Consider the following 144,179-nt stretch of genomic DNA (forward strand, 5'->3'; position numbering starts at 1 on the left):
CTATGCGCGGAGGTTGGATATATCTATGTTATATTCAGATCACTTCATATAACGTGTTTTTCAAGTTACCATATTGTAATTTCCTTGAATCAATTCCCTATTTGCAACGCAAATGACAGATTCAGTTAATATTATATAGAAAATGTGTATTATCGAGTATATAATCGCAATATAGAGACGATACTCCGAATACCAAACACATAAGCCAAGGTTTATGTTGTTCGGTATTATGAGCATTTGCAGTCAACCAGAGATAACTCTCCAATAGATGAACATGTATACTACTACTTACATTTTCTCCGATATAAAACGATTCCATTGGATTCTGACAGAAGTTACTGGGTGAACAAATATACGATCAACTACCCCTAATTCCGAAGAATGCTCCAAGTACCGAATATAACTGCTCCCAATTTTTTTAGTTTGTTTTTTAAACAACAACAACAACAACACAACCAATGGCATGCCATCAGTACTGATATTTAGTCATGGCATATTTTTAAGGTACACAATTGCAAGCGCAATATGATCATAAACACAACGCACAAATCACAAACACATGTTTTAAAGAACAATCATGCTACATCTTCACAGAGCAATTAATCTGCCTACAGTCCTTAAACACGTATATGCACTTCAATGTTTACTCGTATTGGACACATATTGAGATGTTTTCAAAAAGTAAATAGTACTTATTGGGCACTGATTTGGCAGTATTTGCATTCAAATGAGGGTTGACCTGAGCTTTCTATGAGCTCATCTGAAACACAGGCAAACTTTAAGCGCCTGAGGTTAATCCGAGTCAGAGGCCTCTATATATCGCAAGATCTGCGCTTCTTCTTGAACTTTGCTTTTTTTCTGTTCAATCCTCTTTTTATTTGCCTCTTCTCTGTCCTTTCTTTTCTTTTCAAGCCTGGCTTTTTTCTCTTAGCTCTTCGTCTTTCTTGAGTTTCTTCTGCAATCTTTCTGTCTGACGTTGCTGTTTTTGTTTTAGTTCTCTTCTTTCTTTGCCTCTTTTTCTTTCACTTATTCCATGTAACGATCACCACTTATTAATTTTGATTTTGGCATTATTGTTCTATGTGTCTTTGATTTCTTTTGATCAGTCCTTGGCAGTACCAAATATTTGTTGAAAGGTGAACTTGCATCACCACAAGCAGTTGGTGGGCCTTTGAGAAATTCGGAGGGGGTGGCTAAACCTGTTACAAAAGACGCTGCAACTTCAGGAATTTCAAATGCAGGGGCTGCCACAGGGGTCGCAACTGCAGGGACTACCACAGGGGTTGTAACTGCATGGCAGCCACATGGGTTGCGACTGCAGGGGCTGCCTCTGGGGTTGCAACTGTCAAGGCTGCTACAGAGGCTGCAACTGCATAGGCTACCACTGGGGTTGCGAATGCTGGGGCTGCCACAGAGTTTGCAACTGTAGAGGCGCCCGCAAGGGTTACAACTGCAGAGGCTACCACTGGGGTTGCGACTGCAGAGGCTACAACAGGTGCTGCAACTGCTGTAGCTGGTGTCATAACCGATGATGAGTCCGTAGCCGTTACAGCAGTACCTTATTTGAAAACGTGGTTTGGGGCATGAGTAATAGCACTGGTTTTCTAGCATGCCTTGCTTCCACCGCTGGTATAAAAACTACCTTTTACCTAGGCGAAAACACTTGAGCACCAACCCATCCATTTTCGGATATACCCATGTCAGCTTAATCAAATCCCTAAAAAGGATTGTACGAAAAGCGCTGCCCAGGGAAGATGATCATCGGCAGCATAAAATGTCCTACAGCCATAATTTTCATTTGAGTTTTATCAGAGTTGCCGTACTGGTACACCACAGGGACACCTTTTTCTCCAATCACCTTTTTGGTTTTTCGTTTGACAAAGGGATATACCGGTTTCGTCCGCGTTATATACATGTATCCTACTTGGATCATGCAGTAAGTCGGAATCTCCAACTTTTTTGATGATTTTCTCTTCTAAATCTCGAAACCACTTAAGTATTTTTCGTTGTTTATAATGGCTCTCTTTTTTCAAGTTGCACTGCGGTCCTCAGGTTAAGTAATAGGTGACGGGAGAAAAAGCCCTCCACCCATTTGCGCCCAGGGATGTTATTAGCAAATGATATTTTCCTGCCGTCTTTATCTAGAATTTGCTTTACAATATGAGCGAGTTCCCGTCGCGTCATCCCATACCCAATTCGTGACATTTGGACTGCCCACTGCTCAATGTTCTTTTCTTCTTCTTGAGAAAGTACTGTTTTGGATCCTATTTTGGCGCTAGCATATTTTTTTTTCACACGATCATGCAATGTTGTTTTAGGGATTTTATATACTTCTGATGCCTTGTCGAAAGACATGCATCCGTTTCTGACAGCATCAGCGGCAATGTCAACGTTGCAGGGGTCATAACATCTTCGCTTTGCTCCACTTGACGGCTCATGACTCAATGATAACAGCAAGTTGTGAGTTGTGAAAAACCAAGCAAATAAGCAAACAATGCAAATGGGAAATACGCATAAATATAATTATATCGTAGATGCCATGTTTAAGCTAAATTCTAGATCTGCGGTAATATTGGGCTTCGATAAATGACAAAGAACGGTCACTTTAAAGTCATATTTGGTATGTTATTCCGAACAGTATCGATTTCTTAAGCCCAGGGCCCCTAAACACGTGTAGGCGACTATCACAAATGATCAAAGCGTGTTTCTTTATAACTAACATTGAATGGTTGTTAAAAAAATGAAAAATACGTAATGTTTTATAACCTTAGAAAAATCGCGCGAAAACTTAGCCGATTGCTAGTTTCCAACCTCCGCGCAGAGATTTGACGGGGACCAGCATAGTGAGAGATAAGAACGACAACTCTGCGTGGAGATTGGCTAATTTTACGTACCCAAATGGACAGGATTAATCGATTAAATGTCTCCAAACTTCCAAACGTGCCACGAACACAAAATGTCGACGAAAAGAAAGAGCGTAGTTGTGACGTCATGATACTGATGTCATAATTTAATATAATGGAACGCCATAGCAGTCTTACTTTGTTACATTTCTTGAGAAGGTGTCTTATAATGTCAAACCGTCGTAATATTTTGTCAATATGTGGTGTTGACTTGTCAAAATACAGTCTTATTTTGTCAAACCGTCGTGTTATCTTGTCTAAATTTGATTTTGACTTGTCAAAATACAGTCCTATTATGTATCGTGCTTTGCAAACTATGATGTTATAGTTTTTAAAGCAAGTTATTGAAATGTACTTGATGACAATTTAAATTTATTTACAAAACCTGTAGGGAAGCATGTATTTATAAATGTTAGTGCATTTCATCATTTTATCAAGGAACACTATACCAATTAATTACATGCCAAATAAAAATGTATTCATATGTCAACAGAAATATAATAGTTATGCATGTACATATATGTTATAATATCTTATTGTTGTGAATTACTACATTAACATGTTAAATAATCATTTATAAGACTATTATTTAGTTAAATATGTAATAAATACATATTTACCCCCATGTAAACATGTTGAATATAGATGAAAGCAAACCATGCTCAAAAGTTAGTAATGCCCATGCGTAGAAAACAAATAAGCTTTATGGCTGTGGTATTTCATTTTTTGAAATTAGCTCGTAATGTGCAATTCAAAATAGTACCCTTACACCTTCCGATGAAAAAGTACATATGTTTTTATTGAATGTTGGGATGTGCGTGCGTGCGTGCGTGCGTGCGTGCGTGCGTGTGTGCGTGTGTGTGTGCGCGTGTGTGCGTGTGTGTGGCTATATATTCATATTAATATAGTATATTTTCATGTATAGTCTCAGAAACTAAGCATTGATTTCATGTGATCAGGTATTTTGCACCTATTTAAGTAATGTTTTCGTCATTCTTAAATTAACCGCATGCAGGGTCCTGTTGTATAATCATTATGTTTTAATAATTGATCGCGTTTGTCTGTATATAAAAGCTATAGTTAGCCCCTTTGTACAAGAGCTTGTCACAGCAGTGCCAAATCCGCGTCGAAATTTGTTTGCTTGTATGACAACATTTGTTTTAGAGAGTAGAATAATATTTGTAAAGGTGGGTTCCCACTTCCGATCCGATCAACTCGATCATCCCGATCACCAAAATTTCCCGACCAAACCCGACCAAGCTCGACTAAAAAGGGTATACACGACTTCTTCTCGACCTCTTGTCGATAACACACGACCCACACACGAGTCATTCACGACGTCCACTCGACCATCTTTCCAATTTCCACTCGATAATCTCGACCTATACGCGAGCCCTATACGACCTGAGCTCGACCAAGTGGACCTCAGCTCGATCGCCACCAGATCTTCACACGACCAGATCGTGATGGTCGTACTACAGTCGTACAAAGTCGTACAAAGCCGGGAACGGTCGTGTATTGAAACTTTGAGAATAAAAACTTCAAACAGTGTTGTTCACTAATCACTTTTAATCATCATGGATATTGAACAATTACAGTTGTGTGCCAGATGGTTAGAGCTCCAGAGAGACAGGGCCATGACTGTATTTGAGTTAGAGGAGGAGGAAGTCGCCCAGATGCGTCTCTTTCGCAGCCCATGTACTGTTTTTCTTCTTCTTGTACTTAAACCCCGCTGATGACTTGTCAAACAGGAACGAATTCAGTCTGCCCAAATAAAAAGAACACTTATGAATATCAATGACAATTACCATTAATGTTTTTTTTGTTTGTTAAAAAGGCCCTTTGAGCCTAAACTGTCGAGCCAATACAGCCGTATACTAACTGTATGAATGCATTTGTACATGACAAACCGTTTAACAGTATACATAAATGTATGACAATAACTTTCGAATTACTTAGCAAACATAATAAGTGTTATGTCAGGGTTATTTATATAATCGTAGAGAAAGCGAAGAAAAACAAATCATTTTGGTACCTCAGTGTCGGGAAGATAAGGGAGTGCTTCCGCTAGCTCAATTGGAGGTGTAGGTGGATCATTCATCTCTTCCTTTGGGGGTACAATTACTTTAGTCTCAGCGACTATACATTTTCCACTAGTTTTAGCGGTATCAGTCGCCTTTTTCTCTTTCTTGGCATCTTTAGATGTTTCATCGTCCGATTCTAAGAAGGTAATGAGAGACAAGCGCGACGTTTTGTTTTAGTGATATGAGCTCGTGTATGGTAGAATAGCAATCGGGAAGTGATCGTGTACGGTCGAGTAGCCGTCGGGTAGCAGTATAGTAAATCTGTACATCAAATCGAATAGAGGTCGAGTGGATCGTGTTGCGATCTAAAATGACTCGGGTAGAGGTCGAGCGGATCGGGTACAGATCGTGTAGTAGATGTCAATCCGATCGCCACACGATTGCTTCACGATCAACTCGATCTTCTACTCGACTAATACACGACCACTTCCCGAGCGCTTCTCGATCCATTTTCTACTCGACCGCTAGTCGATATTTTTTGACATGTCAAAAAATATCGGGTAGGAAGCCCGACCAATGCCGACCTACCCGATCGCCCTCGACCACTCATGCCGACCGAACCAGACCAGTACCCGACCGCTTGGTCGGGCTTGATCGAGTTGATCTTATCGGCAGTGGGAACCCAGCTTAAAATATGGCACCTGTGTCATCTATTTATATTTCAAGGATCAATTAGTTATTTAGTGTTGGAGTGATGCTGTAGAGAATAAAATATATGGAAATGAACGAAAGGGAGGTAATTAAAAAAGAAGACTATAAACAGTTACTGTTCTTGATAATTGTACTTTTCCTAAAACTCATCTATTCATTTTACAGTGAACACTTCAGTGTTCAAATTAAAATAATATTGTAAATTAGATTAAGGTAGGTGATATTAAACATTGAAAAGCTAAAATACTTACTATGAAATTAAATTAAATATAATTTAAAATTATAAATAAATAAAATACATATATAATAAAATAAAATAAAGGGAGATAATTCAAAATCTACGACCGAAAGAGTTACGGTTCATGTTCACTGCACTTCTCCTAGTTACCATCTGTTTATATTTCTAGTTTCAAGTAAATCCCTTAAGACGATTTGGATTTATGCTACGGACAAAAATTTACTTTGAAATTAAATAAAGGGAAATAATTAAAAAACTACGACCGAAATAGTTATTGTTCTTAGTCACTGCAGTTCTCCTACTTGCCATCTGTTTATATTTCTAGTTTCAAGTACATCCCTTCAGCAGATTTAGAGTTATGCTCCGGACAAAAAATTTACTTTACAATTAAATAAAGGGAGATAATTAAAAAACTACGACCGAAAGAGTAATTGTTCTTAGTCACTGCAGTTCTCCTACTTGCCATCTGTTTATATTTCTAGTTTCAAGTAAATCCCTTCAGTAGATTTAGAGTTATGCTCCGGACAAAAAATTACTTTGAAATTAAATAAAGGGAGATAATTAAAAAATTAAGGTTGATAGAGTAATGGTTCTTAGTCACTGCACTTCTCTTACTTGCCATCTGTTTATATTTTAAGTTTCAAGTAAATGCATTCAGTAGATTTAGAGTTATGCTCCGGACAAAAATTTACTTTGATATTAAATAAATGGAGATACTTCAAAAACTAAGGTAGATAGAGTTATGGTTCTTGATCACTGCACTTCTCCTACTTGCCATCTGTTTATATTTCAAGTTTCAAGTAAATCCATTCAGTAGATTTAGATTTATGCTCCGGACAAAATTTACTTTGACATTATATAAAGTGAGATACTTCAAAAACTAAGGTAGATAGAGTTATGGTTCTTGGTCACTGCACTTCTTATAGTTGCCATCTGTTTATATTCTAACTTTAAAGTAATTCCATTGAATAGATTTGGAGTTATGCTTTGGACAAAGTTTCAGACGAAAGGACGGACAGACGGACGGAGACAATTACTATATACCCTCCAAATTTTTTTCGGCGGGGATAATAATAGCAAGATCGTGTGCTTTTTATAATATGTTTACATGATCATGTTAACCATAAAAATACTATTAAAATATTAATGTGTGCTCTTTGTGTATATACATATATTATCGTGCTGATGCTTTCCTTTACGTCAATGGCAAAACCATATAATATTATACAATCCAAAAATATATACATTGATCCGAAAAATAACTTCTCCTCCCATAAGCGAAAAAAAACGTATTACATGCGAGTCTCCGCACTTCAGTGCGACGCCAATCATTTCATATCACTTCATATCTTAGCACGATACATGTAAAAAGTTCTCGCAAAAGTGTAGCACGTGACAAAATTGAGAGCTAACACTTCGGTACAATCATCTATCTTTCTTCATGCGGAAAATACAGTCCTCTGCATCCCCTCCGTTAGGTTCCCCAGATTTCCAGAATCTTGCCGTTTTACAACCATCAGTTTCAATATATGTTTTCATGTTCTGCTGTATTTCATGTACTTGTTCGTCGTAGGACATGGATTTAAATGTGTCTATTTGACTTCCATTTCCATGGATTATTTCAAAGCAATTTTTGAGAAGGTCGTAATTTTTCATAACGGTCTTAGTACGACCGATAAAAATCGCGTCGAATGAAAACTTCTTCTCAGCTTCTTAAGCCATATTCAACGAACCGGACTGTTGTTGACATATTCTTCTCGCTTCTAAAATATATAGATAAAAATATTGTGAGTGTTTGGGTTTAAATAAATATCAATAGCTATGCATGTTCCGTGTTTTCGCACCATCTCATCTAAGAACGGTGTGTGTGTGGTGCTATGGTGCATTTAGACTGTATAACTATTAAGTTTTCTAAATTTATGCTCGACAAATTGCAAGTCAATGAGCGACTGGTCTCAAAAATATTATATACAATCTTCACAAAATTGTTTAAAGAAATGAAACTGTGATATTTTTTCTGTCAATATAATGATGTATACCGGTAATTTACATTTCAAATATTGAAGGACCGCATTAGCATATGTTGGCGCTTCATTTGGGGTCATAGATGATTTTAAATAACCGTTTTTAAAAAAAAAAATCAAACACTTTAAGGAATACAAGTTATTGCAAATATACAATTTTGAATTTCAAAAATAAATGATATAAATAGATAAATTAGCTCTGGAAATGTATGAAGCCAGTATAATATTGCTTCAATACCTGGGGTATGTGGGGTATTTGATGATTAGTTTTTATGTGTGAAAAGACTAGTACCGTATTCAAAGCTTCTGTTTTATTGAATATTTTTTTTAACAAAATGCAACTGTATGCACTACTTTATAAATAAAGATTGACACTAAAAGAAAGAGTTGGAGTTATCTATCTAAAAACAATTTAAAATACTCGTTACAAATTTGGACCCATCTTAACTCGATCCTATCCGTAAATCAATTTGATTTTAAGTTTCAATACACAGAGAATTGCGGTCGCTGCAAATATGTTGAATAATGTTACTTTCATAGATGTTATGTCAAATATAAAATGCTCTAATCTGACGTTCAAATGTTAACAGATAATTAATCTCATCTTGCGTTTCGTTAAGATTATTATGGTTGAAATAATGTGTGATTTTGAAGAGTTAAAACTTGAACGGTTTATACCCCAAATTATGTGTTTTTGTATCTAGCAGAAGCAGAAGTATGTGTCAATATGGAAGAAAGAACTATACACAACAAAAGTTTCAGTGGATACTATTTTCATACATGTAGTTAACTTGCCTTTTGCCGAAGTAACGTTTCTTGTTGCACGAGGACGATACAAGAGTTTCGTAGTATTCTTTTCAAAATACACTTTTCCCTCCGCATAGCATGGTAAATGGCCGAACGGCAAGTATACCCAACTGCCGGCCGGACGAGTTACACGTCAATTGGAACGTTATTGTATGCCTCCTGTAATCGGGCTTGCATCTGAAATAAGCCATTCTGTCGTTTTGACTCCAATATTTGACCAGATCAGCTGTTCTGTATGACGCCTTATGTGGCTGGCACATCTTCTGACACTGGAAGTCTGTAAATGTCCAGCTTCCGTTTGTAAGACAATCTATTGCCGGACTTCCGTTGCCCATGAAGCCGATCATGCATTTATATCGGTTACGGGTACCGATAGCTCGAGTATTGGATAGAAGCAGGGCATTCTCTATAGCAGGCGGCGCTGGACACTCCGTAATCACACATTGTTTATCTGACTTCTGGTACTTTGGATTGACGCAGGTTTCATGTTTCCCACATTTGTTGTGCTCGCAAGACCCGCTCTGATATCTGTCGTCAATACCAACCGTAGAAAACACGCACAGTGGACCCGCGGTGTCCAGGGATTGAACATCTGTCAGCCCGTCCAGTAAGGAAAATATTTCGTCTGCTTATGGTACCTCACGGCTGTACAGCTCTGTCTACGACGACACGTGTCTAGACAATCCTCGTAGGTGGCCCGAATATCACTCTAATGGTGGTGATTTAGTTACTCTGCATGACCGGAGCACGGATTTCTGTGCGTTGTTGATAACATGAAGATTGATATTAAAGATGGCGATCAAATGCATAATGTATTTCACTGCACCCATTCCGTTGAATTTCTTCATCAAGATGTTACTATCAACAATAAGTAGTCGTGGCTTTTATATTATATACATGTACACATGACGGTTACATTCTAAACTTGTGACCTGCTTCAGTGATATTTTATTAAGCAAATCATAACTCATCGTAAATTCAACACCAAACCGGATGATATTGTATATTTTACATTGTTCCATTCGTACTTGCACGTAATGTTAACTTTGTTCTAACATTTACCTCACAAAATGCAAAAAAGAGACAAATTAATTAAACATGTTTATCACTCTTTTATAATAATAACTTTTCTGAAACGGAAATTGTGTGAAGAGATCGCTTTGAATTAAAACACAATATGTTTCGCATGTGTTCAATATATAAATCAGGTTAGTAGATTCCGCAATAGAGAGACCTCTGTCTGACAAACGCACAGGGGGCTTACACGTTGTTTGTTTCCAGTAACATTTCCATAGGTTAGGTATGTGAAACACACATTTTTATTTTTCATTCATTGTTTTTCAAAGAACAGCTTTTTTTACACTATAGTATGTTGCTATTAGCAAAGTTTTTCATGTATCCATGTATCATTCATGATATAAACAAATTAATTTATATTAAGATTATGGAACCTAATAAACATATTTGACAACTCAACCTGGAGTTACACAAGGGTCTGTCGGGCTATAGTTGACGCAAAGAAATTAGGCCTTAATTTAGGGGACACAATACAGACGCGTGTGTTTTGTAAGAACGTTGTGGAATTCGAGCTTGCATCGCCAATCCCTTTAATTTTAACTAAAGCGAAATTAATAATCATCTGTGGTTTAATAGACTGAATATAGCAATAACGAAATTCTAGAGGCATCATTAGGAGATAAATATTTTTTATGACCCGATATTTTATTGAAACAGTTAATACAATCAATAAAATTACAGAATTAACAACTTCAAGACCAGAATCACTTCCTCGGAACAGTGAATGCAACGCCTATCACTTAGACCACAATTTATCACACAAACGTGTTGGAAACAATTTATTTCAATGATATAATATTATGGGTCGTGTTCTGGGAAAACTGGGCTAAATGCATGTGCGTAAAGTGTCATCCCATATTAGCCTGTGCAGTCCGCACAGGCTAATCAGGGACGACACTTTCCGCATAAATTGGATTTTTTGCTAAGAAGAGACGAAAAATGTCATAAAAGCGGAAAGTGTCGTCCCTGATTAGCCTGTGCGGACTGCACGGGCTAATCTGGGACGACACTTTACGCACATGCATTTAGCCCAGTTTTCTCAGAACACGACTCTTATATAGGTTGATCTTATATGGTACACGCAGTCCTGTATTACCCATTAGGCAGAGTAAGCAACTGCCTATGGGCACCGCGACTTTTAGCGGCCCATGAGACCGTGACGAAATAAAACATTTTACTAACTTTCTTAACCTAATCTAATCATTTGACGGAGGCAATATATTGTATGTTCCGATTAAAGGATTGTCAATGTCTTAACAAGTGACAATCGGTGTTTGTTTTCTTAAATTCCGTATTTAATAATTATAATGTGGTATGGGTAACACTGTAATGTAACATTTTGTTGCTAGATAAGGTCATAATGGATAAGGCGTCCGCCTCGGGATCGGGAGGTCGAAGATTCGAACCCCACGGGGAGCGTTTGTCGAAGGATGGATGTTTTTTATGGGACTTGTTCCGATATGGCCGGTTCGCGAGCCGCGAGCTAGTTAAAATTAATGGTTACCATCCTCTATTAGCTTGGCACCTGGCATAGTGATAGGAGTTGGGAGGTACATGGTATACACGCAAAAGGTGTCTCATAAGCCAAATTGGCTGGCCCTTTCAATAGGGGTGACACTATAATAAACAAGACCTTTACCTTTATCTTTACCTTTATTTTATGCCTTACCAGCCTTGAAACTGGTCAGCTAATTTATACAGGAGAAAGACTGGGCACTGACGCTCTCGTGCGCACAAGGCCGACTGAGGGTCTGGGACATGGGCCACAACATTTTCACTACCTTAGGACATTCACGGTGCTTATCCGACACTGAATACACGTTCGCCCCGTCACAATTTAAAACAAAAAGAATGTTAATATCTGAACAACCGGGCTAGTATGGTGCACGTGTATATTCTTGTGAATGGCCGTCTTAATGGTCAAATGGCAACGGCCAATAGAAGGCATATGGTTTCTCGGATTTGAATTTTAGGCAATGAGCTCCTATTGGTCTCTTCCATGTACAAAAAGTATGTGGCTCAGTTGTCGACATATTTGGTGTTGAAGACACATGCTCTTTGTGCAATTTGTTCACATGCTCTTCATGCTACGTCTTTTGCAATAGCACTCATATTTACTTAATGGAACCTATGTAGTGATGTCTGACCGCGTCTGCATTCCCTTTATTTGAGAAACTACCCCAGTAAGACTAGACTTAAAATACCACAAACTCTTCAACCCAATTGCACACAAATAACATTTGTTTGGCCTCATTAGTCAACATAACCAGGAATCAATGGATAGCCGCGAATAATTCTTTGTGAACTTAAATGGCGATATCTCAAACTGTGTAGAGAATGTTGACATTTTAGACACCTAAAACATTATTTTGAATAAATCTTTAAAAAATAAATAACTTGATATATTAAAAAGATATTTAAGCTGTGCCATTTGTTGCTGTTAGCAACTTGTTTGAATATTGACATAAAGTGTTAATGTTGGGAAATAATGGTAATCGAATAATAACAAGAGGGCCTGAAAGGCCCAAGGTATCCCCCGCAATATAAGCTTTGTTTGAGGGTGGGCGCATATTGGACGGATGAACATAATGATAGATGGACGGACGGAGGACAATAACACAAAACTAAGACAAAGGAAGGTTCTTAAGCCTTCACAATTTATACCAAAGCGCTTCCAAGATATGGCTCCGGACACAAAAATGCCTATAGTAAAAAGCATTTTTTCAAGACAAAAAGGGCAATAAGTCTGTTTTTAACAGATGGTGTACAATGCCATTTGGCGTGCATCATCCTCTTATGCATATATATACTCATACCAAGTATAAATGAAATCCGCCAAAGCACGTCCAAGATATGGCTCCGGACACAAAAGTGCCTATAGTAAAAAGCATTTTTTCAAGATACAAAGGGCCATAAGTTTGTTTTTAACAGATGGTGTACAATGCCATTTGGCGTGCATTATCATCTTATGCATATATATACTCATACCAAGTTTCAATGAAATCCGCCAAAGAGCTTTCAAGATATGGCTCCGGACCCTAAAAAGCATTTTTTCAAGATACAAATGGCCATAAGTCTGTTTTTAACAGATGGTGTACAATGCCATTTGGCGTGCATCATCCTCTTATGCATATATATACTCATACCAAGTCTAAATGAAATCCACCAAAGAACTTCCAAGATATGGCTCCGGACACAAAAGTGCCGGACGGACGAACGGACGGACGGACGGACGGACGGACAACGCCAAAACAATAACCCTCCGCCTCTGGCGGGGGATAATTAGCGGCAAAGGCAAATAAACAATGAGCTTTTGTAAGGTAGGCAACTTAAACGAGTTCGTTGGTTTTTCAGTTGTGTGTGTTTGAGTGTTTGAATCTTTGTGCTTGTTCCAAATTTTGTTGTGAAATAGGTGGACGAGTCTTCATCTTATTTAACCCATTTATGCCTAGCGTCTAGAAAAAAGGCCTTGGCAAACAGCGTAGACACAGATGGAACGCCGCATGATGCGGCGTCTCATCAGGGTCTGCGCTGTTTGCTTAAAGGAATTTCTGTAAGAAATATTCTAAATATAAAAATAAATATACTAGACATCCCTAATTTTGGAAATAATTTGATCCAATTGAGAAGGATGGGAGAGTCCACTAGGCATAAATGGGTTAAACAAGTCAGCCTGGCCTTTCGGGAAAAGACAGTGACCTGGTACACAAGACTAGTGCTGTCAGTGACACACGTAATTCCAAACAAAAATGCCTTATAAATGCACGTACTTGATCTGACGGATAAAAGTGTTCAAAATGTATAACTAAACATTTTCCATACCATATATAGTTATGATGTACTTATTCACTAACATCACTTTTAATAAGTGAAAAACCAAACAACATAGCCTTATCGTCTGTTTATTATGATTTAAAGGGGCCTTTTCACAGATTAAGCCGTGTATTGAAGTTTGTCATTAAATGCTTTATATTGAGAAATTTTAACATTGGGTCTAAAAATCTCCAGTAAAAAAACAAGAGTACAACAAAAGAATTAAAAAAGTAACCCTCAACGGGACTCGAACCACTGACCCCTGGAGCCATGGAGCAAAAGTCTACCGCTCTATCCATTAGACCATCCGCTCTCCTACCATGACCATTGTATTTTTGACTTTATATATGTAATCCTCGTAGTATCAAAAAATACAACGACAACAACAGAATTCTCCAAATTATTCAATTTTTTCGCGTTGCAACGCTTTATAATTTTCAGGTTTTTAAATCGTCAAAAGATGCACATAATGGATATTATTACTGTTTCCTCACAAATAGCATAATTTAAAGGAAAATGTGCGAATCTGAAACATTTTTTTTCAATTTTGTCAATTTACCAAAGCGTGAAAAGGCCCCTTTAATGGCCAATAGCTGTTTTGCTACTGGTAAAACTGCATGTTGAAAAATTCATAATCATATCAGTCTTTATATGAACATATTGACTGCGCACATATTTGCTTGGTTTTTGGTTAGAACTTAGATTTAACGAATTACACTTCTGCCTCCCGGGTCAACGATTACATTGCTGAGTGCCTTTATTACACAGAATGAATATAGTCCCGTGCGGAAATGAAACTGATAGCATCATGTGAAACTTTGAAGTTAAATAAATAATTGTTTGAAGCAATACTCAAACTGTTAGGTTCCCAGATGTCCAGACTGGTTCAACATCAACCACTATACTCCTATGACCTGATAATAGACTACACAAAAGGGGACTTAAAGTTCCACGTCTTAGGTAAAAGGTCAATGATTTGTAGTTGTTTGTTCAAATATTAATATACAAGTGTTATTTGGCGAGCATAGGTATAAATGGTCCAGAGTTTTTCATAGTGTCTAGTTATGTTCACCATACATAATTACATTATAATGTGTCAGATTATAGAAAAATACATTTATCGTCAGAGTGAGGGGACCTTGCGATAACTTTCTGTAGTGGGAACACTGAATGACAGTAGATTTGAGCAAATGTTCATATTTTAAGGAATGACAACAACGGCTAAATGTATTTCTGAAAGAGTTTAAATGAGTTTATGTTTTATCAGAAATATATATTCATTCACAGAAACAAAAAATTATTCAACTTAAAAAACGTGCGAGTAAATTTGACATGGTGCGAAAATAACAACGTTTTGCAAAACTTGCGCGTTGGCCCGGAAGCTTTTGTCCGTGCCATTGACATCCGTACCATCTGAGCGAGTGTTCTCGAAAACAGGTCGTCTTGTTCATATTCTTGACCAAATGAACCATGTTGTTTTGTGCATGTTCTGCATATAATGTTTAATTAAATTAATTTTAGTTTAAAAATTAAAACAAAAGGAACAAAGAAACACAACATAATTGCGAGCGATACGACGTGAACGCAATATAAGCGGCCCAACCAAAAATAAAAATGACACGTAAAAATGAACACTGTGTAGTTCTAAAACTTTGTAACTTCTATGCTTTTATGCAGGAACTATAAATACAAAATAAAGCTTACATTTACAAAATTAATGTTATAATACATTTTATTTAGAAACGAGTATGTTATCAACGCAAGCGATCTCAACATGTAGGAACGGTATGCCATGTTTAAAGTATACATACACATGTATACTACAATGGTTTTGGGTTAACCGGTTAATAACCGGTTAATAACCGGTAACGTCAAAAGGTTTACCGGTTAAAGTTTTTTTGTAACCTCTTGCATCCCTAGTGTTTACTGATTTCCATGTTCAGATCAACGTTTTTCATAACACCGACTATCCGACATCACGTCGTAGAAAAGTTTTACAATCTGATATATAACTTAACAAACAAGAGCTGTGTTTGTGAAACACAATGCCCCCTACTGCGCCGCTTTGAAGTCATATATTTGACCTTTGATCTTGATGACAATGATCTTTCACCACTCAAAATGTGCAGCTCCATGAGATACACATGCATGCCAAAGTTCAGTTGCTTTTTTCAGTATTTCAAACTTTATGACCAAGGTTTAAGTTTTGGGACAGAATGAAAGACAGACAGAATGACAGACAGACAGGCCAAAAACAATATACCCCCGATCATTCGATCCGGGGTCATAAAAAGGACATTCTTTTATCGAACTTAAAACTCATAAGTAATTGTATAACAACTTGTTGCCAGCTTTATTTTTCTTATAAATCTCATAAAATAATCTATAAAAATATGTAACATGCATTTTTACATTTATAGTCTGTTAATAATACATGTATTGTTTAATTTTAACTTGATATAATTATTTTATACATAACTAGTCGAAATGATATTTGCAAAAAATACTGTACATGTAATACAACGGTAAGCTTCATACCCCTTTATTCACAGGCCCAATTCAAAGCGAACTTTAACAAACACTGTCTATTCTTTCCAAACTTAGCATAACAACAAGAAGTCGTCTTGATGGGCGATTTGCATGCCTTTTCACGGATGCTTGTATTATTTCTAAGTTTTCCACTCACTGTAGTTTTGCTTGAAACATTTAAGCATCGGGTCTCAAGTCGACCATTTAAACAATGGTTTAACACTTACTTTGATGGTTTAAATGGCCTTTTAGTACAGTTTCAGGAGTTTACAATGATCGGAAGTTCCCCACATATTTTAAACAACAAAGCACAAACCGTTTGGGGTGACATTTGGTAAAAGCATGATTTAGTGGGAATATGTCCCAATAGCAGCTATAACACAGCGAATACGTCTTAAAGGTTTCGGATAGGATCAAAGGTAATATATAAATAGGTTTGTTCTTGAAGTTTTAATTCACCAGAGGATAAGCTTGTAGGTTGTTTTATAACTATGCCATGCACAATGTGTACAAGCGTTTGAAGACTTTGGAAACTCCGAAACGATCCTCAAGAAACTCGAGAAACAATTAATGGTTCCACTTTATGCTTCTGGTTATCCGACTACGAAGCTACGGAGGCTGCAATGGCGAAACGTGTTCCAATGTGAATGAAATGTTATTCGAACTGTCAGGTCTTCATCATAACTCCCACTTTTGATAAGCTGTTTATGTACAATAACAAAACCCCATGTACAAAAATAATCCATCAGTTTTGAAACATGGAATTGATATTGCTTATTTTTTCTACATTGTGTTAACTGATCCTTCATTGACAAACTTTACAGAAACGGTCATGTCCATTGGTGGTTCAGTCTTTTCTTGATAATACGTCGGTTTTCTGGGAATACTGTTCGTACCGTCATAATTGTTTGAGCTTGTCTTGAATGTGTCGTCCATTAAGTCACCATAAAGAAGTTGCTTTCGTCTGCGTATTCGCTGAAACACTTCATGCGGCGTGTAAACAAGGGGAGTGGTTATTTCTAGTTTTGGATCATATGTACAGCCGCAGGCATATCTCTTTTGTTGATGAAACATTTCATTTGGATGAGAAAGAAAAATTTTCTCCACCTTTTCTGGTGCCACTAGTGAACGCGTGTGGACTTCGATTCGTGGAAAACGTGCTTGCTGTTTTCTAAGAACAGCCTTCTTTTGGTCAATTTCCGTGCAGTCAGTGCAAAATTTCGGTCCTAGTACATCACACTGAAGTCTTTGTGACAGTGGTGTGTCCGATCGTTCGGTTCGCAAACACATAGATCGCTGTCTTTGCAAGCTAAACTCACGTTTTCTCCCATCTGCTGACACTACCTTGTCTTTGATCTTATTTTGGAACGTTGAATATCCCGCGTTGTTTACTCTTTGCATACGGGCACTCCGCGTAAGCAACCATCTTACTTCCGGAGAAATGTTATTTTTAGCATCAACTGTCACGTGACTTTCTTCATGCTGCCTCATTTGCTGAAGAGCGCCTGACCGTTTTAAAATCGACTGAATGATAGGATTAAACGAACCCTCGCTTGGGAACTGAAATGGATGACGCCTGCTGAATTTCGTTTGACGATCGCACAAGTCTCGAAGGAGTTGCGTCTGATTTCGGAACAAGGCCTTTTCCGCATGCAGTTCAACACGACTTTCCGGAACATAGGAGCCTAGTTTCCGAGTATACGTTCGTTTACTCGATGGAATCATACTGCTGGTAGGAACTTTCAAATAATGCGAAACACCTTTTTCAGTAATATGATTGTTTTGATACGTCCATTGTATAAGCACTTATTTTTCCGCCTTCAATAATTGTTGTTTTTTCATTCAATTTTAGATTTCGAATAAGACGGGCTCGAAATGCTTAAATGACACGTACAAATCCAATACAGTGAAATCAATGTCTCGAATGTTAATGCGAAATGTATATACTTTCAGTACATACAACACTCGTGTGAAATAAATTCCTCTTAATAGTTGGAATCTTTGAATAGTAAACTGACAAGTCGCGACACTTTTTGAAATTAAAAGTATGTGAAAGAAAAAAACGCCGTCTATATTAATCCCACGTAAAAGCGACAGCGAAAAGCGTACCCTTTCAATTTATTTATTTGAATAAGTAATTATCTTGTTTTCAATACACTTGGTTATTAAACATCGACAGCCCGTATGAAATTAAACGCCAGGTCGCATATCGCTTAGCGCGATACAAGTGGTGGTTTATATTGAACGGTTTGTGGTCCACAAAATTAATTTTTATCGTTTGTGGTGATATTTAAGTAAATATTTCTTTTGGATCTAATTAAAGTTTTAAAATGTTATACCTTATTACCATATACATATTCAATAAGTTTGATTTATTGATTTAACACAAAAACACAGAAAGCTGCACAAACGCTAGATGGGCTGTGAAATAATCACGACAGTTTAATTGAAAGTTTAATTAAACTTGTGCATCGTATGCATTTATTAAATTAACAATTGAGTCTTTATAAAGACAAAGTCGTGTCATTTCCTAAAAAAGTAACCTTTTATCTGAACACATCCATTAGGTATAAAGCATAAATATTCCTGATTAAACTTTGGGATTTTGGATTCTTTGGATTTGTATACAAAATTCACAATTTTCACTAAAAAAAGAAAGTGTATTATCTCTTAAAAATACATGATATCGAATGGTAATGTTTAAATGTCAATGAAAGTTGTAGGGCATAATTTGTTGTGCATGATTTCAATATTTCATTCCTCAAAACAAAGCACAATAGTTTCTGTTAAATTACCACGATCGCTGTGTAAATATTGTATTGGACAAAAATACTTAATTGATAATGATTAAATACAAGTGGCATTCAGTGCCTTTTCAATGGCGCATTTCATAAATAATCGCTTTTCGATAGAAAAAGCTAACATACTGGAGTTGAAAGCAAATACAGTTCTTACGCCTATCTCAATAGGAGAGATATTAATAATCGTAGTAAAAACTCAATTCAATAAGTATTCTAGTTTATATTTTACATGTTCGTCGAAACATTGACAACAGATGTTAAAGAGACTTGTTCTTAGTTTTATCATCATCATCATCATCATCATCATCATCATCATCATCATCATCATCATCATCAGCATCATCATCGTCATTATCATCATCATGCATCATCATCATCAGCATCATCATCAGCATCATCATCATCATCATCATCAACAACAACATCATCATCATCATCATCATCATCATCATCATCATCATCATCATCATCATCATCATCATCATCATCAACAACAACAACAACAACAACAACAACATCATCATCATCACCACCACCATCATCATCATCCATGGGTAAGGGTTGTCCACTTTCACATTGTCCACCCAGCTTTTCTTCTGACAGCCATGACTTCCTCCTTCATTTAGCGTGCCCTGGAGAACAGGCTTGCACAGAGAGTTGTGCTTAGTGACGTGTCCAAACCAAGCCAGCTTTGGTCGTTTGACGGTCGCAAGTACGGGTTCTTGTTGGCCAACAAGGGTTGCAGTCATTTCCGGACGTACTCGTTGGTCTTTTCTTCGTGTAGGAGATATGGTGCAGTCTTCAGGGACATTTGTGTTTCAATGTTTGTATCCTGCGTTCTGTGTCCACGTGAAGCGTCCAGGTCTCGCAGTCTTACAATAGGTAGGAGACTACGAGAACTATTTGTAGAGCCTGTACTTGGTGGAAGTCTGATGGGACTGCTTGTCAACAACATCCTCAGTCTGGAAATCGCTGAGGTCGCCAAGGACATTATATTCGGACCTCAGCGGTACTGGTACCATCCTTGGACAGGGTTGCGCCCAAGTACTTGAAGCTAATCACTAATGCTAGCTTCTCGTCGTTCATGTTTTTTTTCGGCATTGGTATTGGTCGCGCTGTGCCCCATGATCTACGACTTCTCTGTGATGAACCCCAATCCCGTATGCTCCTGCTCTTTCATCCTCTCCGCTAAACCATATCTTATGCCCTTCGTTTGTTGATGTTTCTCCGAGGCCTAGCCACCAAAGCTAGTCCGATGATGTCCCAGCGGTAGCGCTTCGACTTGTCACACATAAAGCAAAGTAAATAATAAGCATTCTAAAAGGCATTATTTTCCAAATTAGATTAAATTTTACCAAGCTTAAAGAAGTACCGTTGACAATAAGAATATATTGTCAAATTTACCTTGCGTATGCACCTTGAACATCTGTGCTAGTATAACAAGACGGGTTTTGCCTCCTGTCCCATGTATCACCTCAAAGGCAGTAGCTTAACCTCTTTACATTTGTATTAATAATACCTGCCTCGAATCAGAACGGATATTTAAAAAATATAATCATCATTAAAATATGTTGTTTTAGGAACGATTCTGAGTTTTATGGAAAACAAACACATTTGATAAATGTCAACATTATGTTAATATAAAATCGATGTTGCAACTGATTCAAGTGCTCACGTCAAGAAAGCTTTGTTATCTTGAAATCAATTTATATAAGCTGCATCTTCACGAAAGTTAGCCCCCATAATCATTCAATATATCACCCAGTCCATACACACTTGAGAAGTAAAAGCATGTGTAAGTGGAACTGTGCTGTCAAATGTTAAAATTATAGCTGCAAACTATTCTAGAGAACTCCAGATCTTTTTACCATCTTTTTTTGACGGGAAGTGTCCTGTTCCCAGCTTCACCTCCGCAAATTTAATTGGCTCACATTTTTTTAAATTAAATAAATGAGGAACTTGTGGTGTACAGGCCGTGAATTTCAACGGAAATTAAGTTCTTAAGAAAAAGTGGATAGAGAGTAGATTTTAATATCCCTTGCGCTGTGTTATGCACGTGGATACAATTTCATTTTTTTGAATGTGTGATACAATGCCGCATCATTCGTATTATGAACAAGTCTCTTAAAGTGTATGAATGCTTCGGGCGCATGTGCTTAATTTGTAAGTGTCGAATTCAAGTGGTATTATCGGTACATGTTTGTGCATGGAGTAAAAAGCAAATAAAGATGAAGATTTATCACATGCTTTATCTCGATTTCCATGCAATACAAATTTCAAATCGGAAAACAACCGATTGCCAGCATTTTCAATATAATACATCAACCTTGTTCATATCTTGATTCTATTTAATTATTACTTCCTTGTACTGTAAATGCAACATTTAAGAAGACAATTTGATGATATTTACAAGGTCTACTTGTAAAGTACTAATGTTAGTGTAAATTTTTAATAAGTAAACGGCTATTACGAATATTTGTGTCGTACACGTAAAGATACTATTTTTGGTTCATTTTGATTGACTTACCGGTACATTTTTTTCTTAATAAACAAGCAATTGCTTGAAATTAAAACTACACGTAGATAGTGGATACATGTTTATGTTTCAACTACATGAAATTTGCAAAATTAAATCAAATGTGTTTATACAAATATTTTAACAATGAAATTATTGCTGAATAATATAATATCATATAATATCATATACTATAGAAAAAAGTTTCTTTAAACTTTAAATATTTTTTATGTCTGCAAGACATTAACAACACTTGACAACATCCGTGCTGAGTTGGGTTGAAATTTTTGCAAGGTAAGGTACAAAAGCTTGAAAGTTGCAAGGTGAGTTTTGAAAAGCATCAAAAGTATTATTCAACCTTAAAATACAACGCGCTCCAGTAAAGACAATCACTACACGAAAAAGGTCCAAAATGGGCATGTAATGACAGACCAGAAAGAAATTGTTAATAAGGTTTAACGTTTTACCAATACAAAGTAACTCGAAATGTTTCAGACTCGTTTAACAAGTAAATGGTCCAAATTTCAATGATACAGTTGCGCATTTACTTAGGAAAGGAAAGGAATATAACTTTATCAGATGTTTTATAATTTAACAAAATGTATAATCAATTTGTTCTTGTAGATAAGGATTAAGAACATAACATTTATATAAGTCTTGTTTGCACCTATTTAGTAAGATCTCTAACTGAAACGTTTCAAGGAGGAAAACTTACCGTTACTTTTCTTGAAAAATTGACACCCAATCAGACTTCAACAATTACAAAATGTGTTCAGGTGTTATTTAAATCAAAGCGCTGTAGGCACTGAAGGCCTGGGAATAGGTTTAGTGTGACGTAAAATGCATTTACGGTGGTATGTCCGAATTTCTCCCTTTGTCCGAATGTATACGAATTGACCCTTGCGGCTGAGTGCAGAAGCTCAGGGACAGTAAGTCAAGACAATAGTTGTATATATACTACAGTGTACATAGACGGTGGAGGACAACACGATACTGGTTGTGGGAACGATAACATTTTGTTCAACTCTACAGATCTGGTAGAGGTTCGTCTACATAGGCGGTGAAGATATACACCAACAACAACATGGCCGCGAAAAACTGTTATTGTCAAATAAATCCCTTTCAATAGCCTAAAATAGCTTTATATTACATAATTAACAGATCAAGAAAAAAAACCTCATACTTCCTTTGTAATGTGTATACAAAAGAAAATCCACTTAAGCCCAAGTCTCACTTTTGCCGGTAGAGCCCGGTCCATCCCGGTTTGCTAACGCCGGTCGACCGGCGAGGACCGTTATGATTCGTAGAATTTTTATAACGCAGTCACACTATTTCCCGGTGCCGCCCCGGTTGAAGCCGGTCAACAGCCCGGCAGAGTCCCGGTCAACCCGGGCTAGCTACGGTTTATCCCGGTGAAGCCCCGGCAGAGCTCCGGTTGTCGCCGGTAGTGCCCCGGTGAAAGCCGGCAGCGTCCCGGCATAGCCCCGGTTGTCGCCGGTAGTGCCCCGGTTGAGCCCCGGTGAAAGCCGGCAGAGCCCCGTTATACCGCAACACCGCCGGCACTCATCGTGTTTATACCGGCATCAGACCACGGCAGAGCTACGGCAACGTCCCGGTTTTACCCCGGTCGTCGCCGGTAATGCCCAGGCGGAGCCCCGGTGAATGCCGGAGGCGTTCCGGCAGAGGTCCTGTTTTCTTATATACCGTAGCTATACCGGGACTCTAACGGCATTCAACGGAGCGTTGTCGTAGCTCTGCCGGGGTCTGTATGGGTTGTTCCCGGAGCCGTCTCTGTTGATCCTGGTGCCGCGCCGGTCGTTGCCGGTCCTTCCCGGTGACTCCCGGTTCACCCCGGAGGTATTTAACATTTTAATAATTTTCCGGTGGAGCCCCGGTTTCCCCCGGTTCACCTCGGTCGTCCCCGATGGAGCCCCGGTTAATCCCGGTAGAGCCCCGGTTCATCCCGGATCACGCAAAGGGGCTCCGCCGGCATCATAGTGAGACTGGGCCTTTATCCTGATAAAGAACGGTGTACAGAGTGTGTCCGTTGTCTCACGTAGAACTTTTAGCGCTCGATTTGCGCGCTCGATCTGCACAATGAAATATCATAACCGGTAACTTCGTGTATTTCCGAGATCATGGATATTTGTTGTTGTTTTTTCATTTTCTTTTTTCTTGAATGTCTCGTTAACGCAAAATAAAATAACAATATCTTAAAATATGTTTATAAATACCAAACGTAATGTCTTCAAAAAATGTTCTTCTTACTGTCTCCGTAGACACTCGTATCTTTTCGACCAAGACCGTCAAGTGAGGAACTTATTCTCGCATGAATATGCAAACAATTATAACGAGAGCGCCGATGGCGTTAAAAGCATAGGTGCAAGATACAGGGAAGAATGGCGTCACGTGGTATAATGTAGTTCGATATCGCCATCCGCGAATTTCTCAAATCAATAATTTCAAACAATTACCGACTATTTAAATAGATAATCTTTCCATTTACATCAGTGTTTGAAACGCTTATGAAAAATAATTACCCAAGCCTTTCAAAATTTAAGCACGGACAGATCTGTATCGAACTATTGTTTTCACAAATGAAAATAGACGCTACCCTATTCGTCTGCGTCAAGAATTTGTCGTAAAACTTGTGGTAAGCGTTAGATGCAGACGTGCACAACAGATTGAGTTCTGAATACAGATTTCTGAATGCAGATTTTTATAGAAACTCCTCACAGCAGTTACTTCCCTTGCTTCGCCCGGTCAGTAACTTCTAGTATAAGGGAGGCCACTGCGTAGGAGATTGAGATTTATAGTGCAGATAGAATTGTTTTACGAACGAAATTTGTTTTAGGTTATAAGAAGATTTTTTGACATAAAACGGTCTTAGAAAAATTCACTAAAAACGGTGTCAGCAATATTCTTGGAAGAAAACGTTAGAAAAACGTTTCCAAATTTTTTTTGTAAGAATGACCATATACTAAATAAAATAGATATTTCGTCTGATTTTTGATCAGGTAAGGCTTCATAAAGGGTAACCAATCGATGTGGATTTTTGAAATGTGGTATATACCATAAGCATAGGTGCGTAAACGCACCTATGCTAAAAACTATGTCGTAGCCAATGCTTAGCAATTTTGCTTCAATAATATATTTTTACACGTTTTATGACACTGTCATGTTATATAGTGGTGTTCTGTATTTACAAGGCGGGTTATTGAGATCTGCGAAGAACTTCTTTGATTGCGCATGAATGACCGCCAAGTGGTAAATCGGACTTTTGGGAATTTATTCATTCGTGGGTTTTGGCAGCCAGCCAATTCTGACTGGCTCAAGAAATTTGTATCATTACTATGGCCTTAGGGCTACGCCCCAGGCCAAAAAGGTATGAAGACACGTATGGAGAAAAATTAAAATACTGATAAAATAGGCTTTTTAAAATATCGGTTTATATATAAATATACAAACCTCGTTTAATAACTATGAACTTAACATAACGAATTTCTGTCCCACTGCTTTTCATTGATTTAACAAAAGTGTTTGATTCATCCATCGTTGGTTGCAAATATTTTACAAACATGCTATATCCGTTGTCACATAATGGGATTACTTATCAAATTGTTTTGCCTAGAAAGCGTCGATCAATGTCGTCAAGGTGATCGTTATCATGCTTTAACTCCATTCTTTACATTATAACAATAATTTGCTAACAATAAGAAATAATAACGTGTACAAGATTTAAAGGGATCTTTTCACGCTTTGGTAAATTGACAAAATTGAAAAAAGTTGTTTCAGATTCGCAAATTTTCGTTTTAGTTATGATAATTGTGAGGAAACAGTAATACTGAACATGTACCATGGTCTAATATAGCCATTATATGCATCTGTTGACGATTTTAAAACCTAAAAATTATAAAGCGTTGCAACGCGAAACGATTGAATAATTTGGAGAGTTCTGTTTTTGACGTTAAATTTTGTGAAACTACGAAGATTGCTTATATAAGGTATAAAAAACGTCAAGTATATGTACTCGGCGGAATAGCTCAGTAGGCTAGAGCGTTTTTACTTCAGGACTCTGGCAGGACTCCAGGGGTCACTGGTTCGAAACCTGTTCCGGGCAATGTTCTTTTCCTTTTTTTAATTTTATTCTTGATTTTTTACTGGAGCTTTTACGATCCAATGTTTACATTTATCGAATTAAAGCATTTAATGAATAAGTTAAAAAATGCCAAAATCTGTGAAAAGGCCCCTTTAAACATCAGTAACATCGAACATAATCTCTCAAAATGTGCACGAAATAACAATGATTTTGGGTTGAAATGAGTTTTAACAAAACATTTCGAACGATGTATAGTTTTTTTAATCTTCATTCTAAACATTATGTTTGATAAAAGAGAGGTAAATTGGATTAGAAAGAAAACAATTTGTTTGACAAGTTTTAAAACTTCGTGGAAACGCCGATGGACTCAATACCGTTTTAAAGTGCTTGGTATCCAATATCACGTTGATCTTCATAAGATATTAGACTTCCAATATAAAGACAAGAATATCAGTGAAACTGATGAATGCTCCTCGATGATGCGTTTTGTCAATCTACCACCTATAAAAATATATTTTGAGCCTCGGTGACCTTGACCTTGACCCCAGTGACCCCAAACCTCATCAAAATGTAGAGGTTTATGTAAGGTACGTACATGCCATATATGTAAGAGATCGGTAGAATATTGAAGGCGCTATGAACCAAAGCGCTGAAGGCACTGAAGATGTTCGCTATTGCATAATTTAACACGCAATTCATTTTTCAAAATAAATCGCAAGTTTGAAATGAACACACGCCATTCAACTTTATAAAGTGTGTGTCATAGCGCACGGGTCGAGTTTTGTGTGCACTTTTTATCATCCTTATTATTTCATAGAAATAACTAAGACAAAATAAAAACAACATGCTTTTTGGAAGTTCTGAAAGCATAGAAAGTATGATGAAAATGGTAATGAGAACTTAATATAACATTTTTTTGCAGTCACCATCATATTAAAGGGACCTTTTCACAGATTTTGGCATATTTTGAAGTTTGTCATTAAATGCTATATATTGATAAATGTAAACATTGGATCTTAAAAGCTCCAGTAAAAAAAACAAGAATAAAATTTAAAAAAGGAAAACAAGTAGCCGGTACCAGGGCTCGAACCAGTGACCCCCGGAGTCCTGGAATTAGTCTGAAGTAAAAACGCATTAGCCCTCTCGACTATTCCGCCGGTTATTCACAGTTGAAGTATTTTATAGCATATATAAGCAATCTTCGTAGTTTCGTAAATTTAAACGACAACATCAGAACTCTCCAAATTATTCAATCGTTTCGCGTTGCAACGCTTTATAATTTTTAGGTTTTGAAATCGTCAAAAAAATACATATAATGGCAATATTGGACTATGGTAAATGTTCAGTTATACTGTTTCCTCACAAATATCATAACTAAAACGAAAATTTGCGAATCTGAAACATTTTTTTTCAATTTTGTCAATTTACCAAACCGTGAAAAGATCCCTTTAAAGGAATATTTTTTCTAATATCAAATGACTATCTCACGAAGAATATAAATTCATAATGAAAGTTCCGTGTACAAAACTTTTGATTTTTGACACCATATACAAATTCAAAATAAACAATAATCTTCGTATCTTGTATATGGAGGAATAAAAGTATATACACATTGCTGTTTATGCTTTACTTGTCACCCGAGCAGTTCACACGGTGTCAACAACGCTGACATAAACATAGGTATAGAGCACTAATGCGCTTTTAGGCATAGCTGTTTTACTCAGTTTTCATCTTAGTGACTTTTACATAACGCCAACAGACACGCATGAATATTTTCGAATATTTAATAAGCTGATTCGAGATACAACCTCTGAATTTTTGCTACATCACTGCGTATGTGCTCAATTCAAAGGATGTAGCACTGTTCAGTGTAAAGAATTCCGGACTACTCTCTGTATGCTCAAACGACACAAATTGTGGCCCTGTTACAATTACGCGTTACAATCCATCTCGCAGAATTTCACTTTCGCCTCCAAGATGAGAAAACAATCATAAGCAAAATAGTTTAGTGTCACGATAAGAGAAAATCGTTTAATTATTATACCACAATGTTTGCCGTACTCGGTCAGCATCTCTGGAAATCATTCTTTAATCTGTGGATAGGCTGCCATTATTAACAAGTTTGCTATTTTGAATTCAATTTTGTATCAAAAAGCAGTGTTCTTAAATGTGGCATTTTCAATTCGCAATGAGATTTGTAATGACCATCGTCATGCGAAAATGGGTCTTATTCCATATGCGCCCATCATATAAATAGCCCACTCAGCTATCTCTCCTTCTGGAAAGGAGAAACATAACATATTGAGTGATTTTAAAGCGAACAGCATCGCCTATGGCCTGACTGCGCAAAAGCACATGTTGGGTTTAACAAACGCTTGCCGAAACGCATAAGACCCATTTTCGCATGACGACGCTATTGACGTGTGATTTAAATGTGTCGAAAGAAAACTGCGTTTAAATCAAATATAAACATACGATATAATTCGATAGTGCAGAAAGATACTCATAACAAGGCATATGAGGACACATATGAAGTGCTCTCCCGTAGTATATTTTTTATCTACTCACACAAATGTGTGGTTTGACAATGCTTACAATGTACACACATTTCATGCGGTGAATATGCAGCTTACAAGTGAAAAACACAACACAATAGTTTAACTTTTGTTTAATTGTATTTATTTATTTAGAAAAGTAAATTGCTAACTTTATTTCAAAGTCAGCGTATATGCCGACTACATTTTTAAAAGATAGTTATTGTTATAAATATATTTAATATAATATATTTAGTTGTTTTCGGGTTTAGCGATTATAAAGCATTTGCGAGGTTGCCTATAGTATGCCTGTAGTAATTGATAAAATCATATCCAACTGTCTATGTATTGAGAACTGTGAATATAAACAAGCTTAACCTTCACTATTGCGTTACTAGCACCCGTAAATACAAAAGGTTGCCGCTATCTGTTGAGAACCAAAGAACGATTTCCAGAAATACCCGCTGTAGTAGCATGAACGAGGTTAGGAAACAGGTCATTCGTATTATTATTATAAATTGTTTGTTATATTCGGGTTTAGCGATTATGAAACATTTTTTTTTGTTTTTGTCTATCGTATCGCTGTAGTTATTGTTGAACTTATGTTCAACGTTTTATAAATTGTGAATATAAATAAGCGTCAACTTTTTCCCGAATCTATTAATAGCCTCAATTAACGACCTGTACTACGTCATTGCGTTGTATGTGAGAGCGTTGTTATCGCCCGTGGACTTTCCTTTGTTTATCGACAGGCGCATCTAATAATAGCCTCATATCATGAATGCCAAAACACCCGCGAAAAAGAACCACGTGACGAAATAGGACGCTAAACGCAAATACCATGCGACTACGACTTTTATTATAGTAAGAACGCTCCGCAATTCCTTTGAAGCCGGGGCCTTGTGATTGCTATTACGTAAAGAATTGACCTCTAACTGAAGTAAGCAAAGGAAACGCAGCACCTAATAACGGAGTGTGAATGTAGGTAAAAATGCCAGAGGTAAAAATGCCATAGGTAAAAATGCCAGAGGTAAAAATGCCAGATGTAAAGTGGTAAAAATGCCATAGGTAAAAATGCCATAGGTAAAAATGCCAGACGTTACATAGTAAAACAGATTTTTGAGCAATATTTTTTGAGGATAATGAGTATTGTACGGAAACAATTTTTTATTTGAACTTGTTCAAGTGTCTAAATTACTAATACATTTTGACTGTAATTTTTTTTTTGTGCTTTATGCATTCTGTTTATTGGTTGGGATTTTTTGTTTCTTTGATGAATCGGTCATTAAAGGAAACTTGTTAAATTCATTGTAAAAGCTATTGGATTTTTATTGATGTAATGAAATCTTTAGATTTTTAAAGATAATAAATTATTAAAGCAATGTGACAAACAAGCAGGGTTTTGATGGTGATTATGTGTACATTTATTATTAAATGAGGCATGTATTGATAAGTCTAGCTAATTACAGCATTTAAACTTAGAGCCGATAATGTAAAGATTTTTTAGAAAGTAAATTTTCCCCCCACAACTAAAATTTGTACATAACATCTAACTGTTGTTTTTTTCTTTATCAATTGCGGATTTTAAAAATTCACTTAACTTTGCTAAAACAGAAAGAGATTTCTTTTACATCATACATTCTCACAAGTCATATATTTGTACAAAATGCATAAACATATTTTTGGTATTATTTTGATGCATGTGTAATGTGTATTTATTATTATGGTTGTTTGATGTTTAGCTGTATATGCTTATGTCGCAAATAAACTCGCTATTCTGTTCTGTTAACTTTATAATATTGGAATTTATTGTGCTCGAATCAAAGTCAGGGGAAGTCTACACTGTGTATTAGCAACCTGCTGTGTTGATCACTATCTAATTAGCTCAATACACAGGCACCTGGCTACTGTACTGGGATAATTGGATTTACTGCCAAAATAACTGATTTCATTTAAATTGTTGTGTACCTTAAAAAAACTTCAATAAATAGAAAACGCTCTACCATTGTCTCATATTTATACCGTTTGATATATTTAATGACAATAATTACAAGCGTCCGCTTTATTTACCATTATTATTTTAAATACACGTTTAATGGCAAATAATACAGGTAAAATCATTATTTGATGTGGATATCAGTACAGTTAATAAATGTTAATAAATGTTTAAATATTCTAACCATAGCATACGCAATTGTATAATTCCGAACTAATATTATTTTCTTAAATATGATCTAGCTAGAATCAACATCAACATGGATCAACATCACCGTTGTACTTTTTATTTAGTTTTCAGTAATCTGTCCTTGAAATAGAGGTAGCCTAATTAAAGACAGCGGTATTAAGTGTCAAAGTGGAGATTAAGAAATAAGATCTATTGCATCGCACTGGCGTTAGAGCATGTAGTCTTCAATAAGACTCATTTAAGACATGGATAAAATACAAATATGACACATATGAATCTTTCATTTCTTCAAAAAATAAGCACGTAGTCACATATAAATAAGACACATTTAAGACACAGAAACAATATAAATAAGACACATTTGAATCTTTCATTACTTAAAAAAAGCATGTGAATCTGTAGTAATACATGCATTACTGACACATTATTCTCAAACAACATGTTTAATTAAAAAAATGTTTCCGTACAATACCCAATATCCGTTTACAATGAATTTAACAAGTTTTCTTTAATGACCGATTCATCAAAGAAACACAAATTCCCAACCATTAACAACATGTTCAATTTAAAAAAATGTTTCCGTACAATACTCAATACCCTTAAAAAATATTGCTCAAAAATCTGTTTTACTACATAACGTCTGGCATTTTTATCTATGGCATTTTTACCTATGGCATTTTTACCACTTTACCTCTGGCATTTTTACCTCTGGCATTTTTACCTATGGCATTTTTACCTCTGGTATTTTTACCGCACACCACGGAGTGTATATTGTAATCTAGAGTCCGTGACCTAATTGACCCATTCCTTCTATGTGCAAAGGCAGATTGAATTTTACTAATGTATGGTTTGCCTATTATAACACACATTATAATGCGGTAAATATGCGACTAACAAGTAAAAAACACTATTATTAAACTATTTTAATCATTCATAAACAATCTCCTCCGCGACACGTACAATACGATCATTGTTTTTTTATTCTTTTCTATAAAACACCATTCGAAACTATTGCATTTAACACGATATTAATATAATGTTTCCATTTGTGAATAAATATAATTGGAGAACTCAAACCTCTTGCATAAACAAGGGCTGTTTGTAAAACATGCATGCCCCCCATATGGGCTGTCCGTTGTAGTGGCAGCCATTGTATGAATACGATTTTTGTCACTGTGACCTTGACCTTTGACCTAGTGACCTGAAAATCAATAGGGGTCATCTGCGAGTCACGATCAATGTACCTATGAAGTGTCATGATCCTGGCCAAAAGCGTTCTTGAGTTATCATCCGAAAATCATTTTACTATTTCGGGTCACCGTGACCTTGACCTTGTGACCTCAAAATCAATAGGGGTCATCTGCAAGTCATGATCAATCTACCTATAAAGTTTCATGATCCTAGGTTAATGCGTTCTTGAGTTATCATCCGAAAACCATTTTACTATTTCGGGTCACCGTGACCTTGACCTAGTGACCTCAAAATCAATAGGGGTCATCTGCGAGTCATGATCAATCTACCCATGAAGTTTCATGATCCTAGGCATATGCGTTCTTGAGTTATTATCCGGAAACCATTTTACTATTTCGGGTCACCGTGACCTTGACCTTTGACCTAGTGACCTCAAAATCAATAGGGGTCATCTGCAAGTCATGATCAATCTACCCATGAAGTTTCATGATCCAAGGCATATGCGTTCTTGAGTTATCATTCAAAAACCATTTTACTATTTCTGGTCACAGTGACCTTGAACTTTGACCTAGTGACCTCAAAATCAATAGGGGTCATCTGCGAGTCATGATCAATGTACCTGTGAAGTTTCATGATCCTAGGCCCAAGCGTTCTTGAGTTATCGTCTGACAACCACCTGGTGGACGGACCGACCAACCGACAGACCGACATGAGCAAAGCAATATACCCCCTATTCTTCGAAGGGGGGCATAATTATACAACTCTTTCTTGCGCGGATATGCGTAGTAAAGCGGGAATCGGGCTCCTCGTACCTAGGCCGTACCAACCTGAATTTTACACTAAGCACTTTAGACGGTCGCTAAAGCGACCATCTAAAAACTGTAACAAAAGTGTGACGGAAGGAAGGAAGGAATGAAGGAAGGAAGGAAGGAAGGGAGGGAGGGAAGAAGGAAGGAAGGAAGAAAGAAACTTCAAACTGGCAACTATATGCTCCACTTAAAATATTTCGGGGAGCATAAAAACCTTACCAACCAAGGAAAACAAGGAACCGTCGGAGACGGGTGATGCTCCCCAAAGTTTTTTTTGTCACAATATTGCACTATATATTCAGATAAAAGGAAACGTCCAAAGGGGCATAACTTTGGACAAAATAATACGATGGATGGTTTAGCAACTTAAAAATTTCAAAGGGCCATAACTCTCTTAAAAAATCATCTAACCAGAACCCACAAATAACATGCACATCTCCTAAAGGTAGTTAAGCTTCCCATAAATCTTCATTGAATTCCAGTCAGTAGTTGGGGGGACAAGAATTGCACTATATAAGAGACCCACGTCTCTGACTATACGTACAGTTAATGGAAAATTTCAAAGGGCCATAACTCTGTAAAATCATCCGACCAGAAACGGCTGATAATATGCACATCTCCTCTTGGTAGTGAAGCTTCCCATAAAGTTTTATTGAATTCCGGTCATTGATTGATGAGAAATAGCCCGGACAAAAATTGTGCACTGAAGGACGGACACACACACGCGCGGACAGACAAAGCGGCTACTATATGCTTCCCCGAAAAAATTTTGGGGGAGCATAATAAATGTTTACGTTAAAAAACAGAAATGTTTCACAAACCGGGGTTATCATTATTAATTCAATTATTAATTTTCCTTCCAAACCCATCTAAGGATTTTATTTAAATGTATTTATTTATTTATTTATTTATGCAATAAAACTAGCAAGATAAAGCAACGTTTATGTCTCGAGTGGAAAATGGCTGCACATTTCAAGTTCGTATGTTAACTTTTACAAGAAAAAAAATAATTTAACAACTTCAATCACCAATCATGTTTCGAAAAAGGACACAAAAACGATTGCCTTTTACACAAAAGTTTTGTTCAATGCAACGGACACATTTTAAACTTTATTTGTATAAAATTTCAATAAGAATATGGACAAAAACATATGGCTACTGGTTTATGTAAGGTTTATTATATTTACTTGTTCGATTGCACCGGAAGCTTTTTAATATTAAATGAAAAAAGAAAAACACATAAAATCTTACAATTTAATTTCTTATAATTTAAGGTTTAAAAAGAGCAATATAAACAAAATTAAAAAATGGAAAAAAATAAATAAAAAGGAAAGACCTTTTGTACCACTAGCGTTCAAAACGAATGTATTTAATATTAAAAGTATTTGAACAAAAATTCCAATTAATCATAAAATGAACACTGCGACCAGGCATTTAAAAAGATTTTTCTTTAACCTTTTGAAATAAATAATAATTAGTTATTTCAATTATTCCAATGTACAGTTCATCGAAAGTTTGGGAGAAATTATGTACTATTTAAAATGGAAATGTCTGAATCTCTTGCTTTTTCATTTTTTTGTTGTAAAATAGTTAATGGACGAGAGAACCCCTTTTCTGGAAGTGTCCAACTTCAAAATGAATACTAAATAAAATGTTTCCATCATCAACCAGTCCAAATTTTAACATGCGAAATTTCATTATATGTTATGTAAAAAGAAAACGATGGAGTAAATGCTATGTTTCTTTATACACAATTCTGAATATACAACTTCAAAACATCTTCATGAGTGCCTTCTCATGACGGTGTAAGAAAGATACAAAATAAAAAAGTGCTCGACAAAATACCAACTCTTGCTCGGGATATAAGCTTTCCCTATAAGCTTATTAACATGTCTTTCTTGTGTCTGTGTTTAGTTTCATGTAACACTTGATAATCAAATATAAGTGTCGTCCTCATAACAAACATTTTATGAGATCAGGCTTTACATATTTCATCTTCGTTACAAGTAAACGTTGATCGTCATAATTTGTACGTTGGCAATTGCGCAAGGCATAATTGAATAAAATTAATGAGCACATTAAAATGTCGCTTAAAACTTTCAAACAATTAAAGTTTGTTTTAACTATACCTTTCAGTTAGACGTGTCATTTATGTGCTAAACTCTAATTGCTCCAAAATGCCGTGCTTTGCTCGAATAGTATTTTGCCCTTTTTTATTGTTTCTAGTTCTAGATGGATTTTACGCCGTTTTCTTCAGTATTTCAGTAATATCACGGCAGTCAGTTAACCGCCTCAAAAATGTAATGGGGTAGCTAGTTAGCCAGTACTTGTGCACATACTTTTTCCAGGAACTAACAATGGCACTACTTGATTCAGAAATAGGGGAAGAATGGCAATTTTTTGGGGTCTTTATTGTGCGTGTATTTTTAATATATACAAGAGCACCGCATAACGGGTGCCACGATCGGCTGCGAAAGTTTGTCAGAATTTTTTTTTAAAGGTCACAGTGACCTTGACCTTTGACCTAGTGACCAAAAAATGGGTGTGGCATGTAGAACTCATCAAGGTGCATCTACATATGCAGTTTCAAAGTTGTAGGTGAAAGCACTTTGAATTTTAGAGCCTATATTAAAGTTTTATATTAGAGGTCACAGTGACCTTGACCTTTGACCTAGTGACCCAAAAATGGGTGTGGCGTGTAGAACTCATTAAGGTACATCTACATATGAAGTTTCAAAGTTGTAAGTTGAAGCACTTTGACTTTAGAGCCTATGTTAAAGTTTTATATTAGAGGTCACAGTGACCTTGACCTAGTGACCAAAAAATTGGTGTGGCGTGTCGAACTCATCAAGGATCACCTACATATGAAGTTTCAAAATTATAGGTGGAAGCACTTTGATTTTAGAGCCAATGCTAAGGTTTTAGAACGACGCCTACGGTGGACGGCGAGCTGGCTATGACAATACCTCGGGTTTTCTCCGAAAACAGCCAAGCTAAAAATTATATTTATATTTACTGTTCACAACTCAAATCCTGCATTGGTGTTCGTATGAGGTAATGTGTTCTGAAAGTACAAGATCCGCTAGAAAACTGTTTATTTTTTAGCAACATTTTTGTATGGTTATATTGAGCAATTATGTCCAATCCGTTTTTTTCTTTTACTCTCACTTTATGTTTACGTTCAATGGTTGATTGTAAGCAAAACACATGTTTCTAGTGTTTTTTACATACATTATTAATATCTTAAACAATTTTATTACTGTAAAATACAGTTATGTATTAAATGATACAATACATCAACGTTAACAAAAATGAGCAAGATTAGTACACGTTGGATGCAAATAAGACCATTTAAACAAATGTATTTTTTACAAAGGTAAATAACTAAAATGATTCTGATCCGTTTCTAAATCTAGTGACTAGTCGATATGTTTAAGGTTGTTTGAATTTAACACGACCTAATGACTTACGGTCATACACAAACTGTGAAAGATATCGATAAAAAGTATGGTGCTCATGTGAGAACGAATTTTGTGTTAATGGCATATAGGCTACGCAGGAGATGTCCTAAATACCAATATCTCACGACACATTGGGATCCTTACAGAATGCAGGCTTTACACTTCAAAACACAGACTAAGTGTCACATCCGCTCTAATTCATGGCCTACTATGCCGGTAACAAAACTATAAATTCATTAAAACACATATGTTTATTGAAATCACTTAAAGTAGAAGTACACAATGCTAGAACCAATCATGAAACAATTCCATTGGCACATACATGCATTATATGAGCAGAATAATACTTAAGTCTTATATTTGCATAATAAGAAATATACAACATCTATTTATATTAATATAAATCTAATTAGGTTTCATTAGCAAGGATATTTTGAATACGAGTGATTTATTAATATACCTTCTAATAATATGCAAGAACATGTTTTGTAACAAACCCTTAAAAAATTGAAAAGAAAATTCCAAAATTTCTAATAACCTTGACCTCTGTTAATATTGATATTGATACAACTGTCAATGGCATTCAGTTTATTGACATGGTCATTTACCAAAAACCTTGAACTCTGGTCATATCAATGACCTTGACACCACACGGTATTATTAACCTCGGTTGTTTATATTACCTTGCTGAGATACGGAATGATTATCAGCTTGACCTATGACACTATGAATGACCTCCATTATTGAGACATTGACCTCTATTATGTTTAAATTAAACAAAAACTAAGAGAGACTTTGTTTGACTCTCCTTCCAGTGCATTTTATTGACCATTTGTTAACAACATATTAATCAATAATATTTATTTTCAAAGATAGCTTTGTACAAACTACTACAAACATGATTACTTTGAAGCCTAAAGTCAAGTATTCATGTCAATTGTGATTCAATGTTTACACAATAAAATACACTTGCAAACAGTTGATGCTTATATTAGTGTTTAAGTTAAAAAAGGAATAGGTAAGAAACCCTTTTTAACTTATAGCCATATTGCACATAATAGAAAAATATGTATGTACATTATGTATTTGCTATACAAATATAAAGTTATTTAAACAAAACATCTTTATTTTAAGTATATAATATATTAATAAACAGAGAAGAAATATATAAATACCCTCTCATTTATTGCAATTTTCAATAACAACCAAAGTATTAAAAAAGTTACATTCACAATCACACTGTAACTACTGACATGATATGCAAACATGTAATAATACCACATTTACTTTCATAACATTTACTACTGACAAAGAGGTAATCAAACACTCATACACTAATCTACTATCTGGAATCGCTGTATTTACATGATCTTTTTAGCCATTCTAAGTGAATAACTGATATGCCTGATTGGTAAGAGTGAAAGTTGCAATATCAATTACCAAACTTTTATCAGTAATAACAAAAAATTAACTGGGATTTGACATTGAATGCTCTTATGTACTCAATCTACCACCATTTAAAACATGTCAAAACATTTAAATAGTCAGCACTCACCAACATCAGTTTTTGTTCTCATGCACTTTACATGGCTAACATAAAAATAATGTTCTTGTGTTAATTGTATTGAATGTGGCATTTAATTTATCATCACCACATTGCATCCATGTAGTTCCTAGAAATATGAGGCTCAATTTCAGCAAATCTTCAAAACAAAGATGTTTTTCTATAATACAGCTGTAATCTTTAAGAATTCTATGTCACAGTTGTGTTTGAAACTGTAACTGTAAAAGATAATGAGCAAAATGGTAATACATATTTAATTGTTAACATAAAACTACACTAAAACTTTAACGAAAAATCACATCATTTCAATGTTGAGTAAACTTTTTTAATATCTTCAAATCATATTTGAACAGACAAATACACATAATTGTAATACAATTTAATACAATTATTTGATAATTGGAATGGTATGTTTCCAAATGGAATGCCACAATGGAAAAAAACCCAGTATCTCATAAAAATAGAATAAGCAATAGAATAATAAATAAATTTAACTGGATCCAAAGCATTATATTTAGTTAGGAAAGCTTGATAGAACATCACTTAGGGTCTACAAAGGGATACTAATCCTGAAATGGGTAGCATATAAACAAGAAGGCCCTAAGGGGCTCACCTGAAACCCCAAGCAGAGAAAGTGTTCTGAGATGACATGGGTAGTGTTCACTGAAGACATATCAATAAAAACCATCCAATCACCAGGCATTTTGTTCCAGTCGTCATAAGAACAAATGTTCTGAACAATTTTTATGATTGGGCACACATATTTGTTCAAGAGTGTCCATGATGTTTAACTATATTCATATGAATAAAGGCAAGATCTTCCGACAGCTGGATAGACTCACCCAGAACTGAGACGCCTGGAGGAATCTTGGCAACAGGACCACAGGTGAAGACAATGAGATGAGGCAATATGAATACAAGAGTTCCGCGGTCGGAGATGACCGCATTGAAGCCGGATTTTTGATTTAAATGACAGGAAAGTACCTTTCGTGTTTTTGTCAATGCAATACTTAAATTACTGAAATATTGTTCAAAGGTCAAAATGAAATGTAAGTACTTTTCAAGGCATGAGCAAACCTTGTGTTATGTTTTGAATGCATGCATATACATGAACAACAATAACATTTAAGGTCACAAATATGAACCTTTACGTCAAGTTTGAGATTCTAGGTCCAAGCATACCAAAGTTACAACAATTTTAACATTTTAACATTTAAGTTCACAGTGACCTTGACCTTCAAATGAATGACATTGAAATGAATGACCTTGAAATGACCAGTGGTCATCTAAGTGTGCTTGCAAACCTTTACGTCAAGTTTGAGATTCTAGGTCCAAGCATACCAAAGTTATAACAATTTTAACATTTTAACATTGAAGGTCACAGTTTGAAGACTCTAGGTACAAGCATACCAAAGTTATAACATGGAATAAGAACTTTAACATTTTTACCTACCAAAGTTATAAGAACTTTAACATTTTTACATTCAAGGTCACAGTGACCTTGACCTTAGAATGAATGACCTTGAAATGACCAGTGGTCATCTAAGTGTGCTTGCAAACCTTCATGTCAAGTTTGAAGACTCTATGTCCAAGCATACCAAAGTTATAACAATTTTAACATTTTAACATTTAAGGTCACAGTGACCTTGACCTTCAAATGAATGACATTGAAATGACCAGTGGTCATCTTCTAGTACTGGCCAATCTTTATTTCAAGTTTGAAGACTCTAGGTACAAGCATACCAAAGTTATAACATGAAATAAGAACTTTAACATTTTTACATTCAAGGTCACAGTGACCTTGACCTTCAAATGAATGACCTTGAAATGTCCAGTGGTTACTTACTAGTTCTGGCCAACCTTCATGTCAAGTTTCAAGACTCTAGGTCCAAGCATACCAAAGTTATAACAACTTTAACATTTTTATATTGAAGGTCACAGTGACCTTCACCTTCAAATGAATGACCTTGAAATGACCAGTGGTCATCTGTTAATCCTGGCCAACCTTCATGTCAAGTTTGAAGACTCTAGGTCCAAGCATACCAAAGTTATACCATGAAATAAGAACTTTAACATTTTTACATTCAAGGTCACAGTGACCTTGACCTTCAAATGAATGACCTTGAAATGACCAGTGGTTACTAACTAGTTATGGCCAACCTTCATGTCAAGTTTCAAGACTCTAGGTCCAAGCATACCAAAGTTATAACAACTTTAACATTTTTTATATTGAAGGTCACAGTGACCTTGACCTTCAAATGAATGACCTTGAAATGACCAGTGGTCATCTGTTAATCCTGGCCAACCTTCATGTCAAGTTTGAAGACTCTAGGTCCAAGCATACCAAAGTTATACCATGAAATAAGAACTTTAACATTTTCGAGCACGCCGCCACCCCGCCCGCCCGCCCGCCCGCCCGCCCGCCCGACAACATCAATCTATAAGCCGAGATTTTTTCGAAAAAAATCCGGCTAAAAACTGCTCTACCCCTTTCCAGTCATTTTCCCTTGAACTGAAGCCATTTTCAAATGCAGCATATACATTTAAAACAAATATCTGATCAAGTTTAATAATAACTGTGAAAAACAATGTGACTTTTCAACTGTTCAAAAGCTTTAAAAACAAGAGATGTGTTTGTCAGAAATACAATGCCCCCTATTGCGCTGCTTTGAAATAAAAATTTGATATATCCTTTGGCAGGTTTAGAAATTATCTCCCTTTTAAAGCTTATTACTTCCCCTGGATTGTATTTTTTTGACTTTTGACCTTGAAGGATGACCTTGACCTTTCACCACTCAAAATGTGCAGCTTCATGAGATACACATGCACGCCAAATATCAAGTTGCTATCTTCAATATTGCAAAAGATATGGCAAAACTTAAATCAAGGTTAAAGTTTTGGGACGGAATGACAGACAGGCCAAAAACAATATGCCCCCGATCATTTGATCCGGGGGCATACAAATTTACCTAGTAAATGACACAAAAATGTCCCAGTTTTGAACTTGGCAGAGATACCTTATCATTGGAAATAAAAGACAAAGCTTCATTTAGATTTGACAAAAAATGTGGCCTCTAGAGCATTAGTAAGGTACATTTTGTTGACACATGAGTGACAATGAACAATAACAAACGTTTTGGGGCTTATAGGTTTGTTGCCACATTTTCAATAGAAAAAGGCCCTCATTGATCTGCACTATTACATTTACAAAACATTGGAAATGAGAACATCACACAATGCAATTAAAATATGTTAAAGACCATGTGGCCTACTGACAAATTGGTTATTGCAACTATTGTAAAATAATAGTACAAATGAAATGGAATCATGACTACTACAATCTTATTGACTATAACGATCAAGGTTTTGCTTCTAATGTAACAAAACAATTATATATATATATTAATGTATACAAATGTATTAGTGAAATTTATTCACATTCCTGAACTACAAATACATGTTAAATATATTCACACTTTTATGAAAATTCCTCATTGAATTAAATAAAATAATACACAAACACTAACAAAATCAACTAAACTTATTTGCAAACAATACCAATGAAGTTTGTGTTACAAGGAAATATAACAAGAGCTGTCAGAGGACAGCGCGCTCGACTATTCGAGTGCTTGACAGTATAACGTAAGCCATCATGGAGAGGGGGGGGGGTATAATGTGGGGGGGGGGGGTATAATGTGGGTGTGTGATCAAATAGATGATCTTTCAAACATAAGAAAACAAAATTGTTAATTTTTTTTTGAGGGGGGGAGGGGTTGGGGGGAGAGGGGGGGGTATAATGTGGGTGGGTGATCATTTAATAGATGATCTTTCAAAAATAAGAAGAAAAAATAATTTTTTTTTGGGGGGGGGTTGTGGGGGGTTCTGGGGGGGGAGGCGTGGGGGATGGTTTGGGTGGAGTGCATTGTGGTGTGTAAGGTAAGTGTTGTTTTGTCAAACTTAAACATAGATTTATCAATAATATGCATATTCTAAGTATAAAAGGGGCAATAATTCTGTCAAAATGCTTGATACAGTTGTCTCCTCTTGTTTATAGGTTGGGGTCATGATTGTTAACAAGTATGCAAAATATGAAAGCAATATGTCAAGGGATACAGGATATATTTGGGGTAGTATGCAAACTTTAACACAGATTTATCAATTATATGCATATTCTAGGTATAAAAGGGGCCATAATTCTGTCAAAATGCTTGATACAGTTGTCTGCTCTTGTTTATAGGTTGGGGTTATGATTGTTAACAAGTATGCAAAATATGAAAGCAATATGTCAAGGTATACAGGATATATTTGGGGTAGTACGCAAACTTTAACACAGATTTATGAATAATATGCATATTCTAAGTATAAAAGGGGCCAAAATTCTGTCAAAATGCTTGATACTGTTGTCTGCTCTTGTCTTGTTTATAGGTTGGGGTCATGATGGTCAACAAGTATGCAAAATATGAAAGCAATATGTCAAAGGACATTGAAAATATTTGGGGTACTACACAAACTTTAACATTTGCACGCAAACGGACACGGGAACACCGACGCCGGGGTGAGTAGGATAGCTCCACTATATATATTTCATATATAATAGTCAAGCTAAAAATGTTAACTATATTTGAATGTTTGCTATATTTTGTTTGCTTAAAACTTCTGTTTTTTTGTCAGAAATATCATATGGATTGGATAACTTAGTCAAACTGACATTAAGTTTAAAATCACCATTAACAAGAGCTGTCTCCATAGGATGACATATGCCCCCGATAAACGCTTTGATAGAAGTTATGAGCATTTTTCGAAACCTAAACGCATTTTTCGAAACTTAAATGCTGTCCCTAAGTTCAAGTTCAAACTTTGTGTGTGTATAGAAAGGCCTTGTCCATATACATATGCATTCCAAATATGAATGTTTCATCTGAAGCGACATAGAAGTTATGAGCATTTTTCTAAAACTAAACGCAAAGTGTGATGGACAGACAGACGGACGGACAGACGGACAGTGCGAACACTATATGCCCTCCTTCAGGGGCATAAAAAATAACGTTTATGGTAAGCATGTTTACCAATACAGCATTTATCTATTAAATACATATCTAAAGAATAAGCAGAATTGTTTGTTTTATGCTTCATTGTTCTTACTACACCAATGAATGTACATCTATAATAAACAATATCTAAATTTAAGTAAACAAGAACAAAATCAATCAAAATTGAACATGTTCAATAAAAGAATGTATATTAAAGGAACTAGTTCACAGTTTTTGTATGTATACAAAATACAAATATATTATGCTTAGAATAATCTAAATAATCAAATAAGCAAGAAAGATGTTATATAAAATATTGCCGTCCCAGAATTCAAACCGCAGACATAAAACCTTTCCCATTAAGAAGAAAAGTGAAAACAGCTATTTGCAAACAGCATAAAACCAGTACAGTCTGCGAGTAACTAGCAATCTGTTAAGGTTCAATGCTGTTTGCTGCTCATCAGTATCCAATGGTGGCAAATGAAGCCTTTACAACTTGAATCTAGTAAAGAAGGTCTTGAATTAAATGTAACTTTCTAAGGGGCTACAAATGCCTCAAAATACATATCTAAGTGAAAATGGAAGCAAAATCTAACTTTCTTCCCCTGGATCAATCAGACTTTTGAAATTATCAGGATCTTTACACCCTTTACCCCTTATAAACGCACTTTGACTGGTTTGTAGTACCTTTAAAAATCTAATTAAATGTAAATGTAAAATCTTCTTTACTAGAATACATTTTAGAGGTTTCATTTCAGACTTAAAGATACTGATGAGCAGCAAACAGCATAAAATTGGAACAGACTGCGAGTTACTTGCAGGCTTTTCTGGTGCAAAAGCCATTTTCACTTTGCTTCTGATGGAGAAAGGCTTAAACGCTTAGTTAGCAATAGACATATGTTTGCATATGTTCAATGAAAAGCATTCAAAAATGCTTTATTTTTGTTACTGAACACACACTGACTGGAGTGTTTTTAAGAAAATGATATTTTGTTATAACATTTTTATAATCTGGTACATTATTTTGCTTGTTTGAATACATTATATACACAATATGAATCTATGACTATTTTTGTGTTGTTAATTTTGATTTCATTTATCTGTGAACAAGGCATCAAAATGTGCAGCTCCATGAGATACACATGCAGGCCAAATATGAAGTAGCTATCTTCAATAATGCAAAAGTAATGGCCAATGTTCAAGTTTTACGCAAACAAACAAAGCAACAAACCACAAACAGGGCAAAATCAATATGTCCCCCACTATAGTGGTGGGTACATACAAATTATTTATGATACTAACACAAGTGACATAGCAAGAGGGCCTTGATGGCACTTAAACGCTTACCTGAGTTCACAGATTTCAATTGTTGATGACATGACCTGATTGAGGGTATGAACTTGGTAACAGAACTATACGATACACCTAAATGAACAAGAAATGTGTCCATAAAGCACTGATTCCCTCACATTCCACTCTGCTTATGTCAAGCACAAGCTGTATGTAGCCAAGGTTGACATTTGACCTCTAAGTTTGACCTTTATGGTAATCAGATAGGTGATACACATGACACTCTCCTCATTAGTAGCCATATGTACCGGTACTAAGTTGTTGTAAAAAGTTAAATTCTTAAAGAGTGAATAATAGCAAAATTTGACCTCTTACTGTGACCCTGACCTCTGAGTATGGGTTCCCATAAAGATACATGTTTTACACATGAAATGCTATATCCTCATGGTTGTCATTAGTGATAATTTATCTTATAGGATAGTGAGGAATGATAAAGTTATAGTCTGAATAAGCTGTTTAGTAGCCAAATTTGATTTTTCAAATATGACCTTAGAGGGAGACTGTTGTTACATGTAATATATGGCAAAGTAATGGCTGAGCCAGGTTGTCTCACATGCAACATAAGCTTCATATATGACTAGAGATTTTAGAGGTGTTTTCTAGGATTTGACCTAGTTTTTGGATGCATGTGACCCAGATTCAATCTCAGCATAATAAATGGCAAGATATTTGAATTTGTCATTCTATATGAACAGTACTTAAAGTAAGATCTAACTTAACACTCTACTTTTGTATTTTCCCTTTCTCTTCTTTCAAATTGACAAAAATATAAGGATTTAATTTATTAATGCTGTAAAATTATTTATCTTGAAGCATTAAATTGGAGCATGGAGCATAAATATAATTGTTGAGTTCTTTCTTCAGCAAATACGGAACAGAAAACAATTATCTAATTTGAATGACCTAGCCCTAGTGCAGTGTACCCAATAATGTTCAACGCTGACTGAAAAAGCTTTCCATTGAGCCCTTTATTTTGCACAGGTCACTTTCTGCTCTGGTAAGTAAATAAATCATAATAAAGCAATATGCATATGTAAAAAAACAATGTCAAAACCACACTATGATCTTTGAATGAAATTATCGGTTGTTTTCAAATATCAGTTAATATAGAATTATAAAAGTCTGCATAGGCTAATATGGAACAACACTTTCCCCTTTTATGGAATTTTCTGTTCAAGGAAGTGACTGGGATGACACTTTACGCACATGTATTAGAGGGACCTATTCACGTTTTGTTTAATTGACAAAATATATAAAAAAATGTTTAAGATTAGCAAATGTTTGTTAGAGTTATGGAGCATTTACTATGCTCTTAAATATTCATTATATGCATCTTTTGAGGAATTTAAAATTATAAAGCGTTACAAACGGAAAACAATTGTGTAATTTGTAAAGTTCTGTTGTTATATTTTGTGACATTATGTGGATTGCTTATATTCGGAATAAAAAACACATACATGCTATTATTAGTGAGCAAGAATGGCAAAGTGGTTTGATTGATAAACTTTTACTCCAAGGGTCAGTGGTTCCAGCCCAGGATAACATTTTTGTTTCTTTAATTTTATTTTTGTTTTCTACATGAACTTGTTACTTCTGATGTTTACATTGATCAATGTAAAGCATTTAATGACAAACTTAAAAAAAATACCGAAACTGTGAAAAAGACCCTTTAAACCATGTATGCTCAAAAAGAGTTTCATATTATGTTTGTAATTAACTATTTCAACAGTATCACAAAACATATGAGGAAGATCCTTATGATCACAACACCAAACCGCGTATCATACTCAGGGGTGGTATAACATCGAGGATATTTGTTGGTTTCGGTGGATTATAGATTTTAATTCATGAGTGATCATATATTAAATTATATTTTCATGAGTGGCGCAGCCACGAGTGAAAATATATATTTTCTATGATCACGAGTGAATTAAAATCGATATTCCACCGAAACTAACAAATTTTCTTTTTATTTTATGCTTTTTGTCAAGTGTTTCATTTCATACTGCAATAATAAGGCATCGAAAATTACATCAAAATTACATCATTATGTCAATGTTATTTGAGGAATTCCAAAAAAAACATGCATGTCTTTATTTAGTAAAGAAATACAAAACATTGTAATTTTGAACTTAAGTGAAAATATTTAAGAAATGACTTAAGATGTTTCTGGAATACCACCCCAGACCGCGTATACTCATATCTCAGTGTCCTCAGTGATTGCGAGGGATTCCTCTTTAGTTTTGACATCATCCTCAGCAATATCCGAGTGCTTTTCCAGGGAGATGGTGTCACTACATGAGACTGCTTTTCGGCCCCGGGTGTTGTGCGGTAGAGGTTTAGTGAGCTGATTAAGTAAGACAAGGGTCTGATCTAATTTTCTATCCATTTTGCATGCCTGAAAACAAAGACTCCATGTTCATTGTACACAGAAATCTTGCAGTCGCTCTTTAGATAGAATTCCTAGTATAGTTATATATTTGTATAGTTTATTATTAGTTATTATGGATACCTCTTAGATTTTTTTTTTAATGAAAGGGAGCAACAAGTCTAATACTATGGAAGCAAGAGTTATTGCCCTGGTTTCTCTGCAGCTTATTAGTGAGTTCTAACCTCTAATAGATTTCAAATTCTTCCCCAAACAAGCTATCAATATAGAAACTAAGTACAGGTAATAATTCTTAAACAAGAGCTGTTAGTAAAACATGCATGCCCCCCCCCCCCATATAGGCTGTCAGTTGTAGTGTCAGCCATTGTGTGAATATGTTTTTTGTCACTGTGACCTTGACCTTTGACCTAGTGACCTTTAAAAATTAATAGGGGTCATCTGCCAGTCATGATCAATGTACCTATGAAGTTTCATGATCCTAGGCGTGAGCATTCTTGAGTTATCATCCAGAAACCATTTTACTATTTCGAGTCACTGTGACCTTGACCTTTGAACTAGTGACCTGAAAATCAATAGGGGTCATCTGCCAGTCATGATCAATGTACCTATGAAGTTTCATGATCCTAGGTGTAAGCATTCATGAGTTATCATCCGGAAACCATTTTACTGTTTCGAGTCACTGTGACCTTGACCTTTGACCTAGTGACCTGAAAATCAATAGGGGTCATCTGCCAGTCATGATCAATGTACCTATGAAGTTTCATGATCCTAGGCGTAAGCAGTCTTGGGTTATCATCCGGAAACCATTTTACTGTTTCGAGTCACTGAGGTCTTGACCTTTGACCTAGTGACCTGAAAATCAATAGGGGTCATCTGCCAGTCATGATCAATGTACCTATGAAGTTTCATGATCCTAGGCCTAAGCATTCTTGAGTTATCATCCGGAAACCATTTTACTATTTCGATTCACTGTGACCTTGACCTTTGACCTAGTGACCTGAAAATCAACAGGGGTCATCTGCCAGTCATGATCAATGTACCTATGAAGTTTCATGATCCTAGGCCTAAGCATTCTTGAGTTATCATCGGGAAACGATTTTACTATTTCGAGTCACTGTTACCTTGACCTTTGACCTAGTGACCTGAAAATCAATAGTGGTCATCTGACAGTCATGACCAATGTACCTATGAAGTTTCATGATTCTAGGCCTAAGCGTTCTTGAGTTATCATCTGGAAACCATCTGTTGGACGGACGGACCGACAGACCAACGGACTGACATGTGCAAAACAATATACCCCCTCTTCTTCGAAGGGGGGCATAAATATTGAAGCAATTGTTGTTACTCTGGTGCACTGCACTTAAGCTAAATGAGATTTATCTACCTGAAGTTTTACATGATACCACATTTAGTTTTCAAAATGTGCTCAATACAAAGTTTTTTTTACAAACAAGAGCACCGCATAAAGGGTGCCAACGCTCGGCTGCGGGTGCATTTTTGAATAAATGAAAGCTTGTCAGAATGTTTTTTTGAGGTCACTGCAGTGCCCTTGACCTTTGACCTAGTGACCCAAAAATGGGTGTGACGTGTAGAACTCATCAATGTGCATCTACATATGAAGTTTAAAACTTGTAGTTGGAAGCACTTTGATATAAGAGCAAAATGTTAAAGTTTTAGCATGCCGGCGGATGGGGGACGACAAGAAAAGCTGGCTATAACAATATCTCGGGTTTTCTCCAAATACAGCCGAGCTAAAAATAACAAAGAGAAATATATCTGATACATGACAAGAAGTGTAATTACTCTTGCACTTTTCCCTAATAAAGTCTCTAATAAAATCTATCTACCCATGAAGTTTCAAGTTGATGCTCCATACAGTTTCTGAGATAAGGTATGAACAAATAATCCAGCATTCAGATGGCCAGACAGATAACCTGATTCAAGTTTTGTTGTAAGTTTGGGGTATCAATATGGTATTTAATATGGAAATGAAAAAACAATACACAAGTTCCACACTCAGACCTCTAGCAAGAGTTAGGTTTATTAACCCTTTTTCGCATTTTTTTTATGCATTTGTAGTCCCTTAATAAGTTTTTAACATTTAAGTTTAAAGTTTTAAATGCTTCAATTCTAACCCTTTGCTACTGATGAGCATCAAACAGCGTAAAACCTGAACAGACTGTGAGTTCTTCGCTGGTTGCAAAAGCCATCCTCACTTTGCTTCTTTTGGGAAAAAGGGATAACTCATGAGGTTGAGACAGTTTCAAAATAGGATGCAGAAGAACTGCATTATGGGTAATGGTGAATATTCAATTTGGGTTGCAGGTTAGCAACCATGTGATCCTTTGAAAAAATAGTCTCTATAGGCAAATGATTGCAAGACAAAGCCAGGAATTAACCAGCAATAGAAAGGAAAAATGTATAAGCAGTAAAAAAGATAAAGTAATTATATAAAGTTCTATTTGAATCCATTAAATACTTTCTTAGAAGTGCAACACACAAGAAGTGGAACAGACTCACAATTAAGTGCAATTTTTTTCGATGATAAAAATCACACATGAACAACTTTTTGTCTTAAGGAACATTGCATGCAAGTGTGAATGTTGTACAATGACAGGTGAAGGTAACTTGTCCCTATAAATCTGCATGGACAGACAGACTGGCAGAGAGATCAACCATGTGTGTGTTTTGAGTGGTTGGAGCAAAGAATCATTTTACCCCAAACTCCAATCACATTGTTGTTCTATAAATGTTTACCTGATGCTCAATCACTTCTAAGCGGGCGCTGATAGTAACTCTGTCTTTTTCGCGTGCATTTCCTACATAACTTGGTTTTCCAAGTGTTTGGTCCAGCCTGTAAAAATAAATATTAAACATATTTTGTACATATTTACTAAATCATATTGTGGGGTTCATGGATCCTGATATACATGAATTGTGATTAACTTTAGAATAGTTCATTTAAACCTAAACCTAACCCCCCTAAAAAAACTTTAAAAAAAAATTGTCTACATAGAGCTCAACTGTCAATGCCCCAATCACAAGTTTTAATTTCAGACAAGCCAAAAAACGTGTTAGCTAATTTTGTACATATTGAGCTGAACTGTCAATGTCTGAATTAGAGTTAAATTTTCATACAAGCCTCACAACTATTCAGCTATGTTGATGGATATAGAGCTGAACAGTCAATGCCTCAATCATGAGTATAGTTTTCAGACAAGCCACACAAATTGTCAGCTCAATCCCAGATCAAGAGCTCAGAAATCAGGCCTAGGATACTAGTAACTGACCTGCGTTGGAGCTCCTTGATCCTCACCATCATATTGAGGTGACCCTGCGAGTACTGCTCGATCACATCACGAACATCGTAAGGTTTACGTGCTTGCTGCAGGTAGAAGACAGTGGGCTTATCAGCCATACAGGTATACACAGTTTTTGTTGTTGTTAAATTTAACCCTTATTGTTTATATACACATCAGACGTGTCTGAGGTCCCTTAAGAAAATCAAATTATAATACAGACCTTTCTTGCTTAATTCAAGTTTTAAAGCCTTCATTTTCAACCTTTATATACTGATCAGCAGAAAACAGCATAAAACCAGAACAAACTGCGAGTTACTAGCAGGCTGTTGTGGTCTGATGCTTGTTGCATATAGCCATTTTAATTTGGCTTTTTAGAAGGAAACAGTTAAGGTTAGGTTAATAACAAGCTAGTTGCATCTTTATTTGAGTCTTTCACTTCAGGTCTTATAAATTTTTTAATTTTATTTTTTGAGTTAACAAAAGGTTCATAAGGGATGAAAATAAATAAGTTCAATAAAAACTGGTCAATAATTGGTTTAAGTATGCCTGTAATTGTTAACCTAAATTGATTTTTGCAACATGCCAATAAATTATCAATATTATATGCTTAATATTATCATTTTCATATTATTATAAGTTTCTGTGTGAAAACTCTTTACCCTATTGACAGTATGTTGTAACACAGAATTCTACATAATGTCTAAATTTACCTGAAATTTTCTTCTTGCTACAAAAAATTTGATTTTTCGTATCACCCGAAGCATGCTTTTTTGAGATTCTGTTAATCTAAAAAAGCAAACAATGCAAACATAAAATCATCATCCTAAAATATAAAAGTAACAAATCTTATTGCTTTGATGCAAGATGATTTTTATGCATGGTGATTGTTTTTGTAAATTGTGATTGTCTTATGCATGGTGATTGTTTTTATGCATGGTGATTGTTTTTATGCATGGTGATTGATTTTTATGCATGGTGATTGTTTGTATGTATGGTGATTGTTTTTATGCATGGTGATTGTTTTATAAGTATTAGTCTTGTTTTTGATGCATGGTGATAGTGTTATGCATGATGATTGATTTTCAAGCATTATGATTGTTGTTTGTGCATGGTGATTGTTTTTATGCATGGTAATTATTTTTATGCATGGTGATTGTTTTGCAAGTAAAATGAGTGTTTTTTTAAGCATGATGATTGTTTTTAAAGTTTTATGATCGTTTTTATGCCTGGTGATTGTTTTATGCATAGTGATTTTTTTATGCATGGTGCTTTTTTCAAGTATTATGAGTGTTTTTATGCATAATGATTTTTTTACAAGTATTATGTTGTTATTTTTTATGCATGGTGATTGTTTTGTAAGTATTATAAGAGTTTTTTATGCATAGTGAGTGTTTTCATGCATGGTGATTGTTTTACAAGTATCACAGGTGTTTTTTTATGCATAATAATTGTTTTTAAAGTATAACAAGTGTTTTGTATACATGGTGATTGTTTTTCAAGTATTACTAGTGCTTTAAATGCATGATGATTGTTTTTCGAATATTATGAGTGCTTGTTTTTGCATGGTGATTGTTTTCAAGTATGATGCGTGTTTTAATGACGGGTGATTGTTTTTGACAATAGAGGATATGAGGAGATCATGGGAAAGCAAGGGTTAAGCGAGATGGACGACAACAGGGAGAGATTCGCCGACTTGTGCGCCACAAGTAACCTGGTCATCGGAGGAAGTGTTTTCCACCACAGAAGGATACACAAGGCAACTTGGGTGTCACCAGACCCGTCAACGGAGAACCAGATTGACCACTTGTGCATCGCAAGGAGTTTTTGTTGCTCTCTTCAGGATGTACGTGTCAAGCGAGGAGCAGACGTGGCTTCGGACTATCATCTCCTTGTCATCCCATTGAAACTAAAGCTGAAGAAGAGTTGGACAGGGGGGCCCAACCAACGCCAATGGTACAACACTGCCACTCTGAAAGACACCTGGAAGCAAGAAGAGTTCAAGGTCACTCTCTCCAACAAGTTCTAGGTCCTAGAGGAGCTGCTTGAAGAAGGGACGATAGAGAAGAAGTGGCTGAACGTGAAAGAAGCAGTGACTTCAACATGCCAAGAAGTACTGGGCCGCAAGTGTTACACCCACAAGGAGTGGATTTCAGCAGAGACGCTTCAGAAAGTTGAGGAAAGACGAGAAAAGAAGGCAAGTGCAAACAACAGCAGAACACGAGCCGCAAAAGTGAAAGCACAAGAAGAGTACACCGAAGCAAATAGGATCATCAAGCGAAGTATCAAAGAAGACAAGAGGAACTACCTAGAGACGCTTGCAACAGAGGCGGAAGAGGCAGCTTATCAGAACAGAACTAAAGATCTGTACTCCATCACCAAGAGATTAGCAGGGAAGTTTGCCAAGCCAGAGAGGCCAGTAAGGGACAAAAACGGAGGAGTAATACCAGATGATGAAGGGCAGAAGAAGAGGTGGATTGAGCACTTCCAGGAGCTTCTCAACAGGCCAGCCCCTGTGAACTCACCGGAGATTCTGCCAGCTACGAGCGATCTGCCAATCAAGTGCTGCACTCCCACAAAGGAAGAGATCAGCAGCGCCATCAAACAATTGAAGAATGGCAAATCTGCAGGACCTGACAGCATACCGGCAGAAGTGCTTAAGGCTGACATGGACACCAGTGTGGACCTACTACACCCGCTCTTCAGCAAGATATGGGAAGAAGAAGAAATCCCAACAGAGTGGAAAGAGGGTAACCTCATCAAGCTTCCCAAGAAAGGCGACCTCAGTTCCTGCTCCAACTACCGAGGAATCATGCTGTTGTCCATCCCAGGAAAGGTGTTAAATCGCATCCTACTGAACCGAATGAAAGACACAGTAGACCCGCATCTCCGTGACCAACAAGCAGGCTTTCAAAAGGAGAGATCATGCACGGATCAGATCGCAACCCTGCGCATCATTCTCGAACAATCCCTGGAGTGAATTCGCTGTTGTATGTCAACTTTATTGACTATGAAAAGGCGTTCAACAGCGTTGACCGGGAGTCCCTTTGGAGACTTCTGAGACACTACGGAGTGCCAGAAAAGATAACCAACATCATCAGGAAGTCTTATGAGGTAATGACTTGCAGAATTGTTCACGGCAAACAGCTCACGGATGCCTTTGAAGTGAGAATTGGTGTGAGGCAAGGCTGTTTACTCTCACCTTTCCTGTTCCTGCTGGCCATAGACTGGGTAATGAAGACATCAACGGAGCAGAAGCAGAATGGAATTCAGTGGAAAATCTGGGAACAGTTGGAAGACCTCGACTTTGCTGATGATTTGGCTTTTCTCTCCCACACCCAACAACAGTGCAGGAAAAGACAAACAAGGTATCAGAAAACTCAGCTAGACTGGGCCTCACCATCAACAAAGGGAAGAGCAAGGTGTTCAGGACCAACGCATCAAAAAACACACCCATCACAGCCCAAGGCGAGGCACTGGAGGAGGTGGACAGCTTCACCTATCTCGGCAGCATTCTAGACAACCAGGGAGGAACGGATGCAGATGTCAGAACCCGCATCAGTAAAGCACGAGCAGCCTTCCATCAGCTGAAGAACATCTGGGGATCCAGCATATTTGGCATCATCACCAAGATTAGGCTCTTCAATACCATCGTGAAGCCGCTACTCCTCTATGGAGCAGAGACCTGGAGAACCACTGTCACCACCATAAAGAAAATACAGGTCTTCATCAACACCTGCCTCAGGAAGATCCTCAAGATCCGCTGGCCAGACAAGATCTCCAACGAAGAAATATGGAGAAGAACAAACCAGCAGCCAGTTGAAGAAGACATCGTTCAGAGACGTTGGAGGTGGATAGGCTACACCCTTCACAAGCCTGCATCCAATACGACAAGGCAATCCTTCACATGGAACCCCCAAGGGAAAAGGAAGAGAGGGCGGCCTAGAAACACCTGGCGCTGTGACCTGGATACAGATGCTAAGCAGATGGGCCAAACATGGGGGCAGCTTGAGAGACTCGCCCAGAACCGAGACGCCTGGAGGAAGCTGGTTGGCGACCTATCTCCCAGATGGGACCACAGGCGAAGATGAGATGCAATGATTGTTTTTGATGCATGATGATTGTTTTTTATGCATGGTGATTTTTTTTAAGTATGATGATTGTTTTTGATGCATGATGATTGTTTTTTAAATATTATGAGTGCTTTTTTGCATGGTGATTGTTTTAGATGAATTATTATTGTTTTTGATGCATGAAAATCATTCGGCTTTATTTAAATTGTTGTTGCTCTTAATTTTTTAAACAGTTTTTAACTACACATTTAGAGCATCAACTATTAAATAACAAAATATATCTAAGATTTTTCATATAACACAAATGACATGTTCTTTGTGCAACTATTTCCAACATGAAATAATTGCAGAATCAAAGCAACAAACATTCAAAACCTAAAAATAATTGTCAAATTTCATGCGTTCTAATAACATTTTACTGACTTAAAATTAAAAGTTCTATAAAGCTATAGCTACTATGGTTTAAACAAAAAATGAAGGTTTAAATACTTCTACTTGCATTAAACTGTGCTCTTTTTTTTAACAATCGGGAACAAACCCTGTGTTGATAAACAACCAAATAAATGCAAAAAAAGACCAGATGCTGTGCTCTGCATTGTAAAAGCTATCAGTAAATAAACCACTCTTTATCATTTTTGAGGTGTTGCACCTGAACCTCATTGGACAAATTCCCTACTCTTGACTAACTTCCAATTCATCAGAAATCTCTGTTGTTTATTGGCTGATATACAATAAGAAATATAAAAATATCAGTATTTCTTAAATGAGTCTCGCTCAGGGAAAACAGGGCTTAATGCATGCGTGTAAAATGTAATTCCAGGTAAGCCTTTGCTTGCCTTAGCACAGGCTAAGAGGGGATAAAACTGGCCGTCTAAACTGAATTTTCATTTGGAGACTTCCTCTAAACAAATAATTCCATTAAAGCGGAAAGTGGCATCCCTGATTAGCCTGTGAAGACTGCACAGAGTAAATCTGGGCGACATTTTATGCACCAGGGCCAAAACACCAACTTTGGGAAAAGGGCAACAGCCTTTTTTGGGGGGAAAAGACAGCATTTTCTGGTTTGGGGGAATGAAAAATACTGAGGTAGATTGGAATTTTAGAGAAAAATGCATGATTTTAAAGACATTTCTGTACGGAAAAGGGCCTTTTTGGTTAAGGGGAAGAAAAGAGGCCCCTTGCGACGAAGGATTTTTCATGTGCACATGTATTAAGCTCTGTTTTCTAGAGTGGCATTCATCTACTGATTGTACATACTGATAAGGCTTTGACACCGGGTGATATTCCATATCATCACCATCATCATCCCCTGCATCTGTGCCTTGACCTAATGTTAGAGAAAACACATTTATATGAAGTAGATGAACACAATATTGGTTAATGGTTATCCACTGTATAAAAAGACCCCCTTCATTTCAGACCCAAAATGTGTGATTTGTTTTCTTATTTTGCATTCTTTTAAAGCAGATTTTGATGAGGATGAAATGATAGACTCTTATATCTTGTCTCCCTTATCCAGATACTAGGGGATAAAACAACACAATCAAAATTTACTTAATAAAAACATATGCGAAAAACAACAACAATTCCAACCTTCACTTCTCAAAGCTGGCTGACTTTCCCTATGGTTCAACTTATGTGCGGAAAGTCTGCGTGTGAGCAAGCTGGCGCGCTTCGCCATTCTAGACAGAGGGTTGTTCACGCCACCACTGGAGGTGAACAGGTGCGAGTGGTGATGACTCAGATGAGCTCTCCACGTGGCTTCAGACCGGAAGCTTGGCTCGGCCGCGTGGCAACGCCACATACTCTGAAATACATTGTCATGGAATCATTTTTGATGAACTTGGATTCTGAGAAAGTTTTATCACGATTTGATATAAAATTTGGTCTCTAGAGAGGTAACAAGCTAAAAGTGACATCACACACCACATGATCCCAGACATAAGGTGGTCAAAAGATTTTACCTTTGTGCTCAGGTGAGTTAAAAAATAGTCCCTAGTCAGACTTGGGAGAATATTATAAGGAATGAATTTTCAGAGATTTTAAATATTTCATCACTTATCAATAAATAAACTTGTTGTTAAACATTTGGTCCATGCTCTGTGAAAAGGGGGTTTGATGCATGTGCGTGAAGTGTCATCCCAGATTAGCCTGTGCAGTCTGCAAAACTCAAAAAAGACTACACATGCTAATCTGGGATGACTTTTTAAGCAACTGCATTAAACACCTTTTTCATAGAGCACGCCTCATTTGTCAGGTTTATAAAAACGGGTCCTGCTTGCCAGCCATACCTGTATAAGTGAGGCTGCCGTGGGTATCTGTCTGTTGAAGTGCTTCTGTCGTTGCTTTTGCTGCACTTTTAAGGCAAATCCTGAGCCCAGAATACCCTAAAACATGGATAGAGGCAACATTGAACAAGCGATGTGTTTGTGAAACACTATGTCCCCATATATTTGACCTTTGACCTTGAAGGATGACCTTGACCTTTCACCACTCAAAATGTGCAGCTCCATGACATACACGTGCATACCAAATATCAAGTTGCTATATTCAATATTGCAAAAGTGTACATAAAATGAGCAATTTTACCCATATATTTGACCTTTGACCTTGAAGGATGACCTTTATCTTTCACCACTCAAAATGTGCAGCTCCATGTAATACACATGCATGCCAAACATGAAGTTGCTATCTTCAATATTGCAAAAGTTATGGCAAATGTTAAAGTTTGCACAAACAAACCAACCAACAGACAGGGCAAAAACAATATGTCTCCCACTATAGTGGTGGGAGACATAACAATTTATTCATTTGTCTTCTATAATAAATTTTGTAAGTCAGTTTCTTAAGCTTGAGAAAATGGCAAAATGTGCATGGATGGGAACCTTGTGAAATACACTTTAGCCAAAAAATTAATTACGCCATAATTTATATCCAAAACAAAATTGACTTAAAGAACATGACTAGATGAGGATGATTTCGGCATAAACTTAAGTCAGCAAAGACTTTAACCTTTGCCTTTCTGAGAGACATTTTGAGGTGTTTGTAGTTCAATAGAATCCAATTAAAATGAAAGACTTTTCTTAAGTTTTATAGGCTTTATTTCCAACCCTAAGATAATGATGAGCAGCAAACAGCATAAGACCTAAACAGACTGCAAGTAACTTGCAGGCTGTTATGATTTGATGCTTGTTGCATATTGCCTTTTTTACTTTGTTTTTTTAATGGGAAAGAAACAGGGGCAGATAACTTACAGCTGGAAGAGCGAAGAATGATATTGCAAAGACAGAGAAACATGAGGCTACAATGCGACCCATCCACGTCTGGGGAACTGTGTCTCCATAACCGATCGTTGTAACTGTTATCTAAAAATTAGAAATAATATCTAGGTAACCAGAAATTGAACAATTGTTATATAGACTTTGGCCTGAATAAATTGGGGTTAGAAATCAAAATAAAAAGACAAATATTCTTACAAATGTATAATGTTTTCTATGTAATCACAGAGAAAGACAAAACACAGAATGATTTAAAAAAAATTGTCCATAGTACTTAACATTCCTGTCAAGAACAATAAAAGATTTACATATTGCCAATACCTAATCCATGAATCATCTGGCTCAGTGTTTGTTCTTGAATTTTGTTTTGTGACTGTTAAAAAAACCCAATGAAGTTGCTTATGTCACTCAAGATGACATACTTAGGCATAGTATACCACTTTTTCGACCTGTTCAGCCATTATTTTATAATTAATAACTGCAGACATTTTCTCAACAATCTAAGCTAATATCTTCAGCCCATTCAATAAAATTACAGTATTTATTAATGATAAGTAGCAATTTTTACTTTGCTTTTTTGCTTCCTTCATGTTTATGTGTGCAACTTTTTATAATCAGAAGCTGTGGTCACTGAGCTTAATACAAAAGCAAAAATATTTGTAACAGGCTCATTCAGAGCAAATACAGGAAAAATAAGAGATGTGTTTATGAAACACTATGTCCCCCCCCATAAATATGACATTTGACCTTGAGGGATGACCTTGACCACAACCTTTTACCACTCAAAATTTGCAGCTCTATGAGATACACATGCATGCCAAATATCAATTTGCTATCTTCAATATTGCAAATTTTTACCTTTGACCTTGACCTTAAAGGATACCTTAACCTTTCACCACTCTAAATGTGCAGCTCCATGAGATACACATGCATGCCAAATATCCAGTTGCTATCTTCAATATTGCAAAAGTTATGGCCAATGTTAAAGTTTGACGCAAACAAACCAACAAACAAACCAACAGACAGGGCAAAAACAATATGTCCCCCAGTCTAGACTGAGGGACATAAAAAAACATTTTTATTTAAGACATAAACATTAGGGCTGTAAAGATACATTCGAATATTTGAATTACTCGAATACGGCTGTGGACAAATCGTATTTGTTATTTGCCCCCTCCCGAACTGAATATTTGACGAATATGAACAACGTGGTTTCGAGTTTGAAAGTTTAATCATCTCATCTTAGCTTACAAATGAAGGTTCATAAAATAAACCCCTATATTTAAATGTTCTTCTCCTTATTCCGGCGTTTTTCATCATGTTTATCCCACCCACTATGTTACACAGTGAGATTATCAACAAAATGGAGGGCACAGGTTGAATATTTGAGTTGAAGTCAGAATTTATGGAGTAATGAAAACTATTTCTTGTTCAATACTTTTCCTATTGCCACACAGTTTTTATTCAATATATCAAATGAGCACATGTTAGATAGGTGACATTGAAATATCATCTACATCACCTATCTGGCATATGCTCACTAAACAAATGTGAATGGGTACTGTCACTAATGTGTCAACTGTCGACACTTAAGTGTTCTACTCAAGGATTTTATTGGTACTAGTCATGTTTCAAAACTGTGTTCAAAGTTTAAGCAGTTCTAGTCAGTGTTTTGTGATTTCAAAGTGTTATATTACATATTTTCAGTATGCAATGATACTCTGTTACTCAATTAATCAAATTGACAAATACTCATAGTTTCATACTATATAATGTCATGTCAAGTTGTCAGTATTACTTTTGTTATTTGAAATTCATATTCGCGAATAAATATTCGTATTCGCCACCCTGTATTTGTGATACGTATCGTATTCGTCACCTAGTGTATTCGTTACAGCCCTAATAAACACACAGCTGAATGCTGCCATTTTGTTAACAAGTTCTAAAGTGTTGATTTTGTCTTAGAAACTGATGAAGATCTGTACATGCCCTTTCTAATCCACTGCTTTTGGACCACATGAATTTCCAAATAAATCCAAACTGATGAACATTGATTGACATTCAAATTCACAAGAATATGATTTTTTTTTTAAAGTTGCTATTTCTTAATGATGGAACAAATGGCATTTCTAAACAAGTTAATTTGTATAGTCAAAACAGACTTTCGCCAAGGAGGGTGTATCGTAATTTATTTGCACACAAATAGCAATTGAAATCATTCAGAAAAATATGCATGATATAGCAAACATACATGTAAAACAGGTCTGTAAATGTCAGAGGAGGGGCTGGAGTCAATAATCGCTACAGTCTAAAATGGCCATAGGGCTTTAGCAAGTATCGATCACTGCAGAAACTCCAACATAAATTAAGATATTCCTATAAAATTAAGGCATTCATATATATAAGCCACGTCATGCAAAAATAGGTCTTACGATATGTATATATATGTAGGCAGCAAAGCCCTGTTCTCTTATGAGGCCATAAAACCTTGCATGATTTAACAGTGGACAATGTACCTCCAGACCAGACTGCCCTATTGCACAGGTTGATCTGAAGCTACCCTGGCAGTTTCTGGCATGAGACCCATTTTCGCATGAGGTGATTAAATATATATGAGCCATGCTTTATGAAAAGGGGGTTTAATGCATGTGGGTAAAGTGTCTTCCCAGATTAGCCTGTGCAGTCTGCACAGGCTAATCAGGGACAACACTTTCCGCTCTTATATTTTTCATTTTAAGAAAGTCTCTTCTTAGCAATAATCAAGTTAAGGCTGAAAGTGTTGTCCCTGATTTTCCTGTGCAGACTGCACAGGCTAATCTGTGACAACACTTTACGCACATGCATTAAACCCTCTTTTCACAGAGCCCAGCTCAAATAATATAATATCTGGACAAAGGTAACTCACCACACCCCACCAAAGGGCATCAGCATAGCTGTTAAAGTTTGAGCCTGAGTCAGCACCCTGATCTTTCTCTGCCAGGTAGACGAAATATGAGGAGAAAATGAGTCCTAGGAACCCTATGTACAATGTTGTAATCAGCTCCTGAAATATATAATGAAGGAACACTCTGTACAATGTTGCAATCAGCTCCTGAAATATATAATGAAGGAACACTATGTACAAGTTTGTAATTAGAAATAACCAATTAAGAAGACCATTGTACATGGAGGGTAGTTGTTGCTTTGCTTTCAGTGTGATCTCAATACTATTGCTGTAGAGAGAGACACTGTTTATATGAGAGCATGAATGGCCAAATAACAACCCTATATGAATATCCTATCCTGTACATTTTACTCTTACTAAAGGAGGTTTTGAGCAATAAATCAGTAGACACACCAAACTGAAGTTTATTGCGCACACAACCTTAGATGGAAGTCCTAAACATATGAGAAGACAAGGACTAGCCATTTTATTTGCATTTTATGTTTCTTGGTTTTAGCTCAGTCCCTAAACAGCTGCAGAACATTTTTTCACTAGCAAAACGTTACAGGAGATTTGTCAGTTAATCCTTTGCATGCTGGAAAATTTGTTGTCTGCTAAAATGTCATCTGCTGAATTTCTAACATTAACATTTTCTTTTATTTCTTTTTCAAAGAATACAATCAGAATAGCAAACAGTTTGGATCCTGATGAGACGCCACATTCTGTGGCGTCTCATCTGGATCCAAACTGTTTGCAAAGGCCTTTTAAATTTGGTTCCAGCGTTGAAAGGGATAAAGATAACAACTGCAGACAGCGAAAAATTAGGAAAACATATTCAATTTTTTTTATTATACTTTTGTATAGAAAAAAGAATTCCAAACAAGGAATGTCAGTGCTTCGCTTATGATACATGTTTAATGCCATTACAAGGTAATAGGCATTATTATATCAATAGATGTTGATGTTGATGTTGGAGATAATAATTATGAATGAACATTTAGTGCTTTTGAAGTAACATGACCATTCAAATTATTTACAACAGACAGTATTGAACAATTACCAATAATCAAGAGCTTGGACCTGGATCTCAAAATGTCTAACACATCTTTCCCTCACTTAACTTTCTTTACAATTGTGTGGAAGAAGGAATGGCAAACATATTTAGTTTCCTGCGGTTCTTCAAATGTTTTCATCAAATAGTTCTTTGAGGACATTGAGACAATAACATTGCTGAGAAAAGATTAATTAAGCCGCAGCTTCCTTTGGTAAATGAGAACTTGTGTTTTAAATGTCAATGTGGGGAAATATATACAGTAGGATCTTAGCCTTCAGGGGCATGTCTTTTGCATTTTACTTCTTCACAAATTAGCACAAGAATCCATGCATAACTAAAACGTGATTGTTACTTTTTCAGTGAAATATCGTGATAAGCCCTAGGCTTTCCATGTCATTCAACAACAAACTTATCAGGTTTACACAATTTAAGCCACAGCATGCGAAAATGGGTCTTATGACATATTTTAGCAGTTTATCTTCTAACTTGCATCTGAATGTGTATACTCTAATGAGGAGTAATAATTGCCACTAATGAGACCAAAAAACCTTGTCTGACTATAAAGGTAATGGGCAGGCTGTTCTGGGGCTGCGCTGGCCGCAAAAGGCATAATACCTATTTTTGCATGAGGCAGCTCATTCTAACATAAGGCTTTATTTTGATAAACAGTTATTTAAACACTCAAAATTGTGCCTTTATTATTAAATTCCCCAGGCACCAGAACTCCAAATGGGCTTTAAAACAAGAAAAACTACTATAATTGTTTTAATTAGTAAAACTTACCATTATATAAAAGACTATCTCCAATTTTAGGATTTTATTCAGGTATAAGCACATTTTCCATAATGTTTTAATGAATAATTTCTCCTATTATACTTCTGTTATCTCAATGTATCCCTATATTTACTTGTCTGTGTATGTAGACTCATTTTATTTGTGTATATACCTGTCTATTAATGTAGACTACATTTATTCTTGTATTTACCTGTTTGTGAATGTAGACTGAATATATCCCTATATATACCTGTCTATTAATGTAGACTACATTTATTCCTGTATATACCTGTCTGTGTATGTAGACTGAATATATCCCTATATATACCTGTCTATTAATGTAGACTACATTTATTCCTGTATTTACCTGTCTGTGAATGTAGACTACATTTATTCCTGTATTTACCTGTCTGTGAATGTAGACCACTGAGCCAAGCAGTCGCCAGGTGCCCCCTTGACGGTCCACGTGAAGCATACGCAGAATCTGTAGGAACCTCACACCTCTGGAACCAAGAACATGAGCAGTGTTTTATGAAAACTGGGCTTAAATACATGTGCGTAAACAAAGGGAAATATGATTTTTTCATATACAGCAAAACTACAACCTTTGGCTTTTGAGAAGGATAATAAGAGAAAATTGGGAAAAGAGAAAAATGAAGGTGTTAAATAATTGCTTGAAATACATCATCTCCTTGGCAACAATTTAGCCCTTGAACAAACCTGATGGCTGAGGTGGCAAACACTTGACCATTGGATCCTACAGCCAGCACAACTGCAGATGCTGTGACGACCAGAAAATCTGAAATTTACAGAACATTTCCAGTCATGAATTATATATAGAAAAACCACCAAATTATTGATGACAATGTTTCATGCTAATAGGGAACAAGAGATGTGTTCGTCAGAAACACAATGCCCCCTATTGCGCCGCTTTTAAATATATTTTTTGTGACCTTTGACCTTGAAGGCTGACCTTGAACTTCCACCACTCAAAATGTGCAGCTTCATGAGAACGCCGCTTTGACAATTATTTTTTTTCCTTTGACCTTGAAGGATGACCTTGACCTTGAAATTCCACCACTCAAAATGTGCAGCTTCATGAGATACACATGCGTGCCAAATATCAAGTTTCTATCTTCAATAATTCAAAAGTTATGGCCAATGTTAAAGCTTTTTTTCGGACTGACGGACAGACATACACATATACTGACATACTTACTGACGGACAGTTCAACTGCTATATGCCACCCTACCGAGGGCATAAAAAAAGGTCACAATGGGGTAGTGGATATTGTGTCCCCCTAGCGATTGGGAGGTCACTGGTTATATCCCAACTGTGGGAACCTTCTATAGATCTCCCCCAGTCACACCAAGTACTTGTCCCAGGAAACGGACTCGAGATCGTTTCAAATAAGCCTTAGGCTTTCAATGCAATCAAATTAAAATAAATAGGTTTAAACTAATAGGGAAACCTTTGATCCATGTAAATTGGACATAAGGCAATCAGAAATTTAATGACCTCATGAAAATGGTGTAATCAAGTTAATACCAAGGGACACATACATGTCAATTATACATTTTATGTTAATTACTTCCAGTAATGCTGCAAGTATTAAGTGACAAAAACATACTCAATTTTAGGAAAATTAATCCTCCACAATACTTTTGCATGCATTGAGGATTTTTAATTAACCAGAGTGTTCAATCTATATGTTATGAATAATTAAATAACGAAACTAAAATCTGATCAGTGTTTCAAGTGGATTTTGTCATTATTTGAATCTTTGCCAGAATCTATAATATTCATTGTTCTGAAAATTAATTAGAGCTTCTGAAAGGATTGCTTGAATGGTTCAAGTTATGAAGCCTCTATGAATTATGTCAGCTGGATATGCAATAAAACAGCCCCTATGCCGTCCTGGGAAAAACACTACCAGTCACTTCATGTTGTTAAATTACTTGTAATCTATGTAGTAGTGCCATTTGATATGCACACGATGATCTGTAATGTAACAAAACATAATGGCAAGAGTTGTACTAAAGAACTTAATTATTATTTGAAGCAAACAAGTCAGGTATTCATAGGACACAGCAAACAAGTCAGGTATTCATAGGACACAAATCCCTCCTTTTGCCTAAGAATTCCACTAGTGTCAAGAAGACGCTGTTTTAAAGCTGTTTAAAATTAAATTAGACCACTATTTATGACCTTGAACTTTGAGGTAGGGGGCGGAAGATAAATTCAACACAATTTCACTTCATGGCATTCATTTGAGTGAAGTTATTTTAAAACTACATGATAAATCAAAAAGATATATTCTGAAGAAGCTGGTTTATGGCTGCCACATTTGACCTTTGACATATGAATGGGCTTTTGACCTTTGAGATAGGGAAAACAGGGTTGCATGCAACACACCTACACTACCTCATGGGTGCAATTTGTGGTTATTTTAAAATTGTATGATGAATGAATACAGTATACAGTCCCAACAAGCTGTTAAAATTTCTTAAGGTAACCTTCGACCAAATGAGTCGTGTTTTGAGAAAACTGGGCTTAATGCATGTGCGTAAAGTGTCGTCCCATATTAGCCTGTGCAGTTTGCACAGGCTAATCAGAGACAACACTTTCCGCTTTTATGGTATTCTTAATTTCAAGGAAGTCTCTCCTTACCGAAAATCAAGTTTAGGTGGAAAGTGTCGTCCCTGATTAGCCTGTGCAGACTGCACAGGCTAATCTGGGACGACACTTTACGCACATGCATTAAGCCCAGTTTTCTCAGAACAAGGCTCATATGATGCTAATATTTGTATACATTATTCTTAGACCCATCAATATATGGAACAGTTATTGCTGAGACAGGAATTTTTAAGCTTTTGATATGGCCCAATTTATTTTTGAAATGTGAGCTTATTGGAGAAAGGTGCTACAATTACATGTAAACTTACAAGGTTTACATTTGTGAAAAGTAATTGTAAAAGCCATAAATATTTGTCCAAGTAATAGCTGAGACAGGAATTTGCAAGCTGATTTTTATAACATCAAATAGCAAGAGATGTGTTTGTCAGAAACACAATGCCCCCTACTGCGCCGCTTTGATTTTTTTATTTTATTTTTTTAGTCTATCCCTTTAAAAAATATTACTTCCCTTGTAAAAATGATCTGTACCTGACAATTGATAAATAGAAATTATCTCCCTAAAAGCTTGTTACTTCCCCTGGGTTTGTTTTTACCTTTGACCTTGAAGGATGACCTTAACCTTTCACCACTCAAAATGTGCAGCTCCATGAGATACACATGCATGCCAAATATCCAGTTGCTATCTTCAATATTGCAAAAGTTATGGCCAATGTTACAGTTTTCGGACGGACGGACAGACAGTTCAAATGCTATATGCCACCCTACCAGGGGCATAAAAATCTGTTACCAATATTATTATTAATCACCTCATACCAGGAAACCTGCATCATCTCATGACAACAAAGTACTTTATGAGACAATTATCAAACTGTCCCTAAAATTTACACTTATAAGATAAGGAACTTAATTACGGTATGTTCTAAGCAACTGTCATGATTATTGGGTAAAACCTCTCTCTCTTCCTTAAAATTGCACACACAAACTGCCCCATCACATTAAAGATTGTAAGTGTTTTAAATGGTCTGAAACCATTCTGAAACTCGACAAAGATATTAATATAACAGAATAATCTACTAGGCAAAGTTCCATCATAATTGGGCAAAAAATCTGAGTTCCGAAGTGTTCTCAAGCTTTATTGAGCTTACCCTGAAGATATAATTATATTGACAAAATGTAATGTAAATTGTTCTGACCAAGTTTCAAGAAGATGTGACCTCCGGAGAGTTCACAATGCAAAATGTTCACAACAAACCACATACAAAAGACAATCTAAAAAGATTGCTAAATGAGCCATGAGCTAAAATTATATGTATTTAAACTTATTCACAAAATACATTTTTTAAGTGCTCTAGTATTTTACTCTTTCTCATTGTCTTTAAAGTGCAGGTTTAATTGAATAATATTTTCTTTTTCCTTTCTAAAATGTCGGTCAGCCTGATAACTTTGGAAATTTGACCCCCTTAATGGTTTCACTAAAACAAAAGCTATGAAAAGGGTATGAAATTAAAGTTGTGCAGTGGGTTTAACACCTGGCTGATTTACACAGCAGTCTACACCATAAGATAAGACAGATTAATATATAACCAGTGATTTAAAAATTTGAAATCTGAAACCATTTGGTTTTGTATTGGAAATCTGCCTAGTAATAAAATATTCATGCCCAGGGATTGACTTCCATCTAGCAATCAATGCAAATTGCAAAAGCACTGTCTGACGTTGTCTGCAGCTGACACAGGGAACCACAAGGGAGAGAGATCAGAGCACATGGCAGCTAATTATCAGTTTACTGTCACAAAAGCTCTCTAACAGGCAAGGCAATGGCACCATGGGAGGCGTGTTATGGTGCCTATCAGTGCTGTTACAGGAGCAATAAGTTCATGAGCCTCTCTCTGGGGAGACCTAGCTCAGTAACCCTTTACCACTTAGATACCTATTTTGACGCATTTATAGTCCTTTAGAAAGTTACATTTCATTAAAGACCTTTCTTAGTCCATTCAAGTTTTAAAGGCTTCATTTCCAACCCTTAGATACTAATGAGCAGCAAACAGCATAAAACCTGAACACACTGCGAGTTACTCACAGGCTTTTCTGGTTTATGCTGTGTGCACATAGCCATTTTCACTTTGCTTCTAAGTGGTAAGGGTTAATGCATGTGCTTAAAATCTTAATGTTTGAATAATGCCTCATGACCATACAATGTACCCAAACAAATCTACAATTCCCTTGCCCCTAGGTGAAAGGGCAAGTTCACAATAAAAGGTCAAATTTCATTAGTTCATGATTCTGAACTGTAATTATTTTATTCCTATGAGGATGTTGATGTTATGACCGAATAATAATCTTAAATACCAGATTATGCAGACGGATGTAACAACAACACTATAACAGAATTTATTTGGGAGAATGACTTTGCAACCTGCAAGTTAAATGGTTTTTTTATATTGCCAAACATTTACAAAACAATTACAGAAATCATGTCGACAAAATATGTTGAAATTTATGTGTTATAAAAAATGTATGGTTGCAACAGTTAAGAACTGCCAGTTAAGAACTGTAATGCTCAGTTTTAATCATATGAAAGCAGTTTATTCTAATTAATGGTGAAAATTAATAATTAATAAATACACTTTCACTTGAGTCTAATTTAACTGAAAAATATGGTAACAACATTTTTTAAGTTGCAAAATGTCATGGATACACCTATTTATTGAACCAGCGGGAGAATTTTTTTGTTCTTCTCGTGTTCATTATTAACAAACTGCCTCTTTGTTCTGCGAAATCACAACATATTTCACAATATTTCTTTTAAGTACAACTTGCTAAATTATAACCCAACTTTGTTAGATTATATTTTGCAATAACTGATGAGTCTGGTTGGCACTGTGGTGTTATTTCAAAATAAGGACAGGAATGCGATGTTACCAATAATGGCAATGGGCTTTCTGGCGAATCTGAACCGTCCCCAGAGTCCTATATATTTGCTGCGACATCCGGCAGACCACAAACGCACCGCGTACTCCACACCGAAAAACACCACTAAAACAATTTCCTAAAAGAGATACAAAAAATGTTTTAGTCTCAATGAAACATGAGAATAATGAACCATTTAGTCAATAAATGGCTTTCAGTTTGAGTGGTTTGAACTAATGAAGGAATGTTGTAATTTGATGATGTTTTGAATATAAAGTCAGTCTGGTGGTTAATATTAATAAATTCAGGTACATTAACCCATTAATGCCAAGTGAACTCTCCCATCCTTCTAAATTGGATCAATTTATTTCCAAAATTAGGGATGTCTAGTATATCTATTTCTATATTTAGAATATTTCTGACAGAAATTCCTTTAAGCAAACAGCGGTGTCTCATCTGGGTCTACGCTGTTTGCTAAGGTCCTTTTTAGTAGACGATAGGCATAAATGGGTTAAGGATATAACAAGTGAACATCCGACAAATTAGTTACAAGTAAATGTGTACATCATATTGACTTCAAACACTCACTTAATTCAGTTTATTAATATGCATTTAGCTTACACACAAGCATTGCTTCTAAAAGTCATTACCTCCGCCGTGTAAACCTTTCATCAACTCGTCGGCTTAACCCTTAAAGCGCTGGAGCTGAATTTTAAAGGCCTTTGCAAACAGTTTGGATCCAGATGAGACGCCACAGAACGTGGCGTCTCATCTGGATCCAAACTGTTTGCTATTCTGATAGTATTCTTTGAAAAAAAATCGAAGAAAATGCTAATTTTAGAAATTCAACAGACGACATTTTAGCAGATGACAAATTTCCCAGCATGCAAAGGGTTAATTCATGTACACAAAACATTTTATTCTCTATATTTAGGCACTGTTGGTGGTTACACCAGAATGGCCTTGATCAATTGACAGGACGGGGTTGGGTGAATGATCAAGGGCAAGAATCTAAACTGAGCTCAAGCATTCACAATTTGTTGGAATCAGTCCTTCATAGGTAAACAACAGGCAGCAAACTATTTGTTTCTTGAAAACCTTTCATAGAAAATCATCAAGTACTGACAAGAAAGAATTGCTCAGAATTGATATAGATTAATTCTTAAGAGCTTGTGTAACTGAAATATAGTTGCTAATTGGCTCCCTCGTTCAATAACTTACAGTTGTCTGTTTTCATTTCAGCATTCCTCTTCTACATCAAATCAAAGTGCAAATGTTACATTCTTGATATAGGCTCAACTTTTATAGAACAATTTCCAACGATTGCTTCATTTGAAACATCATCAACAACATTATATCTTTGTGTATTGTCACATGAATGATTGACATTGAAACGAGGCACAAGATTTGTCTAGCTGCCTTTCAGCAGCAACTGGTTGATTATCAACATGAGACATGAGCCCTCTCGTAAAACGGGCTTTATCACCCTGGTTACCCTGAGCTGTATGAACTTTGTTCAATAAGTTCAAAAAGTGACAACATTATCCTCTTTCATGGAATGTTTTGTTTAAAAGTTAGTACTAACGGAAGATCAAGTCTAGGCAGAAAGTCTTACTGCATAGGCTAACTCCCTGATAAGCCAGTGCGTACTGCAAAGGCTAACCTGGGACACCACTTTACTCAGATGCATTAAGCCCAGTTTTCCAAATGTTTGGCTCAATTGATCTGTAGCTCATTAAGGTCTCTATTCAATTAATTCAATCCTCTCTGCGCCGTCTGGTGCTTGAGGTGACGGCAAGAGAGCGCCACTTTGGTCGGTCAGCTGCTGTTGCGGGTGCTGTCTGTAGAGTGAGGCCTCGGCTCTTGAGTTCTCGCTCCACGGTTCGGTGCCACGTCTCTTTCATTCGTCCACGATTTCTTTTCTCCTGTGGAGTCCATCTCAGTGCCACCCTTGGTAGCGAGTCGGTTGCAATTCTGCAGACGTGGCCTAGCCATCTCCATCTTCTCAAAGCGATGGTCTCCGCGATGCTGTTTGCGCAAGCTCTTTTATGCAGTTCCATGTTCGTGATCATGTTTGGCCAGAAGACATTCATGATCCGTTGTAGGCACTTGTTCTAAGGTCTCTATAGTGCCCTATTAAAGCCAGAATGATGAAGCCAATACAGTGTGTCACCTCACTACCTTCATGTACTTATTTGGCTTCCCCTGCCATCTGGGAGCACTTTCAAGAACTTGTTATAATATGTAACACTCAGAGTGTCTCTATAATGATAATTAGACTTTCCTGCAATGAAGGTAAAATCAATTTTGGTTTAAACAAAACTTCTATCACCAGCATAATTAGACTTTCCTGCAATGAAGGTAAAATCAATTTTGGTTTAAACAAAACTTCTATCACCAGATAAATTCACTGAAAGCAATTAACAAAATTCAACAAAAAATCCAATCTGATATTGGGCATATGTTGAATCCTGACACACAAATAACCATTACCCACTGTATTTTCTTTATAAAAATGAAAAAACAAACATCAAAGAACATTTAATTGCAGAATCAACAATAAGCAAGTGGTACTAGCATGCTTTAATTGCTGTAAGCCATTTAGGAATCAATACCGTAATCGGTTGTGTATAAGGCGCACTTTTTTACCCCCAAATTTGATTTAAAAAACTTGATGCGCGTTATGCACAACAACAGGCATGCCAAAACATTTTTTCCCTGTCAGTTACCCAGTTACGGTAACTCGGACCATTCTGTTCCCAGTCGATTTAACTGTCACTATGTTAATAATTGTATTATATTTACGATCTGAATATAGATTAACAAACGTTATAAAGTTAAAATTAATATTTTCTATCTTTTTCAGGTACGTACAGAGCATCGAAATCAAATAAATTTGAAGGAGATAATGAAAAACAAGGAAGCCATTTTTATTTAAATTTTATTGTTTATTCCCACAATATTATACCCTACTGTACTAGGGTTACACAATTTAATTGGGGCACTTGTCGATTTACAATAGTATGTCGGCAAGGCCTTTCCCGATATTGATGATTATTTTTATTGCTTTTCAAATGTGTTAATAAAATTGATGTTGTGTTTGTTCACACGTTTTCATACGTCTTGTCAAGATTTGAGTCACCTGTCAAGTTTTGTGTAGCTGGGCTATTATCAAAACATGCGAACCGGCAGACGGCATCACACCTCCACTGTTTAATTATCGCGTGTAATGTCAGTAATGGTGTTGAGAAGTTTGAGTCGTTAAAGTCACCTGTCAATTATACTGAGCAACTGAATGAGCAATAAACAACACTCTTCAACATGAATAAAAACAGCACATTTGCCATTTTTAATCATTATAAAAATTGTCATTAGACTTACCGTATCTTGAATAGCACTGCGATCGACAGAGAAAGAATCTTGAAATTGTCTTTGAATTGTCAGAATTTTTTAATTGTCAGTCACAATATTGACGTTTCGGACATAGACGGACGACCCTTATAAAGACGATCAAAGACAACAACAAAGGTCCTTTTCAGGACCGCGCATATTCTGGAAAGAATATTTTGCAAATTGTCAAACACAAATATATTTGTGTAATGTAACCTTACCATCTATATCGCATAGACGCTCGAAATAACGCGCGAGACCGGCAATGTAAATAAAACGATTTTCTGTTAGCCCATGGAGTATGGAACCGAATTTTTCCCAGTTTTTTTGCATCAAAAACTTTTTTTCCCGATTTTTTGCTTCAAAAAGTTGATGCGCGTTATACACAAATGCGCGTTATACACAACCGATTACGGTAATTCTTCAGCCTAACAAACACAAAATATAGCTTTCTACTTATAACTCAGCTTTAATTATTACAAAAGCTTGACATGTCATCTGTAAATACAAGTTTGAGATTGTATTTAATACATATAAGCATTATTCATTTTCTTTTACTTTTTTTTTACCTATAAATGGAAAACAAACTTGTGTAAGTTTTAATAAAGCTGTTTATAGGAACAATGCCACAAAAACTTTGGTCGGAAATAATTTGTAGCTAGGGTGGAAACTTTGCATACATACATTGAGCCCGGTTTTCGCAGGTCTCTATTATGACAAACACTATTCTGATAGCTTACAGCTGCTTGTATAAATTGTTATAGTCTTTTGACTTGATAAAACAAAAGTGCTTTAATTTCATTTATATATCTATAAATAAATTTATAAGTTTTTGGCTTGGTTGTAAATTGTAAGTTGTAAAAAGGGTTTCATTATAAAACAAGTTTCTTGTTCGTACAAATTCTACCACTGAACTAGATTTAACAATTCTGAAACACATAAAACCATTAAAGGAACCAAGTTAAACAATTAGAAATCTATTGACCATTGCATGCAATCTGATTTTAAAACGACATTACTAACACATGAAAACCAATAACCCCTTGTGTTAAATGGACTGGTTACAGAATAATTTCCCACTGCCAGAGAGCATGCAATCTCACTGCATAGGAACATAATTACAATTCTACTGTCAACAGTTTGCGTGCTATCACACAATAAATCGTTAACAAAACGCTTTTCTCTTAATCACCGCCAACACCGTTGGAAGGATAAAATCTCCATAACACTTCACACGCAATTAGGTATCCTTGCATTCAACACTAAATTTCCTCAACTTTCAGATTTGATCAAGAAACCGAAGTCAGCCTTTTTGGGTAATGATATGCTTTCTTCCATGACAACTGTCATGAGGCAATGAAAGTGGCTTTCTTGCAAGACATTTCTTTCATTGACTGACATTTCTTTCATTGACTGAGATTGACAGAGATTACACACTTTCTATCTTGAAGGTAACTGGTCACTCATTCTCAGGGCACCTTAAGACAAAGTTTACTTATTGATATTGTGAGACATTACTTATATTACATACATTTTTATCAAGAAGATCAAACGAAAACTGATGAACAGGGTTCGACATAAACTTTTTTTACAGCCAGACCATCGGACCAGCTCCTTTAAAATGTACTAGCCCGAATATGATGTCTACTAGACCATAAATGACATAACAAATAAACACAATTGTGTCGTGTAACTGTTTAATCAATTATTTATCAGTAAATAATTAGTGAACACAAGAAAGTCATTTTGATGCAAAGAGTAAAAAATAAAATAAAACTATTTAACAACATAAATTGTTTGTTATAATTTCACTGTTTATCACCAGTTAAATAAATGATGTCTGTACAGCAGGTGACATTTATTCAAGGTCATCAAATTCTGGCCTCCTTGACCGCTGTGCTCCATGCAACCACAGCTCCAAGGCCCTTTTTCCAGCATAATCTGTGTCAGTTTTACCGTCGGATTCTTCTTTATTAACTTATTTGTCGGATGAAAATCCAATCTTGAACAAAGCCATTCTTTAAATAACATTCTCTCGTCTGCTACGCCAAAATGTTTACATTGATGATACCGATTGTCAATAGAAGTCGTAAAAACATGATGTAAAGTTCTAAGACACTTCAGAAAATCATTAATATTCATGACAACTTGACCAATGGAAAGAAGCAATTTCTGCGGGAAGCTCTCCTTCGCGTCTAAAAGTAGTGATGAATCATGTGAATTCTCCGCGTTTATTTATATACGCTAGTTTTGTTCTGATGTAAATAACGGATACGAGAGTTATTTTACACATTAAGAGAAAAAGGTTTTCGGTAAGGTATAGTTATATGAATCAGTATAGATTTGTTATGTACGACCAGTCGGACAAGCTAGCCCACAGTTTTACTAGCCCGACCACCGATCTTACTAGACAATGTCTGTCGGACGTGCCTTAGTGTCGAACCCTGATGAACTAAGACAATGGAAATATCTATAAGGCCAAATTTCGATCATTCAAGGGCCATATTTTAGTATCACTTAAGCAGATATTTGGAAATGCTTTCAATGTAACAAAAAACATTGATATGAAGTTTGATGAAGATCTGATGACAAGTTTTGGACTAACAGAACAGACAAGAACTCTGCCAACTGGGGTCAGTGGTAACTACTTATGAACCAATTTGGGGCAGGGGCCCTTTGGATTTGTAAAATTTGCATTGTTTTGATTAAATACTTTAAACAAAGAAAATGTGTACTAAATTAAATACTTACTTAGGATCAATTTATAAAGCTGGATAGGGAGATGATCTAAATGCTGTGATTTATAAATTGGGAATTAAAGGCTGCCATTGTGAAATTGTGAAATATACTTTTTGACATTGGGCATTTTGCAGAATTATGTCCCCAAATTTGGTGCCTCCCCCCCCCCCAAAGCACTGGTAGTATACATACAGACTTAGACTACGAAAACAAATTTATCTAATATACACGGAGGTCTTCAATAATAATTCTACATACCATCCAGAAGAGTGTCTCGTTTGCAAAGATGGCATACTGGTCAATGGTGGAGAGGACACTAAATATCAGGCATATCAGCACCATCATAAACCTGCAAATGAATATCAGGCATATAAGCACCATCATAAACCTGCAAGTGAATATCAGGCATATCAGCACCATCATAAATCTGCAAGTAAATATCAGGCATATCAGCACCATCATAAACCTGCAAGTGAATATCAGGCATATCAGCACCATCATAAACCTGCAAGTAAATATCAGGCATATAAGCACCATCATAAACCTGCAAGTGAATATCAGGCATATCAGCCCCATCATAAACCTGCAAGTGAATATCAGGCATATCAGCACCATCATAAACCTGCAAGTGAATATCAGGCATATCAGCACCATCATAAACCTGCAAGTGAATATCAGTGGTATCAGCACCATCATAAACCTGCAAGAAAATATCAGGCATATCAGCACCATCATAAGCATGCAAGTAAATATCAGGCATATCAGCACCATCATTAACCTTCAAGTCACACTGAATATCAGGCATATCAGCACCATCATAAACCTGCCAATTACAACTGAATATCAGGCATATCAGCACCATCATAAACCTGCAAGTAAACATCAGGCATATCAGCACCATCATTAACCTGCAAGTCACACTGGATATCAGGCATATCAGCTCCATCATTAACCTGCATGTCACACTGAATATCAGGCATATCAGCACCATCATTAACCTGCATGTCACACTGAATATCAGGCATATCACCACCATCATTAACCTGCATGCCACACTGAATATCAGGCATATCAGCACCATCACAAACCTGCAAGTGAATATCAGGCATATCAGCACCATCATAAACCTGCAAGTGAATATCAGGCACATCAGCACCATCATAAACCTGCAAGTCACCCTGAATATCAGGCATATCAGCACCATCATAAACCTGCAAGTGAATATCAGGCATATCAGCACCATCATAAACCTGCAAGTGAATATCAGGCATATCAGCACCATCATAAACCTGCAAGTGAATATCAGGCATATAAGCACCCTCATAAACCTGCAAGTGAATATCAGGCAAATTAGCACCCTCATAAACCTGCAAGTGAATATCAGGCATATCAGCACCATCATAAACCTGCAAGTGAATGTCAGGCATATCAGCACCCTCATAAACCTGCAAGTCACAACGTGCAAGGGTACAAATGAGTCTCATTATGGAAATACCAGGGCTTAAAACATGTGTGTTAAGTGACAGCGAAAATTGGAATGGTTAGAGTTAGGGCTATCATAACATTCGAATGGTTACACACAGTGACTAGGGCTATCATAGCATTCAAATGGTTACACACAGTGACTAGGGCTATCATAACATTCAAATGATTACACACAGTGACTAGGGCTATCATAGCATTCGAATGGTTACAGTTACTAGGGCTATCATAACATTCGAATAGTTACACACAGTGACTAGGGCTATCATAACATTTGAATGGTTACACACAGTGACTAGGGCTATCATAACATTCGAATGGTTACACACAGTGACTTAGGGCTATCATAACATTCGAATGGTTACACACAGTGACTAGGGCTATGATAACATTTGAATAGATAGATACAGTGACTAGGGCTATCATAACATTTGAATGGTTACATTCAGTGACTAAGGCTATCTTAACATTTGAAAGGTTTAAAACAATGTAGTTAATTTTTAAAATATATTTGAATGTCTACAAACAGTGCAACAGGCCTTTGTAACATTTAAACTCCTCTAAAAAGTTCTAGGGATAATCCTATCATATCAATGTTGACAGTTCATTTGGCCATCATTATAACATTTAAATGGTTACACTGCCTTTGTAACATTTGATGGCTACAGAAAGATCACAGTACCATTGTAACATTTGAATAATTGCAGTGTCTTTGGCCCTTAAAACATTTAAATAGTTGTAAACAATATGTTGGGTCTTTGTAGCATTTGAATAATTCAAAATAGTGTATTGGGCCTTTGAAACATTTAAATGGTTCCAAACATGGTATAGGGCCAGTGTAGTAAAACAATACGGTATTGTTTAAAATGATTTCAAAAACATATATGAACATTTATCATTGGAAAAAGAGTATTAAACTTATAGGAAAACAAAAGAATCATTCATTTTACATGTACATGTATATGATGTATTATTCACAGTGTCCTAGGGACAGCAGACAGCTGTTCAAGATACAATAGACAGCTGTTACAGCATTATAGGTATGTTTTGAGTCGCTAAAAAAAATAGTCGTGCGAATAACATAATGACTTTAAACTTTAGTGTCATTAGACTGTTTAAGCAAAAAGAAAATAAACCAATGTCAAACAAATGAGGGAATAATAATTTAACCCTTTTCCCATCAGAAGCAAAGTGAAAATGGCTTTTGCAACCAGCATTATACCAAAACAGCCTGCAGGGTAACTCCAAGTCAGTTCAGGTTTTATGCTGTTTGCTACTCATCTGTATCTAAGGGTTGAAAATGAAGCCTTTAAAACTTGAATCTAGTAAAAAAATATCTTTATTTAAATATAACATTCTAAGTGACTACAAATACGTCAAAATACAGATCTAAGTGGGAAAGGGTCAAACTAAGGACACATTTGTTTATGTTTAATTTGTTTGAAATTAATGTCTGAAATGCTAACATATTGGACAGTTTGACTTATTTATTATTTGACTCTGGTATTTTATCATATCTTTATCTTCGTCAACATTTAATGTTTCAATCATGCAAACTGAATATTGATAATTCTGCAATTCTTCAATAGTCCTATAATTATGCCTTTTATCTTTGTTACTTTGAATTATAGGGTCTTTAATTAAAAGCCTTCTTAGAATTTTACCCTTCTTTGTTACAATCGAGGATGATATGCTAGTGTTCTGAAGCCTGTGAAAAAATTCTTTTTTACACAATTCAATTTCTTAAACAACCACATTGGTTCTTGTGCATGGCACTTCTCCTCCATACACCAGTGAAGTTTCATGTTTATGTGTTGTATAGTTTCTGAGATATATCCTAAAAATGTGTGACTGACAGACAGAAAGACAGACAACACCAAATATAAATCCCTCCCCCTTCAATGGCACGGGATTATAAATTACACCCTACTTCAGGTTAAAGACTAGTCAAAGTGCTCCTGTTTCTTAACTTCCCATGACCAAATTTATGGCCAGAGTTGTCTCATCCTTAATCCAAAATATTGGAAAACCAGAATCCAATTCACAAATTGCACCAAGACCTGATGAGCTGATTATCAGCTGATCATTTGATTAATTTCATATTACATTAAACAACATGACAATTGTGTAATATTTTATATGTTAACAAGTTGAAGGGAAATAAAAATAATATTTCTTTAGGATTTCAAAACTATGCTTTACATGTACATCATGTCTTTTTAGTTTTATTTGCATGTGCTAACTATTTCATCCAAAACAAATAGAATGACTAAAAATAGGACACATAATGGAGTTGTTGTACGGTTACCTTAACCAGACAGCCAAACAGACAATTCCAGACTGATTTTTCAGGCTAAAAAAAAGTCTCAAATGTTTAAAAACAACAACTATGCTTCTTTTCAAATTCGGAAAAAAAAATCAATTTACAATATTCAACTGCTGTATTGCATCAAAGACAAAAATTGATTATATATATTACATAAGATTGCATACCCATACAATGAACAACCATTCTCTATATGGAAATAATACCTACACAATGAAATGGTAAACAAAACATTTCCACCCTGTAGGACGCTCAAGGAAGTTGTAAACATGGCCTTGAAAAGTGGATTTCACGGACGACCGGATTTTCATTCGATACTGTTCCGATATGAGCTTTTCCGTCTCCCGGGGCTTTTCAAACGCTGAAAATCCATCAAGCTTTTCCTTCATGGGTTGACCCGTATCTAGTGAGTATGTGATGGTGTCACCGTCCATTTTCATCACGTTCAACGAGGGTCAGAATGTGATGTCACAACATTGTCTGAAAGATATACAAACCTAGTTCTGGGTAAACCAGGCTTTATGAAAGTGAGTAAAGTGTCTTCCAAGATAAGCCTGTACAGGCCAATCAGGGAAAAACACTTTTCCACTTGACTGGATTTTGGTGAAGAGACTTCCTTTCAATGAAAAATTCCATAAAAGCAGAAAATGTTGCGCCTAATTAGTATAGACTGCACAGGTTAATGTGGGACAACACTTACCACACATGCATTAACACTGGCAACAGATTTGTATTTGACATCTATACATATTTTTTTACATCTCAGCTGAAAACATAAAAAAATATTTGAAACAACATAACTTAAAACAAGAGATGTGTTTTTCAGAAACACAATGCCCCCTTATGCGCTGATTTGATTTTTTTCTTGACCTTTGACCTTGAAGGATGACCTTGATCTTTTACCACTCAAATTGTGCAGCTCTATGAGATACACATGCATGCCAAATATCAAATTCAAACAGACAGACAGACAGACAGACAGACAGACAGACAGACAGACAGACAGACAGACAGACAGACAGACAGACAGACAGATAGACAGACATGAATATATAAGTAATGCACAAGTCAATACTTAGACATTTTATTACATATTTACATTACAATCAGCTGTCATGTAACAGTAACATAATTCCCATCTGGTGCCAGTATATTACCGCCTACAATTCTTGATACCTAGCTTTGATGCCATGTTTTAGCTATGACATTTCATTGACATTTATTGAGGAACTAACCATCCAAGGTTAAATACTTCCCATGGCAACCAAATGTAGAAAAGGCTGCTGTGACAGAAAATGTTCTTTAAATAGGTTCTAAATATTAACGAATGTGGAAACAGCATGATTTTAAGACTTCGACGGGAATTACAATATGAAGTCAATATTTCAGTCAGAAATATATTTCTGGGATTCTTTTTTGGGTTAAATGATTCTAATGATTGCATTAGAGGCAATCAATAATTAAGTACTTTGACCAAATAAAATTGGTCTCAGATTTTTCTTGATAGATGGGTACTGTTAAAATTTCAGTACACCCATGACCTTTTTTGAGGTAAATTAAAATCGTTATCAGGTTAGTATATTTGTAATACCAAGAAGAATATATTTTGCCATGCTAATTGTAAAAAATATAACTATGATAGCCTTAAAATCAAACAAACTATAGGTAAAAATATAGATCTTATAATGAAGGCAGTTGATAATTGTACACATAGAAGATAACCAAGAAAAAAGTATAAAAAGCTATGACAACAACGGTGTCATTATATATATTAAAATGTTATCTAAAGAATAGAAAATCACAAACATTTATTAATCTAAATCTATGCTTTATAAACAAGGGCTGTTTGTAAAACATGCATGCCCCCCATATGGGCTGTCAGTTGTAGTGGCAGCCATTGTGTGAATCCATTTTCTGTAACTGTGACCTTGACCTTTGACCTAGTGACTTGAAAATCAATAGGGGTCATCAGCCAGTCATGATCAATGTACCTATGAAGTTTCATTTTCCTAGGCCTAATAATTCTTGAGTTATCAATATGAAACTATTTTACCTTTTTTCGAGTCACTGTGACCTTGACCTTTGACCTAGTGACCTGAAAATTAATAGGGGTCATCTGCCAGTCATGATCAATGAACCTTTGAATTTTCATGATCCTAGGCGTAAGCATTCTTGAGTTATCATCGGGAAACCATTTTACTATTTAGAGTCACCTGTGACCTTGACCTTTGACCTTGTGACCTGAAAATTAATAGGGGTCATCTGCGAGTCATGATCAATGTACCTATGAAGTTTCATGATCCTAGGCGTGTATGCGTTCTTGAGTTATCATCCGGAAACAATTTTACTGGTTTGAGTCACATTGACCTTGACCTTAGACCTAGTGACCTGAAAATCAATAGGGGTCATCTGCGAGTCATGATCAATGTACCTATAAAGTTTCATGATCCTAGGCGTAGGCGTTCTTGAGTTATCATCCGAAAACCATCTGGTGGACGTACGGAGGGACGGACAGACCGACGGACTGACTTACTGAACAAAGGACCAACATGAACAAAACAATATACAGGCCCTCTTCTTCAAAGGGGGGCATAATACATTAACATTTGCTAGTATCAAACCCACACTTGAGTGCTGTAACAAACCAACCTAACTTCTGACTTACTTCAACATTTATGATCAGAAAAAATGGCAAAATTAATGTGAAACTTCACATCGATTTGGTTACTAATCAACATGGAGGTGTGAGCATTCAGTCCTTAAAAGTTATAGATTTGTAGCTAGTATGCACCTTTTCATTCATCAGTTTCATTATGTGAAATATTGTTAGTAGGCTGTTAGAGTGAAAGTCTACAGAATCTTTATTCAGAGGGGAGTTAAAAGAACAGAAACAAATGCAGGGGAACCAATTACATGAACAATAAATGCATGGAATCAAAATATTTAAAATAAAAAGTGATTTTCAATAATAATTATTTAAATATATCTCGTTAAGATTACAGGTTAAAAGCAGACAAGATGATGGCATTTATTGGACGTACGCTGTGGTAGACTGTCCATCAAAGTCAACTTCGAGAGAAGGTAATAATTGCCTGAGACTGACTGAGTTTTTAACAAATTCGTATTCAATCTATGGACTTTGAAATATAATATGTAATAAAGTGTCTTAATATTTCATTAAATCTTACAGAATGACAGTAACATATTCATCGAGAAGCACTTCTATGTGAATATTATTCAAATTAATACAAAAACAAGAGAGAAAAAATCCGTGGTTAAACCCTTTTCAATCAAGACCAACAAAATGATGCAGTGTAGAAAGTAAAGAAACAAGTTGAATGCAACTGTAGTTGGATTGAAGCCCCAGTCTTTCAAAAGCCAGGCAGCATTTTCAAAAATCGATATTTAATCCTAAAAATCTAAATGTGGGACAATTGAAGGTAACCATTACGTAAAAAAAACAAAAAACTAACAATACGGAACTATCAAAGAAATTGACATGCTCTTCGACCATCTTCATAGAAGACACTCATTCACAACAAAGATTGAATATTGTTTTAATATACCAGGTGCATTTTGATATAATATTTCTTAAATTATAAGAGTTCATAATTTTAGATTCATAATATCAGAATTTTGCTCTGTAATTTTTAAAAAGTATTTTTATTTGATGCCTGTATTTCGCAACTAAGTGTTCATTGGTTTGATAAAACAATCCCAAAATCCATAAGTCACTGACGGGGACAATATAATTTATTTTTAAGCAAGCAAACCAAAAGTAAAGCAAACTAATGGCAAATATCAATCTACATTAATAGTTCAAATGTATTAAATGAAACAAATATTTAGTGCTAAGCAGCTAAATTGATGCAAACTTACTTTTTGCCAAAAGCGCTTCTTAAAATCCACTAATATTCACTATGAAACATTCAGAGTGGTTCATCTAAAAATCCTTATAAAAACTTACAACACATATCACAATAATATTAAATCCTCCTGCATTTAAAACCTTAAATTTCAGATAAAACACTGTTTAATATCGATCATGTTGAACCCTTTTACTACAATCTCATGTCAACTTAAAAAACATACAAGCACAAATAGTCCATATTTTCACCATTAGAATGATTAGGCAAATCTAGCTAAAAACTGTTTCTATGAACACTGCGACATCATGAAGACAAGAGTGATCATCAATATATTCGCTTCAAAGTGCTGTCCAAGTCACAGCAGGGAATATACACTGAGGATTTTGTGGACAGTGACAATCTGATATTGCGATACTAAAGCACTGAATATGCACTGCATGCATGAACACCAATGGTGGTTAGAAGTTTTATTTGTTATGGAATTATTGCAGACACTCAGTGCCATTAACTGCGTGGGAGACCACACCAATAACGACCAGAAATGACACAAAGAGAAGTTTGCTCTACTCACATGCCAAAGCCCACTAAATTCATGACTCATAAATTATCCAACTGAGATTTTCTATAAAAGTTTGAAGACCTTATTTGAAAATGAAATAAATACATTTCACATTTTTATGTTTAGGACATTCTGATTGTTTTTCTATCATTCAATATTTTTTATTCATTTGGTACTGTATTCTGCATAATAAAAAGCCAAAATAATTTCTTCATAAAGCCAATGCTCTACCTCTACACCAATGTAGCATTTTATTGAAATTGTACGACATGGCATTGGTGAATTGTTTTGAATTTGGTAGAATTTTCAATATTTTCTGCACATATTTGAATAATATCTTGAGTTATGAAATAAAGCAAAATTACACAAAGTTCATTACAGTTCTTAAACCTTAAATGATGAAATGATTTTCTATTAATACCATCAAATAGAATTGTTTTTTTTTGTTTTTTTAATGAATTGTAAACGCTATGAAGGTTGAGTTCACTACAATTGTATCTTACATAGAAATGTGAAGCAAATATTTCACACTTAATCCTTGAGTATGCTTTGAATGCCTCTGAGATGTTAAAACAGGTTTAATATTTCCAAATTTAGAGTTATTTATCACTAAATCACAGTTCTTGCCCTAAAGGTCTTGCTCAGCAATTAGTAGCATCGTCGGATACCCACGTTCAACCCATTCCGTTACTCTCCATTTATCGCTCGTGGGACATAACAAGCTCTTTTCACCGTTTTAGGGTGTGTCAAATCCAGTAATTTCATTGGATCCCTCACTGTTTCATGAGGATATTTTTTACCAATGATACAACTTGTACTATTATAGAGACTTCGGGTTTGTGTCAAAATTGCGTCTTCCGTAGAATTGGAATTTCGTCATGCATGCGTATACTATAAAATTGAGAATTTAAATGATTTTCAGAGCAAAAGTATCTCTAGTCTCTTTCATGGGTGCGATGTCTTTTTAAGCACTCGGACAGGTGGATGGAAAAGCTTGGTGTATCAAATTGCAATTATCCGCGTGAAGCATTGACACCTCTTAAGTGAAATTCTTTTTGTAAACTGCAATTTCATTGGTCTACTGAAAGGTTACAGTTAAGTTCAAAACGGCGTGTATTGCTTATATTGTCCCACGGCTAATGCTGGATAGTAACGAAATGAATTAGTCGTGGGTATCCGACGATGCATAGTAGGGGCATTGTAACTTTCTGTTTGATGCTTAAGGCCTCAGCCTTAAGTTTATGATACTGTATCATGGCATACTCTTAATGGAATGCTGACATATATTGCATGTACTGCCTTCTTAGAAGTGGGGATTCAGTTGCATGAAACTGACTATTAACACTTAGTACTTATTTTTAAAATGGACAAGAAAAAATGATAATGAATATGACACATTGAAACAGAAATTTATTTAGATGTTCATGTTGTTGAGGAAACTAGTAATTTGAAGTGTAAAGATTTAATGACTACATTAAATGAGTTAACGATGGAGCATATATTCTTAGAAAAAAATGCCATATGAACATGCCAATCTCTTCTTAAAATATACTAATTTTAATAGATTCAACTGAACCAAGACCACCTATCACTTTCTTCTCTCTGAAACATAAAACTCTGAAATAATATTTCTGTCAGTTACATTTCTTAGAATAAATAGAGCTAAAATTCTAAGCTAAGATACACTGGTGAATATTTTAATGATTTTGTAACATTAGCTTATTACTTGAAAATTAAATCCTCATGAGCATTTCTCACTTTATAATTTACTTCTACTAAACTTAACAAAAAACTTTTTTTTAAATAGTTAGAAATGATTTTCTTACCAGTGATTCGGCAAGGGACCTAGCACAATCCTATATGATGTACCGGTAAATCATGCTTTCATTCCCATTTATTAATGATTGAAAACGTGACTTTGATTGGCATCTGCAACATAAATGTCATAAAAGTAAAGACATTTTATCTTACCAGTTTGAAAAATTATTTTATCAAAGTTATAATAAATTCTGTTTAGCAATCAGTTAAGTAATCTGCTAAAACTTTCAACCAGTTTACAGAGCAGTTTAAAATATGATATCTAGCTTATCAGTCTAATAGTTTTCCCATTTTAAGAAATTACGTTGATACATCAAAAACTTTAAATTTTTGCTTGCCCATCCATTTTAGCAGACCTCTCTCATATATTATTTACAGTGGTCTCAAGCACTGGGAAACACAGATTAATCAATTAACTTCCATTTTCTAGACATAAAAATAACGCAGCAGAGCTAAATATTATAAAGAGCACATATAAAATTGATGTTTTCAATATAAAATTGATTACCAGTGTATAAATGATTAAGCTGTTTGCTGGTAATGCTTTCTACTTAAAGATGATTAAAAATGGCAACACAAAATGCAAAAAAAGGTATTAAACTAATTCCCAATTATGGGTATCAATAAACTAATTCTCAATAATCGGTATCAGTAAACAATTCCCAATAATGGGTTCATAAACTTATTCCCAATTATGGGCATCAATAAACTAATTCCCAATTATGGGTATCAATAAACTAATTCCCAATAATGAGTATCATCAATAAACTAATTCCCAATGATGGGTATCAATAAATTTTGCAGCAAACACAGTGATAATATTTTTGGTCAGCAGAAGATTCATACCCTAAGACACTCCTTCTTTGTTGTTGTAATGCCTTTGAACTAATGTGTTGTTTTGTTACTTAGCTACACAAGCAACAAATTGATACCTCCTTAGAGAACAAATAAATGTTGGTTAACTCCAGTTCCCAATGCACCATTAACAATAATAACAAGAGGGCCATGATGGCCCTGAATCGCTCACCTGACTAACCTTGCTTCATGAACTTAACTTTTATTAGACCCATATACAATCCTAAGCCAAATTTCATTAATTAATACATTCTGACAAAATTTCATTAAGACGTGATGAAAACTGTGACCTCTTTCATCTACACATGGTTTTCAGAATTTGCCAGGTGACCTAATTTTTGACCCCAGATGACCCATATAAGATCCAAAATCAGATATTATCAAGATAAACATTCTGACCATATTTCATTAAGATCATATGAAAACTATGACCTCTATTGTCTTCACAAAGTTTTTCTATGATTTGACCTAGTTTTTGACCCCAGATGACCCTTATACAATCTCAACCCAGATTTCATCAAGATTAATATTCTGGCCAAATTTCATAAAGATTTAATGAAAACTGTGACCTCTACTGTCTACAAAAGTTTGTTTTTTTAATCTGACCTAGTTTTTGACCCTAGATGATCCAAAGGCAATCCCAATCCAGATTTTAACAAGACAAACATTCTGACTATATTTCAATAAAATCTGATGAAAACTGTGACCTCTATAGCCTACACAAGGTTTTTCTATTATTTGACCTAGTGCCTAGTTGCTGACCCCAGATGACCCAAATACAATCCAAACAGGGCTCCTCTTGCTCAAAAATTTCTGTGGCCAACATTTTAGCCAAATGGAATTTTGTGTAGCCAAATTTTAGAAACTGTAGCCAAAGTTTTAGCAAAGCATTTGCAGAGGTCAAAGTTGGATATTTTGAAAATCCTGAACTTAAAGCTGGGGGCCAGGGGGCCGCAGGGCCCTCGGTGGGTCCAGGGGACATGGGGGCCAGAGGCCCCCAGAAGCTCCTGGATTCGACACATTTAAAGAGTGCCTGTACCTGTTCTGGTGATTCTATTTTCTTAAAAAAACAACATACACATATATTTAAAAATCTTCATGTATTTGATAAAGAACACAAAGTTAGTCAAAAGGCAATTCATTCACATGCACCCTCTGTCTGGCATGGACTCGACTGCAGGTGTTGCTTTTGAAGAACCAGATAAAACCTGTAACAGTGGTTACAAATTATATTTTTCACACATACTTTAAAAAAGTCAATAATACATGTTTAATTAATGCAGAATCAAATGTCACTATTTATATTCACAGAATCATGCTGCCAGAAGCCTCCACATACACCTAAGAAAATTGGGTATGGTGGCTTCTGCTAAACAGTTAAAATTGAAAATTTCAGCATGGGTTCCCCTAGTTTTTATCCCCATCGTTGTTTGAATGCTAAATAATTGTATCCTGGTGTGACCCAAATTTGACGATGTAACGGTTACATGAAGCAATATTTAGCAAATAATTTAAGAAATAATGAATGTTTAATAGAACAAAATAATAATTTTAAACTCGGCTGTATTACTTTGAAATGATTCCAAGACAATAATCATCCATTTAATCGATAAAAATAGAACATCGTCGAATTAAGGTGTCGGCGAATTTGGATTACGGTAGGTTGCCCATATTTGTTTTACAAAAAGTAAAAAAACAACATTTCTTGCTGCTGGGCTAATATGTTGGGGACAATAAAACATTTTATTCAACTAAAAAGGACCTGTCTCAGTCAGCAAAAATGGCGTATTTTATCGTATTTTCAATTACTGTTAAAATTCTTTTCCTGATTTATGCTTTATTCAAAGGTCAAAATGTTTTAAAAGCTCACAATCAATGAATCATACGTTATTAATAAAAAAAAAATGGCAAATTTGCTAGATCTATCTTGCCGATTTTTGATGCAAAACAACCTAAACAGTAAACTTTATCAACAGAAAATACGACCAAATTCGGGGTGTTAGTTTAAAAAAATAACAAGGGACAAAATTGTCACAAAACCAGGTTTTCATTGTGAAAAAAAATTTGATAAAGGGAGAAAACTCAAACTGAACTTTTGAAATGAACAAACAAAATTAACCCCCTTTGTAAGTTTTTTTTTTTTTTAAATCTATTTTTAGTCGTGGCTACCTTGACATTGGAGATATTGACGTGATTCTTTCGTGCGACACACCGTCCCATGATGCTGTGAACAAATGTGCCGAATGATTTTAAAATCTCACAATGAATGACATAGTTATGGCCAGGACAAGCTCATTTTTGGCCATTTTTGACCTTTGAACTCAAAGTGTGACCTTGACCTTGGAGATATCGACGTAATTATTTCGCGCGACACACCTGCCAAAGATGGTGAACAAATGTGCCAAATGATTTTAAAAATCTGACAATGAACGACATAGTTATGGCCCGGACAAGCTTGTTCCGCCAGCCCGCCAGCCAGCCAGCCAGCCCGCATTCGCCAATCTAATAACCAGTTTTTTCCTTCGGAAAACCTGGTTAAAAACCCTACCTGGTTGGTCTTGATGGTTCTTATATTCTTTATGTGATAAGGGCCCTCTGCGTGGAGACGCAATGCCTTCTTCCCACAAGACTGATAATTCAGGGTTTTCTTACAAACTTCTCAAACCGCTTTTCCACAAAGCTTCCACTTTTCTCAACCTGTTCACTACCCGCCCGTAGACTACAGCGGGGAATGGCCACCCATTATAAACTGTACGCTGAAGTTTCTTTAGCTACCAACAGGCAAGTATCGCGTTGCCATTTTTCTCAACTTAAGTCTAAACACAGCTTCTCATTCGGCAACAAATATACGCAAAAAGTACTCAAATAGATTTTAATCGGCAGCAATCTTTAATCTTTAATTAGATGTAATTGTTTATTTAATCCTCTACGATGTACGATTTGTTTACGATTTGTTTTCACATCAGTAAAATTGTCTCGATGACCGGTGTTAATGCCGACTGCGTATGAATTTTTCAGGTCAATAACACGGCGATGTATTGATGGACAGTCTACAGCTGAAAGCGGTTAATATCTGGGACGGCATGTCAGGAAAAAAATAAATACCGATAATTCGCATTGTTCATTAATTGAGCAACGATTAATAACACTTATCCTTTATGGATTTTCATGAAAGAAAAACCATAATAAAGAAAATTTTATTCTCTTTAATCTGATATATAAACAAGTTTGGAAAGAATTGGATGAAAAATTTGGACTTTATTGCATAAACACCATTTTCTCAATTCAAGGGGAGGTAATTCTGTACTTCATGGACCAATAATGCTCATTTTTTGTAGGGTTCGTGTCCTCATTGATATAAAGACACTGTGCAAATTTGGAAAGATCCGGACAAAAAATGTGGAAGATTTTTGAAAGTTTTCACAAAATAGGCAAAAACGAATAAACATGCAAAGTTCAACGAGCTCCTGCGGCCATGTTTTTTGACAAATCAAATTTCTTTGAACAACTTTTTCAGGGGAGCCTTCAAAGGTCATCCCTGTGAAATTTTTTGAAAATCTGATGAGCGGTTTCTGACAAGAAGATTTTTTAAGGTTTTTACCATATATGGTCATGGCGGCCATCTTGGTTATGTGATCAAATTTTTTTTAACAATTCTTTTGTCCCATGACCTAGGGATGCTCCACATGAAATTTAGTTGAAATTGGCTCAATGGTTTAGTAGAAGAAGATGTTTACAAATTGTTTACAGACAGACGGACGGACGGACGCTGGACGCTGAGTGATCACAATAGCTCACTCCGAGCTATCGCTCAGGTGAGCTAAAAACACAATGAGAACAGATTCCACATTTAAGGGTAATATACAACGCAATATTGTCAATATCATGTTTGAAGATCACTGTAGCAATGAAATATTGGGTGACAGCTGTTAATAAAGCTGAAGGAAGAGAAGACAAGAAATGTCCCAACTAATTGTGTTTACAAGAAAATTAATCTCTTTGCACGACCAAAATGAAACCATATTAGTCTCAGATTGCATCTGAACTGAGACTAGAGCAAGTAAGTTGTAAAGTCTGTTAATTCACTGTGATTCTCTGTTTTCTGAAATCTCACATTTTGCTCAGGGCTTGAAGTGATAATTTCAGGAAACTTTTTCAAATCCTTTTTGTTAATAACATTAGACTTGAGCTGATTATACCCTTGTCAAAAAAATAACCCACTTTCATACCAAAACACACTTAAACCAACATAAAACTGTGTTTTTTCTGAGTTTTTCTCAGCGGAAGTTGGTTTTTGCTATTAAAAGCGAGTTTTATGTGCGCTAAACTGTGCTTAACTGAGTTTAAAGTTGGTTATTTTAAGAAGATGTGTGTTTAAGCGAGTTTTTTTCTGTAAGGAGTCAGTTTTTTTGTGTCAAAAGTGAGCCTTTTTATTTATGAGTTGGTTTATGTGTGTTTAAGTGTGTCTTTTTGTTTTATAAGCGAGTCTTTTACAACAGAAGTTGATCCTTTTTAAACAGTAGTGGGTTTAAGCGAGTTTAAATTGGTCTTTTTGTAAATAATTTGAGAGCTGAAACCAGGCTAAAAGACTCACTTAAACACACTTTTCAATAAGTTGGTCTTTTGTTTATAAATAATACTCATCAATAAAACAAGAATTCTTCAAATAGGTCTTTGTTTCATGTTTATAGCCATTATATAATACAAGTCAATTGTAAAGGGGCTTTTTTACAGCTTGTTTGCCATTGTCCCTATTGTAAATGTGTGTGCTCCCCATAATTTTTTAGTGAATATTGGATGAAAATGGCTCTTTCAGAACATCACAGGTTCACAGATGGACAACAAGTATCACTGCCAAAAACTATAAAAATGATAAAACTTAGTTTTATACCTGAAAATGAAAGAGTTTGTGTTTCGCTTTGATTTTTTTCTTTATATTTGTTTTTATTATAAACAATATCTTATGATTGTTTTATGTCTTAAATTTTTTATTTTTTTTAAATTTTAAAACAATCTTATATGATTGTTTATATTTGTTTAAAACAGTATTTACTTGTTAAATCTGCATATTTAAATAATTATGGTATTGGAAACATTATTTTGGAAATAATCTATTAATTTGTGTACATAAGTTATGCAAGATTTTGATATTTTCATATGATACCATTGTATCCATTTTCTTAATTTGCAATAAAATAATATGATGCCAAACATGACCTGTGTTACATAAACAGTCAACAAAATAACAAGACAATACCTAAAAACACCCCTTTTCACACCACTAACAATAAACAGATAACAATCTGTCAGGCATTCAGAGCTAAACAGGGTACTGATTATCAGGGGCAGATAAGGCTACTGATAGGGTTTGCCCAGACATAAGGCTGGAATGAGGTATAAGACTTTTGATTGGTTCAATTTTTTGCACAGGAAATTATTTGAAAACAACAACTTTTGAAAAACAAGCTGGTTTCAGCAATTGAATTGAGCTAAATTAAATTAACATTAAGACTTATAATTGTTCTGTAAAATGTATTGAAATACTGTCAGCATGAAGTATTGTGTGATGAAAACAATGTGTATTTTACTACAATTTGGAAATCAACAATAAGTTTGTTGGAAAAGAAGTTCAACTGTTTTTTTTTGGAATACTGAAGAACAGTTTTAACAGGTTTGTATTGTCATTTCTTCATCCTTTTTTTATTTAGTTTACTGAATTAATTATGATCATTATTATATTTATGTATTGTCACTGGGAAATGTAAATTGATAAGTTAATGTATTGCAACTTAAAGGAAAAACAACACAATTTGAAGCAAAAATAGATGAACATACACATGACAAAGTGTAAATGTTGGGTACAGTGAATTATTGTGGTTGTGTTTTATGATTATTGTCATCTTTATTGTTATTTATAGATATTTCTGGTTACTACTGAACAGATTTCTTTCCCTCATATTTTAATTTTGAAGGTTAAACTCTTGCCCCAAGAGCAAAATCATACTACCTGATGTATGGACTTTTACACCAGGCTTTTACCCTGCACGAGCTGGCCAACTTGAGGGGAACTGAAGTGGGCAAACCTCGCCCTGTCGTTGAACAAGGAAGCTGGATTTGTTGAGAGGTAAAACTATACAGGTTATTGCATTTTAAAAGCGTCACCATTCTGACCAATGTGACAAAGATTTTTAGAGTTTGAAATGTGATGAAAGTAAATTACAAGCTTTGGAAAATTACCAATTGTAAATATTTTGTCAAAACTCCTTTTCTTTTTTTGGTTTCAGAGTATCATTTAAGCTGAAATCCAGCATGAAACCAGGGAGGTGATGGCCATCGCACAGGCCATGTGCCGACTATTCACTTTTCACCAGCTTGTGACTTGCTCCATGAAGGGAGCAACAACTACAAAGGGGTCACCAAGACCAAGCCTCCCCGCTGCTGAGAGAAATGCAATCATTGGTTCTTTTTCTTCATCATAAAAATTTGAAGTACCAATTATCCATATAGAAATTCAATACACGTTCTACAAATATTTTTCAGATCACTTACTGTTTACAGTCGCATAAATATCATTTTATTACATCATTTGTGAAAAGGGGGAGTTTTTATAATCCAAGTGACAGTTAACAATAGTTGTTTTTTTTATTCATGAAGACAGGGATTGAAAAACTTTGTCTGTGTCTCTAGTCACTGTCTCCAGGACAATCAGTAATAAACTCATTTGTGTTGACTTCCTTAATATGCAAATATTTAACCTCTTTTTCTGGCTAGAGTATTTTCTATTTAAGAACAGATTTTGTTGTTTTTTTGCATGTTTTTAAAATGAATAGTCTATCATATTTTTTCAGATGTCATAGCCAAAACCTTTGACAAGCCTTCGGTTGATGTTGAAGAAAAGATGAGAGGTTGTTTAAGGCATCTGCGGCTGATGCACAAGTAGACTGAAGTCTTTGTAAATAAAATGTGCTGTTAAAATGATTATTTAACCATTGTTTTCACTTTGTTATATAGATTTGCACCTGTTTCAACAACATTAACTTATTTTTATGCTCCCGGTAGAGTCTCATATAGCAGTTGAACTGTCCGTCTGTCTGTCTATCCGTCCGAAAACTTTAGCATTGGTCATAACTTTTGCAATATTGAAGAAAGCAACTTGATATTTAGCATGCATGTGAATCTCATTGAGCTGCACATTTTGAGTGGTGCAAGGTCAAGGTCATCCTTCAAGGTCAGAGGTCAAAATCCAATGGAAGAAATAAGCAAAGAGAGATAATTTCTATACCTGCCAAATGATAAATAGAAATTTTATTTCAAAGCGGTGCAGTAGGGGGCATTGTGTTTCTGACGAACACATCCACATCTCTTGTTTGTATTTATTCCATACAATCTTACTTTTTTCAGTTCTTTCTTTGTGTTCAATGTTATGTTATAAAACTATTATATTTTATTATAACAATGCCATGTCTGTCAAAATAGTGTTATCATGCTGTGTATATGGATATATATGTAAAGTTTTATGTTTTATCGTTTAAAAAAAAGTAATTAGAATTTAATTTATGATATTTGTGTTCTTATCATAAAAAAGTATCAGTTTTCAAGTGGGTGAAAAGTGGGTTTTTACTGAGCATTTAACAGGTTTTAAAGCTAGTTTTAACTGCGTTTAATCTGTGAAAAGCACACATTTAGCTCACTTAATGCTCAAATAAAAACCCACTTTTAACTCGCTTAAGAACAGGAAAAACCGACTTGATGTGTAGAAGCGGGTGTAAAAGCCAACATAAAGAAGGAGAACACACTAACTTTTAACCAACTTAAGTTGGTAAAACTCGGTTTTAAAGCGTGTTTTAACTGCGTTTAATCTGAGTTAAGCACACATTTAGCTTACTTAACACTCAAACAAAAACCAACTTTTAACTCGCTTAAGAACAGGAAAAACCGACTTGATGTGTAGAAGCGGGTTTAAAAGCCAACATAGAGAAGGAAAACACACTCACTTTTAACCCACTTAAGTGGGTTTAAGTTAGTTTTAGTTGGTTTAAGTTGGTATAAGAAGGTATAAGCGTGTTGGTTTATGTGAGTGAAATCCAGGTTTTACCTACAAAAAACCAAGTCGGTAAGCAAAAAGTGTGTTTAAAAGACACGCTTTAACCCGGTGCCAATACCGCAGGGTTTAACACGGTTTTAACACGGATTAAAACCGGGTTTTGCCCACTTTTTTGACAAGGGTACTTCAGTTATTTTCTTCCAGACATATTGCACATTTCAGAACATGTGAGGGTTCTTGAGATCTTGCAAAACTTTTGAACATTTTGGCTAATTTTTACCCAAAACATGTACCGTAATTACTCTATGTTTTCGGACACTCTAAGTTTTCAGACACCCCTTTTTTTTAGCAAAAATAATTATTTTTCGTGACTCTTAATTTTCGGACACACGAGTTTTCGTCCATAATTAATATCTCTAAGTTTTTGGACAGTATATTTTACAGTGCTATTTTACCAAATTTCGGTCCTGTTTTCGATATTTAATGACACTTCAATCATGGGGTTTTACAACCGGATTAACATCATAAAACGTGGCAGGTGCATGCCTGAGGTCAACGGACCATTACATTTGCATTATTGGGTAAATAACCTTGTAAACTGGTATTAAACATTGGTTTCACCCGATAGCATAAGCCTAATATGACAATTATCAGGGGTAGTGCCAATTAACAAGTTCAATTATCTACCGCAATGGTATTGCCGATTCTCAGTAAAATAGCTGTGACAGATAATAAACGCTTCAAAGTGTGATGCACCCTATTGCAAGTTTTACGACCAATAGAAGGTGTAAGACAACAACTATCGGAAACGAACAAACAAAGAATTCATAGTTTGCTTTTTTATTGCGTTAATTACATGTTCATACTAGCGAGTATCGGTACATCACATGCTCTTCTTTGAACTCGTTGGCCAAAGTACAACCTTGTAGTAACTTTCTGTCAAATAAATTAAGCATTAAAAAATATTTAAAATGCAATGCAAACATAACTGTAATTTATTCTATATGGTATTTTACAAGCGCGTGCTATGACCGGTAGTCGTTGATACAATGGACGCTATTTTGAACACTTCAATTTTCGACTCTCAGTTTTCGGACACCTGTATTTTGAGAATATTTTTCGTATCTATGTTTTCGGACACGAATAAAAAAAAATATTTTTAAGTGTCCGAAAACATTAAGTAATTACGGTACTTTTGCAATTTTATGATGGGTTTCATTTGTGCCAAGTTATTTTTAAATCCATCAATACATGGCAAAGTTATTGCTGAGATGGGAATTCCTAACTGTTTAAGGGCCAAGTTTGACTTTTGACTTCTAAAAATGACCTTGACCTTTGAGGTAGGGAGACAAGTGTTACGTGCAACATGTTGTCTTATCATGGAGGACTATTATGGCACATAATTTAAAAATCAATCAATATATGGCAATTTCATTCCTGAGACATACAACTTCTCACTGAAGGCAGACAGGTAGAAAGACAGTGAAACAGCTATATTTGGCCTTAACCATTTGCATGCTAGGAAATTTGTCGTCTGCTAAAATGCTGTCTGCTGAATTTTCGATTTTTTTTCAATGAATACTATCAGAATAGCAAACAGTTTGGATCCTGATGAGACGCCACGTTCTGTGGCATCTTATCTGAATCCAAACTGTTTGCAAAGGCCTTCAAAATTCGGTTCCAGCACTGAAAGAGTTAATACTTCGAAGGGGGCATAAAATTACACCATGTGCAACAGATTATTCAATTCTCAACCATAGACTGCCATGGTCAACCATCACAAGAACATTATTGAGGTTACTGGTTTTGACCATTTCATTTTATTTGGTTAAATTACACCTAGAGGCTGCATGCAGACGTGATGAAATGCAGTTCCAGTGTGAACACTGAGTGTAGGAAAATTAAAGATGCCCTTGTACCGATGTGCCATTTTATTTCAGTTTCTTGTATCTCGAAAGGCAATACCTGATAATACAGACAGGAGATGTTCATTACAAATCACTATTAGAATATCTAGTCTGTACTGTAAAATGCTTTCAGACTTAATGAACAGGAACTGTTACTTTATTCCTACATTGAGTCTTTTTTATTACCGAGTGACCTGTTCGTTTTAACAATATTGTTGGCACTACCATTTTAAGTTCTCAACCACTGCTTCTAAAAATCAAGTAGAAAAAAAAGAAACAATATTAATTGAAGTAAATTGTTGAGGACTTACAAAATGTCACTGATGATGTACAATGAGTGATGCCAAGGAGCCACCCACCAAAATATTTCACCATGAGCACTTTGTGGAGCACTTTGTGCTCAGTTGAGCTAAAATGAAAGGTGGAACCACTTTCCAAATCTGACATAATGACATGCTTTTAAATTAATGTTTAAACTCGAAATATCAGAGATTTCATAGTTATGTGTTGTAAGTGTTTACTACCTATGCAATAATTATGTATGTAAGTTAGAGAACATCTGCCTATTTAGGTCAGTAAATGGAATGGATAGAAATACCGAATGAAAACCAATATATCTGGGAACCTTAACATGGAAGCAATCATAATGAAGCTAATGTTGTGCAGTCTTAATGATCTTAATAACCCAGGGGTACAATTATAGTCCATTCCAAATATGTGCCCCTATATAATTCTGGGAACTAAATTCACTGATGAGTTAAGGATAAAATCCTGCTCAAGATTTTAATGACGCAAATCAATGACATTATTTTGTATATGCAAGACATTCTGCTGGATTGAAAGGATCATTCAGCGTTAGATGAACTGCACCTTTTGATTAGAAGCTGTCTCTTGCAATTTAAGCTAAAATCTGACAGTTTTTACATCTAAAAAGCTACGTGTAAACATCTGTAAACAAACCATTTTTACCGAAAACATGCTTACATTTAAAAGATTCAAGTAAATAAACAATGTATAAACTTAAGTATTCCTATTGATTACAATCTGATAATTATGTCTGATTTAAATAATATTCTAAGAAAGGACTACACAAATAATGAAAGAAATTATCTGCAATTTGTAAGGCTTCAAGTTTATAAGCTTCAGGGAACTTAACAAACACATTTAAAGGCACTGCAAGAGTTCAATTTATGGTAAAAGGTTTTCTTTCATTAATGCAGTCATATTGCAGCCCTCAATGTTTGAGCGATTAAATTTCAAGCACCAAAATAGCATGTTTAGTGTTAATAGTTTTTGATGAAATTTACATACCAATTTCAATACTCTATTTCTACCTAAAGGTCCATCAATACTATGAACACTAACACTTCTTGTTTCGATTCATCATCAACTCAAACTAGCTTATTTTTGCACTTTAAACCAGAGCTCCAGATAAGGGTCGTATTTTCGTAATTACGAATTATTTTCAAGTCCGTTACGTATTTATTTTAAAATTTTGTCGTAACATGAAGAATTACAAAATCAAGTTACGAATATTATTTTTACATCGGTTCGTATTGATTTTTATTGAGTTCTTTTCGCGTATTAAAGATCTTTGCAGTGCTTATATAGAATGGTTATCGGGTTTGTTTAACAAAGCGCATTTTTTCCAATAAAAGCGGCGAGTACAGTCTATCTGTCAAAAAACAATGGCGGCGCCCAGAGAGCGTCCTAAAAAACTGCAATACGTCCAAAAACACGCTTTTAACATATTGTACGCAAAGTGAGCCGAAGTTAAATGTTTAGAAAGACATTATAGAAATGATTTTATACGATGTTGTATGTTCAGTTTCCGACACAGTCGGAAAAGCTTAACAAAAACGCGACACGACGGGTCCAAACTTAAACACACAAAAAAACATTGAACCAGTGGAAGGGACAAGTCCCGTGGCTAATCGTTGAAAAGATTGAAGGGGAGACCCGTTTTAATTGTGAAATATGTAAAAATTCGTCTAAGGCATGCAATCTAAGCACAGTTTGGGCATATGAAGGTATTTGAAAAATAAAATTGTATAATACTGAAAAGACACTGTTGAACTCGTATAAATAAAGTTGCTAGTATGTTTATTTTGATTTTTTTGCATGAAAATAACCATTATTATTTATTTTAGGTCATTTATAAAAAATAAGAATTATTTTCCAAAACTTAGTAGTAACGTTAAGAATAAAATTTCAGAGTTAAGAATTCTTTTTGAAAATCTGGTAGTAATTTAAGAATTTCACAAAACCTTATCTGGAGCTCTGCTTTAAACCCATTGAATTTGTTTCCTATTTTGTGGCTGAGATACAAATCATATGCATCCATATTTAACGTCTCAACATTCTTCTCCAGCAAAAATTATAAATTAATCCATAACACTAAACAATTAAAAACACCCATCAGTTTTAAATAATAAAATCCTCTTGCCTTTTTGCAGAAAAAAATCTGCAACACAAATGTCAAGTTTTAAAGATATTTTTATCTCACCAGTAAAACAGTTTTGTCACCAAAAGTTAATATATATTTTATTTGGGAATCAGTTCAGTTTTCTGCTCAAACTTTCAATGAGTCTATTAAAGGCAGTTTCTCTGTAAATCCAATGGGTTTTCCCACTTGGAAGGAAATTACGTTGACACATTTAATACATAAATTATTGCTTTCCATCCATTTAAGCAGACCTCTCTCATATATTATTTACAGTGGTCTCAATTTAGCCTGTGAAACACAGATATTAATTAACTTCCATTTTCTAACAGAAAATTGACCCAGCAGAGCTAAATAAAGAGCAAAAAGTAAATTGATGCTGTCAATATGACATTGATTACAAAAAAAAGATTTTGCTGTTTGCTTGCATGTAACGTTCTACCTAAAGATGGTTCAAATGGAAACACAAAATGAAATTAAAATGTGTACCTGGTATTAAATATTTTTCCCATTAATGGTACCATACCATTTTGAACAGTTTTACTGCAAATACATTTATAATATTTATAGCCCATAACAGACCCACACCCTTAACACACTCCTCCCCTTTTTGCTGTAGTGCTTCTGCCCAAATATACTGTTTTAACCCTTTGCCTGCTGGGAAATTTGTCATCTGCTAAAATGTCGTCTGCTGAATTTCTTAAATTAGCATTTTCTTCGATTTTTTTCCAAAGAATACTATCAGAATAGCAAACAGTTTGGATCCTTAACAAACTGTTTGCAAAGGCCTTCAAAATTCGGCTCCAGCACTGAAAGAGTTAACAGAACAACACAAGGGTCAAATTGTAACTTTTGTTATAGAACCCACTAATTGTAGTCTCAACTCCAATGCAATGCATCAGTAACTAGAACTAAAACAGATTCCACATTTAGAGGGTAAATACAATGCCATGTTGTCAATATCATGTACTACAATATCTTGTAGTAATGAAACATTCGATGACAACTGGTACCGTAAACAAGCTCTGAAAGAAGAGTAGACAGAAATGTCTCTACCAATTGTGTTTACAAGAAAATTAATCTCTTTGCACTAACAAAATGAAAACATATTTGTTTAAGATTGCATACGAACTAAGACTAGAGCAAGAAAGTTGTGAAGTCTGTTCACTGGGATTCTATTTTCTGAAATCTCACATTTTGCTCAGGGCTTGAAGTGATAATTTCAAGAAACGCTTTCAAATAGGTTTTTGTTAATAATATTAGACATAGCCTATTATAATACTTCAGTTGTTTCTTCCAGACATATTGTGCATTTCAGAACATGTGAGGGTCATTGAGATCATGCAAAACAATTTTGAATAGTTTTTACCCAAAGGATATAATTTTGAAATTGTATGTTGGGTTTCATTTGTGCCAAGTTATTTTTAAATCAATCAATATATGGCAAAGTCATTGCGAGATGGGAATTTCCTGTTTAACGTCCAAGTTTGACTTTTGACGTCTATAATGACCTTGACCTTTGAGGTAGGGAGACAGGTGTTACATGTAACATGTATAATGGAGGACTATTATGGCAAGTTATTTAAATATCAATCAATATTTGGCAATTTTATTCTTGAGACATAAACTCCTCGCTGTTAGACATACAGGCAGACAGACATACAGGCAGACAGACATACAGGCAGACAGACATACAGACAGACAGACAGTGCCGCATGTTAAGCCTTTTTCGAGGGGGTTATAAAATAACACCATGTTTAACAGGGTATTCATTTTCCAGCCAAAATTAGACTGCCATGGTCAACCATCATACAGACATACAAACATTTATCGTGATTACTGGATTTACCATAACTTTGGTTTGATTCCACCTAGAGGCTGCATGCAGGGGTGAAGAAAGTTACAAGTCAGTTCCAGTGTGAAAACTGAGTGTTGGCAAAGATGCTCTTGTACCAATATGCCATTTTATTTTAGTTTCTTGTATCTTGAAAGGCATCACCTAATAATACAGACAGGAGATGTTCATAACAAATCACTATTAGAAGATCAAGTCTGTACTGTTAAATGCTTTCAGAACATGAAATGGCAATGTATTGCGACGTTGAGTCTTTTTATTGCGGAGCGGCCTGTTTGTTTTAACAATATTGTTGTCAATACCATTTTAAGTTCTCAAGCACTGCTTGTGAAGGCCAAGACAAATAAAGATATTATTTGAATTCTATTGTTGACGACTTACAACGTGTCACTGACGGTGTACAACAATTGATGCCAGAGAGCCATCCACCACAAAAGCTCACACGATGAACACTTTGTTCTCAGTTGAGTGAAAAAGAAAGGTTGAATCCCTTTCAAATGAAGACTTGGTGTTATGTTTTTAAATGGAATCTCAGAGATGTCGTAATTATCTAATATACAAATGTACTAGTGAGTTCAGCTGCCTGTTAAGATACATAAGCAGTAAATGGATTGCATGAAAATATTGAACCAATAAATCTCAGAACCTTAACATAGAAGCAATCATGAAAAAGCTAATGTTTTGCAGCCTTATGATCTGAATAACCCAGGGGCACAATTATAGTCCATACCAAATCTGTGCCTCTATATAATTCTGGGAACTAAATTCACTGATGTGAAGGAAAGTAACCTCAATGACACAAATTTATAGCACATTTTTTTCTATTTTGTAAGATGTTCTCGTGGATTTTGAAAAATATTCAGTGTTGAACAAACAGCATCTTTTGAGTAGAAGATTTCACTTGGGATTTAAGCTACATGTAAACAGAGATTCTGCATCTAAAGATATTCACATAAATGTACTGTTCACATATATTTTTACCCAATAAGCATGTTGATGATTAAAGGAATAAAATTCATGAAATTATAAAAAACTTAATAATTTCTTATTGATTAAAATCTGATTATTATTTTTGCTTTTATAAACCTTCTGAAACATGAATATTTAATTAATGAGGGAAATTATATGCAATTTGTTGTGCCTAAATATAGCTTCAGTAACTATAAACTCATTCCATGTGAGAGTTCAATTTATTATTTAAAAGTCCCTCTGAGCTTTAAATAACAACACTTTAAAGGTTTTGAAGACAATAATTTAAATAATAACACAATAGGGAAATAATGGCCCTTAAGTTGCTCACCAGGTTAAAAAAAGTATTGCAGTTGAAATGGTGCAAAAAACTCCTGATTACCGGTTTGGCATAAGTATCATATAAGGAAACATGTAGACATTATTTGCTTTAGACCGGATTAGTTGATTCTACTGTTAACTAAATCAAAGTTACTGCTATAAATTAGAGGGTAACTCATGGAACATTTATATGAACCAATCGTAAATCCAGACACTCAATTACATATGCACAATCAAAGGTCATTTAAATTAAATAAATAAAGTAAATAATTATATAAATAAATATATATAAATATTATATAAATAAAGTAAGGCAATCTTAAATTATTTGTTTTCTTTAAGCCAGACTGATTACACATGAAGGGTGGGTCATTGGGTCAATACATATTAAATAGTATCACAAGAAACACTTAGTACCAATACATTGCAGACGAAAATACCATAAAAGCGGAAAGTGTCGTCCTGGATTAACCTTGCAGACTGCACAGGCTTATCTGGGATGACACTTTACGCACATGCATTAAGCCCAGTTTTCTCGGAACGTTTCTCAATAAATCAGTATCATACTGGGTCACTATCCAAGTATAGACTCAAACCTCTGACACTTGCCATTCTTTAGCTCTACTAGAAGGCACTATTTCAAGCACCAAAATAGCACTGTTTAGCATTAGTAAATTTTGATAAAATGTTCATACCTCTTTTGATACTGTATTGATACTCTATTTCTTCTGAATGTTCCATCAATATTTTAAAGCTAACACTTATTGAGATTCATCAACAACTTTATCCAACACATGCAATTTAATATGCGCAAGCCTTTCCTGAGAATTTTTCTAAGACACAGTGGCAGATTGGTCCTCCAGCATGTTTGAATTATGTTTTTATGTTTATGCTATTAATGCGAAATATACTTATTGAAGAGTTTAATATGTAGAAACAACAATATACTGCATTTTGAGTTTCTCTTAAATACCAAATTGTATAATTTATGTATTAAACACATTAATATATACAGTGATAAAACATTTACAATAAGACAAGTGGAAAAAATTGAATAGCTGCATATGTCATCTGTGTTTAATGTCATTCATAAATAGGAACTCCTAACTCAACTGTGAACTTGTAATTCATTACTCTGTCTGACATGCCTGCCCTCTCTCTATGTGCCTGTGCGAGAACAACCTCGTTTTTTTATCTGATTTTGGGGAAAGGGCCTGGCCTTTTTTAAGGAGAAAAAATCGTGGAAAACGCCGGATTTTGGGGAAAATAAGGAAAGTCTTAAATATTCAATTTAACATATTTTACTAAAAAAAACAAAAAAACAAATTCCAGGCAACAGATAATTATCATTTTTTTTTTAGATAAACCGTAAATACACGAATATAATACGCACTTTTTTACCTACCAAATTTTTCTTCAAGTAGGGTGTGCGTATTATATACAAATGTAGAACAGAACAAAAATTTTCCTGTGAAAATTTTCAACTTAACCATTATTTGCTGTGTGTCAGCCATTTTGAATAACACCATTACATCAAAGGGGGGCAACTGTGCTTACAGTAATTGTCATGGCTACGCTGTAGATTAATATACATGCTAAATAAACAAAACCATCGGTATTAAAGATTTATAATAATAATACTTATTATTTCATTATGATAATTATTATCGTTCTGAATATTGTTAAATGGATTAAATGTTATTTAAAAAAACAGCTTCTCTGTTTCTTTCTTTTGCAATTATGACTGCTTGACCCGGGTGTCAGCAGGTTGCCTGTGTGTTATCCGTAAAGGTGTTGAGAAGGGCCATCGTTTTGTCGGCAGGACCCGTGTATTGGAGGTGTTGATAAAAGCCAGGGTATTTCTGAGAAACAGATTGTTGATAACGCCTTATTTATGTGCTATTTTCACAACACAAAAATATATTGATACTTAGTTCAGAAATGACAGCGTCATGGTCGATTTCGGACACTGTTTTTTAGTGCTTATTTTACTCAGATTTTCAAGTTTTACTGATAAACTTGGACCAAACTCTGGGGTGCGTATTTTACACAAGGACGTATTATATTCGTGTATTTAGGATCATTATATTGGGGAAAATCTCTGTAAGAGGGGAAAATTGGTCAAGGGGAAAGGGCCGATATTCGGTGGGTCTCAAAGAAGGAACAAGAAATATCTTTAAAAAAGATATACGGCGTAAATAGTTTAATGAATGAGATCAAGGATAGCGAATGTCTTTTTCTGTGCAGTTCTTAGCTGCATCACACGCAGTACGGGATGTTACGGGGAGTTTTCGCGGCTTATTTTACATTATAACATATTGCTGGTCATAAACCTATAGATACAAAACAGAAAACCAAAAGAAGAATGGAAGTGAAATTTAAACATATGAGTCAACCGGCCACACGAGAACAAACCTGTTTTAGTGGTCTGTCGGGCATTGCTATTTGATTCGATTACGAACAGTATCGAGAATCATCGTGCTCATGCTTAAAGTGATATTATGGGCATTTTGCACTGTTGAATTGAGCTGAAAAGAATTAACAGGTCAAAATAGTTAGTTAAAATGTGGTTACTGATCAATTATCTGCAACTCACCTTGCTACCAGTTGTTTATAAAAATATATTTTATATTCGATATTCTTACGTGACCCACCCAGTCCTGTAAGCCGAAATGATCCGTAAAACAATATTGTGTCTTTGTGTCGTATGAACAAATCTGCACTAAAACTAAATTTAGGTTCAACTCGTAAACGCCTGATCAGTTGTCAAACGAAAGTACGGTTAATATTCAAATGCATTATTTTTCTCTTTCTGGTATATTGTTTTAGTATGTTGATGCTGCATTAATTACTATAAGTGTATATGAAGTAGAAACATCAAAAATAATCAACGGTTGCGATAGACACCTATAAACTGTTACATGCTCATAATATCACTTTAGTACATTAGGCAATATGGTGGAATAATTATTGTTAAATCTATTTAAAAAAATATTTATCATTGTATTGTTGAAAACACATTAAGAATCTATTATTGACATACCATAATCATGGTTCAAACAGAAATCTCAAACCTAAATTCAAGCACTTTTCAAGGACTTTTCAAGGCCAAATTTTCATTTTCAAGGCCGAGAACCGTACGTTAGTTTCCTTTAAAAACTGCATTTTCAAACAGATTAACATAGTAAATATCTTTTTTTTTATTTGCTCAAACACATTACACTTATTCCACAATAACTCATACATGTTATTTCTAGTTATTACATAGAAATACAGGTTATCCATCCATAACTCAATGAGTCTCACATATGTACAGTACAGCCAACGCGGCACAAACATAATCCGCGGCTACACCACGGCCAGATTATTAGTACGCGGCCGCCGAATCGTGTGTTCACGCGGCGTATCGCCGTGGCAATCGGCATCGATCCGCGCAACGACGCAGAGTCTGTATTAACCTCGCGTACTTTCGCGGAGTTAATCCGCCGCATACGTACGCGGCGGATCGAGTGAAAAGTTATCCACCTACATGTACATACATGTATGGGAAGCGTATAATAAATTACACGCAACTGTTAATGTTTCGTTCGATTATCATTATTAAATTTGTAATCCGTAACACACTTCCGAATTTTAATGCTAACGCGAACTTTAGCAAATTCTAGCGTCAAATAAACAGTGCTAAAATACCATTTGTTTCATAAAAAGCGCGCGAAAATTATGCAGACATGTAGAACGTCGTTTGGAAAGTTTGGGTGTATTTTGTGTTGTATAAATACATGAACATCACGTCACGCGTAAATCGCGTGTTCAGTTGAAAAAAAAGCCCCGATTAGACGTTATTTCATCATCTCTATAAATAGTAACACATGCCAAAATGTATTTGATACTTAAGGAAATATCGAGAATGTTTGTGTATCGTTAATATTTACCAGCATTTGCTTTAAAACTGGAATATACAGAATTATCGGGTAATTAGTAGCGATATAAACTGTATAATATGAACAAAATAAAACGTGTTTACATACACATATTCAAACAATAGTTATAATAAGCTGATAATTAACAAAACAACAAATACGTCCTCACCGTCTTGATTATTGATGTGGCTTCAAACAGCTAATTTTCTCAGCTTAAATATAATAGCAAAATCAACATGCAATTAATTTATAAATCCACCATATGCTGGAGCCTTATCACTTGTATGTGCGAAAACATAATTACGTGACATTGTTTATGTGTGAAATACATACAATACGGGCGGGAAACAAACTTAATTGGCCAGACACATTAACTATGCTTACATGTTTATGCTAATACACTCCGCGCACAATAAATTTATTATGATTTTAATTATTATTATAATTGTTCTTTCAAAATTTGTTTACTACATGTAACTAAAAATTTTAAAAATATTTTTTATTTCATGATGCGCATCGACTCGGCATCATGTCGCGGATTGCGGCATGCCTCGGCGGACAGATGCGAAGTTTCGCAGCGAAATGCGACTTGCCGCCGCATACTGACGCGGCATCGACTCATTTAGCCTTGCCGCCGCGGATCGCGAAATACGTTTGTTCAGCATTGGCTGTACTGTATTTACTTTTAAAAGTTATTACATACAAACACATTGTCTTTTTCCATGCTCACATCAAGCAGACTAGTTCATTACATTTAAACAGCAGTCAGTTACTATAACATTTTGTCTTTAACAGAATTGATTTCCTTTTCCAGTTCTTCCAGCTCTCTCCTCTTATTCAGTTAACCACCCTGGTTTGAAAGGACACTTCTCCATCCCTGCGATTTTACTCGCAAAAATTGATCACAATGGAGAACCTCTGACGTAGTACACATAATCTGTGACGTGTACACATAACGTTTCGTACTAAATAGTGTACAAAACTTATATTTCGTATTCAACTTTTTTGCGCGAAGGAATTTATGATAAATTTTCATAATATTTCTCTTAAGAACGATTTAAGTAAAATAATTAAAGCGATGATAAAAGTAATTTTGAGCATAAAAAAAACATTTTCAAGGCTTTTTTACATGAAATAAGCACTTTTCAAGCACTTTTTCAAGGCCAACCTTTGTTCAAGGGCTTTTCAAGCCTTGGACTCGTTTTCAAGCACTTTTCAAGCCCTGTGCGAACCCTGATAATTATATTGCTGAATATCTTCTTTTAACATATTTCTGGTCTAAAGAAAATTCCAGGTAACCTAGTTCACGGATAGCGTCTTTATTATATAACGATTATTTTACTGACCGCGAACTCCGGTGATGAACTGTATATAAACTCTGAATGTCCGCGACTTGACCCGAAACCTCGCGGGTTGAAATGCAATTCTTTAAAGTGAGGCCTCGCTTCCACTGCTCTTTATACTTTTACATGTTAACATGTTGACAGGAATATGGAAGTAAGTACTAAATATGAGAACATAGCCTTTTAAGTATATACGCTTTTGCGCTGGTAATACTCTGAAAATAAAAGGTGTACGCACAAACTGTATTGATGTCGAGAATTGAGTGTAAAACTGTTCTATCTATTAAGCCTTTTCATTAGAGATAAAATTGTTTCATACAGTAAAACAGTGGTACAAAGACGCGGATATGTTTCCAATGTTCTGGTGGTACACTCAAATCAGCCAATGGAATAAATGAAGTGTATTCATTCGTACCTAGCCGCGGGAAATTTTATTTGAATTTTATTGGACACTTACAAAGGTCAAGTTAGGGTGAAAAGCTGGCTTATGCAGCTTACGCCGAAAAAAAAAACCTGAACCTGGTTGAACTTTTGTCTGCTGAGTATTGATTGCTTGATTCAGTTGCTAGCAGGCTTTTAAACACTGATAATAGGTTTTAGCATTGTGCTTACAAGGAGTAGGAAATAAAGACACAGTTTAAATATATACAAGTCAAATGGGATTTTTTTCTGGCCTCAGGCTCAGAATATACCTTGCAGCAAAGACTGTGTGGATAAAGAGGAAATGCGTCATTTGAATTGGTAAGATAGAAAAAGATTCAAACTATGAAACACATTTATCAACCAAGGTTTTCGCCTTTATTGTTAAGAAAAAGAAATAATGGTGTCCCATAAAACAAAAACATTGTGATGTCACATCACCAGCACAACTTGCAGGCACCTTGTTACACAGAACAAAGAACCCAGTTACACGTTAATTCAATAAACCAAGACAAAATTATTGTGTTTAAATATCATCAACACTATAATAAACATAATATTATGTCTGCCTTTTGTGCAGTGTATGGTTGTTCAAATAGACATAACAAAATGCTAAGTGTCATGGTGTACTTGAATATGTCCAACGAGTTGAGGAAAAGTTAACACCGCAAGACTTTCTGAGCCCTGTTAGCCTTTCTGAGACGAGTCTGATAAATTAAAGTACACAATTGCATTAATATGGAATTTTATTTAGCCTACAACATTTATAAAAAAAAACGGTCATTAGGCAATCAAAATATCAGAGTTAAATTGTTAAAAACAATATACAAAAACAAATTAAATAACTGAAATGCGAACCCATACGTCTGGCATGATGCAGCATGTGCATGTATCCTTGCCAATATTGTTAATTTTTGTCAATAAACAACTCTTCTATTAACAAACTGTATACTAACTGGCATATTATTTATTAAAGTGAAACCCCAAATGGCTCTTGTTCTACTCACCCAACTTAGTTTCATGGATTAAAATCACCATGTTTGTTTTCGTCAATTTTTTTTCCCTTTTAAAACAGTTGGTGAGAACAGGTAATTTTTGTGTGGACAAACATGCTTTGATCAACTAACAAAAGAACTAACTATTCATCAAAGAAATTAGCATTTCAATTCTACTTCAATTTCCTATTAAAAGTAAAAGAAAAATGCACCACAATTCATTTAACATTCTTTTAAGTTACTTACACTGTTCTCTATCCGTCAATTGTCAAAAAACCACTGAATTATTGAAGACATCTCCAATGCAAACTCACCCTTTGCATTCGAGCCATATATTCCAACACTTGTATACACCTTTTATTTTAATAATCAATCTTAAAGAGCTAAACACACTTCTTATTAAAATGCAACTGCGTTTACAATATTTAAAATATTTTGGGGGTTTACTAATATGTTTCTTCACAGAAATGACGTCACGAGAGATATGTCATATTTTTTGTAATAAAGTGTTTGAAAATGAAAATATAGAAAGCTGGTCATGTAATATATTTTAAAGAAATAAACAAAATAGGAAAATATAGGAAATATGTAAAATAAATGATAGCACATGTCAGAGCTTGACCGTACGTCTATAATCGACGTTAAGCCGAATAATGGCTAGCACTCGAGTGTTTCAAAGTTTTTTAATTTCATAAATCTAAAATAAATAGGTTAACTTACATGTAGTACACAGTGTGTTTTTTTCATTTAAAATCGGGTCCGGTAACCAGACCCATTCCAAATGGAAAAAAGAAGTATATATTTTTCCCAAATGGGAGCTAAAAATCCCCAATGGAACCAAAAAAAAAAAATTTTTTTTTTTTAGAACAATATTTTGTTCATATCCCATCCATATAAGATCAACCGTAGTAAATATAATACTGGACACACTTGTATCCTCAATTTTGAAGCATTTATTAGCAAAACAATTAACAACAACACTAATTTCCCAAATTTAGTCAAAACGCCGCAAATATTCCCAATTCAAAGGGACCCGGCCCCATTCCCAAAATGGTGAAAAAAAACACTGGTACAACAATTTAATTATTTATTTAATGGAATTTTCAGTCAAGCAATATTATACATCATTTTTAATGTGCACATTCAAATAGAGGCATATTAAAATATCTGCGAGAACTATGGTTAAGATCATCAAAAGCACAGAAATAATCAGTTTTCAGATCTATTTGATCTCACCTATCATTTTATCTATTTGATCTCACCACTCATTTTATCCAGTGAAACAGTTCAGTTTTAGTAAGATTCTAGTAAGATGTTCCAGTGTCATTTCTGCCAAACGTCTCATAAATAAAACTACTGGTTTGCAGACAAAATATGTGTTTATTTTGGGATGTTTTTGATTACAGTTCAATCAGCATCCTCTTTTGTCCTTGCTTTGAATGTAAAAACAAATGCTAAATACATATATTAACTCATACATGCCAGACGTCTCGATCTCGGCGGGACAGGCCCGCTTTTGGGCCCTTTGTCCCGATATGAGACGATTTGTCCCGACATTCGTAAAAAACGATGTAAGGTCTATAGGTTCCCAATAAAATTCGCTATTCAAGCTCTGTTTCGCTAAGACTTACCAAGCTCTGTTTCGCTAACACTTACCACCGCTAATCCCTTTATTGCCCCCAATTAACAATCCGATTCTACTTCTCGTGTGTACCAGTGGTGTTTATGACACCTTATCAGCGATTTATCAGCTAATTATTGATTTTATCAGGCATTCACACCATGGTGGTCTTCAAGATAGTGGTCGCTTATAGCTATCGATAGTTGTATTATAATGAAATAAATGTTGAAAATATGTTTGTTTTTGTCTTTGTTTTAAACGGTTTACAAAACAATTGTTTTGTAAAATTAACTCTACGTCATTAATGAGTTTTTTACATTCAATGTTTAGTTCCAAAATAGCAGGATAATCCGAATGTGCAATATACCAAAATCGCAACAAACAGTCCAATAAGTGAAACCCATCCTGTCTAGTGTAATAGGGTGTAATTGTAATAAAAACAACGAGGTGCTATGCATGCCAGTTTGACCCTACTCCAATTAAGCCGCGACAATTGACAAGTAACAAACTGTGCATGGATAAAAAAACGTATTCCGTGTCAAGCTGATGTAACTGTTCGGTAGATAGTTTACTGTAACCCATACTTTCAGTGTACTGGATAGCCTCCCCTGCGTTAATGTTTGCCATTGAAAGTAATATAATGAGTATTGTTGTCGTAATGTTCCAGATTTTGTACTCTAAAAAGATGAATATTATCTTCGTTGTTTGCTATTGTCTTATTTAATAAAACTGTTATTGTTATGTTTTAGATTTCATGCTTCATATCAGATGTTTTATGTCTTGAATAAAAGTATCAAGAGTTTTTGTTAGTACTATACTGACTACAGTAAAGGTGGAATGATAGATTGTTTTAGGTGTCCTGCTTTTTGGTCAAATTTCCCGACAACTTTTTTTGGAATGTCCTGCTTTGGGCCTAAAAAATTCTGGCATGTATGATTAAATGTGTAATGGAGTTAAAATAAATGACCGTGCAACAGTTTATAATAAGCAACTAACGAAAGAAACATAAATCATCCTTTTTCACAAAACTATTAATTTCCTTTATTTTGAAGACCTGAATAAATCTGTCTGAACTATCACTGTCTCCCACTACACTACATGTACATGTATTAGCACTAAAACCATGAAACTTACACATATGCCATGGTAGCTGTGGGCATTTGTGCGACGGTTCACTCTTTGGATTTTTTTAAATAATAAAGCATTGATTTAAATATAAAAAAATATAAATTGAAAAGCGGTTGCGAATAAAGACAATTTTTTAACGTCCAGAAAATAATGTTATCCGGAAAATACTCACCAACCAGTAGGCGTCCCTAACAACTCACTTTAAAACACGTACAATACAAGAAACCTCTCACCATTTAAATAAGGAACTGCTTAAACTGCTGAGTCTGTTCGGTAAAATAAGCACTCATATTGTAGGCAACGTATGATACGTTTCGTCACAAAAAGAAAATATTATTTTCATGATGTTTTTAAACTAATACGATATTTTTATAGCCATAATAATCGCAAAAGAGTTGCAAAGGCTACATACAACCATATCCTGATGTACGGGTTGGAAATTGTGCTGCCAAGTCGTTGCCTCCTTTACAAGTTAGAGCTGGCGCAAAAACGGTTAATAAAACAATTGTTTATGCTTCACATAAACACCCCTGATGTACCCATCTTATTGTTGAGTGGACTTCTTCCAATTGAACTATGATCCATAAAAGTGCCATTGTTACCATCAACTCAGTGTGTCTACAGAAAGATGATGCGGTTGAAAGGCGTCTAGCCTTACGCCAAGTTAGTGTTTAGACTGCAAAAAGTGCAAGTTGGTTTATAGAAGTACAAAAACTGTTCGGAAAATATGATCTGGGGAATCCAGAAGAAATATTAGAAACCCCTGTGGACAAACCAATCTGGAAAAAGAGTTAAAACTGCCATTTATAATTACTGGCAAGACCTGATACTTACAAACGCATTGAACACGAGCAAATGACGACATCTAAATCTACAACACATAGCCATAGAAAGACCACACCCTTTGCTACAGATACCTGCAAGATCACCTTGGGATGCCAATAGAGCCCTAGTAAAGCTATAATTGATGAAAGGAACTTACATTCTTCAGAGTACCAGAGCGCGTTTCAACAAAAGTGAGGTTGACCCAACCTGTCGCATATTATTATGCAACTATGCAGAGGAGACGATGTTACACATCCTGCTAGAGTGCCCTGGCTTAGATATAGTACGAAAACCAATCCTGAGTGATATTAAATATGAAGTTAATCTCCTATCATGTAAAGCTACAAAGCTATGGGATGAACACTCTTTAGAAGAACAGGTTAACATAATCACCGATTGTACTTCACTTTACACATGTGATCGAATGCAGGCAGAGAGGCTAGAAGGTGTTGAGTTTCAATGCAAAAGACTCATATTCTCCCTGCATAATGAAAGGTATAAACATTTAAAGTTGTCTGATAAAACCCCATAAACTAAACCCCATGCTAACAAAACTGCATCCAAGACCCTCCCTAACATAATAAGCGTGTGAAGCCAAGTGTGCACAATATATGTGTAAATTGGTGCTTATAAATATGTGGTGTTGGAAAAGATACATTTTACGTGACGAGTTATCGTGACGGTTCACCTATACTGGTGGAGAAGGAACGGGGATAATAAATAACAGAATACTAATAAGAAATGTATATGGGTGAAAATTTCATGAAGTTAAAGATAAGGGACTCTGTCCATAAAGCCCCAGTCACCATATAAGCATAGATGGGTACGGCAGTCCCAGGATCATCATTCGGAATGATCCGTGGCCTTTTATGATTTAAGAGCGTCGACGGTCTGCCAAAGATTATCACCCTATGACAACACAGCACCAACACGGACCAACCCGGTAGCGACAAACAATCAACCCGGCGCCCACACGGACTGTCTCGGGCAGTCACGACAGAGCTACGGACCTACACGGCAGAGATACGGAAGATATGGACCATGGGCCATACGGACCTGATTTGCGGACAATACGGCTTAGATTTGCGGACCATATGGAACACATGTTTTAACGTCATGATGATTATTTTATTACACGAAACACTACAATAATTATTAAGCTGTGCATACTATGTATATGTTAATCATATTAAAAACGGGTAATGAAACGCTTATGTTTATAAAAATTTCAATAAAATTGTATGCAACACGAAAGCTTTTGATCAGAGATGGGTAACTGTCATCGATGTTATGTACCGCAAAGTTTTTGCAAACTTAATGCTAGCTGTCAGATGTTTCCGGTAGTTTTACCTTTTCTGCTTTATCATTTGCACATTGCGTTGAAGGATCTCTGCGTATATCTGATAGCCCATGCGCAGGTTATTAAAGAAGCCTTTGACATCTTCTTTCTTGAGTCCATCAGCCGTGCGTTTCGACACAAGACTGGTCTTCTGGTGAGCCATTGTCCGACACATCTGGTTGTCCTGCTCACTCTATTTGCTGGTGATTATAAATCTCTTCGCGACTTTTCTATTGATATGTCTTAGCTTTGCTTTAGCAATCATAATACTGTTTTCAACCTGGGCTGTTTTAGTAGAAGTTCTTATTTCACCAGAATAAGATTTTCCTGTCGTAATCTCATCGCCAATGTTGCAAGGTCGGTAGCACAGAAGACAACCGTATAACTGCCGTCACGGTCCTTGATGAACAGGGGTCTGATATTTGTTCCCGGACTGTCAATGACGCACATGGACAGGCAAGGCATGAATACGGGTTTCCCAGAACCCTATACGGTAGCTACACGGACCATCTCGGACGCTGCCATCGTCACGGATCGCTACGGATCAACACGACGGGTTTGAACGTCCCAAAACAGCCGCGTTGGCCTCGGATCAACACGAAGCTAAGTGGCGGCTACACGGTTCCTATTCCGGAGCATGCCGGATATGATCCGTGTTGAAATGTCATCTGTATGGGTCTGGGGCTTAAGGAGATCGCTGAAATATTAAATCCGATATTTGAGTGACCAGGTGTGAACATTCTTAATTGGAGCAGATGGACGTGTTGCGACTTAAGAAACATATACATATTTAAAAAAATAATAATAATATGAAAACGTGCTCATATTTGATGTTCTCACTTCATTTCGACTGAGACTTCGCGAAACTTAAAAAAAGTGAAAGGCCACCCAAGTGTACACATGTGATAGAAATTTCTAAGTCACCTAATAAAAAAACACAAACACATGGTGATCTTCTGTCCTGGCTCTCCGGTTCATATCGAAGCAGGAGTTCAAGTAGACTTTGTTACACTTAGTTGAAAAAACCTTAAGTAAAGCATACATGATGATGAAACCATACACCAAGATTCTGCTGCTCCATATTGAAATGTAAATAAAAATGTTACAATACATGTTTTATGGCCATGTATACTGTTTACATAAAAAAATAATATTGTTTATTTTTGCTTTTCCTTGTGTGCGTGGTATATCTAAAAAATTGAAAATTCCAGAAATTATTGATTACATAAACGAGTATGACATTTCTTTTTGTTTTCGCGCGCCAGGTGGTGAATTAACGATGACGAAATCACGAGAGCACAAAATTGCTTAGGTAAGACTACATGCTAAAGAAAACAGACAAATACGATGACAAAAAGGCAAATCTTTGTATCAGAAGCAGCAGCAGTAGTAGTTGAACAAGTATCAGCTGGAAACAATAGAAGCACCATCGACAGAATCACTATGTATTATCAGAATCACTATGTATTATCAGAATCACTATGTATTATCAGAATCACTATGTATTATCATTATTTACAATATTAATTACAATAAGATCAGTAGCACAAGTAATACCAATATTTATATACTGAGTCAGTTTTATAGGCCACTGTCACAAATTAATTAATGTGATACTTTCCGTCGTTGTGTGATATATTGGCAAACAAATACATTAACGGGTAATTTTACTAATACTTAAGTTTTGCATCTAATTAATTGAGAGTTGGTATTTAATTCTTCCATGACTTTTCTTGTTCTTTTTTTCCGGAAAGGGAAGTTATTCCGTTAGTTTCCGACATAGGGGGTTGTAGTTAGTATAAAGACAGTTCTTAATGTACAATCGGAACCTTATTTAAAGTGGTCCGTTAGCATAGTGTCGACACAAATGTGTGCTTAAACACGCGCGGATGGACGTTAAGAAGGCGTTGCGTTCGTAAGACATTTCGTGCGTCGATTTCCAAAGTATACTCCTGTTCAATCACCAGTCGGACCTATACAAGTAATGCCCGACCACGGAACAACCTTCGTCATGACACAGGACTTGATGGTCAATTACACTCAAACGTGTACGAAATAGGACGTAACCAAAAGCAGCAACGTGTTTATCTCGTGGAATGTTCAGGTTTTAACCCATTTATGCCTAGTGGACTCTCCCATCCTTCTAAATTGGATCAATTCATTTAAAAAATCAGGGATGTCTAGTATATTTATTTCTATATTTAGAACATTTCTTACAGAAATTTCTTTAAGCAAACAGCGCAGAACCGTCTCATCTGGGTCTACGCTGGTTGCCAAGGCCTTTTTCTATACGCTAGGCATAAATGGGTTAACATCGAAATAAAATAGCAGCGACTTTGTTTATTTTATTGATGCACATGACATTCTTATATATATATATATTCTTATATACTTGGAATTTTAGATTTGCAAATACCTATATTGATAAGTCAAATTTATGTTTATGCCCCTGTCCAATATAAAACCAAAAAAGCGAAAAGGTCGATTATTTTTAATTAAACGATACATTGTTTTCGAACAGAACGTCACAAGCGAGATCGACCTATTGTTCAGCAAAACCTATAGCTAAAAATACATTACATAAAGCAAATACATCACTCTCATCTTAAATCAAACCTAGCGATATTTTGGAAATGTATCAAGCAAAAATAAACTTTATTATTATAATTAAAAATGACGTAAATATTGATATTTTAATAGATCTTTAGACATTTATATATTACACCTCATACAAACTCGTTTACTTTTGATGAACATGTATTAAGACATTAAACTTTTAAAATGAAGGAGTCAGATAAGCCATTTAACATTTTAGAAATACAAAACAAACAACTTAATAGAAACTCAAACGTCATAAAAGCGCTGATAGCCTAACACTGTTAATTTGTTAATGGACAGTAACAATTCATTTCTGTGCATGTAGTTAACAAGTTTAATTATACATATTTACGAAAAATCAAAATAGGTGACACACATGATTTTTTCTTATTATCGAGGCATTACATCATTAAATAGTAATTAGTAAGTAATAGTTCACTTACATTGCACATTCGAATAAATTATTGGTTCAAGATTGATAATATATTTAACACATTGCAATTCGGATTAAAGGATAGTCGTTGCAAGATTAATTGCATGATTTTTTCCACAGTTAAATACAAACATATTGTTAAAAATAAATTAAAACTTTATTGCGATTTTATTGATTTTATTGATTATGCAAACATTATTTGATACTTAAATATGCAAGACGCATTTTAGGTCAGTATACTTATAACATGAATAAGTGGTAAAATGTTAAAACAAGATCGAGTCAAGCTATCAGAATATTAAATCATGTGTTGAAAAATGAAGAGATGTCTTATTTGGAGTTCGATTATGTTTTTTTTTTAATTCCATTTTTTTTATTTCCTTCGTAAACATAATATACACTTAGCATATAATATATCAAGTTTTTATTGGAACATCGGCAAAATGCCTTTGACCATTTACATATTCAAGTTAACAAATTATGGTCGAAGTACATCAGTACAATACAAAGAACATACATAATTGTACACATAGATAACTATGTAAAGTGTTCAAACATCATTTACAAAAGTAAATGTATTTTATGTAAGAAGTAACAAGTAGTAAATAAACAATATATTAACGATTCCGTACACCATTAATTTAAGAAGCAGCAAATACTTCTAATTTTTCATCACGGAGTTTCATTGCCTCAGTAATGAATCTTGCAACATTGTTAATTACTGTAGTATTTTGACAAGATAGTATATTTTTAAATTTGACTAAGTTTGGCCAGTTAGAACGAATACAATATTTTGTTCGTAGATCTTTATAGATGGAGCAAGTAAGAAAGAAGTGATATTCCGATTCAACAGTGTTTGCGTTACATAGTTTACACTTACGTTCAACTCTGGGTATGTTATTATATCTACCAGTCTCTATTTCTAATTTATGGGCGCTAAGTCTAAATCTGGATAACTGTTGTTTATTATTTCTATTATTAATGCAATCTAAATATTTTTCATAAGCGAATTCAGTCTTAAACATTTTATAGTATTCTAATTTCGGTTGGCTATTAATTGTATCATGCCAATTTTGTATAAACTGATCTTTTATTCTTTGATTAATTTCATAAGAATAATTACAGTTGTCATTTAAGTTATTGTAAAATATACCATGCCCTAGTTGATCTAATTGTTGTTTTACAAATGCACACCACATATTTGTGTTATTATTATTATTCTCATTGTAAATATTACATTGTTCGTTATAAACCGTATGCATCAAAGAGTTCGGGTTTTGCTTAATTTTAATCCAATAACTGAGTGCACGTTGTTTACATATTATAGAAAGAGGAAATCTGCCTAATTCACCCAAAACAGCAGCATTAGAAGTCTGTGAGCGTACACCAAGAATAGTTTTACAAAATTTGATATTAAGTTTATCTACTTCTTTAATGTTGTAAATTCCCCATATTTCAGATCCATATAGAATAATTGGAACAACTAGGGAGTCAAATAGAGAGAGTTTTGTTTTAGTGCTAAGCTTCACTTTACTAAAAATTGACAATAAATGATTGTAAGCTTTTAAGGCTTGTTCATTATTTGCCTTAATAGCTTTAGATATATTACCAGTGTAGTGAAGTTTAAGGCCCAAGTAGCAGAATTCATCAACAATTTCGAGAGCCTGTTGATTAATAGTCCAACTATACAAACATGTACTTTTCCTTTTTTCAAATATGCAAATTTTAGTTTTGTTTACATTTATTTTTAATCCCCATTTACAGGAGTATTGATAAATAGAATTTAATTGTAATTGTAGACTTTCTTGATTTGTAGTAAATAATGCAATATCATCAGCAAATAATAACATATAAATAGATAATACACGAATATCTTTTTCGGTTAAATTATTAATATTAATACAATCATTTATATCATTAATGAATAAAATAAATAATAAAGGTGATAATGGTTCACCCTGTTTTACTCCTAACGTAACATCAAATAGCTCAGAATAAGACATATCTTTATGGTTTTTAACACATGATTTTACATTCTGATATATAGACTTGATCATTTTTAACATTTTACAGCTTATTCCTGCTTGTACTAATTTGACCCACAAAGCTTCATGTATAACAGTATCAAATGCTTTTTCATAATCAATAAAAACGCAATAGAGTTTTGATTTACTATTAATAATGTTCTGGATTATAGTGTGCAAGATAAAAATACAATCAATCGTGCCACGATTATCTCTAAACCCGAATTGAGATGTGTTAAACATATTGTTATTATCGCACCAAGAATTAATTCGATTACGCAATGTAAGTGAAAACGTCTTAGCTATAATATTTACTAATGTAATACCACGATAATTAGATGCAACATTTTTGTCTCCCTTTTTGAAAATAGGGACAATGGCGCCCTTACACCAAGATTCAGGATAAACACCTTTCTCAAATATGTAATTAAAAATTTTTACTAAATAAGGAGAAATAAACTCATTACAGTCGATAAAAAAGTCTGCAACATTGTTAGACATGTCAGCGGATTTATGTCGTTTGAGCTTTGATACTGTTTTTTGTATTTCTATAACGGTAAATGGGCGATCTAATTCCTCAATATGAAGTGTATCATGTCTTGATGAATTGTCATCACCACTGAACGAGTTGTCATTCGGTGTATTAGATAAGTTTTTAAAGTGGTGAATTAATTCTTCAATATTTACGTCATTAGTTCCAGATGATTTTTTAAGCTTATATTTATTTATGTATTTCCAGAATTTCTTTGGGTTAGATTTACTTAAAATTGACAATGTTTTACTTTCTTTGCTGTAAAATTTATTTTTAGCAATACGTTTAGTTTGACAATATGTCGATCTGGCTTGTAAAAATGACATTTTGTTCGCAATTGATGGATCTTGTTTATACATGCGCTTACAGTCGTAGAACGCTGCTTTGTGCATTTTGCAATTTTGGTCGAACCATAGAGATTTACGAATACTTCGTGATTTTGTACTATCTAAATTAAAAGTACGTCCATGAATCTGAAATGAGATATCATATATAAGTTCAGATAGCTGATTTATACACGTGTTTAAATTTTCATTTTCAAGTATTATGTTATTAGTAATATTTGCAAAAATATGTGCTTTACTATTCAACAGGGTATTTAAATCTGCGGATTTACCATCCTCCCAAGATAACTTATTAATTACCACATTAGTAGCAATCGGTTCTATGTACCTACATGTAAAATTAAAATCAATTGGGCAGTGGTCTGAAAATTCAGTTAGGTCATTCACTTTAAAATTAGAGATATATGACAAAAGATTAAAAATAACTATTACATAATCTACAACACTGGCTCCTGATGAACTTCTGGCACAGTTGAAACATGTAAAATGACCCGGTTCTAACCTACCATTTACAATTAATAAGCTATTTTCTTTACAAAGTGACAACAACTTATTTCCAAATTGATTAACATGATTGTCAAACGACGAGCGAGCCGGTAGTCTTTCAAGCGGAACATCATAAATAGGCATGTAAACATAACGGTCAAGATTGATGTTTTCAATTATGTCCGGCCGCTCGCCCACTCTAGAATTTAGATCACCAATTAACATAATATCACCTTGCTGACTATATACAAGTACATCAGACGCTATCTGCTCAAAAAAATCAAATTCAAATATTGGCGAGTTTACATTGCAATAAACACGTGATTCACATGGTGGAATATAGCATGCACATACAAAAATGTCATTTTCTAAACATAATGATTGTTTTTTCATTTTGAACCATAGTATACCGTTAGTGTTAAGTTTAACTAGTTCTATTGCATTAGAGTATTGTTTCTTAAAATATACGATAACACCGCCACTTTCTCGCCTTGCTTTTTTGTTACATTTTGGACGGGGGCATGAAAAACAATTAAAATTATCAATATGGATGTTTGCTAAACTAGAATTCCAAGTTTCCGTGAGAATAAGAATGTCATATGTATTAATAAAATTTAGAAAGTCACTGTCATTTAATTTCGATAAAAGACCCTGAACATTCCATGCACAAACACGTAGCTGCTTCTGGTCGATTTCCTAATTAGTACGTGTATGGGTATTGCCGTGACTTCCGGTGTCGCGACGAAGGTTGCTCCGCGGTCCTTGGTGTGGCATTTCCGGTACAGGCCCGGGCGGTGGGTGATCATGTGTGTACTTAACACGATCGATGTAAAGCGTGTCGTATGAAAGCGACGCCTGTTTACCGTCCTTCCGGGCTTGTATTAGGTATGGCACGAGTTTTCGTCGGCGCTCTTGTATAGCCTTCGGAAATTGGTCACTTACACGGAAGTTGCTTGCAGGAAGAAGTTCATGTGTTTTATTTTTGATTTCAAGTTTATCGCCATAAAAATTAAATTTAACCACTATTGGTCGTGTTTTACCTTGCTCGAAATGACCGACCCGATGTGCGCGATCGATTTTAATTTTGTTTACTGGGTCGTCTATGTGCAACTGTTGATCACAGAATTGATGTATTTTGCTTATACAGTTTTCAGATTTTCTTGATTCAAATGACTTCTCCTCTTCAAAATTAAAAAAGAGCAAATTGTCGCGCATAGATCGCGCTTGCAGGTCTAACAAATTTTCGGACAGCTGTGAATTTTCACTCTTCAGTGTTTTTATGCTGTGAAGTAATTCTTGGTGATTAGCGCGGACATCATCGAACACTTCACTTTCAAATGATTTGCTTTCTTCAAGTTCAGATATTTTTCTTTCGGTAGAGTTAAGTTTTGTTTCGAGTGCTACCACTTTCGATTCCACTTGTGTTACTTTACAGGATATGGCTTGAACATCGATTTCAATTTTATCGAGTTTATTTAGTTTTATTTGAATGCTTCGTTGTCCTTCTTCTATTGAATGTAATGAGCCAAGTATAACATTGATCATGTTAGCGTCAATTTGGATTGGTACCTGATTCTGTTGGTTACCCACCGGTGAGTATGTAGATCCGCCACTCAGGGGCGTAGCAGGTGGTGGGCTTAGGTAATGTGGCGGTAACAAATGGGTTGCGAGGAATTGTAAATGTGGAGGCATGAAAGGGCCCGCTCCAGGAGATTTATCATGTGATGCTGGTGTTGTTGGGGAGGACGTATTTGATGTCATTTTGTGTTGCTTGTCGGGTTGTCCACTCACACTGTCCGGAGACGCTTCTTGTTTGGTCCTCTTTTTTCTGGTCATATCAACGTACACCGTACATGGCCAGTATATAATTGTTCACATTCAACGTATTGGTTGTAAGCTGCTTATATAATACATAATAAGTCAAATATACACACAATTAGTATGTTTGTTTCACAATGCATTACTATAGCATTTTTGAAGACTATGATTGTTGTAGATAAAGCATGTGTATTTTGCCTATTACATATTACTAGAAAATACATACATTGAGCAAAATGTTTCACAAAGTTTTTTTATATTACTTGCGATACACAGCATCTGTGAATAACAATAGTTGGTGTGAAATGAATATGTTTGAATTAGTTTCAAACAATATTTAAAAGTTTGCAAAAATGGTGTAATGTTACACAGGTCAATAAAGGTTATAATACAAATATATAAAAAAAGAAAGAAGAAAGTGTGGTTTGTTGCTTTAAGGTAGGTGTTCTTATGTAAGTGAGTATGTGTAAAGATGTTTTTAGGGTAGGTGTATTAATTGGGCAAAAAATGCGCCCAGCGAGTATTAAATATATGTAGTTTGTTTTGTGTTGTTGCGATTAATTCCTCGAGTTTAATTCTAGTTTTTTAAAAATGGTACACACATTTCTACTAGTGGTGTTGTTTTCTCCTGTTTGCATTTAAAGATTAAATATTTAGCCAACAATATTATGAAGTTAATGACATGTGAATTGTAAGCATCAGCTACGGTCAAGTTACAAAAAGATATAGTTGCATAATTAAGCTCCAAGTTTTCTAACCTTTCTAACTTGTCATAAATAAAGTTTTTTATATCCATCCAAAACTTTTGAATAAGATGACAATCCCAGAATAAGTGAATATTCGTTTCTGTGTGCATATTACAAAAATCACATAATGTTGATGGAACGAGATTGCATTTATGGAGGAAAGAATTGTTTGGTAAAATGTGCATGAGGTATTTATATTGGAAGTTTCTAAGTTTGGTGTCAATAGTCAATTTGATTTGTTGGTTGAAGATGGTTCTTTGGTTAATGTTTTGATTATTCAGAGTTTCTTTCCATTTATCAAATTGTTTTAACACCTCTGGTTTTTGTTTTAGTATAAGTGATTTATATACCATTTTGCAAGCCGTTGTATTTTCTGTTATTTCGTTAAGCTTGTATTGCGGTGTGGTATAAATAATATCGTTTTCTTTTAGTCTATGTTTCCATTCAACAGGTATGCTTTTTAAAATTTGATGGTATTTTATAAAGTCTGCTTTATCAATTTCATAAAGGTTTATTATATCTTGAAAACTGTAAAAAGATCTTTTTCTGAAATCATATATATGTTCAATCAATTTGAATACCTCTGTCGAACCATGTTTTTATAAAGAAAGTTTTATTCTCGTTTTTTATAAATAAATTATTCCAGATAAGTTGTTTTTGTACAAATATTTCATCTTTTTCAAAGGTAATGCTGAGCCAACCACTCAGAATGTTTTTTGAGAATACGGATTTTATGTTAAGGTCTTTAACTTCCTTTTCATAATATTTTGATTTAAAAATCAACGTTCCACCATAACTATTTAGCATATTGGTGTATATTATAATCAGTTTTGAACTTGGTTAAAATACAAATCTTTTTATCCAACTGGCTTTGATGGATTTTAAAAATATGTCAATATCTAACATTTTTAAACCACCTTCGGCACAATCTTGTGTGATTCGCATTCTGGCAACTTAATCTGGTTTTTCTTCCCACAGAAATTTGTAACATAGCGATTTTATATTTGAGATTATGTCTTGAGATGGGTTTGGTAAAACTGTTAATGCATATACAAGCTTGGGTATCGCAAAAGTTTTTTAAACTGTAATTTTTCCAATTAAAGATAGTTTCCACCGCGTCCATTGATTTAAACAAATTTCAAAAGCATGAATTTTTTACCGGAATATTTAATGACATTATTTCTACGGGATCGTTGCTAGATTCTATTCCTACGGTTGAAGCATGGTTGGAGCTCCAGATAAATTCTTTGTGTTTGCAAAATTCAATTTGACTATTTTTAAGTGCTCCTAGCTTAAGGATTTTACATTTATGCCTGTTTAATGTTAGTCCGGATATTACTGCAAATTCTTCTATGATTTTTATTAATGTTTCGAATGATGTTCGAGAACCATCAAGTATGAAAGAGGCATCATCAGCAAAGAGCGACTGTTTTAATTCTACATTATAAATTGTTATTCCTTTGACCTGTGTGTAAAGTTCAATGTCTATCGACATCAATTCAATGCAAATAATGAAAAGGTAAGGAGATAAAGGACATCCTTGTCTGACCCCTCTTTGTATACTGAAAAAATCTGAAAAATGACCATTATTTGTAACGCGTGATGTTGCATCTTTATAAAATAGCATTACCCACTGTAAGGTATGCTCACTAAATCCGAAATGGCGGAGGCATTTAAACATAAATCCATGATCCAGACTGTCGAAGGCTTTATTAAAATCTGAAAAAAGGAGACCATTTTCATTACTTTCATCCAATAGTTCAATAAATTCATGCAAAAGTCTTACGTTTTCGCCAATATATCTACCTTTGATAAATCCAAAAAAGTTCGTTTATGTAACGTGATTTGTAAAACATGCTGGGCAGCTATTTTCGACTTTGTTATAAAGTTTATTCATTAATGCCATTTATGGTTGTATTTAGGTTTATAACTTAATCGTGATTTTTCTGCTGATTGTTTTCCGTTATCAATACCGCATATCAAGAAAGTTTTCAAGGCAAATCTTAAATGTGAATATTTGGAAAAGGAGAAATAATTGCTCGTTTTGATGGAATATTAACCAACAGGTAATTGAACTTATTGAAGAAGTTTTCTACGTCTGCCTGAAACTACAATTCACAAATAATTTATCAAGAGCAATAAAGGCTTCTGGTGAACAGGTCGCAATATCTTATACTAGTAATCATTAATTTTCTAATTGAAAGAAAAGTGAAGAATAGTAATTACAAAAAAAAAGTTCTCTTTTTGACACCCTCGTTGTTCCAATAATTCTACAGACATTTGCACCATAATTTATAGAATCGAAGACATTGATAAACTAAAATTTAGATGGTGTGCAACTATTGTGCAACTAATCATCGTCTTCTTGTCGATCACTTCGAAGTGCCTTGAAGTTCGTTCTTAGCAGAGGTTTAGTTCCCGCCGTTTCCTTGTCGTCAGAGACTTGCCGTCCAATGCTTCAGAGCGTCTCCCGCCCTTGGCTTTTTGTCTGAGTTATCCTTCCCTTTGTCTCCAGGAAAGGTGGCTGATATTCGTCTGCCCTCTAGCCTTCAACCTGTCTAGCTTGGGAAGCGAAATCCCGCCGGTATAGCTCTCCGGGTCGTAGAGGCTCTAAAACTACAACACAACGTTAAGAAATTAGCCGCGTGGTAGCGATTTTTTTATATGCCGCTGTCTTCAAAGAATTATCCATATTTCCCATCTACATTAAATTAACACAAGGTACGTTACTTATTATGTCAAACTTAAGCAAAACCTACTACTCCTGCTGCTGCTCCTTTTTCCTTCTCCTCCTCGTCCTCCTTCTTTACTGCTGCTGCTTCTGCTGCTGCTGCTGCTGCTGCTGCTGCTGCTGCTGCTACCACTACTACTACTACTACTACTACTACTACTACTACTACTACTACTACTACTACTACTACTACTACTTTTATTTTATTTTATTTTATTTTATTTTATTTTATTTTATTTTATTTTATTTTATTTTTATTTTTATTATTATCGTTATTATATCAGAAAGGGTTAAATGTGCCATAATTTTGAAACGGCCCTTAATTTAACATATACTTGTCATAACCACAATTAGACAAAACAACGCAAATTTATTATGAATTTATGATGAAATCGCATTAATGTGCGTTTTGTGGTCTGAAGTAAGATGTCAAGCAATTGTTATGCTCACGTAAACGAATTAGCTAATGCTTGCCTCGGGGCGATTTGCAAACAATAATGTAATTGACGTCAAAATAGCTGACAAATCAGAAAGCGCGTTACAAAACGGCTCATTTTTGTGTCTGAATTAAAACAAAATGTTCTTAAATATGAGATAGTAATCGCATCTTAGAAACACAGAAGAAAAGATGGTAAGTCAGTTTTATTTGCAGAATTGAAAATTGAACGTTATCTCTTTCTTTATAATCAAGTGCTGTTACTTAAACATCGTTGTCTTGTATGAAACGTGAAAAAAAAAAGAAATGAAAAACGTATTTTATTAGCTGTTTTGTTAACATAATAATTGTTAATGTATAGGTCGTATACACAAACTAATACTCATTTGTTGATGAACAAATACGCAATGTTTTTCAAAACATGATTAACCTTTAGTTTACAGTTGCGTGAATAAAATACACGTGTTCGTCTGCTCAAATTAAAACAAGAATTAACGAAAGAGAATATGGGGGGGGGGGGGGGGGCTCCGTGACAAAGTCTTATAACATGAAAAACATAAACGGTTATTATAACTCACGTATAATGCAGCGGTACTCGTTTCTTGTTACACTATTTAGAGCGTTGAATGTCATATTATGATAATGATCTTAACAATACTACTAACACTACTACTACTACTACTAATAATAATAATAATAGCAATTAGGATGATGGTGATGATGATGATGATGATGATGATAATAATAATAATAATAATAATAATAATAATAATAATAATAATAATAATAATAATAATAAACATTTGCAACACATGCACATTTGTTTAATATACTTTGAACTAAATTATAAACACACAACGATTCACCAAAAACTTCCTTCTATTTCAGCTGCCTACGATAGCTGTTCTCCTGACCACGTGTTTGGCCATGGCACGTGCAGGCGTGTATAGTAACCCATATCCGGTTCCCAAGGACGCCGTGTGCGCGATGCCCTACACACAGGCGTTTATTTACGGACGGCAGTTCCCCGACTATAACTGGAAGTGTGACGACACGCAATACACTAATCTTCCTTACCCCAAGTAAGTACTGCTTGGATAATTATAAACGTGTTTTCACGAATTTGAGATATTATAACAAAACATCGTAAGGTTCTTATTCAGTGTATTTTGTTTAAACGCGTATCGTAATGGAGGTTGCAGTTACTACAAAACATCGTAAGGTTCTTATTCAGTGTATTTTGTTTAAACGCGTATCGTAATGGAGGTTGCAGTTACTAAACTATCTAAATTATCGTTAAAACAATTAAAACAAGCACAATAGTAATTAATTTGATTTTTACGACGTTTTAAGCGATTCTATATGAAAAATAGTCGACTTTCTTAGCATAAGCTTTTTGAATTATGTTACCGATAAATTAAACTATTCTTTAATGAAATCCTCACGCTGACCGTTGTTTTTCAAGACTGTTTCAAAATGGACCCTTTTTATTTTCAGAGATACAATTGACGGCCTTTTAGGTACGCAGCAATACGTTGAATTCAGAGACACGCTTAAAGTGACCGGCTCATGCTTGGACTTTATCGACGAGTTTGCAAAGGAACTTGGAGGGTACGTGTTTAATTGTTGGTTTCCCTGCTTTAGTTGTTTAATCATGAAGTTAACTTGTCTGTTATCAAGACTGCTATGGAGCGAGGCACCTTTTTACAAAATGAATGTTCAAATTTAAAGAAGGTTTTCTTTCCAATGTCGCACGAACGAGCATTTAAGACAGGTTTCCATATATGAAATACATATAATTCATTAACCAATTAAACAAGCCAGCAGAACGCATGCGTATTAAGGGGCGACACTTTCCGAAATGATTTTTGCTAAGACTTCTTTTAAACGAAAAATACAATAAAAGCAAAACGTGTCTTCTCTGATAAGCCTGTTTGGACGGAACAGGCTTATCTGGTTCGACACTGAACGCACAAGCGTTAAGCCCCTTTTCCCAGAACCCAGCTCACATATGATGATTCCATTTACCGTCCTCTACATCGTATTGTTTCCAGACTCAACAATCCTCCTACACTAACCTTAAAACCATAAATTCACACTTTTGATTTTGAGTCCATTATTACAAACCCAAGGTCTATTACACTTATCTTAAGAATAAACAATTCAAGCATGGTTTAACATTCAATAATAATTTCCAGGCAAAATACATACTACTCGTGGGAAGCCATGTGCAAGATGAAGCGCTACCCAGTAAACGTTGTCTGGGCCAAGCCCGACGGGGTCGTGGTGCCTCCAGAGTACATGGGCCTCAATAAAGGTCTCCTACCCTGCCACGTGTTGCCGGGCCAACACCTGTACGATATTGACTGCATCCATCCCTGGTAAGTGTTTGCGAATAACAACCGTATAATTTGTACGTGATGTTGTCTATTGTTTGCATGGTTTCTACGTTATCCATCCATGTTTTGAGCCAATGCAGGACGCCGCGATTTGTTAATTTTGATTTTTATCAAGCATTTCATTGTTTTTTATTTGGAGTTAAGTAAATAAAATTCGGGGAAATAACGTGTTATTGTTCTAAAGGTATCTGCGGTAAAGTCCTATAAGGTAAAATAAGTTTTTAGCTCAATCTGCGATAAACCATATTTGTGTCCATTTTATAAAATCAAAATTGAACAACGATACTTCTGTCAATTATTGTGGTGTAAGGCAGAAGACTCTTTGAGAGCACGAAGATATAATCTACAATAGCGTAGTGTGTAACTATTGTAAAACTCATGAAGTAGCAAAGTGATATTCATAGATGTGACTTTTTCAAATCTCTTCAGGTCGGACAACCCTAAGGTCTCGGACCCAGGACTGGCCAGGCGGCTGCAGCGATTCAGCAACCGCTGGACCGAAACAAAACGCCACTTGTGTTATTATGGATACATGTACAACCCGGCGTACATCTGCAAACCCTCGGGCTACATGACCCGTTACGTATTGGTCTACTCGCCACATCTCCACCTCATCTTTAAGGCGGCCATTCCCGACGTGCCGACGATGTGCCAGTGCGCAAAGTGCGACTGTACGTCGCCAATATAAATGCCTTATCTGTAGGCGGAGCATTTGTTGTTGCCGTGTTTTGTTTTGTTTCACGAATGTTGTGTTTTACAAAAATAACCGATTCAAGCTGTGGTATGGACATTCTGCGATGATTGTGGTTTGGCCAAAAAAAAATTAATCTTTTGTTAATAATATACGCACAACACCTGCTCATGTGTTATTAGAAAATCTATGTGGTTTTTAATATACAATTGATGTTAACTGACAAATATCACACTGTATCATGATAAGTCGTCTCGTTGTTTATACTCACAAAGTTGTTGTTATTTTCTTTATTGCACAATGTGCACTTTATGCTTAAAATAATATGAAATGATATTTGAATAAATGGTTGTTATGACATTTTCGCGGGCAGTCTTGTCGTTTGTTATAGCAAACTTTAATGCGCCTCGTTGTGTGAAAACTGGACTAAATGCATGTGCATTAAGTTTCGTCCAAGATTATCTTGTGCAGCCCCTACAGACTAATCAGGGACGATACTTTTCGTCAAAGCTGGATTTTCGCTTTTAATAGACAACAATACCGTATAAGCGGATAGTGTCGGACTGCACTGGCTTGATCTGTTACAAAAACTACGTACATGCATTAAACCTTTCAGCGCTGGAACCGAATTTTAAAGGCCTTTGCAAACAGTTTGGATCCAGATGAGACGCCACAAAACGTGGCGTCTCATCAGGATCCAAACTGTTTGCTATTCTGATAGTATTCTTTGAAAAAAAAAGAAAACAAAATGCTAAATTTAGAAATTCAGCAGACAACATTTTTGCAGACGACAAATTTCCCTAGCATGCAAAGGGTTAAACCATGTTTTCCCAGAGCGAAGGTCCACATTATTGCTTATTCACCTGTGGTTGATGTTTGTGGAACCGTAAAGTGATACAAGTATTCCCCGGGCGTCTGGTCTATGTATTCGTATGAGATATCCGCATTAAAAGAATACAATATTCGTTTAACGAAAACATGTTTTCTGTGAGATTTCGGTTAATGATTCATTAATTTGTTAAGCGAATCTAATCAATATATTTTCAAAATATACCACTGTTGTTATAGCATCATAAATAGTCAACGTAAGTTTATAAATCGCACGCTGGCATGCAGGTATGAATAAAAGATATAGCAATTTCGCGGATTTTGTAATACTAGCGTAATGAACTGTAAAATTAGTCTGTACCACATTTATTCCAAAGCATTTTAGTACATCGCATTTTATTTACATCTGTGGTAGGAGAAAAAAACATTACAATTGTAACCACAAGACTTTACCACGAACAATAGAATAATTAACTTGAATTATCACAGTTCATACTCACGATGCTTATGACGCCAGTGAAATTATTTACAGAGTGTTAACAAATACGGTTGTTATTTTGTACATAACATTGCAAAATGACACCATTACTGGAAGTTATTTAGTAAACAATTAATGTATAAGTGTTTAACAACAGAAACATGTGCTTCTTGATTTGCGTACGCGCCTATCGAAAACCTTCGTTCAGAAGAATCGCGAAAGCATTATGTGTCTTTGTAAGATTTTGACAGTTGTAGTGAATGACACTACTAGCTAGTAAAATACCACGCCACACATTGTTTCATTTAAAATGCTAGTAGACATTTATGCCTCTGTCCTTCCTAAGTGGCGTTCTCGCTGCGATCACAAACAGTCAGTTTAAGGCAAACGCAAATAGTCGTAGTGAGAAACACTAATGTGTTTTTTTCTCTCAATAGAATCCCTTTGCCCTCAACCATTTGAGCCGGGGTTTCTGCTATCCGTTTTTTTTTCGCGTTTATGCGGCGTTCCATCCACGTCTTGTTCTTTTCACTGCGTTCATAATGTGATCCATAACCTTACACGTGTCGATTATAAGTGACGTCACGGCGTTTATATTACGTTATGACTTTTTTCAAGGACTCAACTGCGCCATAGACGTTTTCGCTGAGACAGCGGTACAAACATGCATCTTCCCCGAAATGTGTATAAAATGCTGTTTATTTGTTATGAAATCTTATTTATGTCAACGCTTAAGTTGTGAAAACACCATTTTATTGTATTAACATTCACTGCTAAACGCTATGGCCAAGGCTATGGGTCGTGGGCAAGGAAGAGACGTCTGGAAGCCATCTTCCGAGAGATGCTAAGAGTCGTGTAATTAGTTTACTGGTATATGTGTTCTTTGATCTAAAATATAGTCCCAGTCAATGCGAAACATAGCAGCAAGTCAGGAGAGAAATGAACGAACAAGACGGATTATCCCAGAGAAGACCCACACGTAAATTATTCTGGTATTCTAATACAAGGATAAAGGAAGTAAAGTCTCCTCGGCCGATGCAGGTCCGCGTTCTTGACAAGTTCATGCTATACTATATCTGTCGATCCGCACAAGACGAAAGAGGTCGACGAAATCGAGATCGTTGGCGACTTCGTGGCTGCGTTCTAGTGCCTTCTATGACACTACGGTGACGTTGGCGTTTGCACGGCTTTGCGTCTGGGTCTATTGGGTCCTTAGTGTGATCGTTCGGCGTGTGTGTGGAGTTTATTTACTGGTCGTCTCTGCGTCTTCGCGGCGTCATGAAGTACCGACCTACTGATCGTTCGCCGTATCCAGTCAGGACGCTTTCAGAACGCACAGTTTCGGCGTCTTTACCCCCTTCACAGCGGACTGATGTTCTTACTGCGTTCACACGAAGAAAAAGAAAGCGATAGGATCGCCAAGGGCGCTCAAAGGTTGTCGTGAGAATGCATAAAGACGGCTTTACACATGTTAAAATAAACGCCACGAAAAATTATGGTCATTTACCAAATATAATTTGGGGAAAATTGAACGTTTAATCCTTGTCTGATTGTGAGCAATGTCAGTCACGATTTTTAATCCCCACCCTAATCTGTTCTTATTGAGAAACAATATTTCCACATTGTCTTATCTATTTGAAAGATATCTTAATCATGAGTAAGTGAACAATACGTCTAAGTAGGCCACCCTTTAAAGAGGCCAGTTTATATTGCATCGCAACTGTCTATTTATCGGTCGATCGGTCCGTAGACAATTCGTTTCCACGCGACATGTATATTGGTATAATTGTTGCTTTGAAGTAAACAAAGAAGCATATCCGATCTTGACGTTAAAGTTTAAGGTTTCAGGGGCCCTTTAGGGAAAAACAAACGGATACAATGGCCATTTAACTTATCGTCAATACCCATGAAAAAAACAGCCTTTAAGCAGATTTTCAATTATGATAAAACACAATACATGGACTCAATTAATTGAATATGGGATAACATATGGTACTGACAGCTGTAAATGCTTAAAACATTTAATTATTATTGAAATGGTGTTTACAAAGAAAAAATGTATTCCCGCCAGTCGCATAAGCCATAAAGTGATTGCTTGCTGATGTCCGCATACGGGGGTGGGGCTTGAAACCGGTTAAAGATCGGGCAGGGAAGCATGCATGTTTTGCAACCACTTTTTGTTGCACAATAAATGTTGGCACTTGAGACAGAATTTTTGCAATTAAGGACCCTTAACTTTAAAATTTATATTGAAACGGGAAATGAAATGGAAAGGAGTCATTATTTTGGTGTTTTTAATGTTGACGTTATAGATGTATTTCGTAATGTTTTTTGAAATACATACTTTGAATCTATTTGTGTTCAAATGATTTATATGGAAGTGCGCTTGTTTTTGAAAACTTTATTTATTCAAATATGTTTGATGGAGTATAAAGAAACGTAACCACTAAGATATAAACAATCACCCACCTCCGCCGAGTGATATCAAACTTCATAAAATGCAACATATTAGCGTTTATATTCCGCATTAATGAATGCAAAGCCATTCATCTTAATGTTTTGACAATAGACACACCATATATTAACATCGTCTCATTGGTAGATAAGAAAAATTTATTCTTTAAGACTTTATTATTTCCGGATGTTTTTATTTATATATCAACTGCAAATCAAAAGGCTTGAAGACGCATTAGACTGGTTTAGCACTGCTATATTTTGTTTTATATGTTATTGTAGTTTGTTGAACATTTAGAGTTCTTTTATGTATGAATTATATACCGCAATGTCATTATTCCAAGCTATTTTATGACACCACATCACAACGACTCTTTTTTGTTGTTAAATTAATACAATACTCCGATATTGATTCGAATACCGCAATATTACAATATTTTGATTTCAACATCACTATTATTTATTGCAACATCAGTGCACTTTTGATTGCAATGGAACTGTATGTTTAATTTCAACATCAGTGTATTTTTATTCCAAGGTCCTTACATTTTTTATTGCAATATTATTATATTTTGATTGAAACATAAGTATATTTTGATTGAAACATCAGTATATTTTTTATTGCAACATCAATATATTTTGATTGCAACATAAATATTTTTATTTATTTCTATATCAATATATTTTGTACTGAAACTTCACCATATCTCACTGTGATGCGCTCTTGACTTGGCCGTATTTGTGTCGTTGATTAGTGAGTAGTCTAATAACAAAATCGTTGCATTTTGTCTGTAGGATGATCATCGAGTATCATGCTAGAATGGATAACTAACCAACTTTAAGGTTGTTTATTTACTGATAAGACACGATTATTTCGATTGCAACAATTTGTGTAGCAGAAAAGAGAGTATTGCTTTATTATCATAAATCTCGTGACTACTCTAGCTTTTTTGTTGTTAATACACCAAAACTTATATCACATGGTAACATTTGGTACCGTCGCTTGGAGCTAAAATAGAACGATAGAAAAGAGAAATTCAACGATTGTGAAACTTTTAATTTTACCTTAATCGTCTGTCTATCTAATGTTTATCTAATGTTTTTACAACTAATAAAACAGATTTGTTTCTTATTCCATGTGAAAACTACAGGCCAATACCACAGTATACGTGTTTATTTCGTCATTCATGTTAATCGCATCAACCATAGCCCGATCGAAAATCTCCTTTACTGGTACATGTAAAAACATATCTTTTTGGAAAGTAAATCTATGAGTTGTTCATAGGATTATCAAGTAATCAACAGTAATCAACATTGCTCATCATACCAGTTTTATACTACGCTGCAACGAATCAGATACGTATCTACGTCTCTGGCTGTTAACACTCAATCGTCATTCCGGTGTTGAAAAGTGCGGAGAGCTAAATCTCCCTTTGTATAACTAGATAAGGAACGTGTTGATTGTGAATTGGGTAGACATGCGTTCTTTGATCAAAAACAGGAAAACAAAATAATCAGTAAAAACTCCTGATTTCATTATTATGACACTTGTTGTTAACAGGCTTTCAAAGTGATTTTGGTGGATAACTTAGTTACTGTGTATGTGTTCTATATAATAAACAGTTGACATAACCCTTCTGTGGTTGACAACATATTGTATCAAACTTTACGGATTGTCATATTTAGTTACTATTTTACGATTCAGACATTTATTTTACGTTGCTGAAAAAGATGAATAAAGATTTAATTGTTCTTTGTCCGACGGCAGATCATCTAATACATTCTATATTTGTTATTACATTCTTACAACTACGCATGAAACTGTAATAACTAATGTGCAAATTTTCTTATATTAAAACGTAAATGTAAATATTAAGCGGACCCATAGATGTCAGTTTAACTCATGCTGAAGGTTCGGGCTCCTATAATCTGTCAGGTACAAACATATTATTAACGTATTTTTTTACATTTAATTTCATTGTATTAGGTGCTTAATACACCTTTCAGACACGGTGTTGACATTTCAGCTTATTAGCATATATAATTAATCGAGCAAATGAGAATTGTGGTTATTGTGTTTATGCTGTGATAACATTAACGCAAAATGTTATTGCATTATAAAACTGAAGATTTATTGTCGCATTTAAGAATAAAGATTACCCTACGTCAAACTTTTTGCAAAACTTTGTATATTATAAACGAACGGCTGAAAGCTTAAGCTATTGTTACAAGTCAAAGAATAAAAATTATATTATGTACAGTTTTTATTTGACTAAAAGGAATAAATGTACATAACATAGGATATTCGACATATTGTAATGGAATTTTCGGATGCCTAATTTACATTTCACCCGGTTGCTCAACGACAAATCCGTCGACCTTGTTCTACTTTGTACGGTTTAAGAGCGACTTGCGCTGCAGCAATGCTACCCATAGGATAGGAAACCCGTGTTTTTTACGTTGTACGCTTGAGAACACTTTATGTCATAACCTTAAAAATCGTATTTCAAAACTACCCCGATATACCGACCACAGAAGCTCCGCTTGAAGTAAACAGAGATTTATATTATTATTTTTTTAATCAGACAGCATCAACTTATCAGTGGCTACACTTTCGATAATTTAAGTTTAGAAGAGACTGCCTTTAAAATACCAGAAAAGCGGAAAGTGCCGTCCCTGATTGGCACGTGCGTACTGCGAATCTGAGAGGACACTTTACGCTCATACATTACTGTGACGTAACACAGACAATTATATAAGGATTAATAATTTTATTATCAAATTGAAATTATATAAGAATTAATAGTTTTATAATCCAATTGTAATACAGAGGCAAGAAATATACAAAATCATAAATAACTACACTATAACTAAATAAAGACGGTTAGTAATTAAGATACCAAACGAAAACAAAGTAATTAACGTGTCATTACATACAATTAGGTCTCTTCTACTTAATACCTAAGAGTATCGTGACTTGTTAAATGCATAGAAACAATAAAACATACATTAGTCAGGGAGAGGCGGCTTCTCGAGATGTAAACTAGGTGTTGACAAGATAAGTATTGATGCAAAGCATCAAAGGGCGTCGGGAATTTCAGTGTAAAAGACACTCAATGAAGTTACATGGAACTATTTTTTTCTACTGTAAATATTAATATATTGGCCGATTATTTTAAACAAAATAGAAAAAGATACTGGTATAACCATTATCTATAATTTTGTGTTATAACCACCAAATAACCATTATTTATGATGTTGTGTTATAACCCCCAAATAACCATTATGTATGATTTTGTGTTGTAACCCCCAAATATTTCATAGTTCATTTTATTTACATTGGTTTCCTTTTTTTACTGGCATCCGTGTGCAGTTTTCATTAATGGAACAAAACTGTGTAGGTTTTAAAAAATCTGCTTCATTTGTAAGCGTAATTTCATATTTTTCTCAACTTCAAGGGGAGATGATTCTGAACTTATTCTTACATTGCTCATTTACGATAGGGGTTGAGTACTCATTGATATGAAAACACAGTAAAAGTTTGAAAAAAAAATTGAAGGAAAACTGTAAATTGCATAAAGAAGCTGCATTTCACAATACTTTGAATTTCAGTAAAAGATCATAATATATTTATTGCTCCGATATTCATCATTTTCAATAGGGTTCGAGTAATACTGATATAAAAACACTTAACAAGTTTTGAAAGATTCAGACGAAAGTTGTGAAATCTTTTAAACTAGTGGAAATTGTTAATTTTGTCATATTTAATAGAAAAAATTCTGGACTTATTGTTCCGATGTTTCCCATTTTTAATGAGGTAAAAATGCTCATTGATATGAAGACACTAAGTTTGGAAAGAATCTGATGAAAAATGTTGACATAATCACCTAACCAAGCAAGTTTTCACTTTTATGCTTAAATTCAAAGAGACATAATTCTGGACTTATGGTCCGATATTGCTCATATAGAGAGTTTGGGTTGGGTCCTCATTGATAAAAAACCTGTGCAAGTTTGGGAACAATCGGATGAAAATTTTGGACTTGAACAACGATTTCAAAATTTCTCAAATTCTAAGGAAGATAACTATGGGCGTAATGGTCGGATAACTAAAGGGCCCATACCACCTGGATAGTAATACGTGTCGCGCTTCGCGCTCTATATGTGGTTCTTAAAAAACAACTCCGAGGAGTGCTTGACTCAAGGGAAACGGGTTGCTGAGACACAGCTCCTTCTTGATAAGCGGCTGCTTCCTTTATCGCAACTCATTGTTACAATCAATAATACGCGTCGCGCTTCGCGCTCTATATGTGGTAGGGATAGTACTTAGGGCCTATACTAGACAACCATAAAAATACATGGATAATATATGAGTTGTTTGCATTTATTTGTTAATATAAAAACACGTGTATTTTTTATAAGATATTTAAGTCATGTAAGAAATTTTAATTAACGTTGTCACCACGCGGCATCCATTAATTTTAATAAAAATGTCAAATAGTAGTAAAATGGATTTTAAAATGTCTACATAAAATAAAGCTTTATAATATTTATTAACCTGACTGAAACAATTTGTCAGCCGCCGAACTGTTCCGTTCGTGCCGGAACCCGGGATTGAACCGAGGGCCTTAAGATGATTGTTGCGTAAACAACTTCAGTCTAACGCTCTCCCAACTGAGCTATTTGGTGAAGTTGTGTATAGCGATCGTTATTATATGTATATTAATAAATTAATACATTGTACGTTTTCGTACCACTAGCCTTCCAATAAACTTGCTTGCGCGATTGGTCGTCAAATATCGTACTACATTGATTCTCCACTAAGCAAATTAGAAAAACCACAAAATAAATATATTTTGATTATGTTTTGTTTTTATACAAAACCAGAAAGTTTCGCGTATTTGCCCAGTCCCTGTGATCTTTCCCCTGTGATCGGTTGTGGATCAGTTATTAATTAAAACAATTAGATTTGCATTAGTGGCAATACATGTTGTAATTAATGTAATAGGCACAAATGCAGTACTTATTTACACTAATTTAAACAAAAAATCACCACTATGCAAGATATTCTTCAAACAAAAATATATGCATTGATCCGTAAAATAACTTCTCCTCCCATAAGCGAAAAAAAATGCATTACATACTAGTCGCCGCTCTCCAGAGCGACGCCAATAACAAAATGGGGATGTCTATTCAATTGGAAAACCGCGCGTATAGGGACATAAAATCCGTCGGGATAATCTGTCACCTGTCCAAGAGCGGCGAACCGCCCTAACAGGCGAGAATCACGACAAAGTTATTGAGTACGGAACGGGTACTATAAATACACAGTCAAACATAAAGATTGGAACCCTTGGCTTCTCTTAGGAAATATTCATTTTGTGTTATTTACTTTAGTTTTGAAATTATTTGTTTATCTTAAATAAAGAACTTTAACTTAACATTCAGACTTGTAATTCATATTACGTGACAATTACGCCCAGTTTTCCATGAATACTTTATTTACACAATCATAAATATGTTCGTCACAGGTGCATCTTACAAGGTTATGATATGTTAATTTCACATTTGTTTTGCAGGAAAACGGTAAATTAATATAATTTATTAAGACGTTACAACACATTTAAATGCTTTATGCATAAAGCTGTCCAATTATTTATTAGGCGCCGCACTTAACTATAAAATATTTGTGTCTTTGCCATTAGGAGTGTTTCTATTTTGCAAGTTTGGTAAGAAATAATAAATTTTGACTAACCACTTGAAACAAAAAAACAACTACAAATTGTGTGGTATATACGCCGCTTTTTTCTTTTGATTTTGTTTGCTTTAACAAAGCTGATCGAATTTTGCCCTCCCAATTAGTGCTACCAGTGCTACCAGTCGCAAGAATCATGTATGTTATGAATCACAATATCGGAAAAAACAAAGAAACACGTCGAATTAGCATTAAGTAAAACCGGTATATAAATCAGCCCGGTCATGAATAAACACAACCTTAAAGGAAGTCACTCTTTTTTATTAAATTGCTTTACAAAAAATAATTATTTGCCCACAATTTAAAGACATGAACAGGTTTCAATAAGTAACCGTTCGACTGGATTATATGGTGGAATTATAAATTCAATCGAGACTTCAATATTTATTTATTCTGGTTTCTTTTTGTGTATCAGTATACCCCCGGAACGTAAAGGGATATACTGGAATCACCATGGAAATCTGTCCATCTGTTTGTTTGTCTGTCCGTCGGTTTTTCTGTAGACAAAATCTTGTCCATAGGCGTTTTACTAAACTTTTCAACTTACAGTATTAAAACTTGCATACAAAGTCCCTTATATATGGACTTGTGCGTGGGCGTTTTGTATCGTCCTGTGTTACAAATAAAAAAAATATATGATATGGTTCAATTTTTACTTTATGTAACATTAATATTCGTGTTATAGGTTTTCTTAACAAACCCATGCATATAAGACACTCTAAGATCCACTATATTTGCATTATACAGAGTTACATCATATTATGACCCTGGCATTATAACTGACCACGCCGAGGCGTGAAATTATTTAAATACAATTAAATAGAAAAAAAAACTTAAAAAGTAACTCTTTAAACCACAAGGCCCACAGGTTTAATTTTTGGTATGTAATATTGTATTTCGATTCTCTAAAAACTTTAAATAAAACACTAAATATTACTACACGCGACATCGTGGAGTATTCATCACTCTTTTGACAATATCTAGTTTGATTAAGCACGGACTGATAATAACGTTATAATTGAAATCGATTGATTTAATTCGCGATCGTTATTGATCTGAGATCCCGAAAATATCACGTTAAGAAAATATTTCGTTTCCTGTTACGCTGATTACGAACATTTTAATTTAAGAGCATATTGTATAAGTTTAAATTGAAGATTTTTCTTCATGTCTAGAACGCGACTTTACTTCCTGCGCAGGTTACACTCCACTCCAAGTGTTACTTTTTGCACTGTTATGAGAATGTATCAATACAAGCCTTACACCGTCGAAAATACCCCACACCAGGATATGTCGCCTAAATGGATTGCGTACAAATAGCTTTTGTTTCAGTTGTCCCCTCCGTCCTCGTGCATTAAATACTCAATGTCACATGTATGTGTCAGATGGCCCAAAATACTCTCAATACACCTTACATAGGCGGTTCCAAGGGGTGGGGTGGACGCGGCGTACACCAACCCATACAATTGCCAAAGTAATGTCAATTCATTTGATGATTCACACTTAACCAGATCTAAATCACCGATTTAAACTCATTTTTCTTCTTTTCGTACACAACATTTCCCACAAATCACAGACAATCGCTAAATGTTTTAACTTTAGACTCTCTGTCGCCCGGCTTTTCAAGTCGAACTTTGCGATTCTGATGTATCCCTCTTTTTGCACATTAATTCTCTTTTCGCTGCATTTTATGTCAACAAAGATGTATGCGCCAACGCCATAACGAGCGAAAATGCATAAAACTTTGTTTTCATGCTCTACCCTCCCTGCTGTTTTCGCCAATAGCCTGATAACCGTCAGTGTGTTCTTCTGTGTAGCATTTCTTCCGGCTATATCCATCCGTATTACGTATACACTTTGCACTTTTTTGGCATTATAAGAAGGTACTTTGATGAAAGTACATAAGGCGTGACATGCTCTAGAAGTGGTTGTCACATACCCGTAGCCAGGGGGGGGGGGGGTGCGTTGGGTGCGTTCGCACCCAATGTTTTTAGACGAGTAAAAAATTGTACTATAAGTTGCATTTATTTGACGCAAAAACGGTTATTTATTTTTTCCAGGAACCCAGAGAGTCTTCGTATTTAAGCGTTAAAATAATGTTGTATTCTATGCAACCGACAGGTCACTATATAATGAATTTCTCGATTAAGTCATTTCCAAGATAGCGCATGATTTTTTTTTACAAGTTTTAACCGTTATATTGTTGAAATCAACAGAGAGGTTGTGACAGCAAAATTTGAGAAGATCTAAGAAGCCGGTCCCCGCAAAATGGAATTGGAATCGTTGTTACAAATAGATATTTGTTTTCTTGTATAATGCTTAATTATTAACCTGGCACTCTAATCCGTATAGAATCGATACTTAATTATAGATATTTGATACTAAACGATTGTTTTGTAACCTTTGTCATCGTTATTAATGTCTATAACTGTAATAAATATCATAACACAATGTTTAAGCCTACTTATTGTGGGTTGAAATCCCAGTCCAATAACCTTTTTCAACAATTATCTAAATGGCTGGAAAAAACAATTTGATTAACTTGATTAAATAAGTAATCTTAATTCTTATAAAAAAAGAAACTATATTTTAGATGATAATTAACGGAATGTTATGTCAGCTTCCAAAAATGACTGAAATCAAAGGACATCCTTCGACTATTGCCGAAGACTAATGGGTCACTGGTTAATAACTTTGCATTATATCACGATTTATAACAAGAACACTGTCTGAGTTGTCTTTTTGTTATATCCCCGTACAACCATTTTCGGATCCCCTCAATGGTATTCCAGCAAAAAATATCAGCTCAAGTCATGATAGTTTTTTTTGTTGAATGACAAGAAAACAAATCATTGTTACTAAGCAATGAAGCTTTCTTTTGTAGTTTACCAACAAGTAATGGCATCTGTTCTGCTCCACATACATAACTTTCCACAATGTTTTAATTATGTCAAACTTTACACTTAGAATGTCCTATTCTTAAACAGTTGTTAAAATGAATTTAAAATGTTATAACATATGATCAGATGGACGTTAACGTCTAATTTTCATCAACTGTGACGGATCTTGAGCATATAATGGGCATTTAAGTACATCTTTTTTTTCTTCAACGTCCTGATATACATTGTTAAGGACTTTGAGACCATAGGGACAGTAGTTTGTGGATATAGGGTCTAAATAAAGCCTAAAGTGTTATATATTTCTGAAATAGCGTTTAGAAAAAGATAACTAATTTGTTAAAAATAGTTAAAAAAAAAAATAACCAGTTATACCATTTTAATTTCTTTTTAGTATTGATACACATTAGAGAAGACCCAGTTTTTTAATCAGTGTTTGTTGTACGATACACTATTAGCTCATTTAGAGCAATGCTATACCTCTGGTACTATCCATATTAGCAGACAAACAACTGTTTTGACAAATGTCAAATATTTCTATTTAATTTGCTGGACTAATGAATGGGAGAATGTTGACATGGTAAAACACACCAATTTCATCAAGATTCCAAGATTCCGATAAATAATGATATTTTATACCGTTCTAATTGTTGAGTTTACATTCTATAAATGTGCTGTTGCATATGTAAACAAAGTGTGTGAGCGCATACTAATGTTGTGTTAAACACCGTATAAAATAATGTATTTCCGTGACTGATCGAAAAAGGTGGTTATTGAAAAACGTGGTGGAGAAAACATGTATGTTAAATCATATTCATGTCGATCAGTCACTGAGTATGGTCAATGAAAGTGGAATTTCATATAAAAATGCTCTTTAACTTCAGTCTCTAAATACAGTTAAAAAGTGACCAGAATGCAGGAGTTCCATTTTCAAAATTGTCTAGGGGGAGGACCTCCAAAGCCCCCGATTGCAGGAGGAACATCCCCTCCCCCACATACCCCCTTTGCCACTTCAATGCTCAATAAAAATCGTCGAAGGCAAAAAATCGCACCCCCCTTTTCAAAACCCTGGCTACGGGCCTGTGTCAAAGCCTTCAAAATCACAAAAATCGTGGAGCAAATCTTTAAATACCCCCTCCCCCCCTAACTTGATATCCTGGAACCGCCCCTGCCTTACACGCGTAAATGGTTTTCAAATTTCTGTCGAATTATATGAGATACGGTATGTATTGTGACATGAAATATTTGGATGTTAACACTTAACCTTTGCTGAGAGAAAAGTATGTAGTATTGTCTCTCAGTAGTTGTGATTCCGTAAAACTGTCGACTTGTCGCTTAAACTTAACCTGCCATCATACTGGTTTTGTCTTCTGTCAGCTTGCTACACATTTAATCAATTTGTAAATAGCCTTTCTATCAGAATGTTTTGACTATGTTTAGTAATGCGTGTTAACAAGCTATGCAGCACGTGTTATATTGGACGTAGTTAATATTATTACACCTGTGACGCGATATCAACGCGACGCGTTGAAATGGTGCCCCGTTGATGCTTCGGATAAATGGTTTCATGACGATGTTTGTTGTGTGTGGCCCTGTGTCTTAATGTTTTGAAATTGATCACTTGCTAAACAACCATAAGGTGATGATAAGAATCATCTCGTGTTGAGGCAACTTGATATTTGTTCTTTTTACTCGATTATTTAATCAATATATAATTGTGTTATTCTGTCGCTTACATTTCTAATTAATCACCGAATATTATGCTGTTCTGATACCAAATACAAAGAACAGTTTCACAATTTCGATTCATTATAAAGTAAATATGAAAACAATAATAATTGTAAGATATTTTTCGAGTTTAAAACTGTCAATGAACCACAACGAAGCCATCCCATTTCATATCATAAAATTATTTTGTATAACAGCAACATTAACCTGAAAAGAACACGCTGATATTTGCACAATTCAACATTTGTTTACGCGAATTATACTTTTGTTTGATGGTTTCTTAAATGAGCAGTATAACATAGGCACATATATAGCAATCTGTTCAGCCTCGTCGTCTTTTATATTGAAGATCATCTAGGAAACATGTAAACGTTTTTCGAATCATTATCAATGTGTGTCGTTGTTTAACATTCTCTGATCTATATGTAAATATATAGAATAGTGTATATGAATGTAAAGTTTATTAAACAAACAAAAGAAACACAAACACGAACAGGCCAATATCAGTCATGACAGTTGATACATATTGATAACATACTGTATCAGGTATAGTCAGCTTTTTCTAAAATCAAAATTTAATGTTACCATTAACAACGGAAAAATATAACAAAAACAATTGTATACACAATTTCGCAAACCGCAAACAATCAATACATTTAGTCCAAGATTATGGCTTTTTCCAGCTTGCCGCTCCAAGCGGGGTGCCATGTTGCAAAACCCCGACGGTATTGATGCCACCTTTTCCTGGAACCCAAGTCGGTGGCGGCGGTGGCAGCAGCGGGGACGGGAGTTGAAATGGACCAACAGGGAAGGGATCCTGACATGTGATTTTCTTGCACGTGCACGAGAGCGGGATATCGAAGTCCACTTTGTGGCAGCTCGGTGTCACATCCGGACAGTAAACCCAAAGTTTCACCCTCACCGAGAGATCCGGGAGGCAGTAACGGTCGGTGTAGTCGGGGACGTCACAATGACCCCTAAAAGTGAACAAGGATTTTGATTTTTGTGTTGTAAATATTTTTGTCAGTCAAAAAATCTGAACGCTTCCAAATGATTTGCGATTTTAAAAAGGCCTTGGCCGGGAAAATATGATTTTTTAAATGAAAAGAACTGACAGAGAACTAAATAGAATATAATAATGCAATATTTACAAAAGACGATAAACAAGTTTCACTCCAACTTCTAGCATGCCGAGTTATATTATTTGCCGTTCAATACTTATAGAATTAACTTTAATTAAAAAAAAATGCATTTCAATAAAAAAGGAATGTTTGAATAATTGGGATATTTAACGCACATGCATTAAGCCCGGTTTTCAAAAAACGCGACTTACTTAATGCGGTTTGATTCAACTAGAATTCTGCACGTGGCAATGGGACCAATTGTTTCTGATAATGTCAGAGAAAGAGTTAAGACGACGATAATCAAGCGATAATCATGCGATGTTGGCGATGCATTCTGGAGACGAAAACTGTGTCAGTTCGTAAAAAATAAATGCGGTTATTTTTATGATGACATTAGTTCAATGTCAATTTACAAACACACCAATCCTGACAAAAAACGTGCTTTCTGAAAGCTTACCCGCACTGCTGGTAGTATATATCCGGGCCGATGACGATGCACATCCGGTTTTCCGGATAGTAGGCGCCGGTGTCAGGGTTCTTGACGTTTACCTTAGTGAATATTCGCTGCAGCTGGATGGAACGCATGTTCTTGGAGCAAACGCCGTCGCATTTGTATGGTAACCTAACAACGCAGGGAAAACGTGGTGTTTAATGATTATTTAACACATTTATGCCTAGCGTCCTGAAAAAAGGACATTACAAACAGCGTTGACCCAGATGAGACGACGCATAATGCGGCGTCTCATCTGGTTCTGCGCTGTTTGCTTAAAGGAATTTCTGTAAGAAATGTTCTAAATATAGTAATAAGTATACTAGACATCCCTAATTTTATAAATAAATTGATCTAATTTAGAAGGATGGGAGAGTCCACTTGGCTTAAATGGGTTAATATGCAAAGTATTAGGTTATAAATAAAAAAAGTTATGCGTATTGTTCTCAAATAAACTGTAATATTATTTTTAAAATTTTCAGGGGCAGTTATGAACTATGAATAAACTTTGGTTTTAAATAAACTGTTGATCTTAAAAAAAATACGCCAATCCAGCGTTGGTGGGGTAAAGACAGCTTTGACGAAATGATCAACGTTTGGTAACTCGACTATTGTCCGTTGGCGCAATCGACATCACCGTAATTTGGCTTGGCTACATACTTACAGTATAACTAACAACTACACTTATAGTCCTATATATTAAAACATTATTTCTTAGGTTTAATTAATATTTCTTATTATGGACCGTCATATTTTGTGCGAACATTTTACAATGTTGGAAAACACGGTCGCTAGTGTTTTTTCATACCAAAAAAATAAACTTTGAAACAGACTTTGTAAAGTGGTGTTTTTTAAATCAAAATTGCTCGTTGTGACTTTAAGCTTACGTTACTTACGAGTTAGTTGGTGTTGGAATAAAGGTATCGAAGTACTTCTTCATCGCTTCAATCTCGTAAAGAATATCTTCGGGTGTATGGCCGACAGCTTGGTCGAAGATGTATTCTCTGTCAATGAAACGATTATGTTACTTCCAGCAGTTTGCGGTGTCAGTGTTTAATGTTTGATTATTTTGAATACCGACACTGTCGAATGCCGAAGGACACGGCATCAGTTTAAAGAAGGGGCGTATTCAACGGCAAAACAAACCTATATGACCTGAATAATGAGTGGCTTTAAAACAAATCTTTTAAACTTCCTGAGTTCCCTTGCATCAGCGCGTCAAAACTGTGGCTATTGACCAATACGTATTATCATTTAACGATGAATCCAAAATAAATAAATGAATCAAACTGGACTTAATTACCAAATATTATTGTAAAAACTAAAATTATCAAAACAACAACGAAAACAACAACACCAACAACAACAATAACAGACAACAACATTCATTCAAGTACAACAAAGCGTATACCATTACAAGTGTGATAATTACACCCGCATGTTGTAGACAATCTTAAAAAGCAATTTTGAAAAAGGTATATCAGTGAACATTTGAATTAAAGGTAACAAGTTAAGAATAACTTAAGACTATTTACCACTACGGGCTCTGGACTTACTTTGACACGCCGCATTTAAGGTAGTCGTATGTCTTGCAAAGGTCGTCCGTGCAAATGTTAACCTCGTTCTTCCAGTAGAACTGCGACTTCTGGTAGTCAAACTGGCATCCTAGGGCGGTGGAGGCTGCAACTCCTAGCACGAGGAGCACGTGCTGAAACTGTGGAAAAAGCACGTGACGAGATTAGCACGGGATAATTTAAATCTTTGAAGTATTTCCTATAAGAATGAAACAATAATAACTACAATAAAAACTCATTATCAGGATAGAAATTCTTCATATAATCTTTTGTTTTTTTTATTTATAACGATCGACCAATCGTCAATACGATATTGACACAAACTTAGTACAATAAGTACGCACAATAACGTCTATCTAGGGCCATCGCCTTGGAACGTTAAATGCAAAGTATACAACTAATTACGAGTGTTTTTATTATTTACATTCCATCGTTTTAACGATTC

At 35.2% G+C, this 144,179-nt stretch overlaps 4 protein-coding genes and 1 long non-coding RNA gene across 5 annotated transcripts in view; 2 read left to right on the forward strand and 3 right to left on the reverse strand.

Annotated features, from left to right (window-relative positions):
• Positions 1-15,935: 15,935 nt before the first annotated feature.
• LOC127851452 (uncharacterized) lies at positions 15,936-18,366 on the reverse strand. The gene has a single exon (XM_052385242.1). The coding sequence runs from the start codon at positions 17,849-17,851 to the stop codon at positions 16,910-16,912; it is 942 nt and encodes a 313-aa protein (XP_052241202.1). The 5' UTR covers positions 17,852-18,366; the 3' UTR covers positions 15,936-16,909.
• A 22,800-nt stretch (positions 18,367-41,166) lies between these two features.
• On the reverse strand, positions 41,167-109,374 carry LOC127851450 (potassium voltage-gated channel subfamily KQT member 1-like). The gene is made up of 16 exons (XM_052385240.1): positions 109,241-109,374; positions 83,195-83,297; positions 77,151-77,420; positions 73,391-73,481; positions 67,016-67,142; positions 62,176-62,254; positions 61,862-61,958; positions 59,610-59,747; positions 56,681-56,791; positions 55,718-55,813; positions 55,020-55,233; positions 54,684-54,753; positions 50,067-50,142; positions 49,345-49,439; positions 48,812-48,908; positions 41,167-46,063 (listed from the first exon to the last, which is right to left on the reverse strand). Exons 3-16 carry the CDS (start codon positions 77,378-77,380, stop codon positions 45,863-45,865), a joined length of 1,722 nt encoding a protein of 573 aa, XP_052241200.1. The 5' UTR covers positions 77,381-77,420; positions 83,195-83,297; positions 109,241-109,374; the 3' UTR covers positions 41,167-45,862.
• Positions 88,244-92,265, forward strand: LOC127851456 (uncharacterized). The gene is made up of 3 exons (XR_008035774.1): positions 88,244-90,165; positions 90,326-90,500; positions 90,890-92,265. It is a non-coding gene; the product is annotated as an uncharacterized LOC127851456 (long non-coding RNA).
• Positions 109,375-123,396: 14,022 nt separating the features above from the next.
• Positions 123,397-126,773, forward strand: LOC127851454 (uncharacterized). The gene is made up of 5 exons (XM_052385245.1): positions 123,397-123,514; positions 124,208-124,401; positions 124,817-124,930; positions 125,518-125,700; positions 126,148-126,773. The coding sequence occupies exons 1-5, from the start codon at positions 123,512-123,514 to the stop codon at positions 126,404-126,406; spliced, it is 753 nt and encodes a 250-aa protein (XP_052241205.1). The 5' UTR covers positions 123,397-123,511; the 3' UTR covers positions 126,407-126,773.
• Positions 126,774-140,992: 14,219 nt separating this feature from the next.
• LOC127851791 (uncharacterized) overlaps positions 140,993-144,179 on the reverse strand; it is a 4,004-nt gene continuing 817 nt past the window's right edge. Inside the window, exons 2-5 of the mRNA XM_052385665.1 lie at positions 143,717-143,874; positions 143,057-143,164; positions 142,128-142,292; positions 140,993-141,523 (exon numbers count right to left, since the gene is read on the reverse strand). Of these exons, the coding sequence (XP_052241625.1) occupies positions 141,214-141,523; positions 142,128-142,292; positions 143,057-143,164; positions 143,717-143,874 (741 nt within the window). The 3' untranslated portion in view covers positions 140,993-141,213. The remainder of the gene's footprint in view (positions 141,524-142,127; positions 142,293-143,056; positions 143,165-143,716; positions 143,875-144,179) is intronic.

The sequence above is a fragment of the Dreissena polymorpha genome, chromosome 11 (genome assembly GCF_020536995.1).
Source record: "Dreissena polymorpha isolate Duluth1 chromosome 11, UMN_Dpol_1.0, whole genome shotgun sequence".
Taxonomy (NCBI): domain Eukaryota; kingdom Metazoa; phylum Mollusca; class Bivalvia; order Myida; family Dreissenidae; genus Dreissena; species Dreissena polymorpha.

What these genes read in the sequence shown, in the direction of transcription:
- LOC127851452 (XM_052385242.1), bottom strand. Translation starts at nt 17,851, where the DNA reads ATGATTCCATCGAGTAAACGAACGTATACTCGGAAACTAGGCTCCTAT.
- LOC127851450 (XM_052385240.1), bottom strand. Translation starts at nt 77,380, where the DNA reads ATGAAAATGGACGGTGACACCATCACATACTCACTAGATACGGGTCAA. An exon ending in TTTGCCACCTCAGCCATCAG is followed by an intron (nt 61,959 to 62,175) that starts GTTTGTTCAAGG and finishes TCTTGGTTCCAG; the next exon opens with AGGTGTGAGGTTCCTACAGA. An exon ending in CCGGTGTCAAAGCCTTATCA is followed by an intron (nt 50,143 to 54,683) that starts GTATGTACAATC and finishes TTGCTTTTTTAG; the next exon opens with ATTAACAGAATCTCAAAAAA.
- LOC127851454 (XM_052385245.1), top strand. An exon ending in ACTAATCTTCCTTACCCCAA is followed by an intron (nt 124,402 to 124,816) that starts GTAAGTACTGCT and finishes TTTTATTTTCAG; the next exon opens with AGATACAATTGACGGCCTTT. An exon ending in TTTGCAAAGGAACTTGGAGG is followed by an intron (nt 124,931 to 125,517) that starts GTACGTGTTTAA and finishes AATAATTTCCAG; the next exon opens with GCAAAATACATACTACTCGT.